The 122,357-nt window shown below is 38.7% G+C and overlaps 7 protein-coding genes across 9 annotated transcripts in view; 2 read left to right on the top strand and 5 right to left on the bottom strand.

The window, feature by feature from the left end:
- Nucleotides 1-1,566, bottom strand: part of LOC306759871 (deoxyribonuclease-2-alpha-like) — a gene marked incomplete at both ends in the record, with an annotated part of 2,894 nt that extends 1,328 nt beyond the window's left edge. The window contains 3 exons of the mRNA XM_079245617.1: nucleotides 1-52; nucleotides 149-246; nucleotides 1,549-1,566. The exon at nucleotides 1-52 is cut by the window's left edge and continues 108 nt beyond it. Coding sequence (XP_079101743.1) covers nucleotides 1-52; nucleotides 149-246; nucleotides 1,549-1,566 — 168 coding nt within the window. The remainder of the gene's footprint in view (nucleotides 53-148; nucleotides 247-1,548) is intronic.
- A 2,242-nt stretch (nucleotides 1,567-3,808) lies between these two features.
- LOC306759870 (deoxyribonuclease-2-alpha-like) lies at nucleotides 3,809-6,470 on the bottom strand (the record flags this gene model as incomplete). Its single annotated transcript, XM_079245616.1, has 7 exons — nucleotides 3,809-4,179; nucleotides 4,338-4,529; nucleotides 4,624-4,782; nucleotides 4,856-4,937; nucleotides 5,020-5,179; nucleotides 5,276-5,373; nucleotides 6,459-6,470. 7 exons carry the CDS (start codon nucleotides 6,468-6,470, stop codon nucleotides 3,809-3,811), a joined length of 1,074 nt encoding a protein of 357 aa, XP_079101742.1.
- Nucleotides 6,471-9,788: 3,318 nt separating this feature from the next.
- dnase2b (deoxyribonuclease II beta) lies at nucleotides 9,789-16,703 on the bottom strand (the record flags this gene model as incomplete). The annotated part of the gene is made up of 6 exons (XM_079245615.1): nucleotides 9,789-11,408; nucleotides 12,508-12,705; nucleotides 14,904-15,065; nucleotides 15,621-15,699; nucleotides 16,257-16,431; nucleotides 16,600-16,703. 6 exons carry the CDS (start codon nucleotides 16,701-16,703, stop codon nucleotides 11,074-11,076), a joined length of 1,053 nt encoding a protein of 350 aa, XP_079101741.1. The 3' UTR covers nucleotides 9,789-11,073.
- Nucleotides 16,704-18,384: 1,681 nt separating this feature from the next.
- On the top strand, nucleotides 18,385-20,983 carry uox (urate oxidase; the record flags this gene model as incomplete). Its single annotated transcript, XM_079244694.1, has 8 exons — nucleotides 18,385-18,405; nucleotides 18,894-19,106; nucleotides 19,315-19,431; nucleotides 19,563-19,641; nucleotides 20,087-20,273; nucleotides 20,374-20,497; nucleotides 20,748-20,831; nucleotides 20,909-20,983. The coding sequence occupies 8 exons, from the start codon at nucleotides 18,385-18,387 to the stop codon at nucleotides 20,981-20,983; spliced, it is 900 nt and encodes a 299-aa protein (XP_079100820.1).
- Nucleotides 20,984-21,353: 370 nt separating this feature from the next.
- Nucleotides 21,354-24,729, bottom strand: samd13 (sterile alpha motif domain containing 13). The gene is made up of 5 exons (XM_079245131.1): nucleotides 24,551-24,729; nucleotides 24,112-24,229; nucleotides 22,524-22,566; nucleotides 22,180-22,291; nucleotides 21,354-22,092 (listed from the first exon to the last, which is right to left on the bottom strand). Exons 2-5 carry the CDS (start codon nucleotides 24,137-24,139, stop codon nucleotides 21,949-21,951), a joined length of 327 nt encoding a protein of 108 aa, XP_079101257.1. The 5' UTR covers nucleotides 24,140-24,229; nucleotides 24,551-24,729; the 3' UTR covers nucleotides 21,354-21,948.
- A 3,102-nt stretch (nucleotides 24,730-27,831) lies between these two features.
- prkacba (protein kinase, cAMP-dependent, catalytic, beta a) lies at nucleotides 27,832-38,554 on the bottom strand (the record flags this gene model as incomplete). 3 transcript variants are annotated; one of them, XM_079245374.1, is made up of 10 exons in its annotated part: nucleotides 27,832-28,137; nucleotides 28,245-28,409; nucleotides 28,606-28,728; nucleotides 30,169-30,264; nucleotides 30,513-30,639; nucleotides 30,765-30,847; nucleotides 33,304-33,402; nucleotides 33,966-34,094; nucleotides 34,462-34,523; nucleotides 38,499-38,554. In XM_079245374.1, 10 exons carry the CDS (start codon nucleotides 38,542-38,544, stop codon nucleotides 28,012-28,014), a joined length of 1,056 nt encoding a protein of 351 aa, XP_079101500.1. In that variant the 3' UTR covers nucleotides 27,832-28,011. The 3 variants fall into 3 exon arrangements, with proteins under 3 accessions (XP_079101500.1, XP_079101498.1, XP_079101499.1); XM_079245372.1 differs by lacking the exon at nucleotides 38,499-38,554 and adding an exon at nucleotides 36,780-36,918; XM_079245373.1 differs by lacking the exon at nucleotides 38,499-38,554 and adding an exon at nucleotides 36,786-36,918.
- A 7,887-nt stretch (nucleotides 38,555-46,441) lies between these two features.
- ttll7 (tubulin tyrosine ligase-like family, member 7) lies at nucleotides 46,442-115,213 on the top strand (the record flags this gene model as incomplete). The annotated part of the gene is made up of 21 exons (XM_079245021.1): nucleotides 46,442-46,466; nucleotides 46,736-46,867; nucleotides 48,755-48,876; nucleotides 53,804-53,871; nucleotides 54,142-54,300; nucleotides 58,094-58,310; nucleotides 60,103-60,267; nucleotides 63,308-63,466; nucleotides 73,626-73,720; nucleotides 75,503-75,650; nucleotides 78,030-78,103; nucleotides 80,784-80,919; nucleotides 87,007-87,093; nucleotides 89,158-89,386; nucleotides 92,868-93,163; nucleotides 94,974-95,108; nucleotides 98,315-98,395; nucleotides 101,702-101,862; nucleotides 109,792-109,965; nucleotides 111,252-111,358; nucleotides 115,131-115,213. The coding sequence occupies 21 exons, from the start codon at nucleotides 46,442-46,444 to the stop codon at nucleotides 115,211-115,213; spliced, it is 2,853 nt and encodes a 950-aa protein (XP_079101147.1).
- Nucleotides 115,214-122,357: the final 7,144 nt, after the last annotated feature.

The raw sequence follows: 122,357 nt of genomic DNA, 5'->3' as shown, positions 1-122,357 counted from the left end.
GTAAAAATAAGATAAACCACCTTCATCTTTGGGCAGCTTGTATAAAATATACCTAAAGATGTGAAGAAAAGTCATTTTCATCATTCATTTAGATTAAACAGACAAAATATGCAAATAGAAATTGCCTCATGCCAAATTATCCACCAACCAGTCAACTTCATCTCCTTGGTCATTCCTGCATTTCACATCCGAACGACAGCCGTGGACATAGATGACAATGCTTACTAAAAATCGTATTAATTTGACCTGAGATCAATCAAAGAGAATCACGTTAGAATTTAAACAATAGAACAGTCCTCATGTTTTTTTTTCTAAGATAGTATCTACATTATAGCCAGTGAAGTTTCTGCACAGCTGGAAATAAATTATGAAGTTTCACTTCTGAACTAGATACAGGGGTGACATAAAGTGTCTGAAGTTTCAGTTTCACAAATAAAATGATGAAGTATCTGTTCCTTAATTTATAGTTTGTTTGTTTTTTTAACAATAATTGTGGATGACCTGAGGAGTCACACAGTCACTCAGGAGGTTGAGCAGAGAGAAAATATAGAGGGAGCCGAACTAAGTTGATGTGACTTAAAAAATAAATGAATGACATAATGAAACAAGCATCTTTTGGTTCTGAATAAAATTTAAATCAAACCAGGATTGATTGTTCCTAAGTTTTTTATTTGCTAAGACAAATGTCCTGTGAAAACAGTTTAGAATCAAATCAAAGTTTAATAATAAAAAAAAAACATAGCAAACAGAGACCGTTTATTACAAACATAAGACTATGAAGTGACTGAAAAGGTGCAGGCTGAAGCATAATGCTTAAACCATTTCAATTTAACACATTTAGCTACTCATTAGCATATATATTTTTTACAGAAAAGAGAAAGAAAGAAAAAAAACACAAAAGCAACTAATACATTGACAGTCAAAGTGGAAGAATAACGAAGCAGAATCATGAAATAAATACCACAAAATGCTTCACAAAGTATAAACTCTTGTATCCTTTAAAAATTGTCTGAAAAATGATCCTCCTGAAACCCAAATATGTACAAGTTCCAGTTTTCAGTTTACTTCAACACATCTGTCATTTTACTGAACACTCACTTGTGTCACCTGTTATCATGTGAACTTTTGATTGCAAATAAAACATTTAAATAAAACGACATTATAAGTGCATTACTTTAATTTACAATGCAGATGTCTTTAAATATCTTAAATCGGTTTTAGCAAAGCAAATAAATTTATTCTTGCATCCTCTCAAAGGTCTGTATGACTTCAGCCATTCTGTAAAGCCACTTTATAGCCTGGGGGAAAGTCATTTCCATTTTTGATCACACATGTATAACTCAAATAAACAGCTGCAAAACAGGCTGCCTTTTAATGTAAAGATAATGGTGTAAGTTTTTAATAAATAACTATACACAACAGTCACTCATCAATTCTTAGTACTTTTACATATTTTAACATATTAACATTTTACTTACATGTCCATCCATCTTCAGCTAAATATTTGTTCTCTACTTTTGTCACGACTCACTGTTAAATGAAACTCACACTGTCTCTCACTTCCATATTTCAACTGCTTCCCTTTAGCTCAAAATAAAACACTTAAAAGGAATCAAACTTTTTTTTTTTTTTTTTTTTAACAGCAGCTAGTTGAAATTCCTGCTAGTGTCACTGTGAAGGTTCAACTTATTTTATGAACACATTAATACCAAGCTTGGCTTGAGTACTTTTGAAGGTTAATTCAGGATTTAATTCGCATTAAAGATACTTCTCATTTCTCCATGTAACATAAACCAATTTATAAGTGCTGTGGTGTACTTTATTGGAGTCTAAGATGTATATAACATTGGTGAATCATTATTCCCTGATTTGTTCCTCATTAGTTATTAATTAACTTATGCTCCTTCAACTGTTTTTGTTAACTTTTCCCGGTTTTTGTCGCTCAATTTCAACTTTTTGAGTTATGTTCCTGCCATCAAATTCAAAATAGGAGAATATTTTCCATGCTGTAATACAAACTTTCACTTTCAAAATCTGATATTTTGATTCCCATCAAGGAGGGGGCAAAAGTTATGGGATTGCTGGTGTTTATCTGTTTGTTAGCAATTTTATGCAAAAACTACTGGATAGATAAATACATACATACATACATATATATATATATATATATATATATATATATATATATATATATATATATATATATATATATATATTTTTTTTTTTTTTTTTTTTTCTTCAGAGAATAGGTTTAAGTCTAATATTGATCCGTTAAATTCTGGGAGAGATTCGGAATCACTATCTGGATCCAAACTTTTTTCGGAAGGATTCTTTATAATTGAGAGATAGGTGTCAGGACGGGCGGTGGGGATGTTGACCCAAATGCAGAGATGAGGTACAGGGATGCAGAGTCAAGACAGATTTATTTTCACCAAAGGAACTCAGGGGACTAAAACAACAAAACGATCCAGCAACTGGGAACAGAAAACCAGGAGAATATATACAGCCAACATAATAAGACACAGGTGTAATGACTTAACTGAGGACCAGGTGATCTAATGAACAGAAACTAAGGTCAAACAAGAAACAAGACAAGTATAATAAATAGGAAAACTACAAAATAAAAGAGGAAACCGGAAATGAAGACACACCAAGAGTCCAAACCCTGACAATAGGGACATTTTCAGTATATATGCATATAAGTCCACAATAAATGGTCAGGGTGCTTGGACAAAAGACACAGGATAAATTCCCAATAGGTTTTTTGTCAAAGTTTGGAAATTTTTGCAATTTTCATCACTGAAAGAACAAATGAACACATAAACATGCAACAAATACAACACACGACAATATAGCCAAGACACTGTAAATTCATTCTCAAGGAATCTGGGAATCTAAAAATGTAAACCTATAAAAATAAATGTAGGACTATAACACAGTGTGGAAAACACAAAATGGGTGGAAATGAGCTGCTTGGTGGCAGTCTGCACTCTCTCAGTGCTTTGTGGATTATGTTTTAGTGAGAATAAAATAAGGATTTATGAGATTATGCATCGTATTACTATCCAGCATCACAACCAAAAGAAAACTTTAACAACACATACTTTTTTCAAATTAGCTTCCAGCAAATGTTTGACAAGTACGTCTTATTTCCAACGCCTTTTAACATCTTATCACGTATTCTTCTGGTTGAATATCTACATTTTGATTCATTTCTATGTCGTGTGAGAAGCTCTTTATGACACTGATGTGATGTATAAAAGAACAATAATAATTTTACATGATCATTGCTCTCATGAAGACTGTATCCTGACCTGGAAAACATACATAAATCATACTATTCCTGTGATACCAGTCATGCTGCTTCTTCTTCTTGTTTGCTGCATAGCAGTGACAAAACTAATGACACAATAGTTTTTATCAACAGCTCTTTCACAAACCAGGAGGACTGTTTATGAATGGATTTAATTCTTGTCCTTATTAATGGATATAGCAAAATTTTAGTCCTCACACACAAAGTTTGGGAAGTTTCAAAGTGTCCATTCATATTTAGCCTAGTAAAAATGTAATTCAGCCATAGCTGAATGTAAATTCATGACTGGATGAAAGAAAAGCATATTAGACAGCATGAAGTTTGCAATCATCATAAAAGATTATCATCATTTTATGAAGTAAAAATGAGCTTGACTGCCCACAGAATAATGCTCAAAGCAAAAAAAAAAAAAAAGAAGAGGAAACTTAATAAAAACACAATAACAAACAAGGAAACCTGAGTAAAACTCTCAAATCAGACATGCAAAATGTGCCTTTACAGCTCTCTGGTTTGATCATAGGAATATGGCTGCTTACAATCGTCATGCTGTGAGATCAAGCCACTGAAAGCCTTCGCCACCACACTGTCATCGGTACATAATGCTCCTCCTCCTCTGCTCATCTGACTCTTCTCTCTGTTCATATCAGCAATACAGGTCAAGGCACCATCTGATGTCACACACCATTTGGAGTGATCCAAAGTGTTAGTGAAGGGGTCCCTCTCTGGGAGTTTCACTTCCATTACATTGTAGACATGGTGACGGATGCAAGAGCTGCAGTTAGATGGCAGAGGTTGACGCATCTTTCCCCAACTCTTGACAAACAGATTTCCTGTTGCTCTTTTTGCAATAAGTCCGGAGTAAAGATCTGCAGTTCATTGATCAAAAATAAAAGAGAAAGAGAGGAGGAAAAAACAGGCAGTTAAGGTAATTCCCATCACCTCTTCTGTTTTTGACAACTAGCATGCGAAAATTGACAGACCGGATGATGTGGGTCCCAATAGGCTTACTAATGCAAAGACTCACCATCACCAAAACGTGCGTACTTTGCAAAGCTGAGGAAGCGCCGTTGCCTCCAAGAGGTCAACTCCATCACACTAAACCATGGGGCTTTTTTTGGGTAGCAGCTCCGCTGTGCAACACAACGCAACTCCTCATGAAAAGTTTTTGGAAGATCATAGTCATATGAATAAGCATGGATGTACTGGAGCTGCTGTCCTGAGAATTAAAAAGTTAAATATGTTATAATCCCTTTTGGTAAACAAATAAACTCCCCAGCACACAACGTCTTATCTCACAACTGTCAACTTACCGATTATTTTGAACTGATCGTAGCCAAAATGAACACAGATAAAAGTTTGAGCATTAGCGTTTCCAGAATCTGGCCAGAAGTTTTTGCTGCGATATGTTGGAAATTTTGGAGTGCTGTGTAAAAGCCAAACTCCAGTTTGTCTGTCCAACATCACAACACCTACAGGAAAAGAAGGAAACTTGTTACACATGGACCTTTCTTCTAGTAAACACATTCAGGATTGTTGCACCACCTTTGCTGTGGCCAAATGATGAAGAAACAGAGTTTTGATTTGGAGGTTGATCATTGTAGAGCAAGTATCCAAATCCTTCAGTCTGAAAGAAAATAAAAACACTCTGAATTTGTATCAGCACTAAAGGTGTTGTCCTAGTGAGTGACATATTTGTCATTCGTTACCTTTTTGACGTAGAAGTCAAGAAGTGGTTTCAGTGTTTTTGCCAGAGAGCCAGACTCACTGGTAATCTTCTCTTTGCTGAGTTTCCACCCGTTTGTTTGCTCATCCATGTAAAAATAAGATAAACCACCTTCATCTTTGGGCAGCTTGTATAAAATATACCTAAAGATGTGAAGAAAAGTTATTTTCATCATTCATTTAGATTAAACAGACAAAATATGCAAATAGAAATTGCCTCATGCCAAATTATCCACCAACCAGTCAACTTCATCTCCTTGGTCATTCCTGCATTTCACATCCGAACGACAGCCGTGGACATAGATGACAATGCTTACTAAAAATCGTATTAATTTGACCTGAGATCAATCAAAGAGAATCACGTTAGAATTTAAACAATAGAACAGTCCTCATGTTTTTTTTTCTAAGATAGTATCTACATTATAGCCAGTGAAGTTTCTGCACAGCTGGAAATAAATGAAGTTTCACTTCTGAACTAGATACAGGGGTGACATAAAGTGTCTGAAGTTTCAGTTTCACAAATAAAATGATGAAGTATCTGTTCCTTAATTTATAGTTTTGTTTTAAACAATAATTGTGGATGACCTGAGGAGTCACACAGTCACTCAGGAGGTTGAGCAGAGAGAAAATATAGAGGGAGCCGAACTGAGTTGATGTGGCATAAATGAAACAAACATCTGTCAATTCTGAATTGAAGTTAAATCAAACCTGGATTCCTTTTGTTTCTAAATTTCTTATTGTTAAGACAAAAATCTTTATTTAAACTTTATATACTTATGTTTCTCCAGAGCTTATACCCTCCCATCCCTGGAAAGATGTGTCTCTACCACCTGTGACTTCATAACTGTCTGTATACAGAATATATTGTGGTTAAATGGTAATGCAAAAGAATTAACACATTATTTAATAGCTGAAACCCTCAGCAACCCCGTCTTTATCCATTAACTCAAGTGTTTTATAAGGGCTTTACTTTAAACTGCCATTGGCCTACATTACTGGTGTCTTTAAATGACCTAAATAAACATTTAAAACTCATCCTCTTTAGTAGGGTGCTATCAGAGATCTGCATGACTTCTGCCTTGCTATAAAACCACTTCCTGGACAAAAGCACAACCACTTCCATTTTCAGCAGCATTTGTAGCATACTACTCTTTACTTAGTTGCTCAACAAAGTACACACACCATAGTTCCTGAATAAAATACTAAACAAAAATTTATAGATTTTTATATTACTTTCGTGCTCCGAGCCTTCGTTAATCTACTGCAGATCAGTATCAGCACATTTTGAAAGACTAAGCCTTCTGTCATGCAAGTATCTATCTTCCCCTCGACACTAATGCTTAAAGACATACACAAACTTTAACTGGTTAATTTTCTTACTTTATTTGGACAATGTTTTCAATACATAAAAAAATTTACTCACACGATCATCCATTCTCACTGCTCTTCAAGTTAAAGTGTGTTCTTCAAACTAGCTTTTGTCACATCTCACAGCCAAATGACACTCACACCCACAGTTCATCTGTTTCCTTATTGCTCAAAACAAACACCGTTAATGAATCATATATTGTTCTTTTACTAAACACCTGTTTGTTTACATTCCTGTTGTCCTGATGAGAGTCTGACTTGCCATGTGAGTCCAGTAAAACCAAGATTTACTTAAGTTTTCACAAACAGACAGGCTTTAAGAAAGAGTTGCAAAAGTCATGAGAGAGTGACACTTTTGTGTTATTGCAACAAATGACAGAAAATATTTTGCATTATATCACTGTTAGCATCGACCAAACTAAAAGTGAAACTGAATCAGGTTTGTTTACTTTGTTTCAGCTGGTTTAACCAGTTTGGTCAGATTGTTTGTTTTCTTGAGAACCTATACATACATACATATATACATACATACATGTGGATATGTATATATGTATATATGTATATATATATATATATGTATGTATATATATATATATATATATATATATATATATATATATATATATATATATATATATATATATATATATATATATATATATATATGGTTATATTTCATGGTTTACAATTGAAATAGAAGCATTTAGTTCATCTGTTGCAACTTCAATCTGTCTCAAAATATGAACTGTTTCATCACCAGAAATTCAAAACTACACTTATTGTCAACACCATCAGCTGTTTTTTCAGGAGTCAGATGTATGTTTTATTTCTTTTTTCATTAAAAAAAAGTTTGCTCCCCCTTTACTTTGTGTTGTTTATGTAATGAAGGAACTTCTAATTTATAACTTTTTCGTGTTTGTCATTCCATGAAAGTATTTTTAAAATCTCAAAATTAAAAACAGAATTTAGAAATGAAAATATTTTAAATCTGAGTTTTCAGAACAGTGTTAGATCACGAAATAATCTTGCTTATTGTGTTTGAATATATATCAGAATGCCCATCCATTTTCTTAATCACTTATTCACAAATTGAATCAATTTTTTCACCTCTACCATGTGTTAGTTTGACTTAGAGTCCCTCTTTAAGCTTTACTCCTGCTCAGATTGATCAACATGCTGATACTATAATAGCTTCAATGCGTACAACCTTGGATAATGTTGCTTCCCTAAAGAAGAAGAAATTAGGTAAGATTATGAAGGCTCCCTGGTTTAATTCCCAGCTTTGAGCTCTAAAACAGGCGTCAAGGCGTTTGGAAAACAAATGGTGATCATCAGGATTAGAGGAGTCTCACTTAACCTGGAAAGAAAGTTTAATTGTATACAAAAAAGCCTTACGTACGGCAAGAACAGCTTATTATTCATCATTGATAGAGGAAAACAAAAACAACCCTCGGTTTCTTTTCAGCACTGTAGCTAGGCTTACTAGGAGCCGGAGCGCTGTGGAGCCATGTATTCCTTTCTCACTTAGCTGTGATGATTTCATGTATTTTTTCAGGAATAAAATTGATACTATTAGAGATCAACTCCACAATATTCTTCCTTCTACTTATAATGTTGAGCCTGTTGTGGTCTCCGAAGCATCCTTAGAACCAGGATCTGACTTGTGTCTAAATAGTTTCTGTCCTGTCCAACCCTCTGAATTAACTAAAATAATAACTTCATCTAAACCATCCACCTGTATCTTGCTTGATCTTAGTACTGCATTTGATACAGTCAATCATAACATTCTGTTACAAAGACTAGAACAGGTGATTGGAATTACAGGTACAGCGTTAAGCTGGTTTAAATCACATTTATCTGATAGACTTCAGTTTGTTCCTGTAAATGACAAGTCCTCCTCACAAACTACAGTAAGTCATGGAGTTCCTCAAGGTTCTGTACTTGGACCAATACTGTTCACGCTATATATGCTCCCTTTAGGCAAAATTATTAGACAACATGGAATAAACTTTCATTGTTATGCTGATGATACTCAAATATACTTATCCTTTAAACCAGATGAAACAAATCAGGCCCCTCTCTTATGGAATAAGCTCCCAGTTAGTGTTAGGGAAGCAGACACCCTTCCCACCTTTAAGACTAGGCTGAAGACTTATCTTTTTGATAAGTCCTATAGCTAGGGATGGTTAGCATCCCTTAGTTATGCTGCTATAGGTTTAGACTGCTGAGGGACATTTCCTGATACACTGAGCTTCTTTCTCTTTATCTCTCTCTTTTATCCCTCCCCCAATAACAGTGTTGCATCATTAACATGTATGTCTCCTGTCTCAGCAGGTCTCCCTGGCCAGGAGTAGCAGTTCCTGTTGTCTGTTGTCTTTCTGTCCTCTTCCACCCCACACACAGCAGAGGCAGATGGCTGCCTGTCCTTGAGCCGGGTTCTGCCGGAGGTTTCCTTCCTGTTAAAAGGGAGTTTTTTCCTTCCCACTGTCGCCAGTGTGCTTGCTCAGGATGGGAGATTGAGTTGGACTCAACTCAATCTATTGGTTTCCTTATATAGGCTATTATGAATTGACTTTCATTATGTTTTCCCCTCTGTCTGTAAAGCGTCTTGAGATGGCATTGCCGTGATTTGACACTATATAAATAAAGTTGAATTGAATTGAATTGAACTTAGGCCAATGCAGAGTCGCAGGAAGCTGGAGGTATCCCAGCAATCATCGGGCGAGCAAGTTATGAGACTAAAAAACCATCCACGCTCAGTCCTAGGGACAATTTAAAGTCATTAATTAACCTAACAACATACATGTCTTGGATGGTAGGAGGAAGCTGGAGTACCCAAAGAGAACCCACACAGAAAAGCCATTTTCTGAACTCCCCCCCACCAGCCACAGTCCAAACCTTGTAGCTTTAAGGCCACAGTGCTCATCACTACACCATCATGCAGCCCTCTATATCAGAATGAATAAACCATATCACAACACGCTTTGGAAGTTTAGGTTGTTGTTGGACAAGAATAATGAAAAATACATACGTATGTCAGATGGAGCAGAAATCAGGCTGATGTGGGAAAAAGTTAATGTTGTTGAAACGATGGGAAGAGTGGGTGAAGTAAAATGACCTGTTAGGACATTTGAAGATGAACAAATGAGAAATCAGTAAATAACAAAATGTTTGCAAATAATACATGTGAGGGTGAAGGGGCTATGCACCGTCATCTTAAATATGAATATGACACAGGCTCTTGTTTCTCATGACCTAATTTATTTGTAGGATTTTATAAACTGTCCCACCTGCAAGCCAGCTGTCTAAAAACGCTCCAGCTTGCAACTTGGAAAAGCAAAAACAAAACAGTTTTCACAAAATAAAATAATCATGTTCTGACTTGTGATATTTTGCAACAACGTTGGTAATTATGCCTTTTGGCACTAAAGCACATCAAAAATGCATGTGATTGCGATTTCTGTTCACTCAGCCTCTGCAGGGGGCACAAGCTGCACATAGATGTAATCATTTGCTCCTATTACCCTTGGAAATCCTGCTACTGTAAAAGGGCATGTTTGATCTCAGTTAATGACTGCTGAATGTGTGGAAACCTATTAAATGTGATAATCAAGTGACACATAGCATTTAGGACATGGACAACACATCAGAAAAACAGGATTGGGGGATCCCAGTTGTGTTAACTACCATATCCTGGAATGACCCGAAAGCAAAAAATGCAAAAGTGTAAGTAGTTTTGTCATTGCATGCACTGCGTGATTCCTCCTCTATTGTTAGTTTCTCCAATATCTCCAAAATGGCAGTGCTGGAGAAGTGATATGTTTTAATGATTGTTTCCTCGTTCACCCTAATAATATTCACACAAGGGTGAAAAATGTGTAGTGTGTGCAGACTGTTTACACCTCCTTTTGAAACATGTCAAACATAGACCAGTTTCTATGAGCCACATGGCTTTCTGGTTTGATAGATCATTTTGTGGGCACTGATTTATATAGTTACATTTACTCCTCTCAACACACATAAGATTGCGTGTGAATGCCCAACATTGCATACTCATTGCGACTAACTGGATGCAGACATAGTATTATGCACCTTTGAAAGATGCAACTGTCAGTGCACACTGTTAGTAAATTTGTTCGTGCACTTTTTTGTGTGTGTAGTTTCTTTGCACATGTTTTTGCACATGCAAACCTTTAGTAGATCTGACCCAAACATTCTCAAGTCTCATATTGGAAGAGGTTGTAACCAGCAACCAAATGAACCTACTACTCTGGAATGTCATGACATGAAAAAGGTTGACAAAGACCGAGGTAAAGAGAAATACACATTACTTGTGGCTCAACATTGTGAAAAAAAAGAAAAACTGAGTGATATTTTCCTGACACAGCAAATGCAGTATATTTGAGCAACCACTGTTTAGACATAAAAAGAAATACTATGGATTCCTCAGTATAACATATAATGACAGTACAAGTTTTCCACAGTAATGGGCTTAATTAGGGTATGAAAAAATATATGTTGAAGCCATTAAACTTAGCTGCTTGTTTGACTGTAATGTGCTGACGGCTGCATATCAGCTGTTTTAACTGTAACATAACAAACATTCTCATTTACTCCAATCAATTTAGATCCAAGCCCACCATCCTAGTCTTCATAATATTCTGTTTTATTCAGCAGCCAATGTACCAATCCACCACTTGTCTGAAAGCTTGGTAAATCACAGGGTTATAGGAGCAGATAAGCCCCCCTGCACGCCAGAGCTGGGCCTTCTCCCTGTTCAGATCCCCCAGGCAGGTTATCTGGTCCTCATAATCTTGTGACACACACCACTTTGAGTGGTCGTAATGGGACTGGAAGAGGATAGATGTGGGAAGTTGAATCCTCTTGATGTTCATAGTATGTTTGGGTAGCGAGCAGTTGGAGGGCAGCTCGTGGCCTTGGGTCTGCCAAGACTCCACCAGAAGGTCAACCTCCAGGACCTGAGCCACCCAACCAGTGTAGATATCTGTATGAATGAAAGAGAGTGTTAAAATCAGTCATGTTATGATGTAAAGAATGAATTCAACCCATATATTTAACTTGATAGATCATCAGTGCATCCTAAATTGTTTTTGAATGTGTCAAATATTTAGCCAGCATCTTTTTTACTGTCAGTGCTACGTATCAAAAGTTATTAGACTTAATTTAACAGAAATAAACCTTGTAGGACTTTTTGTCTTTTGCATTTTACAGGTCAAGCTTTGAGCTGATTATGATATATTCTAAATATTCTATCCATTGTTTTCCTGGACAGATATGGCTTTCTTGAAGTAAAAGTCTGAAAATCATACAAACAAGGAAAAGGAACACTAACTGAGCAGAACTGTACCTTTCTGACAGAAAATATTAAGACAAAAATACCTTGTACAATTAGCTTTAAAGGTAGAGTATGTAAGATATTCAATATTTTCAAAATAAATTAACTAAAAAAATAACTACAATTATAATTAGATAGTTTTTTTAAACATGTAAGTTCCAGTCTGTCCATATTTGATGTGTTATTAAATTACAAGTTTAACTAATGACAAAGACCCTTCTTGAATGTTTTCTGACCAGTAAAAAGAAAAGTACTTTTTTTTTTTTTTTACACCACTAGGGTGAGTATAAGCCCATTTATTGCAGAGCAGCTCTGAGCTACAGCTCACAAGCGATTCCTGCCCTCATTGCAGCTGGCAAGGAGGAGGGCCGAGGGGTGAGTTTTGCTCATTACTGCCAACCTGTGGTTGTTTGTGAAGGTAGCAGTTTTGTGGTTTTGCTCACGACCTGGTGTTTGCCACCTAGTGGTGGAAAGAATCGCCTTGAAATCTTACATACTCTGCCTTTAAGCCATGACTCACATCAACATTAAAACTTATAGCAGATAATGGCTCTGAAGTGTGTTCATACACTTCAGTGTTTTGAGATGATACTATATCCACGTCTGATAATCAGCCACTCTGATAAGAAAGTAAAATGCACAAACTCAACAGCTGGAGAGAGAAACTTTTTTCAGGCTTTGTGCTGGTACCAAACAAGTGGCTAAAAAGCAAAGCACAATGACCACAAGTACATTAGAAACACCTTACCATCCACAAACTGCTCAGATTTGACAAAACTGACAAACTTGTCCCCATGGATTGAAAAAAGCTGTTCTTCTCTCCGGTTGGAAGACAGTGGTGGCTTGGAGCCCTTACACAGCTGAGCCAGCTGTGGTAGGTCGGCCAAAAACGCAGGGGGGACAGAGCAGTTATAGAAACGTGGGTAAAGGTAGACTAACTGCTGTGCTGCAGGAGAACAGAGGAAAAAAGTAAAAATAAGCCATTATTTTGTTTTATTTAAGAAAAAAAAACATTAAAAGTTTCTAAGTACATTTTAATAGTTAGATTTGAATTACTTTATTGAATATAGGATCACCTCTGTGTATGCTAGCACTATAGAACTTTTTTTTTTAAAAATCAGCTTATGGTTCTAAATAGATTTGTCAGTAAAACCTTCAGTAGATATCTAATGAAAAGGCTTTGTATTTGTCAGATATTCAATTAGCAACAGGGTAGACAAGAGTGTGGAGTGGACAAACTTAAAGGTATTTACCTTCATTTTCTCAGCCACATGCATCTTTTTTTAAACTACTAACGCCCAAATATTTATTCATATTTCTTTAAGATGAGTATTTAAGGTAAAGCTTAAGGACGCTGATTCAGAAAGAAAAAAAAGAGTAAAAGTATGGAAATGTATAGCTGTCACCCAAAGTTAAAAAAGGGGGCTTTATCACATTATGACATCATATGTTTTGTGGTGAAAACACTGTAAATCATATTTGTCTTAGAATGAGGGAACTGTGCATGGAGTAGATCAGAAAAACATCTAAATTACTAAATGGGTTGAATATGTATTTCATACTGTGCTAAGACAAAGAAGAATGCACAGTGGTGAAGCTTGGATGGCACTGTGGTACCTCACCCTACAAATTGCACCGTGAAACCACAAAACACTGCATCTTCATGTTAACAGCTTTACCTTCCCAATCCTAGTGGTGCACATGGCCAATAATATTTTAATTTTAGTTTTCAGAAGACAACAAAGATCGTGGCATAACCACTGGTACATGTTAACCAAAACCTCAGACATACACATGGAATAGCTCATTGAACACAGGTAGGAATTGTACCGTGTTGCTTATACCTCTCCCGCATTCATGTGTGTACAAGAATAAATCAGAGTGGAACAATGAATCATTGACAAAAAGAACTGAAATGTTTCTCTTAACAAGATTAATTTCCATAAAATATATTTTGCAACAATATTTTGAAGGTTGCAACATCTGCACACAGTGCCGACTTAGTGTTTCATGTTTTACAATAAAATGTTATAAAATCACATTAACCATGAGTTTTGTGTTTGTACAATAAACTGTCACATTGCAGCGTGATAAGTGTCTCACTTTTTTTTTTTTTAAATCTCAGTAACAGCTCTGTGCATCTATACAAAACAATAACTATTGCTCTAATGTTGAACAATTGTAAATAAGCAGCTTAGATTATAAGAAGCTATAAAGTTTGGTTAACTTAACTATAATAAAATTTGTAGCACAGCCAGATTTAGTCAGAAATGTGATATAACAAATACTTAAAAAATAGTTAAGTAGAACAACTGTTGTTTGATGCAATGATTTTGTTTCATAGTTTGTCCATGAAATAATTAAGTTAATGAAATAATAAATTAACAAATAACTTGCATTCACTAAAATTTCCTTCTAAAAAATAAGGCAGAAATGACTTTTTATGCATAAGCATACAGTCACTCAAATAATTGAAAAAAGGAACAATAACTAAAAATTTGCTAGATTGTAATTCAGTTATTTTAGACTGTTAATTTAACTGAGTTGAAGAAAAAACAAAATAAAATCAACAAACAAACAAATTGGCCCTGGACAAATTAGTACTACGTTTTCGGACAAAAGCAGAAGTCTGATTGAGAGGGACAGAAAAAACACCTGGAGTGGAAACATAAGAGGATTGTTTAACAAAATATTAGTTTATGAGCTATGTAACATACATTATTTGATCATATTTGTTTGCTTTTTAAAGATGATATTTTTGTTGAACCATAATCTGAAAATGTAATAATTTTTATAAAAAATTCTATGTATAGTTTTTGTCAATTTCAGCTAATTTCACAGGCTGCTGTGTTTTTTTTCCCTTCCTTAATGGGAGCGTATGAGTAAATTTAAGGACGACTGTGCGCAACATTTGGATTTCACCGGACTTATGAGCTGAAAACAAAATGTCTGGATCTCTGTGTACACAAGGTCCTAACTGTTAAGACTACTGATGACCTTTAGAAGACAAGGTCACAGGTTAATACTTTTTGTCACTATCATCATATTTGCTGCTTACGTGCGCACATACACACACACCCACACCCACACAAACACTTAGTAACCAGCAAATCAGGCTCACTTGCTGTAAGAACATTCACTCACTTATACGAAGGAACTGTGCATACTTGTAGGTCACACACAGGGCAGTTTGCCCATTGAGTTTACCAGAGGAAGGGTACTGGTAGCCCCTCTCAGGGAATGAGGGGAAATGGGGGATGCTGTGTGACAGCCAGAAACCTTGAGAATGATTGAAGAATAGAACCCCTGCATTAAAAAAAAAAAGAAAGTATAATGCATGAAGGCGCATTAGAAGAGACACACACATATAAACCAGCACACCTAATCTCATACATTTTTAATCAAAGTTGTGTCAGACTGGTTGGTAACCTTAAGTCAACAGCAGTTATCAGGCTTCTGCTCTTTGGCCATATCCTCCCCCTGTGACATCAAAGCCACACTGATTTGCTCTTTGTTGCATAATCTTACTCTAACCTTGCATCGCTGAACTATCAGCCTGGAAAACAGTTATGTCGATGTGCACTAATGAACGAGGGATTCAAGAACATCCTTAACACAAATACCAAAGCTTAACAAGTTGTAGCTATGGTTCTCTCAAGTTATTTGTTTGTTTATTAATCCACAACATTATTTTACTGTGATGCCATCAGGTGTCCAGTCCACAAAAATAAACATAATTTGTTTTTTCCTTTTATGAGGAGTCCTGTGCTTTAGGTATAGGCTGCCATTGCCTTCTCTCACACAGTCAATATGGAAGAATTATTGTTCTCATTTTACAATAATATTTGCAATGTAAAGTACCTTTAGTGTGTCCATATCCTCTGATGTATTTTACCATCGGTGGTCCATCATTGTACAGTGCATAGACTGAGCTGTTAGACTGGAAAAAAAGAAAATGAATGAAAGAAAAATACCTTATATATCTTAAAAACAAAACTGCGATGTTGTAGATTTGTTTATGTGGAATATGACTGATTAAAATCTTGTATTTTTCTAGACAAATGCTGAGAACAGCTGGTCAGTGATTGAAGTACAAAGAGAGGATGCAGGGTTATTAATAGAGGTTAATCAAAACACAAGGTCAGTTTTTTTTGTTACAGTCGTCAGTTTTTTCCTCTTTTTACTATTTCATGCTGTAGCAAACAGCTGATGTTACTATTTACTATTTACTAAAGTACAAATGGCATAAGGAAGGGCTTAAGCTAAACAGCTTCAGCTAAACTTTGTTCCGTATGGGAAACAAAACCATGCAAACTCAGCAAATTGACACCACCATTGCCTTTGCTAACTTCCATCTCATTACAGAAACAGAGGTTCGACATTGGTTTGTGTCTGTCTATGTTACTGCAGAGCAGAAACCTGCTGAAAGTGCTGCAGTTTTTGTTTTTAATCCTGCTTTTAAATAAATAAGATATAAGACATGAGACGATATTATACCATGTAGGCCTTTCCCATGTAGAGCTGATTCAGAGTGTGTCCTATGGCTCCTTCGCTGCTGTTAACCATGAATTTACTCATCTGCCAGCTCCCAACTGCTGAGTCCAGGTACATGTATTCCACCCCACTGCCAACCTCACCAATCCTATACTTGGGCAGTTTGTAGATAATAAACCTGAAAAAACATTGGAACACAGGGACTTGTTGGGAACAACAGATTACACACCTCACCTTTATAAAATATAACAAATAAAACATACAATTAATAATACATAATATAAATGCTTTTCCTGAAACTTGAGTGTTACAATGCTAGTGATTCAAAATATTTGTATGTACTCACCAATCAACTGGATTGCCGGCTTCATTTCTGCAAGAGATGTCTGTTTTACACACTGTGCAACACAGAAATACAACAATAATGTAGAAGCACACCTTAAAGTCCATCGCAACTGACTTGTGTAGCGAAAAAGAAGACAGCCGAGAATGAAAAAAAGCCATGCATCATGGCTGAGTGACTTAGAGAGTGGAAACAACACAGCTGCTTGGACATGCAAAACAGGAACTCATAAGGTTTGCTCACATGATGGGAAGAGTGAAAGTAGCTACTAAGTGAGGTTAATTAAATCAGGAACTTTAACAATATCTAGGTTTGTTTATTGGTGTGATTGGTCTTTTTTCTGTATTTCACACTGTTCTTGCACTTTGAACTGCAGTAAATGTCAGTACATGAAATGTGCTTTACAAATAAACTTGCTTTGTCTTTACATTTTGGCAGATTCTCAGCACAACCACAGTCTTATATAATTAGCAACAGATCTCTGCTGATCAGTGAAGTAGAAACATTTGGTTAAAGGAAATGGTGTAAGATGTAAGAAAGCTTAGGCATGGAAATATTCGTTTCCCTTATTTGTGCTGACACATCAAATAAGTACTGTAAATGTAGAAGTGAAATTTTACTGGATAAAGTGAGTAATAAAATGTTGAGAAGGTACTTTTTAATTTTTAAAAATAGTACAAGTCCATTTCAATGTACAACACATATGATACACATTTGTTAAATTTTAAAAGGGAAATATCTATTCAGATTTGTTCAAATAGACCACATTGGTGAATATCTTATTTAATGCATATCCAGTTTTTCACTATTATAACATTACTGTTATAACATTATCAGCCTTTCACATGTGTAGCATCCCATAGAGATACTTGAAGCTATCTATTTTGACATTGTTTATTTCATTCCAAGAGACCTTGCAGAGAAACTTTCATTTTATTTAATAATGGAAAAAAAGCATAATGCCAGATTCAGCCAATAGGTAATTTCTATTTGCAGCTCTCAGCAAGTTAACACAAAACTACATAAAAAAAATGACAAAAACTCACATACTGACATTTTTAACAGCTCATGATTAACCAAATCTGCAGATAATCATGAGCTGTTTTTGTCCAGTAGTTCAAAAAATAGGTTTGGCGAAAAGTGAGGGTGTCGTAGTGGGTAACACTGGGGCCTCACAGCATGAAAGTTGCTGGCTCGAGCCTCAGCTAGGGCGAAGTTCAAACACTGGCCTTTCTGTATGGAGTTTGTATGTTCTCCTGTGTATGCATGGGTCCTCTCCAGGTACTCTGGCTTCCTACCAACATCCAAAGACATGCATGTTAGGTTGATCGGCTATTCTAAATTGTTCATAGGAGTGAGTGTGAGTGTAAATGGTTTTCTGTCTCTACGTTGTCCCTGTGAAGGACTGCTGATCTGTCTAGGGTGTACCCCGCCTCTTGTCCAATCCAGCTCCAGCTTCTCTGCAACTATTAATTGTAACAAGTGGTTTAAAAAAATGGATGGATGGAAAAATGAGGGCTGAAATATATAGGGCTGAATTGATCTTTAATTTAATTTATTTCTGGGATATTCAGTTTGCGCGTAACCACATAAACTGGATTTCTGTGGTGGTAACTGTGAACTTGAAATGGGACGAGCTTTACCTATAGCTTCCAATAGTTTTAGTACAAGGTGGTAACACCCTCACTATAAAAATGTTCCTGGGTTGACAAGAGACGCGTGTTGCTGGAAGCAGGGTGAGAGATTGAACTGGTCAGCCACACAGCAGGTGAAGGAAAGGAGAGCACCATGGCAACAGCTGCAGATCAGGTAAACTTTTATTAAGATGTGCAAAGAAGGATTTCTTTTTTCCTCCGAACAACGAAGCATGTTTAACTTTATTTTTGTTAGTGCAAATCTGCAAATGATTCTGCAGTGATGTTTATTTTTGGGGTCAGTGACCACCCAGCCAAACCGTAACCTGCTGATTTTAGACTTCTGAAAGTCAAACCTTAACATAATAGGATAAAAAAGATTTCTATCAATAAAGATTCAATTTAATGTTTGTTTCCCTAAAACACTGCTAAAGAGTTTGTTTTCCTCAAATGTTTATTGAATCATTAACAGGTTAAGAAAAGTTTGAAAAATGCAAAAACTTAACTGAAATTTGATCAAACATCAATGTTTTAAAATGGACAAGAAGCAGGCAAAACACAGCATTGCATAAATAGCTTCAAATGTCACTAAAGACTGTATTTGGGCATTGCAAGCTTGCATATTTCATTGGAAAATTCTTATAACGTGCTCCTTTTCCACAGAATGTGGAGTTTGTGCGAACAGGCTATGGCAAGAACATAGTGAAGGTGTTGTGCATCAGGCAGCGGGGGAACCACCACTCCATCATTGAACTGAAAGCTAACGTGGAGATCACGCTCAAGTCACGGAAGGATTATCTAACTGGAGACAACTCTGACATCATCCCCACTGACACCATCAAGAACACTGTCCATGCCCTGGCCAAACTCAAAGGGGTCAGACAAAGGAGAAATTTACAGTCACTAACTAGCACTCTTTTTACTTGGTTACTTATGAAAAAAAGACAAATGGCACTTAATTGTTAGGTTAACTGTTGCTGCATGACTTGATGTCAAAAGACGCAGCTATTACTTAATGGTAGTAAAAAAGAAAAAATTCAACCTCTTATTTATTGTTTTCTTTCTTTTTAAAACATTTGTTCAGGTGAAGAATATCGAGCAGTTTTCTCTTGACATATGCAATCATTTCCTGACCTCTTTCAACCATGTGACGAGGGCCAAAGTGTACATGGAGGAGGCTCCATGGAAAAGGCTGGAGAAGGTAAAACACAAGGTCCAGGACTTAGTCCTGGTCTGAATATACATTTTTTATCACTACAAATCGAATGTACATTGACTTAATGGAATAATATATATGCTAAGCCTCTCTTTCCTCTGCATTTTCCCCCTCAGAACGGGAGAGAGCATGCTCATGCATTTATCTACAGCCCAGAAGCTTATCGCTTCTGCGATGTCGAACAAAACCTCAATGGTAATCATATCCACACAGACACGCATTCAATAAATGTAGCTGGAAACTTTATTTCTACATGGTTTTTGTTTTTGGATAAAACTCTTTACCTCAGTTCAAAGTTCTTTGAGGTTGGGTTGATATCTGTCTGGTTATCCAGAGCATAACCGTGTGGTAGCCCCAAGCTTTCTCCACCTCGGCAGTGAGGACACATGTACAAATGATGTGTAGAAACTGGAAACCAGTTTTATTTGTGCTCAGTTCTGACTTCTGTGGCTTAATAATCAAATCCCCTGCAGTCCAGCAGTGATGCAAACACTGCCTACAAAGAGAGCTATGGATGTACAGCTAAGCCCTTGACTTTGCTCTTTGTCACTGAGGCACATGATTGGCTCCATTTCAACACAAACATGTAAAATGTTTTCTGCTCATTCCATAATTAAACCAGCTTTCTGCCCTAACACAGGAGCCCCAGTGGTACACAGCGGGTTGAAGGACATGAAGGTGCTGAAAACTACTCAGTCTGGTTTTGAAGGTTTTTTTAGAGACCGCTTCACCACATTGCAAGAGACAAAAGACAGGTGTTTCTGCACATCTGTCTATGCCAGGTGGCGCTACAACAAGATTCAGGATGTTGACTTTGATGCAGCATGGTAATTATCTGTTAAAGATGTGTGGGTAAGATCACAGCATTCGCTGCAGTGGACTGCGTGACTGAACAACATCCTAAAAGCAAATTCCCTGCTCTTATAGGAAGTCTGTGAAGGAGACAATCATTGAGAAGTTCGCTGGCCCCTATGATCAGGGAGTCTACTCACCATCTGTGCAGAAGACCCTTTATGAAACTCAAGTTCTGGTCCTGGAGAGAATACCTGAGGTAATCCATGAAATAAAAACTTTTCTTTTTTCCACAAACTATTATGGATACCTAACCTGTTTTAGATCTAACAGAGAATTAGTGATCAGCACTGCTTCTGATGCATCTAAAAAAATTGAGAACATGTCATTATTATGTGTCTATTATATGTTTTGTCATTCATTTTCCACTATTTGGCTTTACTAGTATTCTTAATGCGAAGTTGAAACTACGTAAATGAGGGTCTGGCTGTAAATTTTCTGTCCTTCAGGTTGATGAAATAGAGATCATCATGCCCAACCAGCATTACTTCATCATAGACATGACAAAAATGGGAATAGTAAACAAAAAGGAAGTATGTTCTATGATATTTATTTCTACAGTTGTTTTGTGAGATTATTTGGTGACTGATGTGCAATCTTTCCTCATTAGGTGCTTCTTCCTCTCGATAACCCATCTGGTAACATCACAGGAACAGTGCGCAGGAAACAGCGAGCTCGACTTTGAACGTGTTCTTTCATCCCGAGAAGAATGCTGCTGTGATCCAGCTTAACAAGTTGTTTTACTAAATAGTTAATCTAGCTCCTAAAATCTGATTCTCAGCTGGAGATTTGTCTTGACCGATGCACGCCCGATGCTTTTTGTGTCATGACAACATGCAACATATGACATGAAATGAAAAAAACAACAAAAAAACCGCTCTGTCGCCAATAAAGTTTGATACAGTTGTTGTTCTTTGGTGAGAAAAAAGCACCATTTATTGCAAATCTCACATTCACATATTCAATTTCCAGTGTTATCTTGCACATATACATTGGTCATACACACTTCAGTACAATTGTCTGTGTGACAAAGCTGAGAGCACCACAGGTAGGGAAATAATAAGGATATATACATAAATATTTTCATATCAAGACCCAGAGCCTAAATATTGAAGTTGTGCAGAAACTAAGAGGCTTTCAGAGGGTCTTTTTGTCAAAGAAACGAAAATGACATGCTCAGGATAAAGTCATGGACTCAGATTTGCAGTTCAGATCACAAAAAGTAAATTTAGGGCAAAATAATATGTATCAAACAAAATAATCAGGTATGACAGAACATACACAGCTTTCAATTATATATTGTCTTCAGTACAAATACTTTTTAAAACCACGATAGGTTAATTCACTTTTCACACACACACGCACACACCAACATACTGCAATGATACTCGCAGAGTAGTTACTCCACATTTCTTTCTTTTTAAATAAAACAAACACAAAAAATACATATATCAAGCAGCAGAAATAAGAATGGCTGAGTGGATGCCATGTGCAGACCATATTTGGGATCCACGCTTATAAAAACATACAACATTCAAATCCTGTTAAGGTGCCACTGTGGGCAGAGGAGTCTTTGTGAAGCGGTAGCTAACCTGGGGTCTCCTGTCACAATGATTGTCACTGAGGTGAGAGGTGGGATGGCATACGGAGCTACGAGGCGTTGCTCTTCAGGTGCTGAGTTTGTAGTGGTTTCACATGGTACTCGTAGATTTTGAGTGCAGGGCCAAGCTTTATCGACAGTCCTGTCAGGACGTCATTTCGCGTCATTAGGAGCAGTGACTTACCATCAATTTCCTGTAGAATCAGGACAAGACATATTTAATAAGAGACCCCAAATTTTTAGAAGGAGTTTTGAACTGGGAAAAATATAAACGCTCCAACCTGATCCTGAAAAGCTGTGGCTTGCTCCTCAAACCCTGTTGCTTTAAAATAATTGACAACATCAGTAACTCCCCAGTTGGAAGGGTCCGGCAGCTGGCCGTTCTCCACTGGGCTGTAAGGGAAGAGTTAAAAAACTTATTGCAATGTCTTAAGGTTAATAATAAATTAGTTCAAATTATTCCTTGAAACAAGATAATAAGTAACTGTGAAACATAAATATTTCTAAAAAAAAAAAAAAAAAAAAAAAAAAAAAAAAAAAATTAAGAGCCCCATAAATAAATGAAAATCTACAAGCCTTTTTTTTTTTTTTTTTTTTTTAATTAACTTTATGCTATGAATAATACCTTTTGGTGTCCAATGAGCCATTTGCCTTGTCTTCCATGCTGGCTGAAGAGGTAAACAAAAAATTGATTAAAAAAAGGACACTATAAACAACCATGACAACAGCTTCTCGTAGAATTCTAAAAAGTTAATCCAAACATCCAAGATGATAATGAAAATTTATTATAAATACTTGCAACAACTGGCGAATCAATTAAGAATTTTCAGTAAAAATGTTAATCAAGTTTTCTTTTTTATTATTCTTAGATACATACATTTTTTTTTTAATCAGGATGGCTTATCTCGCTTTATATTATTTGCATCTGATTAAAATAAAATGTGACAATATATGTACAAATAAGGCAAATGATGAACATTAAGTTCCAAAAACTCAGATGTTTTAAATAATAAATCTTGCACCACACTTAATATATATGCTATCTTGCCCAACTGTCAAAACTAAATGATACTGTAATAATTCTCAATCTTACTCTAGAAATGTTGATTTTTAAAAAAATGATTATAGTGACAAAAGTGATCATGAACTGAATCGCTTGTTATGTCTTTGCAATAAACATAATAATAATAAAAAACATAATAATAATAAACTTTATAGGTATAAAAAAAAAACATGTTAAACAGGAAGCCTGCAAATATTAATACATTGACTGCCAATGACAGACTACTGTTATTTGTTAAGAATTGAATTTCCCCTTGGGGACGAATGAATTATCTTTGATTTGACGGATAATTATGAAAAAAAATATTATAGATGAATATACACCAAAGACTAGTGTATATATGTATATATATTTTTTACATTAAATGTCAAGTAAGTTGTCTCGTTAAAAGTAGGAACGCACCGATCCACTTTTTGGGAGTTTCGATCCGATTTCATTAGCTTGTAAAAAAATTACCCATCTTTCTTAAGTTACCTCACCAATACAGATATAATAACATTACAGATCTAACAATTTTAACAAGCTTTATTTTGATTTGGCTTATTTTACCCAAATACAACTATACATGTGCGATTTTGAAACAAAGATCTAATTTTTATTAAACACATCTATGCTGACTTGACTGGTGTAGTATCGGGTATTGGATGTGGTATTGTAACTTTTTTTTTTTTTATAAATACCAAGTGAGATTACACACACGTGGTATTGGGCCGATACCTTTAAACTAGCGATGCACCGATACTGATATCAGTGGATCGCTCGTTTAAAGTGAATGTGTCCGTCTGTAAAACACTACATCTAATATCATCTACTACAGGGCTATTGCTCTATGAAAGGATTTGATATTGATTCCACCTTACAAGAATATCCAGGTATTCTCTAATTAGGTGTAAAAATTTGTATACAGATAATGGGCCAAAAGTAGAAAAAACAAACAAACAAATAAAGAAACAAAAACAAACAAACAACAATAATAACAAAAAAAAAAAAACCAAAACAACAAAAACTATAGTTAGATCGATAGATTAGTTAAACTATTCAACCAAAGGGTTACAACGTTTTACAAAAAAGTAAAAACAAACAAAAAAGAACAACAGTGTCTACATTTAAGCACTGGGAAACTGATTAAAAACCACAATGGTGCTCTTACATTCTGTAACGTTGCAGTAATTTTTCATCAGATGTCTTCTCCAGTAGAAGTTAGTATGTTGGCAGTTCAAACACCATCGCTGTTCATCTTTCAGTCTGTCAAACTATGGATGTCTCCACTGGAATAACAGCATAGCGCAACTGATAATACGGCAAACGTAGTTGCTGAATAAAACAATACTCTGTTAAAACACTAAGGTGTGTGAATGACTGCCTCAAACTCACGTTGTTAGCTGTATTTAAAACAGAACACCAATATAATCGTAACATAACCTCGCCGTAGTAATACATTAAAACAGTGCATAGAAAAATAAAAATAAATAAATTACGCTACGTGTAAAGACGACAGACATTTAATCACTCACTCTTTTTTCTATTAACATCAACGTTAAGCTAGCAGATAGTTAGCTTCGCTTGCTAATACCAAAATTAACACTTACCTCATTTCATGAGATTCTAGCTTGACAATGAAGGTTTTTCAAAGCTATCCACTTGGGTCAACAGAAGAAAGTTTCAGAAACAAATATAATATTTTACAAATTAATAAACAACGGTATTTATTTGATAAAATCAAATTATAATCAAGTAAAGCCAACTAGCTCCTTTGCTTTCGCTTCCTTCGCCCACGACCCCAAAGATTCATGGGAAATGTAGTGCATCGTTGTTTTTCGTCCTGGTGTTTGTAGTTCATAGTCTACGTTGTAGAAGATTATAGATCATTTTCCAGAACACATTACCATCATTTTTAAAACCCTAATAAATACAAAGAAATATCATTTTAATAAAAAAAAAAGAATTTATTATAGTGACATATCCTTTGTTACATAAAATCTGCTACAGCAAAGTATTTTCCCCTTGCAAACACAAGTAAATATGGGTGGGAAAGACGTGTCAGCCTTCTAAATGATGTGCATAATTCCACAAACTAAATACAGACACATTTCAGATTATTGATCCCATACTGGCACATGTGACTAGCTACAAGAACTCATAAACTGATTTCCTTCAGTCAGAAGTGCGAAGTGGCTCAGGGGAAGGTGCCATCATTTACATCAAATCTGACAAACATTACACACATGGAAGAGGGCAAACAGATTAAGAAAGCTGTGGATCTCCAACACATTTTCTGGGAAGATTTACACACAGGCAGTTTTTACAGAGACATGCTTATTTCCCAGGTGTACTTTCAAAATTGGTCCGAATTTAAAAACAAGATTGTGACTTTGAGAATAACCCTCTTTTCATCCTTAAAGCTGGGAAAATAATTCTAAATCTCCTTAAAAAAGACTTTTAAAGAAATTTTTTTTATTTTTTTTAGAAAAACACATAAAACAAGAAACCATTTTAAATGGGCATAAGAGGTCTCAGTGTGCATGAACTATAAATGTTTTATTCCTATAAGGGCAAAAGAAAACCATACAAAAAATAAATAGTCCAATATATTCAGTGTTGCTAACACTTTTGGAAAATATTTTAATTCTCATATATACTGAGCTACACAAGGTAAAACATACAAATGTTATCCTTTAGACATTTCTAGGTATAAATAAAAACAGCATAAGAAAGTGTGCCTTTGAAATAAAACTTGAGCTAACTAAAATGTAACATTATGTGCTCAGACTGAGAAGATGTACTGATTCAGGCAAATCATAGATTCCCCAAACCTTTTTCACATTTAGCTGTCTAAGATTGTTGAACTTGATTAACTGCTTTTCCCTTCATAAGCAAATACTCAAGCATCATGTCAATTAATGATTAAAACTTCGGACAACAGTGCATTTTATTTCAGATTCAATGTGTAATGAAAAACTGTGATTTTTCTCCACAACCCTGAGAGACCAACCAGCAGAAATGACCTCAAACTCTGACAGCAGGCAGGAAACACAACTCCATCAATAGGAGTAAAAGCATAGTTTACAAAAGCAGATGAGTTCTGCCATCTGGAAGAAAGAAAAGCCACCAAGAGGCCTCTGTTGCCATGTATATACTCAACCTCTGATAAGATTTTTAGATACAACATTTTGACCTGTGAAGCCGCAGAGGATTTTGAGGCAGACATGACATTTAGCAGCAACAACAGGCAAAATGAGAGAACTTGTGGAGGGATTCCTTATGAACCTGCATGTCTCCAATGGGAGATAATGTCCACCGAATATCCAAAGACAACATCTTAAGAAGAGGGCTTATGTTAAAAAGTCAGATTTTGACCTTAACCTTTTTGAAAATTCATAATTACTGTCTACTAGCAATTTCCAGCCAATATACTCGGCTTTGCAAAGCAGAATGAGGAAATATTATTCTGTCACAGTGTGCAACTGGGTTAGAAGATGATGCAGAGTACGTACATGTTACAGCTACAGCGAGCAGATGGGCTAATCAACTAGGAACAAAGTTGAATGAATACTTTGAGGTTTTATATATATATATATATATATATATATATATATATATATATATATATATATATATATATATATATATATATATATATATATATATGAGTTTTCTGGTGTTAGGACAAAGAAATGGTTTGACCCTCCTACAGGATAACGCCACCAGATCGAAATCACTTATCTACTGCTTCAATCTCCCAGGCTGTGAGACAAACTCAGCAGAACAAAGAAACAAAGAAAGATGTGGGAATCCATTAGCATGTAGTCACACTGCCATGCAAACATACAAAAGTAAAAAAAAAAAAAACAAGAGAAAAAATATGGCAGATGCTCAACATATGCCGTGTGCTCTGCTCAAACAGTTAAAAAAAACAAAACAAAAAAACAACCCTAGACAAAGCTTGTCTATGCGACCAACACTGCTTCACATCTGTGCTATGCCTTCAAGATAAACAAACTGACCTCTCAGCTTTTGAAAAATGCCGTGTCAACGCATGTGTATAAATGTACCGAAAACATCTGATTTGTTGTGTGTAGACCTACACACACGTCCTCAGTTTCCTTTAATGTGAAACAGAATTGTACCTGAAAAATAGATCATTTTATCCCACTAATTAGATACCACACTAACACTGAGGTAAAAAGGAAATGCCCTGTAACCAGATATGAATAATGAATGCTACAACTGATTCATTTGCACAGCGCTCACAGATTTCTGCTTTTGTCAATGTTAATCCATCTGTTTGATAAACTAATGCTGGAGTGCTAGAACTGAAAATATGCTGAGAAGTCATCAGTATATTTGTTCCTTTACTTAATAATTTCTTTATTTTATTTTTGGTCATGCTTAATTTAAAAAAAAAAAAAAAAAAAAGTCTTAAAAATAGTATAGCCTATGTATGCATGTATGTTTCTAAAAGGAACAAATACATGATTTCTGGTATCAAACACACCAGAATGCTGAGTAATGGTTGCAGACTTGATTAATGAATACTGAACCAAACCCTAAAAAGACACGCAGGCATGTAACACATAACAGAAAAGAAAACCCAAAACAAACAAAAAACAAAACAAACATAAATCTAAAAGAAAATTCCTTTAATTTCCCCTAAGCTTGATTCACTATATGTGCAATGCCAGCTAATACGATGACTCTTTGTGCGGCTTGAAAATGGGAGTAATATTAACTTTCCACTGCTTTTAAACAAAGGACTTCAATAAAGGTGGGGGAATACTCAAAAGTGGTAAACAGAGAAAAAAAGATAAACTATGAAGACGTGGTCTAGTACTTCGTGTTGCAGCACGAGGAGTGTCTGCATAATGTGCCTGTGAGTACATCAGTGCTAACTGCACGCAGGATCATGGCAAAAAGGACCTCATTCAGCTGTGTGGAATGAAGGAACTAGGCATTTGTTTTGAGCACGTGATGGCCTCAGTTCCACCTTAACCTTCAACAGAGTGCAAATATCCCAAAACACCAGAGCCCTGATGGGACTCTTGTCTGTTCACTAGAAGTCAGCGAACTCTTTTGCACACTTTTCTGTTTGTGAGACACGAATGTCTTCCTCTTCATAGTCGTCAAAGTTGCTCGTGTCTCCTGGTCCTCTGCACTTTGGCAAGAAGGGGGCTTCAACCTGAGAATGTAGAGAGTAGAGATGTAGTCGAAGGTCTGTGGCTTAACAAGCAAGTTATGACCCAAGTAAACACTGTGCCCATCTGTTGTCCAGCAATCAACACCCACCTTTCGCTCATAGATGGCGATCCAGTCTGTTGTGGAGAACCACTTGTGGTTTTTTATGTCATTGACACCATTCTTCAGGTTGCCAAATCTCTTTGTCAGGTCTACCTGGAGTAGGTTCCTCAGCAGGTCCTTCAGGTCCGAGCTAAAGTGAGAGGGAAATCGTACCTAAAATGGAAAAAATAAATTTCTGCATCAATAAAAAAAAGCTGCAGAAAAATATTTTGTCCCTTTTCTGTCCAAAAGTACGGTGAGCTACGTAAGAGAAGAAAGCACATTTCAACACATTTCAAGCAGGTCATTATGCCTTCACAGCTTTCACATGTTTACATATTTAAACTTTTGACTTTCTATCCTTGTGTACCTTGCCAGATACAATCTTTTCATAGATCTGGATAGGCTGATCAGCAAAAAAGGGAGGATAACCAGCAGCCATCTCATAGATAAGAACTCCAAGTGCCCACCAATCCACAGCTTTGTTGTAGCCCTGAAAAAGAAACAAAACAACAATAACAACAAAAACCAAAATACATCAAATGCAAGCTTTTACTTTATGGGGGTAAAAGTACCTGAGATGAAAACAATAACAATCATGAAACTTGGGGAAATAAACAGGAGATAAATAAAAGCAGCAACACACAGCTGTGTTCATCAGAGTTTCAGATTCTGAGACAATGAATTATATTACCGTAATGTAAATTTGTTTATCCACAATTTTTTTTTGCCGCTGATGAACTCAAGGGTATTCGTCTTGAACTAGTCTCTACTCACACCCAAAAATACTGGAGGAACCTTTAATAATCCTGATAATGTAAATTTGTCAGCGTTATTCAGATGAATCATAAAATGAGCCCAGGACCTTTTATTACGAAGTAAAATTAGTGAAGTTTAAGTTCAGCTCTAGAGTTTTGATTTAATAAAGGTGGGCCACTTCCTTTGTAGGTGTGCTAACTCATAGTGGAAATCCGACATGCTCTGGAAAAACCGTCAGGGTTTACCCATCTGTAAATTTTCCACTTGAGCTTTTATGACATAGAAAATAAAAATGTTAAGCTTTCATCTACATTAGTAGCCAGTCTTGCAGTACCGTTTAGGTAGATTATCACTGTCATTCACTCATATCACCTAAAGAAACGCGACATAGAATTAACCTGCTATGTAAATAAATGCCTCAGATGTTATGTTGCTTTACATATTAGTCATAATCATACATTACATTTGTGCTTATTAAATGATCTTTTCATGCAAAATGTAACATCAGAAAAGTAATCTAGAAACTATATACACTCCAATTCATACAATCTTCTAATACTAAATAAATAGAATTTTTCTTTTTCATGTACTGGTAAATCATACTCCATACAGGTTAAATGTGTTTATTTTAGAGCATGAATCACTGATGATCTGTTCCTTTCCGTTCCTTTTAAAACCAGTTTTTCAATGTTAGTACTGTGAACCCCTCACAGTGCATATTTCACATTATTTCCTGCTCAATTTATTAGATGAGGTTAGATGATTAGGTCAGACGTTCACAGAAGCTGATGGACTGATCCATTCATTTGAATAAGGTGTATTAAAGCAAGGAAACATCTAAAACATGCAGGGAAGAACGTCAGAATCTATACACCGGCCATAGAGTGACAAGAAACAGATGTCATGTAGAAGGTTTCTGAAGAAACAAGAGACTGTATTTTGATTATTTTACAGCATCTAAGAATGTCTCAGCTTTTACAGCAAATCAGGAAAACTTTCAAGATTTCATCATAAAGATATAAAAAGTAGACCTCGTGGACTACGATGACCTGCAAATCATGACTGCAGACAGTTTACATTTTAGAGTACTGAGCTTAATCAGTGAAGAACCTCTCAATGTTCTCATACTTTTCAATATTACTGTATTAACATGGGTGGATATGAAAGGGCTCACCTTGCTGAGGATGATCTCTGGAGCCAGATATTCAGGAGTTCCACACAATGTCCAGGTCCTCCCTTTTACTCGTTTGGCAAAGCCAAAGTCTGTGACCTGAGAAAAGGAAACCAACAGCAATGGCAAGAAAATGAAAGGTCAAAGTAATCTGCGAAAGAGCTCTGCAGAAAAAGCTGCATGGGTATGTTTATAAAATGTGACTTTAACTCAGTCTGCTTTCTCTAGCTGCTTCTTCAGCACCCTCTGTACACACATTCACACTGAGCCCAGCGTTCTTGGTTACCGTCTCAATTACTTTCCAGTCAGTTTATGTTTCTCTGATAAATTTCACATCAGATGTGTACCTGAATATATCCATGTTGGTCTATGAGCAGGTTTTCAGGCTTCAGGTCTCTGTAGATGAGGTCTAAGGAGTGAAGGTACTCGAAGGTGAGCACTATCTGAGCTGCATAAAATCTTGCATGGTGTTCACTGAAACAGGGAGACCAGGAAACTCACACACTGGTGTGATAAATGAACACTATTCTTCCCTAAGAGGAAGCGACAAATACTGCAAATAAATAATAAAATAAAATAAAAAACCACAAGCACTGTACCTGAACCTTCCAGTGCGTCGGAGATGTGAGAACATTTCTCCACCAGGCACATATTCCATCACCATGTAGAGGTTTGAGTTGTCCTGCAAGAAACACATTTAACTCCAGTCAAACTAAACTATTACTTCGAACTGATAAGCGTCATTCAGAAATACAAAAGCAACTATATCTGTGTATAATTACTTTGTTGATGCCGTTTTACTGTGAAGCAGTATGTAGTGGGACTGTAAGGGAGATGTGTCCACAAACCTCAATGAACTGAAACAATGATATCGAGAAGAGCGGGCTGACGGAAGAGACTGATCGATCACACAGGAAACGCATTGCTAAAATTTATAAATGATTAATAAATAATGAATAAATTGCTAATTGCAAGACAACCCCTATAAAGGAATGTTCATGCAGGTGGCATCTACACACATTCCCTTGTCTTCATCCTTACTGGCATGAGGCGGTGTCTGCAACCCACAGAAGTTGCTCAGGCACTGCAGCTCACCCAGGATGGCACGTTAATGCATGATGTGGTAAGACAGCTTGCTGTGTCTCCCAGCACAGTGTCAAGAGCATGGAGGTGATACCCGAAGAGACTAGGTAGTATGCCGGGAGATATAGAGGAGCAGTGTCAGAGCCCTACAAAATAACCTTCAGCAGGTCATTATGTGCATGTTTCTGCTCAAACTATCAGAAACAGACTTCATAAAAATGGTATAAGAGCCTGTTGTGCACAATGGGGCCTGTGCTCACAAGCCAACACTGTCTAGCCTAAATGATCTTTGGACTGGTCAGAGACTACAACATCCTCCAGTTAGGCAGTGGGCCAGTGATGGTCTTGGGAGGTATATTCTTGGAGGGCCGCACAGACCTCCATGTGCTAGCCAGTGGTACCCTAACTACTGCTAAGTACTGGGAAGAGATCCTCAGTTGACCGGCCTGCACATTCACCAGACCTGAACCAACTGAGCACCCCCAGGACATAGTACCTCGTTCCATCTACCGCCGCCATATCGCGCCACAGACTGTACAGGGTTGTCTCATCAGAAGAATGTCCAGATATTGACGGGAGGGCATGCAAGCCATAAAGACCACTGAACATCATTCTGAGCCATATGAAGAATTTGGTTCATTCTGTGATCTGAACTTTTATTTTGAGTACGATTCTGAATCCAGACTTCTACAGGTTAATGATTTTGATTTCCATTGATTGTTTTAATGATTTTTGTTCTCAACACATCCCACTATGTAATGAATTAAGTATTTATTCATTAAAATCAAAGATGTGTTGGAAGTGTTCCTTTTATTGTTTTCAGCAGTGTACTTCCAAATAATTGTTGTTGAAGACAGTAATACAAAAAGCTAAATCATGAGGTGTTCTTAAGTTATTCACACACAGCTTCTGCATTTTTGCCTAAATATTACCATATAAATAACTAGAAAAGCACATTAGAAAGCGTAGTTCATTTCCACCCATATTGTGAGGAATCATTTCAAAACTGTGTCCACAATTCCTTCCAAAATGTAATGGAATCTAAGTTAGACAAAGAGCCCTTGTCAGAAAAAAAATATCACAAAAATCTGCCGGGTAATTGCTGAATAAAGTTGGTAAAAAACAAACAAACAAACAAACAGAGACAGACAAACGCCGGCAAAAACATAACAGCGCTGGCAGATGTAATAACACAATGTGATATATTGTGTTCTTCATCAGAGGCTGAACTTACTTGGCAAGGACCAAATCATTTTTACTATGCAATATTTAGAAAAATTTAAAAGGGGAAGAAAAAGCACTTCCTCTTTCACACATCTGTCAATTAAACCTTTTTTTTTTTTTACATGAATTGTCCAGTATGGAGCAGACCACTATGCTTTGTGAAGTTTGTATAAGGTCTACTGGAGATAAAAATTGCAACACGAGACACTTGTTGGTGCACTAGAAACAAAAGCATGCAGTAGAAAAGGAAGTGTGTATCTCTTTAGTTGCCTCATTTTCATGTATGACACCACCTGGCACATGAAAATTACAGAAGTGCTGGCTCTTCAAGACAAGGTAAGCTGTGGTTCCTTACAATGTTGGAAACAATTCACCCACTCCCAAAAAAAGAAATATATTTGAAAAGGCAGGATTGTTCCTGTTGAATAATGAAACAAATAAGATAAGATTGCAGTGCAACAGGAAAAGTTATCATGGTACTGTTTCCCTTTAACTGTTCATTCATTATCCTAGCCGCTTAGTCCAATTAAGGGTGGCGGGGAAGCTGGAGCCTGTCCCAGCAGTCTTAGGGCGAAAGGCGGGGTACACCTTGGACAGCTCGCCAGCCCATCGCAGTCCCCTTTAATTGCTCATAGTAAATATTTTTCAATAAAAAAAACCCCTGTTTTTATAAATGTTGTCTTGAGTCCATCTGACAATTTCTGGTTTTAAACGATCAATAACACCAGAAACAAACAAACAAAAAAAAGTCTAAATTAATTCATACTTGTCACCCAGCTCCATTGTTTAAGACGTGAAGTACTGCAAAAAGCCTGTTAGCTCTGTAAGTACCTTGAAAGCGTATACCAATCGGACAAGGAAGGGGAAGGACACAGCCTGTAGTATTCTCTTTTCATTTAGTGTGTGTTCTATCTGCTTCAACTTCACCACCTGAAAACATACACAGTACAAAAAAGAAGCAAGTTAGAATATCACAAAGAGAAATGGAAAAACAATCACAAGCCTAAAAATCATAAAACACAACTTTAAGAGCGTACACCAACATAAATAAACAGCGTGGATTATTTGTGACATACAAGGTAAAACCTATTAAAAAAACAATACCTGGAGTTTTACTTAGGATAATAAGACTCATAAGACAGAAGAAAAATTCACACAATGCAATGAAATGTTTGTAGCTGTTCTATTCTGAAAGTCATAACTCTTAAAACAACAGCTGAATGTAAGGAAACAGAGCAGCCCTTCACCAAGGACGTGCAAGCCCGCATGAACAACTTTCACATCAGTATTTAAAGACTGAAACTCTCGTGTTAAGTGCCTTTGAAGTTTTCAGCGATAACTTACTAGCAGTGCCTGAGAGGAAACACATAATTTCCTTTAGAAAGAGATACAGTGCATCTACTTTTACACAAATCACTTTAAAGCTTCTATCTTTACAAATTGAGCCCTAATTACAACTCTTTTGGATTTTGTTTGAAACCTTTAAAACTTACTTTCTGTTTGTCCAAGATCTTCATGGCGTAGAATTGGTTTGTTGCTTTATGTTTCACAAGCATTACACGTCCGAACGATCCGGTGCCGAGAGTTTTGAACCTGTCAAAGTCGTCCAGGCCTGTTGTGCACTGAGGAAACACATCATCAGTGGAAATGAGACAGAAAGCTGATGTCGCTTCTGAATTATCCACACTTTCAGCTTTTATAGATACATTTCTCCCCCCACCATTTTCATTTTCCGCTCATATAACTTGAAGTGATGGATATAAGCTGGATACAGATATTTTTAGTGCAAATGCCTCTCATTTACAAGGTGCAATTACGCAATCAGTACACATTCAGATCAACAGGATCTGAGCGTTTCTCAAATGGAGGAAATGGCTATCAGACAAAAATCTTATCAGTTTCTTTCTTGAGAAAAAAAAAGAAACAGGGGAAAAATTACTTATAAAAGCTTGAAAAAAAAAAGCAGAGTGCTTGCAGAAAACAAGTTACCTGTGGCGGACACTCCCATTTTCTTAAAAAATCTTCTTTGGCTTTAGCTAGGAACTCTTTCACTATAAAAAGACAGATTTGTGACAAACCATCAGTACATTAGTTTACATGTTCTGGGAAATTTACCAGGGACGTTAAACGCATTCAGAAAAACAAAACAAACAAAAGTCAGTTCACATGTTTAGGGAAACAAATACTTTTTAAGGTCAGGCAAATACCAAATACTAGGGTGGCAGCACTCTACTTAAAACAACAGCAAAGATATTATTTTCATTTTTAAAAAAGTCCAAATATGCACCTAAGCAGGAAAAAAAAATGAATAAAGTGATGCAAAGAGCTCTGTGGACTTTACCAAATTAGGCCAATTACAATACCAGCTATTCTGAATCCCTTTCAGAAGTAGGTGGGAATTAACGGGAAAGACAGCAACAGCAGACGGAGGAAAACAAAATGCACGACACAACTACACAGCAGGCAACAGAAAGACATTGCATTGTGAGAATCACAGCAGACATGAGATGTCCAAACTCAAAGAGTTATGGAAAGATATGTAAAGTACTAATAAACTAATAAAGTGAATGGCCACTTAATCAGATCATAACTGAATATACAACAGTTTAGTCCAAGAATGAGGATTGAAAGTAGTATAAAGGAAAAATGTTGAGAATACATTTTAAAAACACGATTTAACCCTTTGAAGTTCAACTTAATAAAAACTGGGGCGAAAAGTTCACTTTTTTAAATCTAAAGTTTTTGGCCCTTTCACAAAATTTGAATAAAAATAAATAAATAAATAAAAAATTTTTCTTTAGGTATTTTTTGCATTTATTACTGTGTCATAAATCAGAATTATCATGTAATGTCCTGTTTCTTAGTATCTATTCGGGGGTAAGACACAAGTATCAGATTATTTACAACAGGGCTTTGTGTAATTGTGTAATTTCTTCCATAAAATGATGCCAAATGTCTCAGGAACTGTATGTATCAAGTATGATATGTTTGGTTTTAAGGCTACAGACTTTGGAACAGAGACAACAAATGAATGGGGGGTGGGCGGGTTTGTGATGCTGAAGACCACCTGAGGAACAACAGCTTGATAACACTGGTCAATATGAAAAAGTCTTTCAGAAGTAAATATGAATATGAAGAGGAGTTTATCACTCAATGAAGGACTAAGAGGGCAAATTAGATTAAGATTAAGAGAATGCAAATCAATCTCTGTATGTGAAGAACGAGGCTGAAAGCTACAAGAGAATGACACTTTTTATTGTTACAATGTTTTTTGAGCACTTTTTTCCTAATTTTGTGGAAATAGGGTTTAGAAAACCTTGTCCGTTAAAAATGTGAAACAGATATTTGCTCTTTGACTTGGGACATCGCATGGAAAAATGAGCATACCAAAAGTCTCTACAGTTCACCCAGGATTTGCAGGAACATTCACCCACATGGATGGAAATGATGAAGAAGAGAAAGAGAGGAAGACATATTTATGAAGAGCTAAAAACAACAACATTTTAGTGTCACACAGCAATACAACACTAGAGACAATTACATCAAACTCAACTATTCAACGCTGAAATAGAATTAATTCTGTTAGATGACTTTGTTCTTCTTTTGTTCCTATTAATTGTCACTTAGAACAATACTTAATGTTTATATCCTGTTATGTAGCATTTAAAAAATAATTTTACTGGTTCATAATTAATGAACATATTGATATTTCTGCACTTTGGCCTTTTGACTTGAACAACAGGCTGTCTGCATTATAGATTTTTTTTCTCACACTTTTCTACCATAACAGAAGCTTTCATTTTTCCAAAAAGACAAAAGGACAATGTTGACTGCCAAGACACTGTAAAAAACCCACATGAAAATTCATTCCATACTTACAGAACGGTACATAACAATGACAGAGCACAGATATTAAGATGATGTAAGTGACTGAAGCAGCACAAATGGCCAATACAGCTAGTGCTATGTCTAAGCTGATTGTACAGAAGTCTCTGGTGGATCTGTCCAAACAAAAGAATGCGAGGAGTCAATAACATCAATAGAGAAGCTGCAGAGGAATGCACTTAAAAAGCAAAGGTTATAAAATATAGTGGCTTCTGATGGTAAAAACAAAAACAAACAAACAAAAAAAGAAATCAAGAAATTAAGTTAGAAAAGGTTATTAAAACCACATCAGGAGCGGTATAGTTTATGCAGACAAGTTGCTTGATGTAAAAAGTAATAAATAAATCAGACTTCTAAAGCAAACTGTCTGCTTAGAACTAAAGATGTCAATGGATTTACTAAAGAGTAAAAAAAATTGCTACACTTACTCAACTTATCCCATATGACGGTAAAATCAGATATGTGAGGGACCTCACTCTCTTGTCCTTTCTGCTCTTGTCCACTTTTAAGATATTTGTGGATTAAACGACTCGCGAAGGACTGATCCTTTCCTTGGGCCATTTTGAAATGAACAACTTGGTGCGTGACTGAGACAGCACACAGTCAAAGTAACTGTTCTTAGCCCAGGCACCCGAGATACTAACTTCCTGCAAGTGCTCTGCAATGGCTGGTTAACCACATAAAGTTAAACTTCCTGTTCAAGCACACTGCTAAAATGACAGCAGCCAGATGCATGTCCAGCTATTTGGTGTGGTGTCATTTGAAGGAGCTAAACACTGCCTATTATGCAAGTACTGACATTGCTATGCCAAAGGTATACAAAATAAGCAAAACACCCCATGTCGAGGGAAAAACACGGTACAGCTATGTTGAATTCAGAGTACTGATAAGAGCACTGTAACGCCCACAGATTAACGGACAGAGAAGTTGTCTCTATGCTATTGTGCTCTCTGGTGGTTATGTTATACCATGCAGGTTTTATTTGATCTTTTATATCCTGACATTTAACAACTACATGTTTTAAAAACATTACAGCAGAAATAGGAGCTTAACTTATTAGTGCGTTAGTACAACTCAAAATAATTGAGATAAATTTTTTAAATCTTCATAAAACAATACATAATAACAATGTTTCATCGCATTTCTTAAACTTGTGATTCTAGTTTCAGTATTACTGAACAAAAGCATTAACGTCTAACTACAGAAACTACAGGTGGCTTAAGTCACAAGTCTGGGAGATTGTACAAACTACTACCAATCAGAAAGCAGGTCAAGATCAGTGTTGTCCAGACAGGCAACTACGAATGGCACAGTTTAGTGGATTAGTTTGGTCACTAGAGAGTGTCTCTGTCTACTTCTTAAATGTAATTAATAGAGCTGTTTTCTTTTATATATATATATATATATATATATATATATATATATATATATATATATATATATATATATAAATATAAATATAAATGTATGCATATATGCATGCATATATGCATATATATATGTATGAACAGTGTGTTGGATGTGTGTGTGTGTGTGTGTGTGTATATTTATTTTGCGTGTGTAAACATTCAGTTTGATTTAAGCACTTCAATTAGCCATGTAGACAGCTACTTGCTACCTGTTGTAAGCAATGACCAGGCCATGTACAGCTGCTTCAGTAGAAACCAGTACTAGTGATGTTATCTGGCTCTAGGCACGTGATATTAGCTCTTTGAAAATTAAACAGGGTGTCCTGATGACTACAGTTACACATATGGCAAATAACAATTTTACTGTTTTATAATAATTATGCCAGAGATATTTGACGACGTAAACTTCTGTGAGACGACCTTTCTAAATATGGTGAGGACCACTCTGTTATATCCTCAAATGTACCAGTAACTTAGAATAATGAGCTGGCTGCATCATTTTGTGACAATTTCCTACTGAAATCAAACAAGCATCGTCAAAAAGAAAGAAAACACACGTCGCATACAGCCCTACTAAAGATGGTTCGCTGAGGCAGCCCATGTTACTGTACTGGCTGCTAATATTGTACAACAGCTAAGTGATGCTCTGCGCTGGATGTGAGAAGCAGGCAGACTGTCTGACAGTTCATAATACATTGCTAAATGCTAATGGAATAGCTTCCAGATGCTCACCGCTTTCTTGTTCATTGCCTTTCTTGGCAGTAGCTGCGTTTCCCATCGTAGGAAGACAGGGCGATCCACAGCTGGCTAGGGGCGATGATGGTGGCTGTTAGCTAACAGGGTCCTCCGTTAGCTAGTTAAAAAAAAATCAGCTTCTTCTGGCTGGTTGGCTAAAAACAACATCAAAGTCTTCTCTTTGTGTACAGAACCACAACGTGCTCTGCCAACCACCTTGCTAATTTTTATTTCTAGGACCTTTTGTCGTTCATGTACACCTCCGCTGGAATGACAACATGATCCAGACTTTTCACCTCTGCCTGCTGTCGTTCTGTGATGCATTCACGTAAAATGGGAATAGACAGGAGAGATTTGGTGGATGAAACGCTACCTTCATGGACCGGTCGGAAATGTACAGTACACATCATACATTATGTTTTGGTATATAGCCATTGCTTTTAGAATTCTTTTTCTTTTTTAAACAAACAAACAACAACAACAACAACAACAAAAACTTGCATTTTTTCCTCTGTCTTTTTTTCTTTTCTTTTTAAAAAACATGTTCAGCACTAAAGCAGGGATGCTTCATGGTGATGTTCTGTACCCATATGAACTAATTACAACAAAAATGTATTAACCTCATTTTTTAAAAATATTCTTTTCACAGATCAAACCGACCATTTTTGTTTAAAATTCTGAAGGTCTTTGAGGAATTGATTCAATTGATGAAAGGTAAAGAATTATAGTATTTTTAGTGAGTGGACGTGAAAGAATATCCAAAACTTTATAATTATATAACTTCCATAGCTTCATCCAATGTTCAAGTTTACTGTTGTGAAAATTTGTTTATGAAATGTCTTGTGAAATATAACCTAAAAAACATTGTTTACAATTTCATAGTGACTGATAGTGAGTTTACCATGTATGAGCTCAGTGTCAGTTGCTGTCTTAGCGCTTTTATATTATAAGATAATTGTTATTATAAGCTTATTCTTGTGATAAATAAACTAACTGAAATTATATTTAAAAGATATCACAGCTAATATTGACATTATTGCTACAGTATTACCCTTACTAATATTTATGTGCAAAAACTCTGTGGTAAAGATATTATCATATGCATAATCAATCAATTTTTTTAACCAGCTATTACAACATACATGTTATATTTGGTCTTTTTTGTTGGATTTCAAATAATAATTTTGCACTTTTAGCCACTGCCAACCTTTCAGTACTGGTGCGTGCATTAATAAAATAAAAAACAACAATAAAAAAAGCCTTTTTCTCTTTTTGAATGTCTTTGTAATCACAGTTGCCTGTGTTTGAAGTAACATATTGTTGCTGACATGAAGCTCTGACCTCTTAGGGAGAAATTTACATACATGGCTTATACTGAAACTTATACCAACCTGAATAATTGTGAATAAATGTGACAATGAATGGGTAACTAATGGATGAATGAATAAATTAATAGATAGATAGATAGATAGATAGATAGATAGATAGATAGATAGATAGATAGATAGATAGATAGATAGATAGATAGATAGATATTTCTATTTATCTACAGATAGATAGAAAGATGGTTGGATCGAAAGAATAAAAAGACATGCACAAACAACCTAAATAAACTAAGCTAATTTTAAGACAAATATGCAATATGACCAAAGACAGAAGTAATATATATGTACACACACACACACACACACACACACACACACACACACACACACACACACACACACACACACACACACACAAAACTTTCTACGTGTGTGTGTGTGTGTGTGTGTTTATGCAGGCTATCGTTAATGACCTCCAAGCGGGACGCACCCATCTGAGGGTTGTTTTTAGCACCATGGTCAGCGCACAGTTGCTAGGTAGCTGCCTTGTGTTTGTATCAGCAAGTTGTGGAGGAAGAGCTGCACAGAAACCTGTGGTAAAGGCTGACTTAGAGATGCATGACACGTGACTTACTGTACCAGTAAAACGTTTGTTTTCACTTGCAACTAGTGAATGGATAATTACTATATCTGCTGACATATAAATGCGCTAACGTCAGATTGCAAACGCAAACTTCTGCACTTCATTCAGGTTCCCCCTCTCACACCGCAAATGGTTTTGTCCATGGACTCGCTCCAGCACTCAGCACACAAGAGGACTACAATATACAGATTTTTTTTCTTCTTTCCCCCACCGTCAGTTTTAAGTAGTTACTGCATTACATATCACACTAACTTATTAGTCTAAATAATAACAGGAGGACTAGACAGTTCCCCTCCCCCCCAAAGCCTGGAAAGTCCATACGGCAGCTGTGTCCGAATGAAATCCCATGCACTGCCAGCGTCTTGGATAAAAAAGGTAACATTAACAGTTTACTTCTGAACAGTCTTTTGTAGTTAAATTGGTTAAGCTAACTCTGCATCAGTCCATGGTAATTAATTTCTCTTTTAATAACCATGCAACGTTTGACTGGGGGATTTATTACTTCGCAGTTGCAGCGAGATGAAATGATAATGCTCTCGTTTGGCATCAGTCGCTAACGTTAGCTGTATTGTACACGGGAACCTAACAGGATGCCCACATTGCCAGATTGCTTCCTTGTTTGGCTCTTCCACCTGACCCATACAGAGTGGCTAGCATCCTAACATTAGCAAGTGCTTGTTAGCAACTCATGGCAATTTCACACCTGCTTCAGCTCTTTAAGGTCCGATTTCTGAACGCAAGTAATTTCCGTGAACAACCCCGTCATTAAGATATTATATGCAAGCTCAAAGCTGTCCATTTTGTGCTCATCTTGAAATACAGATAGGATATCCTCAGAGGATGGCCTACAATCTTCCCAGTGATCTGGAAGATACCATATTGACTGCTATGCTGTGACAGGCATACAGGAGGTTTCCTCGCTGGTCTTTACAGCCCAGTGTGTGTTAGCTCAGGCTAGCTTAGCAAAACCGGCTTAAAAAGCCTTCCGTTTTTGACATATATTTGCTCACGTCAAGAAGAGCATTGAGCACTCAGACATTGGATAATTGAATGAAATATATGGCATTTGGAGATGTATTCTGGCCTGCTGGTAGCCCGGTGTGCCACTTACAGACCACATGCTGACAGAGCACCCAGGATATGGCCTTTGCAGACAGAGCAGATGCATTACATAATATCTGATTAACACATGTACTCAGGGTGGCATCCTGACCCCTGGCCTATCCAAATATTCATCTTAAGATGAATATGATAAGTCTAATCCAAATTATTTGAATCGCAACTCTTTAAATGTGAATTGCTTTCTTGAAGTTATTCCAAATCAATGCAATTCATTTAATTAATAAACTTATTGGCTCTGACTTGTCCACAACAGAAGGTAGTTTGCGATATCAGGCCTTGTTGTCCTAGTTTATCATTTAAGTGTAAGTTCACACATAGCCACCCTGAAATTGTTTGACAAATGAGACCCCATGTACATTGTTACCACAGTATTTGAGATTATGTTTTTTTCTTTTCTTTTTTTACAACTTTACAAACTGCTCTGGAAAAACAAAACAAAACAGGACATAAAAATGATTTCTTTGTAACTGTAAAAAGTTTGTATTTATTTGCTTACTCATTCATTTATGCATTCTCAATATATCACCACTTTTTATGATGTTGTGCCATGTTTGATTTACATTTGATTGTTTACTGATAGTATCAAAACACTGACTGTCCTTTTGTAGCCCCTTTTACACTTTTTACAAATAAGGACTTTATCTAATATAAGAGCACATGTGCATTTTTCAGACAGTAGCTAAAATGTAGACATGACCATTTTACAAAATCACTCACTATCTCAAACACTCAGCTTTGTGTTGGTGTATATTTAGTTCTTTGTGGGCTGATCGCTCCCACACTTGTTCCTTAGATCTGGAAGAAATCACAAAGTCAGAGCTGTGTTACTAGTTAGACCTACTTTTAGATCCAAAAGCAATTCTAAACCAATATTTTCATGTAAAGTTGTCCACAAATCAAATTGTGCTGTAGTCAGATAGATCATTACAGAGAAGAGGCTGTTTCTGTTTTGTATTTTACAAAAGTAAGATCACATTACACTTTTGTGTCTTTTAATATAGCAAATGTCCAGTGAAAAGGGAATGTACTATTTATGTTAAACAAGTGATTATTCTGCTGCAACCCTTTTTTGTTTGTATCTGCTTATGAGTGATGGAGACATGTATTAGTACCACATGTGTCCATTCTTTGCAAGTGTATCTTTATGAATGCACACTGAAGCCTTGAGTTCCCCATAATGATGTAATGTTAAGAGTGGGGCATACCACCCATGCAGAACAAGTCTTGTATCCACTAAACCTGCCCCTTCTACTTAACACAAGGCAATATGGTGTTTCCCAAAGCCTTTCTGTTGATTGTGTATTTGATGTTTGCTTTCAAGAGAACCAAAACGAGCACAAGAACATAAAACAAACTCCTCAGGATGTACTGCTGTTATTGAAGGGACTTGCATAATAGGTATGACACAGTCTGTCATCTGAAAACAGAGTCTGCTTTTTTAAGTCAGCTTGTCCTTTGACACGCATCTTGCAGAGCTGTTTGTGTTTTCTTTGTGGGTTTGTTTCTTTAGGGTGCTTGAAGTGGCATTAGCTATTTTCTTGAATAGTGGTATAGCCTAATGCATATATGTAGTAAATGTTGTAGACTCAAGCCTGCAGAAAAGACAACTATGCGTATTCTTGGGAGAACGATGTTTGGTAACAACCTGTGCTTGATAATTAAGGGGCATTGCAATGTCCCCCACAAACAGACATGCATTTGTTATGCATTTAGGACCAGTGAAACAGAGAATGATGCAGATGAGTGCCATGAAGAGCTGACTATTCACAATGAAAGACCTTTCTGTGCTGTATGGTGGAGGGAAGTGTTCATAGAATGACTGCAGTTCTGCAGACAGTTTTGCTGTGATGGTGCTATGGCTCCCCCTACTGGTGGAAATGTGTAACATCACTCGCTTTATGAAGGATTTAGTTAGAATTATGTTTTCGTTTTATTTCAAGGTTTTCAAATGTTTTTATGTGGTTTGTATAATGTCAAGTAGTGATTAGTCCATGATATCACGTTGCTATTTTCAAGTCTAATATGAAATGAATTAGTAGTAATTGCAAACAGAGAAAAGAATGAGTGGCAAAGAGCTCAAACAGTATTTAACAATCTGAATTAAAATAGAAGCATGAAGTTTGACATGGTTGGAGTATTTTTACCTGATTGGTGGATAATTTGGATATGGGTATGAATGAACTAACTTGAAACTCATGACACAACTTTGTCTGCTTCTTGAGATTAAATGACAGAAATTTTACCTCTTTCCAGTGAGTACATGTAAAAAAAACCACGCCACCTTGTGGTTCATCACTGTAATTACAACTAGAGAGAAATGAGCCAAACAACAGAAGGCCTTTTTCAGCTGGATCATCCATCAGCGTGCTACCAAAGTGGGTCTTTACATGGTGTCCAGGCAAACTGGGAAGGCATCTTTGTTAATGACAATATCGTTGAAGACACATGAAAAGTCAATTTATGTTGTCTTATTGGATTTAATTGAAAGGTAAAGGTATGTTGAAACACAATTTTCAGCTTTAGCTATAGTTAATATTTAACTTAACAGCATTTTAAAAGCACAACATTTGATTAAAGTGTATACTTTTGATGAAAACAATTATGAACAAAATAGTATTAATCTTCATTATTCCTTCAATCCACTATTAGTGCCGTCACACATTAGTTTTGTATAACTGCAGTTAGAACAGTATCACAGCTGTTGTGACTGGGGATTGTTTGAAATGGTCACTTTTAATGATCTGTAACAGAGCATTCATCTGCACTTCTGTCAAAAGATTGCTGTTTTTTTTATTATTATTTTAGTTTTTATTCACAACATAAGGGCCTCTCAGATCTGCCCCTGTTGCTGAAGGTTTACATGACACTCAGGGCCAATACTCCCTGTCTCCTGCACAGAGAGCCATTACAAGACACCACTGAGAGAAGCGTGTAGATTGTCAATAGCACAGCTTGTCTCACTTCATCACTACAGCTTTTTGTTGTTGCTCTCCCTCTCTCTGCTGAAGTCATTCTAGTGAGGATTAATAGGCTGTGCTTACCACAGGCAGACCAAGAGGCTGACAGCAAAGACCACTGAGTGATCAAGCAAAGCAAGCAGATTGTTTCCTTATTCTAATTTATCCATAGGTTGTTGATTGAGTTGATGAGGTTACTCTGCAGGGTGGTTTGTGTATGTATTACACAATACACACACAACTAGCAGGAGGAAAATGGACTTTCCAGTGTAATCCCACCACTAGAGGCTACTGTTGATCTCTTTATGAAATTCAAAAAGGCACCAGATGACAGTGTACTGTGAATGATTTCACACACTTTTGTTACTTGTGATTTCTTTACTGTTCACTTTGTGGATATTAATTTCTCAACTTCACAGTGTTTATACTATTTCGTTTTAATGTATGTAGGTAGTATCATAGTGAAGCAATTCTAGCTTCAAACGTAATACTAAGTAATTGTCCTAAGAGTACTATAATCATGAATTGAAAGTTTTTAAATCTGTGTGTGTGTGTGTTTTAAAACCTTTGTGCTAATGACCCCTGAAAATGAGTCAGTGCTCTTTTGTGAGTACAGGAATTGTCATTACTTGCATGACTTGCTAATGGGTAATAATCAGATAAACAATTGCAAACCACACTTAAGAGGAATTTTTTATGATAATATATTTGTTGATATTTCTTACACACACAAGTATGTATAAATACATTTTTTAAGGCTGTTATGACAGCTTTAAAATGATGCCTGATCATTACTCTAGTTCATTTTGGGCCTTCTCTCTCCCTGAAATAGTGTTTTGATACTGGAATGACATTAGTGAAAAAGGACAGGTGACATGCACACCTGGAGAACAGCTGCATTTGTACCTATAAAAAACTCTCAGACTCTGATGGAACCGTACCAGTCACCTAGCTACTTTGCTGCCTAAGCCAGTAATGAATTAAATGCAGACAGGACATGTATAAAGTAGCTGATCAACTCCAAAAAACACTATTTGAGGGCACAATCAGCCACAGTCAAATAATGGCTGGTAACTGATGTTAAGTTCCCTGCTACTTACAGCCCAGGGCATCTTTTTAACAAACCACTATAAAGATGCTTTCTGTTTGAATAAAGTGACCTTGTAGGTGTACACATTTACACCCAGCTGGCACAAGACACATTGTGATGCTGGAAACACTTTACTTGATGCACACATAAATATTTCACAATGGTTCCGTTAAATGTCGATAATTCCAGCAGACATCCCAGCTATAGATTTGATCCGTTCAAAGAATTGTCTGTGTAGTTTCCGAGCTCCATGGAGCTCTCCCTCAACTGCTCCATCCAGTGTCACATGTGTAAGGTCTGTGTTCTGCTGTTGATGCCCCAGTTCACTCTGTGCAATGAAGAATTACACACTGATCCACACTGTGCACCGCAGTGACTCTTTGATCAGTCTACCCACTACTGCTGTTCTGCAGCTTTAAAGTGTTTTTTTCTCTTCTCCTCCACAGGCTTTCCTACCCCCTCTGTCCACCCCCTCCCTCCTGTACTCCTCTTGGGGTTGTAAATAAGCTCGGATTGTGTATATCCCTGAGGAGTCCTCCCTCATCTGCACTTCCTCACTGCTGCAACCCTTTCTGACACCCCTGCCCACCCAAACTCCACTGCTTATGCTGCTTAGGAGGGCCAAGGAGATGCTCAGATGATCCATTGGTTTATTCTGAGCCCACATTGCCTGTACTGCCCTGGACAGGGAAGAGTAACTAGTGCGAGAAAACCCTTGGAGGGTGCTGTGAGCACCCTGTGAGGCCTGCGTGCCACGCCTGGCAGAAAGCTTGGCTTGTCCCTTTTATCCTGTAGCCCCTGAGATGCCCTCCCCACCAAATGATGGAGGTGAGTAAAAGAATTTCCCGTCTGTCAGGACTGATGGTTTGTCCTTGTACACACAGTGTGGCACAAGTACGGATTCACACATAACACGGACGTCGTAATTTAAAGATCACAATGCATGGAGATACACCACACTCACATTGTAGCTGCATAAACAAAATCCCACTAAATCCCCTACAGACATAAGGAAAGCACATTAGAAGAATCCAGTTCCTTAGCATTCTGGAGCACAAGCTGTGACTGTATCTAGTCTTGTGTGCTTTCTCCTCCAGAGGATCAAGGAACATCCCCCGTGAACGTGCCATCTGTGGGCTCTTATCAGAGCAGCGGGAAGAGGAAGGTGCACACCAAAAAGAGGAAAAGCACTATCACTGCCAACGTTGCAGGCACCAAATACGAGATTGGTATGTTACTTTCATTCTAATAACATGAACAACTATATGTAAAATAACTAAACAAAACCATGTACAAACAATAGTCAGCAGTGGATAAAGTACTTGGTATTATGATAAGAGTCTTGTATTGCTGAGTTTTTTTCTGTGACACATTAGTTCTGTGAAAGTTGGTTTTCATTAATGATGGCTGATGGTAGACTGAAAGACTCCTGAAACGGCTCAGTAGCACTAATTTAAGTTGGATCATTGCTAAAACCTTCATTAAAACGTTTTCAATATACTGCTTAGACAGATAGACTACTTAGACAGGATAACCATTGTTGGACACACACAGAGATTTGTGTTATTTGCTAGGCTAATTTCTGTTAATGTGATACATTATGTTTAATTCTTTGAATTTTACGTTTGCTAATTTCTTCTGATTTTTACCAACATTTTGGGCGGTCCGACTCCTGCAGGAAAGATTTGAGTGCTTACACAATATACTGATTATTAATTGTAGAAACAGCTCTGTGTTGCTTGGTAAGTCTCTAAAAACACCACAAATCCATTGTCAGTGTTGTCTGCGAATCTAATTTGATGGGGTAGATTGTTTGAAGGAGTTTGTTCTTATTCATTGCATTAAATTAAACCTGAAAAAGCTGCCTCCCAGCTTAATGGCTCACAAAATCGGCTCTGCCTTATATACATACATAAATCTTTGTTGAGGTAACTTAACTTGGCAGTAAGGTTTTTTTTTTGAGATTGGCTGAAACAGCACTGTAAGCACTCCTCACGTGTTCAGTATATTGTGTGGTAGCAGCGCTCTCAGGGGTGAGCTGCAACGAATGAAACTAAGGAGTCAGCAGCAGCAAGTGAAGTTGGAAACTGCTGGGATCCTGTAGGTAGATGGAAGTCCAGCTGTGAGTCAGTCAGCTAGCTGTGATGAGACCCTCACAGAGGCCATTTTAAGAGTACTTCAGGTCTATTCTGAGAGAAAATGAACACCATAGTCCAGATGGATGCCTGGTTTGTGCTTTTTTTTTCTGCAGTTGTCTTCTTTTGTTTCAGAGCTGAAAGGATTACAGGTACAAGTTAAAGGTGTGGCAAAATTGTGTTGAAAACCTGCTCAACACCCACAGAGGAGAAAATGTAAAGCAGACTTCTGTTTTGTAAGATGTGTCAGAAGAGGATCGATAATGACTTTGTTGTACTCAGAGACTTTTCTGCTAACTCTGAGCATACGCCCGCTGTGGTGTAAACCCTCCCTGTTTCAGTTAGCAAAACACAGTTAGTCTCCACTGACGCTAACAGATGGATGAAGTCATATCGGAAACATCTTTTTCCCATTCAGTGCCATCACGCAACATTAGGCAAGCCTTCTCCAGGTTTGTGGGAGCTTTCAAGAAATTAATTAATACCTTGTTTCGTTAGGGCACATGAATTTTTCATTACTCTTTGAATAATGAATACTTGTTGGATTAATGTCCAAATGGGCTGCCACCTATCTCTCATACTACGGGGTTTCCAGTGGGATTTGAATGCATTACAGTCTATTAATTTATCTTTTTCAAGAGAGGCATTACGATTAGCTGCTCTGCAGCCGCTCTATGAATGGTAAATATTGCTGTGAGCTTTTTGATTTATAAGCCCCCAGATACATATATCTTAATGAATGCAAAGACAACTATTAAACCTTGCAAAATGTTTGAGGTAATGATCTTTAAAGCAAAAATCTTTGTTTTATGGATCCTCATGATATGATATTTTTCATGTATAACTCAGCCTGCACGTTGCTTTGCTGTTACAGATAAAACTGGTTGATCCTACAGGGGGTATTTTTGGGGAAATTATCTTTGTGTGAGACTGCTTACGTTCCCTATGAATGCAATACGAGCTCATATTTTTTTTTCCCAGTTCGTATTGCCATCAGTGAGATGGGTTTCATCAAGACACGTGATGATGATGAGACTGCCAACCTCATCTGGAATGACTCAGCTGTGCAACATGAGAAAATCGCTGAGCTCAGGAACTATCAGGTATCCAACACTGGCAACTGTTTAAAGCCAGGATATCGCAGATATAGGCTCACAGTGACCTCAAGGTTAGATAAGAGAGCTTATATGCTCTTGGTAGAGATTTCAGGACCTCTGGCTGTTCTGATCAATAAAATGTGGGTTTTAATCTTTAGTTAGATTATGTAAAACTTCCAAAGGCTAAGAAACTATAAATATCTATGACTCAGAGATGAGCTACTATATATGTGTTATGTATAACAAAAAAGCACATTTTTTATTTCTTTATTACTACAGAAGCTGAACAGACCACTAAAATCTTATTTTCTGTTACATTATGCCAAAGAAAAAAAATCTTACAGAAGCTGAACAGACCACTAAAATCTTATTTTCTGTTACATTATGCCAAAGAAAAAAAATCTTTAACTAATTAATAAACAAAACAACCATAATAATCCTCACTTGAATGTGAGATGATTTAATATCTTTACTTAGTGGTGTGTAAGTCATAAAACATTAACGAAATACATAAACATGAAATATCAGCTCAAATGAAATTTTTTATGGTATCACCATAATTATAGCACAAAAAAAAGAACACAAAATGTGACTTCCAAGATGTATGATGACGTGGATATATAATCATGACTGGATCACATTTTTAATATTCCTAACCACTTTTTATTGTAAAACTAACTGGCTAATACCATCCATCCATCTTCTGCCGCTTATCCGGGGTCGGGTCGCGGGGGCAGCAGCCTAAGCAGGGAAGCCCAGACTTCCCTCTCCCCAGCCACATTTGCCAACTCTGCGGGGGGGATCCCGAGGCGTTCCCAGGCCAGCCGAGAGATATAATCCCTCCAGCGTGTCCTGGGTCTTCCCCGGGGTCTCCTCCCAGAGGGACGTGCCTGGAACACCTCACCAGGGAGGCGTCCAGGAGGCATCCTGACCAGATGCCCGAGCCACCTCAACTGGTTCCTCTCGATGCGAAGGAGCAGCGGCTCTACTCTGAGCCCCTCCCGGATGACCGAGTTCCTCACCCTATCTCTAAGGGTGAGCCCGGCCACCCTGCGGAGGAAACTCATTTCAGCCGCCTGTATACGAGATCTCGTTCTTTCGGTCACGACCCACAGCTCATGACCATAGGTGAGGGTAGGAACGCAGATCGACTGGTAAATCGAGAGCTTCGCCTTCTGGCTCAGCTCCTTCTTCACCACGACAGACCGGCGCAGAGTCCGCATTACTGCAGACGCCGCACCGATCCGTCTGTCGATCTCGCGCTCCATCCTTCCCTCACTCGTGAACAAGACCCCGAGATATTTAAACTCCTCCACTTGAGGCAGGACCTGACCCCCGACCCGGAGAGGGCAATCCACCCTATTCCGGCTGAGGACCATGGTCTCAGATTTTGAGGTGCTGATTCTCATCCCAGCCGCTTCACACTCGGCCGCGAATCGCTCAAGCGAGAGCTGGAGATCACGACCAGATGAAGCCAACAGGACCACGTCATCCGCAAAAAGCAGGGACCCAATCCTGAGGCCACCAAGTCGGATCCCCTCAACACCTTGGCTGCGCCTAGAAATTCTGTCCATATAAGTTATGAACAGAATCGGTGATAAAGGGCAGCCTTGGCGGAGTCCAACCCTCACCGGAAACTGATCCGACTTACTACCGGCAATGCGGACCAAGCTCTGACACCTGTCGTACAGGGACCGGACAGCTCGTACAAGGGGGTCCGGTACCCCATACTCCCGGAGTACCCCCCACAGGAGCCCCTCGAATGCCTTCTCCAGGTCCACAAAGCACATGTAGACTGGTTGGGCAAACTCCCATGCCCCCCCCCAGGACCCCAGAGAGGGTATAGAGCTGGTCCACTGTTCCGCGACCAGGACGAAAACCACACTGCTCCTCCTCAATCCGGGATTCGACTGTCCGGCGGACCCTCCTCTCCAGGACCCCTGAATAGACCTTACCAGGGAGGCTGAGGAGTGTGATTCCCCTGTAACTGGAACACACCCTCCGGTCCCCCTTCTTAAAAAGGGGGACCACCACCCCAGTCTGCCAATCCAGCGGTACTGCCCCCGATGTCCACGCGATGCTGCAGAGGCGTGTCAGCCAGGACAGCCCCATAGCATCCAGAGCCTTAAGGAACTCCGGGCGGATCTCATCCACCCCCGGGGCCTTGCCGCCAAGGAGCTTTTTGACCACCTCAGCGACTTCAGCCCCAGAGATAGGAGAGTCCACCCCTGAGTCCACCAGCTCTGCTCCCTCATGGGAAGACGTGTTGGTAGGATTGAGGAGGTCTTCGAAGTATTCCCTCCACCGACCCACAACGTCCCGAGTTGAGGTCAGCAGCTCCCCACCTCCACTGTACACAATATTGATGGAGCACTGCTTCCCCCTCCTGAGCCGCCGGATGGTGGACCAGAATCTCCTCGAAGCCGTCCGGAAGTCTTTCTCCATGGCCTCGCCGAATTCCTCCCATGCCCGAATTTTTGCCTCGGCAACAGCCGAAGCCGCATGCCGCTTAGCCCGCCGGTACCCATAAGCTGCCTCCAGAGTCCCACAGGCCAAGAAGGCTCGATAGGACTCCTCCTTCAGCTTGACGGCATCCCTCACTGCTGGTGTCCACCAACGAGTCCTGGGATTACCGCCACGACAGGCACCAACTACCTTACAGCCACAGCTCCGGCTGGCCGCCTCAGCAATAGAGGCACGGAACACAGCCCATTCGGACTCAATGTCCCCCACCTCACTCGGGACATGTTCGAAGCTCTGCTGAAGGTGGGAGTTGAAGCTCGCTCTGACAGGGGACTCAGCCAGATGTTCCCAGCAGACCCTCACAACACGTTTGGGCCTGCCAGCTCTGACCGGCTTCCTCCCCCACCATCTGAGCCAACTCACCACCAGGTGGTGATCAGTTGACAGCTCCGCCCCCCTCTTCACCCGAGTGTCCAAGGCATGTGGCCGCAGGTCCGACGATACGACTACAAAGTCGATCATTGAACTGCGGCCCAGGGAATCCTGATGCCAGGTGTACATATGGACACTTTTATGCTGGAACATGGTGTTCGTTATAGACAATCCATGACGAGCACAGAAGTCCAATAACAAAACACCATTTGGGTTCAGAGGGGGGGGACCATGCCTCCCAATCACTCCCCTCCAGGTCTCACTGTCATTGCCCACGTGAGCATTGAAGTCCCCCAGCAGAACAATGGAGTCCCCAGAAGGAGCACCCTCCAGCACTCCCTACAAGGACCCCAGAAAGGGTGGGTACTCTGAACTGCTGTTCGGTGCATAAGCACAGAAAACAGTCAGGACCCGTCCCCCCACCCGGAGGCGGAGGGAAACTACCCTTTCATCCACCGGGGTAAACCCTAACGTGCAGGCACCAAGCTGGGGGCTGATGAGAATGCCCACACCTGCTCGGCGCTAATACGTAAAGTTTAAACCATGTGGCAAGTTGTGGTTTATTAGTAATGTGTTACTGTTTGACAAGGAACACTAGTGAATATATGTTCACCAGTGCATAAACACATGTAAATGGTGTACCGATTTCCAGGCTTTGCAGAGGTATAGCAGCAACGGAGGAAGGTAGTGAGAACAGATAGCAGGAGGTGAATAATGAAGCTGGAGAAAGAAGTTCTAATTGAAGATTCAGTAAAATGGTATAGAAGAAGTTGTAAATGAAAAAGAATATCTATATTTCCAAAGAGAGAGACAGTAGATAGGAAATAGTGATGCACTGTACACAGTAAGAGGCAGCACAGAGATGGAAGAGATTGACAGCTAGACTGACAAGCTGTGAGCAGCAGGAGCCAGTAGGGAATGTATCAAATGTCACAAGTGATGCTGATAAGAAGAACCTAAGCAACAAGGGTTGCTCTGAGTTCTTTGTACTGGTCTGAGAGTGATTTTACCTCTATTTGACCCCTCTGTCCCACTGAATGAACTTATCTGCTCTCTCTCAGCTGCAAGCATTACTGATCCATCTTCCAGAGGACTTATTTGATTAGACCGGGCACTAATGATCGATTAAATCACAAGCCAGTCAAAAAGAGTATGGCTTTTTCAGAAAGGGGGCAGCAGGAGTTCAGCTAAGTAGAGTGAATATTACAAATAGTGTAACAGCTTAACTTGATGTAATATTGCTAATGTATCACAGAGAACTGATGCGTTGCTGTTATCTTCATTTAGTTATGTTGTTTCCTTGGTTCTTGCCACTGTGTTGCTTCATGAGATAATTCTCACATGAAAAGTAGATGTCCCTCAACAATTGGTTTTGATTTCCACTAACATGCCACATAGTCTTGTGGCATTGGCATAATTGTACAATCTCCTCCAAATCCCTAATTATGTCTGTCTCGTTTGTATAATAATCATCCATTCCTGTACACGCTTTCTTGTTTTTTTCTCCCCTTTCTTTCCAATTTCCTTCTTTAATTCTTTTTCTTCTTTGCTTTAGTGATGTACTGCAAGTTTGCTGTCAAACTTCAGTTGGTACGAGCCTAATTAACGCCCCTGTTCAGGCTCATTTGGTCAAAGAATACAGAAAACTCAGAGTTTTTCCCTTTACATCCACCCCCTTTTGGCATATTCAAAGCAATTCATTCAACTGTCACCGCAGGAGCCTGTGATGCAGAACCAATTACCTTGGCCCCTCTGAGTTGAGATTGATCGTTTTTTTTCCCCCCTTCTCCCCTCCCCAACCTTTAAAGTATATTTAAAAAGAAAAAAGAAAAAAAATATTGTAAGCTAAATAAGGGTTGAGAAAGGTCTCAGCATCACCTTTTTGTTTTGAGTCTGTAATTGGGCATAAATGTCAGAACATTGGAAGCTCACTTCAGGTTGCTGCCTTTAATGTGCTCATTTTTATGAAGGGGTGGGGGTGGAATTGAGTGGCGTAATGGCCCTAACAACATTATTATGTCTGCCTGTCCCTCTGCAGAGGATTAACCATTTCCCTGGCATGGGCGAAATTTGCCGGAAAGACTGCCTTGCAAGAAACATGTCCAAGTAAGTTTTCTGTCTTTCTTAACACATAAATACGACTCCTTTGGATCAGTAACAGATGCAGAAGCAACATGAGCACTCTTAAGACACAACTGGGAACTTATAGCGCACCACAATTAAAGAGAAATAAGCCGGGAACGCTCTGAAGCAAAACATTCATATTTAATCTAATAAGAAAGAAAAAGAAGTGCAAGACTCAAGGCATGAAATTTTGCCTCTTGGAAAATATTACCCTGATACACTCTCACTCTTGCTCTTTCCTTTATTTTACAGGATGATCAAGTGCCAGCCTCAAGAGTACAGCTTCATACCCAAAACCTGGATCTTCCCTGCTGAGTACACTCAGTTCCAGAACTATGTGAAAGAGCTACGCAGGAAACGCAAGCAGAAGACCTTCATTGTTAAGCCAGCCAATGGCGCGATGGGTCATGGGTATGTCAGAAGCTTGCAAGAGTCCCAGAATAATCTACCTACATTGACTATATGACTAAGAGTGAGGGCAAGAGTTAAAGGGCTGGAGAGGAAGGAAAGTAGGAGGGAAGAATTTAGACGGACAAATGGAGTCCAAACACAACAAAAATAAAGCTCCAAGAGGTTTGTTTCTCTGGAACGACTGTCTCTGGAAATGGCTGGTACCAAATTGAGCATAAGAGCTGGGAGGGTGTGGTGAATCTCATTGCGGGCTTCATTGTCCTCCATGGTCACTCTTTCCATAAATCAGTGATTATCGCTGCCAGTGGGGACACACACACACACACACACATATCCACTCTGTCCCTGGCAGTTCCTCTACTTCCTTCCCTGAAGGTCTCTGCATGTGATTATTGGATTCTTTTATGAGGCACCATCAGCAGAGACCAGTCAGATTAGAAAATGGACAAAGATGGCGGCTGCAGGGGACTCTGTCTCTCAATCGCATCTCTTTAGGAAAAGATGAGCTGGCTGCGGTACCTGAATGCATATTTCATACCTGCAGTCCCATGGGCTGAGAGCAACCTCAGGTTGTGATGTTGCAGTTTCTTTAAATTGTATTGTGTATGTTCCCTTCCTGAGAATTAAAATCACGAGCTGGCTATTCAGCTTTTCCCATACTGCTAGAGTTGTATAAACTTTATACCATTCAGACAGAAATGTCCATGTTTTAGATGCATTCATGCAATCAGAGGCAAATTCTAACAATTAGCCCTCTAATGAAGCTTTTCAGTTTGGTTGACAGTTCAACCTGCATGACTGAGTGCATCTGAGGGACTTTTAAGGCAGTAGTTAGTCTTGTTTATATATTTAGAGGTAATATTAATATTTTATCTTTGCGATGTGTGTAAATAGTTGTGCAAAATGAATGAAAGAGAGTATCCATCACACACAGCATTAAAGCTAACTGTGGTCTGAGTTAATTTCCTCACTAGCTTTGTCAAGAAAGCTGAGCATTAAATGGTTGGCTGAGCGTGGGAGCTTTGCTTTAAGTGATGGAGACTTTGATATTGATCACAAGGTCCCCTACTTTAAAAAGAGCCAGATGAGCAGGATAAGGTTTGGCCATCTAATCTAGTAAGAAAGCCCCCAGGCTTTTGCAGTTGACTGAGAGTAAAGGAGCAGAACCTTGGAGAAATTAGGAAGAGCCCGACGAAAGGAACTTCTGTGTTTTGCCCTCGCAAATCTGACCATTTTAAATAACTCACACTGGATGAATTACTGTACAATTTTCCAGTTTAAAAAAGTGGTCAGCAACGCAAACTTCCTGAAGGGTTTATGAAAATAAAAACAACTTAACAGATTCTGCTGTTCTGTGTACGAGCCACATAAGGTTTTGTAAATAATCCTGTTTCATACAATAAAAGGCAAATTAAAAAGTTGAAATATAATTTTTTGCTTAAAATATAAACCATTCTGAAAGACTATTCAGTGCCTTTTTTCAACATTTTCTTCTTTTAAAATCTCTGAAGTCAATGTGTGTAAAAAAAAAAAAAATTTTCAATTTCCTTCATCACCAGCACCAATAGGTGGGGATATTGAAGTACAAATAGCTCCATATGCCTCACCTCTCCCTCTAATTCTCTTTGAATTTGTCCTTTCTGGTATAATGTGAGCATTCCTTATAACTCCATGCTGCACTAAGCCCTTATTTATTAAAGAATAAAGGCTGAATTATTGCAATACATTAAGAATATGAAAGATGATGAGTTTAGCTCGACCACTCAGTGGCAGGCAGCTCACAAGATTAGATTTTTCTCTCTTTTTTTTTTTTTATGGTGTGACGCGGCAGGAAATTAAGTTATATCTACCCTCCTGTAATTCATTTTTCCGACGGCCAGCTAAATGAAGTTATTGTTTATGTCTGAGGCCTAGCTCGTTATAAGGGAAACAAAATAAAACCGCGTGCAGAGCTTAAAAAGGCGAGCTCCCCTCCAGTGCCAAATTAAATAGGCAGGGGAGAGTGGGCTGTGATTATCTGACACTCTGGCTCATCAATCATGTCGTCTTCTCCTCAGCTACTTCTACTTGGCTAACTAACACTGTTAACCCCATTCTCATAATTCAGCTTGCTGTCTTCCTCACATTGTCGGTCAGGTCCCAAACATCTTTTCACCACTCTTTTTTTTTTTTATTTTGAGTACTGCAATAAGCAGACCAATGAAGTCCTCACATGTAGTAGAGAAGCTACTCACCTGGCAAGAGCAAAAGTGGGTTGTATGCTAAAGTACTTCTACAGTTTCCCCAGAACTATAAGAGGAGGAATGCTGATTTCTAATCTTAATATCTGTTCTTAGATTTTTCACAAATAAAACCTCCTTTGAGGCTTGTCAGCAATATATTTTTGCTTCATAACAGTTAACTCATCAGGTTAATTATCTGGTTGGATTACAACAACGTTGATGGTCCGTGGACTACAGGATTACAGAAACTTGAATTATGCAGTCCTTTCTGATGTCTCAATACATCAGAAAGGACTGCATAATTCTCAATACCTTAAACCCCAAACTTTTTTTAAAAAAAAAACAAACACATATGGACATTACGGCCAAATTGTATGTTTGTGCGTGTATTGTGCCTCCTTGGTTTGTTGTGCACAATTAAGCCCTCCAGGCTGTGCATGTAACCAATTTAGCCTGCGTCTCCCCTAACTATGAGTGATCGTGGTATAGGTCAGTTACGTTTTCTTTTTTTTTCATAGTGGAAGACTGTTTCGAAATGACCCCTCACCCTTCTCGCACACATACTAACTCCACTCATACCAGACAGACACACACTCGCAGACACACAAGTTTAAAGATTTTAACCCCCCCCACGCTTTTGCACAGCCACATGGATGGCCACAGACTAACACAACTCAGTATTTAGGCCAGTTAGCAATGGTCTGCATACTATAAGACCTGAGTGCCAGTGACATGAGACCAAAGCAATGGAATTAGAGTGGAAGTTGAAACGGAGCAGTGTCTGTTCTTGTTAACCTGTGCAAACTTTAAAGGCTTTAACAAAGCTTTTGATGCACTATGCCATTCAGACTGGGCAGGGTTTAGCTAAATAAAAAAAAAAAAGAGAGATAAATCACAACATTCTCCATATGCTTGCAGAGTATATTTCACATTGCACCCGTTTGTCTCAATATATCTGTTTTGCAAGTGTTTCTTATAAATGTAAAATGAATAAAGTGACATTTTTGGAATGTTTGTTGACTGACAGGGCCAAGCGGTTTGTACTTTGTTCTTCATTTCCATATATTTTCACTAAAGGTTTCAGTTGTGTAGTGGATCACATGGCTCTGACCCTTTTACTCCTTATGACAACATATTTTTAATGTGAGTGAGAAAATTATTACTGTACATGCTAAGGACATAATTGAATATTCCCTCCAATGAAGGTGACTATAGCGTGTATAATTTATGGTTATTATTCCCCCCAAAAAAGCAGTAGGCCAAAGGTAATGTTGGGATATGAAGAGTGAAAGAATTGGCAGATGTAGCATACCTGAAATATGTCCCCAGCTTTTCCAGATGACTTTGAAATAGAATATTATAATGAAACACATAAAATCACGATCTTGTTTGCCTCAAATTTTAGCTTCATCATGAATATAAGACAGTGCCAATGTCATTATTCTTATTCATGGTCTGCTATGCTCCCATTTATCATTTTTTTAATTATCTTTTTTGTCTTTAGCATGCCATATTTTATTATGCCACTAAAATCTCCCCCCGAGGACTAATAAAGTTTTTTGTCGATGTAGGATCTCGCTTATTCGTAACTGTGAGAAGCTGCCAGCCCAGGAGCACTTAATCGTTCAGGAGTACTTGGAGAAGCCCTTCCTCATGGAGGGATACAAGTTTGACCTGCGCATCTACATCCTGGTCACATCCTGTGACCCTCTTCGTATTTTCCTTTACAATGACGGCCTGGTACGCATGGGCACGGAGAAGTACCATGCACCTAGTGAGGCAAACCTGGTGAGTGACAGATAATAACATCATTATTAGTAGTCAATGCTCTAGCCTATATTTGTGCAACAATTTTAGGGTAATAAAGACCATTGCTTTGATTTTGAAACATAAACAGCCATTTAAATACCTTTTAATAGTAAAATGTTCTTTTTGTGTGTGTGTTTGTGCCAAAACTCTGGCTTATGTTCGAGATAAAACATAAATGCTGTTATAATCATATCTCATAGCATGTATTGGTACTTGGGAAATTACTGTGGACATGCAACAACAAGGCAAAACAAAGATAGGAAAAAGTAATTGACAAACAATTACAATAATTGCACATATTTTTTATACACATTTAGATGTGCATAAGTGCAGACAACCTGTCCTTGTGTGCATGCATGTGTGTATGGTAACACTAGTGGAGAATGTGTAGATGCACTGTATGCACAAAGCTGAACAGAAATGTCCATGTACCAGATGTCTCTTGTAATATCAGACTGTTCACATCTGCCTTGAGGTTCTGCACCTGCAGAAATCCAGATTGTTGCAAATGAGGGGCTGTACAATGCCAACACACATACACACAAACTAGTAGAACTTCCTACCAACCATGATGCTTATCTGAAAGATGAACGCGCACACACACACACACACACACACACACACACACACACACACACACACACACACACACACACACACACACACACAAAAGCATTTTGAACCCCTCCGGAGACACAAGTTTTTACAGTCTCAATCTGTGGCACGTAATGGTGACTGAGACAGGATGCAGGGATGGATCTTCAATCCCACAGAGTGACTTCCAGTAAGCCATGAGGAGTACAGTGTTATAGCCTTAGAGGCTAAGGAAAGGGATGTCTTCAAGTGAAAGGAATTATGTTCAAAGATATGTAGACCACCAGGGTCGCACAGTGCAGCTGTGCAGTGTGGAAAATATGGGGAACTGCAGCTTTGTCAGATTTTGGTAATCTTTAACGTTAATATCACTTACTCTGATGATTATTATCATTGTTAGATGTATATTTAAAATTGACAGCACAACACAAATGGGAAAAAAAATGGTGTTAGAGTTGCATTTTGGATTGACTCCAGGAAGAAGAGCTGTACTACAGCAGCTAATGCAGATCTAAATAAATACAAATACAAATACTGTCACAGGCGCTGTATTTATGAAAGTACAGTATACATTTTTATTCATTTATTCAGTTTGATACCACATAGTCCATTTCAGGAAACGTAAATATGAATGTGAAGCTGTTCATGTTTTCATCCTTTAGATGCATTTAAAAGATAACTAGTAAGTAGTCTGTAAGGAAAATATTCATTTCTGGCAGGTCTAATTTTATTGTTCTTGCTGTTAAGCTGCAAATATTTGCAACATCTAATTGTTTAGATATTAATTTGTGGTTGTTAAGGCAGTTACTGTACTGAGTGTGACTGCACTGTAGATGAGTTTAGGAATCATGACATGGAGAGGATAATTTCTACGTCTGCAGGGTAAATAAAGGCAATAAAGGAGAAGGATGTTTTGTGTCTACAGCTTACAAAAAGATGGTAATTGTTTTTACACATAAAGATCTTTGATCCTAGTGTCCCATTTAATTAAATTGTAACAAGTATTCTTTATTTTTCCATCATAAGTAAAAATGAAAGTGCTTGTCTTGAAGTGTTTGTGACCTGTTCAGTACATTCAACACATACAATTATACCCGTTTCTCACAGAATTTTGTCCCTATTTACGAGTTCTGGCTAAGTGCATGAAGCCCATCTGGTATGATTTTTGTCTCCACAGAGCCAGCTCTACATGCATCTGACAAACTACTCAGTCAACAAACACAACGAGAACTTTGAGCGAGATGAGACAGTGGACAAAGGCAGTAAGAGGTCCATCAGCTGGTTCACCGAGTTCCTCCGCATCAATGACTACGACGTGGCCAAGTTCTGGGGAGACGTCTCAGTATGTTTGCAGTCTACTCAAACAGATGCAAACACGGCTACAATTACTTGCAGGCATAGAGTCTTGGACATGCGGTTCTACAAAAGCAAAGGATGTGCAGTATGGTCAACAAAAACAGTCCACAAATTCAAACATCTGCAAATGTAACTTTGTAGTGTACTCAGATATACACACTGGGTGTTTCCACTAACCAACACACAATTCTGCCAGTACACAAGTGGAAAAGTAAAGGGTTGATATGATTTGTTATGACAGTGTTTCAGGGAGTTTGCTTAATTCCAGGACGAGCTTGGTAGAAACATAGTTCCTTGAGGGGGAGCTTTTCCTGTTACTCTCAGCTCATCCCAAAACCTTCACCTTGTTCATTTTCTTTCATCATTGTCTGTTTGAAATCTTGTTTTAATTATTTTTCCCCCAACTTATGTCCATTCATTCTTGTCACATGATCTTTTTGTCTCTCCTTTTTTCTCTTAGTTACTCACTTCTTGTTGACCCATCTTTTCAAGGCTCTGTTCGTATTAGTTTTGCTTTTTGTGCACATTCATTTGGGTTGTTTGGTCCCTCAGTCTTTGTTTCTGCTTTACAGCTGGCTTTCATGCTGCACTTGTATACAAATCACATCTAATTGGTTGTTTCCTTCTTCTGGAAGTGAATTGTATTTCTTTTCTTCATCGGCTTTATACTTCATGTACACATGTCTTAAATATTTTACCACTTGGGCCAAGTTATTGTAGTGGTAAAAGTTTTACTATCTTAAACCTTAAAGTAAGGAGTAAGGAGAAATTGTATATTACAATGGAAACACACAAAACAGCATGCCTGACTGTACTGGCCCAAACCAAACCATTTAATGGAAACAGGGCTTTAGTGGCACACCAGGGTGTCACCTTTTGGCTCAGCCATGATGTTCAGTGTCTTTCTAGTTCAGTCACTTCCCTTGCTGCACTTTCCTAAGTTGCACCACTTAGGTATTACAGCATTTCGTTCATGTACTGATCTTGAAGACTGACCATACTCTTGCTGCCAACGGTCATGGCCAAAGAGTCAGAGTTTGTTTGCAAAAAGATTGTCCATGGGGGTTAAGAGCATTGTGCATTTTTTTTTGTTCACGTGGAACACTGACCTCTCTTTCATGTTGAGTTGTTGTTGATGTGCTGAATGGGGTCGAGGTTTGAGCAGAAATGATGCAGCTTTATAATGTTGGTGTGAATTTGAGAGCAGGGTCTGACTACTGCTGTGCAAGTTATGGATTTTTCTTTTATTTGGTAATACACACGAGCATGCACATAAACACACACGCACACACACACGCACACACCAATACGCCAACGAACAAAAGTCATATAATTTTACATCTTTGACGTTTGACAAAAAAAAATGAAGGAATTTTTAAAAACATTTGTCTAACATGTATTTACTAATTTGGATGAAGCTTTAATTAGTTTTCGGACCGTGTTTTTAGAGTGACAAAGTTTTTTTGTGTATTCAGAAAAAGAAAAGGTTTTATGATATCTTTGAAATAAGACTTTCCCAGATTCTCATCATTTATTAAAAATATATTGCTATTGACCGGAGAATAAATCACAAAATCTCTGGAGTTTTTAGCATATTCCATGATCTTTTTTTTTTATTTTTTTTTTAAATTATTTTTAATAATTGCATTTGACATATTTGGTGCTGCTACTTTAGATATTTTTAAACAACAATTCTGTGTTGTTGTTTGAACAAATTATTCCATGTTTTGAGGAGGAAGTGAAGCTTTTAAGACAATCAAAACAGAAGATTAAACATTCAAAATGTTTTTTTTTTTAAATCACCGAGCTGCACAAGATGTATGAACAAAATGAGAAAACATCACACAAATTATTCTTACATAAATCATTTTCAGAAAAAACAACACAATGGTCAGTTTGTGGGAAAAGGAGGGAAACACAGCCTGAACAAATAATGACCTGAAAGTGCAAAAATAACATCATCAAAACGGGGGGAAAAGAATCTTAAAGAGTTAAATAATTGGGATATTACAAAAACACAAGCAAACTTGCACAAACATGAGGTTCTCGGAAGTGGCCACTGCTTGGGGCCTAGGATAAGGAGTTGTTGTGGGCAAGGACAAAGAACACACACACACACACACACACACACACACACACACACACACACACACACACACACACACACACACACACACACACACGAGGCAGCCAGTGCTAGGGACTCTGGGCAAAGATGTGGGAGGGGGACCAAGTGTTTGTGCTAAGCAGCCTGTGGGTCAGACTAGTAGATGGATTGACATATAGATGGGGGTGTTTGAGAACACAGACTGGAAAGGAGAGAGAGCGAGAGAGAGAAGGTGGGGGTTTGGTCTTATCAGGCGAAGGCCAGACCACAAAACCCCCTCTTCTGCACTCAGCAGACAGACTGGACTGGGCAAAACTGCAGGCCAGCAGCACAGCGTGGGGCTTGCCTGGTGAGGGAAAGCTTTGTGTAGAGTGTGCTTGTGTGTCAGAGTGAACATGTTTACCACAGCTGCACAGTGGGGTAACCAGTAGGTAGCAGCCAGCAAACATATGTGCAGACAAAAATGCACACAGGTTGGAGACTACCAGCAACGCAGATGAGCCATTACCAGCACTTGTAAAAGTCTGTGAGATCAATTTGAAACACACTGTGTCTGTAATAGTTGGTGATTCACTTCTATTATTAACATGACAGAGAAAAACACAAAAAGTCCAAATTAACCAAGGTTTATGTATTGATTTTGGCCCTGACTCTGTGGAGAATGTATGGTCCGGGAATGAGTATGTGGTGTGATTGCTTCATTGTCAATTTAAGTCTGAAACTACTATCATTTGTCTGTAGTTGCAACCTGCAGTGAAGAAGATGGATTTTTAACCATAATCGATGGGAAAAAAAAGGAAAACTAAAACCTTTGCAAGCCAAACTCAATAAATGAAAAAAGCATGATCATGTTTACTTTGCCAGGTCGGTTGGGTGATTCTCTCTTTCTTTGAATTTGTTTGTGCGTGCATCTTCTCAGGAGCTGGTGGTGAAAACGCTGATCGTGGCAGAGCCCCACGTGCTGCATGCCTACCGCATGTGCCGCCCTGGCCAGCCACCAGGGAGCGACAGTGTCTGCTTTGAGGTGCTGGGCTTTGACATCATCCTGGACCGCAAACTGAAACCCTGGCTACTGGAGGTACAAGTCTCAATCTTTATGTCTGTGTCTGTCTTCCTGGCTGCTTGGTATGTCTTCTTGCTATTGCTGGGGAAAAAAAATGTAACTTAGATCACTACTTAAAAGACTTTTAGTGATAATTTAGAATTTTTTGAGTTCTAAATTATTCCTTTAATGAGGGTTTTTTTTTTCTTCCGTGTAGTGCCACATTATAATATTTCTGCTTTTTTGTTCAACTTGCCTGTGACTTGCCTCTTGAGGTGAGAGTGACCCCAAAACTGAAATCATGTGATAGAAACATGTCTATCATAAGCAGTTGTTACTTACATACCTTTGTCCATACACAAATAACATCCACACAATGTCAAGTCTCTATCTTCACACCTCCTATTACAGATACTACAATGTAAGATGAGCGTGAAGCATGCACATGCAATTTCATGCACATAAATACAGATAGAAATATATGCACATAGCAATGCTGCTATTTGCATACATATAAGCAAAAGACAAAGGACCATGCACATCAAAGACTGAAAATATACAGCAGGTCGCAATGACAGGATGACTAACAAGAAAGCAATAACTCATTGCCAGTTTCTCAAGTTATTCCCAAAAAAATCCACTCCAGGATTTCTGTCCCACCGTGCTGATGTCAGCCAGTCAGTTAAAGTGTGACCTAAATCCTTTAACCCAAAGTGGCTGCACCCCCACCCTCTTCCCCACAAACTGACTCAAAGATGGGAAATGCCGCAGGAATAATAGTTTGTTTTCCTCATCATGCCAACCCAAAATAACAATTTCAAGTTTCATTTGTAAAGAAAAAGCGACATTTAAAAGTTTTTTTTTCCTTTTAAGCCACTTTTATTATTTATTTATCATTGTAGATAAGAGTTTTCTAATTACTACATTTGTCTATCTTTTGTAGCAGAACTATACAGGGAGAGTCAGGGGTTGGTGTTCGTTTTGACTGTTGGTGCACTGTGACCGTATGTATGTGTGTGTGTGTGTGTGTGTTTGTGTGTGTTTGTGTGTATAAATGTGTATGACACATAGCAAACAGCCGTGAATGCAGTTGTTCCACTCCAGCAGTAATGATCCCCCCTGTGCTACTTGTAGCTCTCTATAACTCTCATCAATTATTCCATTGTGCACATACACACACACAGACATTCATATACACGTGCACACACACACACACACACACACACACACACACACACACACACACACACACACCCTCCTTCTCTTTCACGCAACACTTACAGTGACAATCATTTATTTCCAAAATTCAGCTGATTAGTCAGAGCAGAGTTGCAAGCATAGAGACCTGCTCTAAAATTCTCGCTGCTCACTCTGTCAAGCCTGAAAATAACTTTATTACCTCTGTTTAGCCCGTTAGCGTTGATTTTTTTTTATCCTGCAGGAATACAACACACAAGCAGGCCCAGAGGGTGCGTGCCACAAATGAAACCCTATGGCAAGCCCTTAGGTCTAAATTTAATTTCTTTAAACACATCATTTTGCAGCATTTTGTAGCAACCGTAATCTATTTCACACCATTTCACCATTTTTTTTTTTTTTTTTTTTTTTTGCTTCCTCTGAGCACCTAACAGTGAAAACTGTGTCAGGAGTTGTAACACAATCTAGGCCTCACAGGTTTGTTTTGAATTTTGGGACTCCGCCGCTCCGGTTTCCTTATTGATGTCAGAGTGAATTACGCGTGCCACGCCTCGTTGGCGGCTTTACCCAGACTGCTGTTGCGACAATATCCTCTCTTACTCTTTGAGACGTCAAAGTTGGTTGTTGGACAAGCAAACTCGCAGCAAGGAAATGAAAGTTCAACCTGTGTAGACTCAAAGCCAGTCAGATACCTGAAAGCTAGATGGTATCGTATATAAGAAACTGTCAAATGACATTAGTCTTGTCCTTTGCTTTTGTGTTTTTGTCAGCTGTCTTCTGAGTGTATTTAAGAGGATGGGCAGGAGTCAGAAACATCATTGCTTTTTTTTTTTTTTTTTTTTTTTTTTTACATCTGCTCTTTTTTTGGGGGATATTTAAAATGATATAACTCTAAACTCCTGTTATTAGAGGACACATTCCCTTTCAGTCTGTCACTGTACGAAAACCATCTGTGAAAGATATGATACAGCAGCTCTTTGTTGGAAGCAGACAAGCACAAAGAGAAATCATTGCAAATATACTGATAACAAACACACATACTCGAGAGAAAGCAACCCACAGACCACTACACACCTGCTAAATAGCTTTTCACAGGGGTGAAAACAGAGAAGACAAGAGGGATGGCTCTCAAACCAAGGCCGGGCATCAAACAGGAGCATTGTGCTCAAAGCCAGTATCGAAAGGGAAGACGAGAAGGGAAAAAGAGAGAGACAGGCTTTTGTGTGATCCTTATCTTAATTCCGCAGAGTTTTCAACACAAGTTTTACCTCCGATTGACATTCAAAACATCAGCACTACATGGGCTGACACACATACACACACACTTGCTCAAACGGCGTAACCTGAGACGTTCACTTTCATTAAACAGGCCCAGACAGCATCTGTGTCTCGTATAGGAAAGGCGTTTCATTGAGCCGTGATCTGTGCTTCACACACACACACACACACACACACACACACGTTTAAACGCACACCTTAGTGTACACACATGCGTACAATCTGCTTAGACAGTAGTTTCTTTTGTCAGAGCCAAGGTTTTTGCTTTGAGCAGATTCATTGAGCATTTTCTTTGTTTTTTGAAAATTAAAAAAGCAGAGAAAGCATAATCAATGCACATTTATGCAGCTCAGCTGGGAAAGCGCCTCATGACAGGCTCCACTTATGAATTCTCCATGCATGTAGTGGTGCCTTAAAATTGGGATGCATGGGTCAAAGAGAACGGCACACATTTCCAAATCCAGTGTGAACCACAGAGAGTGCATCTACTCAATAGCAAAATATAGCAATGGGACAGCATTATCACTCCTGCATCCCCCAACTCTCCCCCCTTATCCAGGGCCCATGTGCTGTAAGCCGGCATGACAAATGGTGTCAACTTTGGTGAGGAAAATGAAAAAAATATTAGAAGTTCAGAGGGGGATGGTAGAGGAGAACTGAACACACATACACACGTACACACACACACACACACACACACGAACACACTTATAGCTGAAAAGATTCCGACAAAGAGCCCAGTTTGTTGTTCACATGAGGTCCTTACAGGTATCCATGTACCGCAACACAAGGACCGGTGGATTGAGAGCTAGTCTCATTACAAGCTCTGCATCATGCCATTTTTTTTCTATTTTTTCCCTACATGAGGCGTAAAAAAGCTCCAGCTGGTCAAGTCTAAATAACAGGCAAGTGTTTGTAGCAAGCACGAATAATTAGAGACCTGGCTGGTCCTTGCAAAGCCGTCTCTGTAGCGGCGAGACTCCCAGCAGTGTAAAGGCTGGCTAGGCTGCTTGTTAGGGTTAAATTCAATGTGTGAGGGCGAAGCATGCATGTGTGTCTAAATGAATATGAGTTAGCATTCATGATTCTATAACTGATTTGTGTTGTGTCTGGCATCTGATAGTGCACATGTGTTTGCCCGCACGGTAAGCGTGCATCATGAGAGACCCGTCGTAGGCTGTTTCTGTGTTTCTGTGTAAACGTGTCAACTCCATGTCTCTGTGTGTGTGTGTGTGTGTGTGTGTGTGTGTGTGTGTGTGTGTGTATCTGGTTGTCTGGTCTTAGTCCCTCTGGGAAAAGCCCTCTGCAACGTGTGTGTGGTTGGCCGTCCTCCAGCCCACAGCCCGTCTCTTTATCCTCTCACAGAGGCAGAGAGAAATTCCACTTTAAACCAACAAACAGACAAATTCAGGAAGCAACAGAATAGAGAGAAAAAAACCCCCAAAACAATACATGTTTGACAACTTTCGTGGTGTTTTAGGTGTACTTTGTTCAGGATTGAGACATGGTCAAACATTGGTGCTAAGGCAGCTTGATTATTGATGACTAGGACTAAACTACCATAGCCTCCTCCATCTCTTGCACTCTCTCTCCCCCTCTCCGTGCAGAGTGATTGGCAGCTAATGAAGCAGGCATGGTTAGGTCAACTGTGGCATGGGTTTGTTTGTGTCTCGGAGTGTGTGTGTGTGTGTGTGTGTGTGTGTGTGTGTGTGTGTGTGTGAGAACAAGTATCACAACAACAGAGTGCATTTGGACTGTTTCCCCAAAGGGAGTGATTCTTCACTCCTTCGTGCAACTTTTCCCTCTCTTTGTGCTCTACATCCAATTGCTTCAAGATGAGTTTGGTTCTGCTGTCCATCCTTCAGAGCCAACATAATCCAGACTTCCTTTCCTTTTGAGTGGGAGTGTGTGTGTGTTTGTGGTGGGGGAGGTATTTGTGGGGAGTAATCTGAATTGGCAACTGTAAACAGATGCCATTACACACCAACTTAGAAACAAAACAGGGATAGTTTCACTCTCCCCTGTCTTCCAACACACACAAGCAGTGCAAAGGAGCTGTTTGTCTTTTGTGGGGGAAAAAAAAAAATCCTACATAGCTTTTTTTTTAAAAATAAAGAGCCTTTAAATAAAATTCACTTACATTTCTAGAGGCTGACATGAAAATCTTGGTTTCCATTATATTTTTCACAGAAGTGTAAAAAGTTGACATTTGAAGTATAGATGTTTGCTAGCAAGTTGTTTTTTTTTTTTTTTTATATATAGAAATTTAGAGCCTACCCTGCTTTTCACACAAGTCTTCAGAGCTTTTGAGAGAAATTTAACCCTTCAAACAGCCATGGCAAAAATGTCTGTGTATTCAGAAATTTTAAGGAGGAACTGACATAATACTTATCCTTTACAAATAATTTTCATCTCCATCATGATTGAATTTTCCAAAGTGAAAAATGAGAGAAGAGAAATAATACAGTTTAACATACTAAGTAATCTTTTAGCATCTCTCCGGGCCCCTCTCCACCTTGCAATCTTCTCTTGCCTTTGATTAATCTTAAGCACTTTGTGGGAATTATTCTTGTTTGAATGGACATTGAAATCTTTCTAAACTCTGAGGGGGTGTCATTCTGCTTGTGGACCCTAGGTGGCAGTAGTGACCTACGAGCTACTCCGGCTTATATGAGGTTTATTAAAGAATAATTAGAATGATGTATGGGACTGTCTGTCTCTATCCACATCCATTTTCCCCCAACATGACTATTTCATGGAATAAGTATCAAATTAGGAGAGCACAGGCTTTGTATGTGGGGCAGTTGAAAACACACCCCAACATTTAGTCATTTATCATCAGACATGTATGGCAGTCAGTGGCCGTGTGTGTCTTTTTGTGTGTGCGTGTGTATTTTGCTAAGAATGAAGGTATAGATTGTACATTTATTAGGTAACACACAGACATGAATTATATGCATTTAGGGGCGCAAGAGTCTCAAAACTCTTGTGTATTTTGCCCGTTTGCGAATGACAGTTTTGGCCTGCAAATGTTTTATTATTTCATTCTCATTTGAAGCCACCGGTGTCTGTTTGTGTGTTACTGCTTTATCATTTCTGCTCCTACCCTTTTTGAGCACCTTCGAAGCAGCTTTTGTGTCTGTCCGATTTAATCTCTGTGCGTCTTCAAAAAGCCAACTCTCTCTGTTCCCTACCTTCCAGTCAGGCTGGTCAAGCAAAGCATCAGCCCGCTCACTCCCAGGACCTTTACCAGCAGCTCAACATGCTCATCTAGAGTTTCCCCGAGTCTGAGTGGACCACATAAAACGCCACAAAAAGAACAGAATGGTGATTGATAAGACGGCTGAAACAAGAGAGCGACTTAACAGGGCGTCCAGCTGTCTGTCTTTCTGTCGCTCTGCTACTCATGCTTGCTGTCTCTCTCCCTCTCTGCCTCCCTTTCTCATTCCACCATTGTGCGGCAACAAATACTCCATTCTGACAGCAGCTGAACTGTGCCGATACCCTCGAGTGTGCGGGGCAAAATGGGAGGCTTGTCAAAGCAGTGGTTGTTTACTCTCTGACTGGAATAATAACAGAGGGTCGTTTTTTTTCTGTACCGATTAATCATGAGAAGCCATGTGCTTGTTTTAAAGAGTATTCCAGACACAGAATAAATGTCAATGTGGGGAAGCAGTTTGTTGTGGAAACAAGGCAGCTGATTGTTTGTGCCCAAGTGTTGTGCTGTATTATTAAGGTTTGTGTGGCGCAGGGGAAGCCACAGGTACAAACTTCTTAATGTCCATTATACAATGATGGTTGTAATTCATTTATTTATATATTTTTTTCAGATAGATTTGACCTTTTTTTTGTTTAGATGTCAACAACAAATCTCAGAGGGAAATAAAATCTGAGTTATTTACATACAATAGTTAATGCTTGATATTATTCTGTGTGGATGAGAAGAATAGCTTGTGTTAGTCCGGCCGTAGTGGTTTGAGTTTGTTGTTTTGCCATTATTTACTCCCTACATGTCCTCAGGCAATACGCTTATTTCTCAGATGTGCCAGTGGGCCAAACCTTATTATACCGACCCGGCATCGAAACCAGAGGCCTTTTCTTTTGGAAATTAATAGACTATATCAAATTGAATAAGCCATTTAAATTTGTTGTTTGCGTCTCCCCTCATCTGTTCGTACTTTGCCTCTAGTAAAGATCAGTTAAAGCACTTTTGTTTCACAGCTGCCTTCATAAACAATTGGTGGTTACTTTTGCTTCTCTATCCCTCATCAGCAGGAGCAGGATGTAAAACCTTTCCATGTCCTGTTTAAATGTTTTAAGGTTATTGAGCTCACACTTTGATTTTAGTGTATTTAGTGGGTTGATTGAGTGAAGATAAATGTATCCATTGAAAAATGAAAGACTCATATTCACATTCTGTATTTTGAGCAAGTGGTAGTTTTTGGCTGCATTGATGAGATGCTGAAAGAAATCAAAGAATGAGTCAGAAAAAAAGGTTTTAATCTTGTCATCTGACATTTTTATTGAATGTGTCTTGGGCAACCGAGGGCTCTTTTAAAACCCTGCCAGAGTCACTTAAGGAAATCGGAGTGGGTTTTTTGGAGCCTGCAGGGGTTCATTAGGAACAGACTGGTCCAACTTCCTCTGCCAGTGAGGAAAAGGAGAACACAGAAACACGAAGGGAGAAGTGAAGAGAGGTAACGACTGGTGAATCAGGGATGGCAAATGGAAAGGGCGGGGTGGGTGGGGGCGCGTGGTGGGGTGCGGTGCCAAATAGTGACCAGTTACAAAACATTGTGAAAGACAGTTAGAGATAGTATGGGAAGAAAACTGTAGTAAGCAGAGAACAGAAAGAAATAAAAAAAAAAAGAAAACCGAGGGAGCGCGAAGAGGGATAGCGAGTGGTGCGGTGCCAGTCTTCCCTGTGACAGCTTGACACCGCAAATCAAACTCAGAAATGAAGACAAGTAACGAGACAGCCGCCACCAGGATCACTGCCAGTCTGCCTGTTACCTATGGGCTGCGGCACTCTAAAGCCCTACTCTTTTCATTGTGGCTGTCACACTGGGGAGTGCTCTAAATGTAAACAGACCTCTTCCCTTTTTTTTCCCTTTTGTAGTATTTTGAGGTAAGATACTGTAGGACGAAGCCGAGCTCTGTCCTCCCTTAACGCACAGAGGGATGTATTGTATACTTCTTTCCACTGAGTGAAAGACTTGGATAGGGTCTCTGTTTCTATTTTCCTTTTTGTACTGGAATACATTCATCACCCACCTTCTGATAAATGGTTGCTGTATACAAAAACACACACTTGAGTGCACAAAGGCACGTCCATACAAACCCACTTCGTGCTGGTGAAGATTTAGTAGCTCACCTGTGGCTGTGACAGCCCAACAAGCCCTGGAAAGGTTATTTAGATACTTCACAGACAACTCCAGTTCAGAATAAGGTTTCTTAAGCTTGTGTGCTCTCATTCACTCATGCCCTGTACACACAGCTACACGCATTTAAACATGAAAGCCTCCTTGTAGGACCGTATTCACATGCTTTGTAGGTGGTTGAGGTTCAGATTTGTAGCTGAGGGTTAATTTGTGTGACGGCGTTGATGGCGAAGGCAGCTGGACTGGTTTTCTTTAGTCTGCCTAAAATTTTTCCTTTTCTTCTGCTTCGTCTTTTTCCTTTTTTTTTTTCTTTTACAGTTGACTTATGATCCTAATGGACACTCTTTTCAGGAGTTACCTCTCTTTTTGGGCTTGATGCCCCCTGGCTGGCAATGCAGTCAACATTCTGGCTCGCTCAGTTCCTGGGAGTCTGGCTGTGATGTAAATATTATCTTACATCGCCGTTCCCAAATGTGCCACACTGCAGTAAGCACATTTGTGTCTGGATTAACGTTGACTAGTTCAGAGGAAAGAGAGAGAGAGATAGGAGGGGATGGGGTTACTAAGAGCTACCCCTGCAGGTTTACACATATCTGTAAAATAAAGAGAAAAAACTAAGAATTTTTGTACTCTTTTTCTTTGGAGGAAAAACTTTTTTTGGGATTTAAATGGTTTGATGTCACACAAGAGCTTTAGCTGCCTCTTTCAACATTTTATACTTACACTCTTGTTTGGTTCGATGAATGAATCAGTTAAACACACGGACACTGTAGCTCATCTGTGATTTAACAGTATTTAATAGTTTTCATCAAATAAAAAAGAAAAAAAAGCATACTGTAAGGGCAAGTGAAGTTTTTCTGACCCAAATGCTCAGTCTGACTACGGGTTAGGGCTGCTGGGAAGATTGAATTTCTCACTAGACCTCCTCCAGTATTAGCCTTCATTTCAATCTGTAAAACAGATGTGTTTAGTTCATGGCTTCTGTTGGTTTATTTTTCTAGAATTATGTGTAAAATTGAAGAAAAAATGTATTAATCTGGAGATCTGCACAAGCAGGAGGTCAAGTTAGGGTGAGTTACATATTAGTCTTACACACATTAAAAGGTTTATCTGGAAGCAGTAAGGTCGATTTTGGCAATAATTTGACCTCAAACATTGTCATGAGTAATGACAACAGGGTGAAAAAAATCCTCTTTCCAAACACAGGTACCTCAGTGGATCATGTTTATTTATTTATGTTTTGGCATAATGTGTTCAGGCTTTCGCTTTCTTTTCTTTTGCTAAGGGGTGTGCTTCTGTCTTATGATTCCGTATTCACCTTTAAGCAAGTTATCCCTATGTGACTGCAAGCATTTGTAATTCTGACACATGCTCACTAAAACTCATTCAACAAATACACCATTATTAAGCTATTGAAGTTCAAATAATATAAAACCACCCACCCATGCTATTGTTCTTGCATACAAAAAAAGAAAATGGGTGGTTTAAGCATTTTTGGATGATGCCAGGAGGAGACCTGGCTTATCAGAGCAATCAAGGTTTATCAACCAAAGCCAGCCTTTTGGTGGGCATCTGTTGCTTTCTCTTTTGAAGTCACCTCATAGGAAGACACCATTCCAATCACTGTTGCATGTTCTTTCTTTGCTGGTCCTTTTGTTGTCTGACATAAGCTATTTCTCACAATAGGATTGAGACATAAAGGAACCTAACAAAGAGACAGAGAATTGACTTGTTGTGTCAGGTATAACAACTGACATTTGAATACTTTGCACTGGTGCTTGGATTTCTCTTATAAAGGTAAGCTTCTCTTGAATTATTCCCTAGATGATACCAGCTTTTGTACCTCAAATCACAGGTGGTTTATTTCTTTTTTTGCTCTGCTGAATCTCCCTGGGCGTGTTTGATTGTATATGATGGAACTGAGCTGAGCGATAGTAATTCTGTGATGCTATCAAACATGTCACTCGCAGCGGTGTTGTTATCTTTAGACTCTAGTGAGCATACTTAGGTGACCAAGTCTTGGTCCAGGGTCACTTACACAAACTGTTCTTTTTCATGCACAATCATTATTCCAGATATGGTTTATGTCCAGTAAGAAGCCCAAAGAGCTCCAAAATGTTACTCAAAGAGAGAGAGTGAGAGAGGGGAAAAAAAACATAAAACAAATATCTTCCACCACCATCATCTGTGTTCTCTCAACTTTTCTGTTTTTTTGTAACATTTCATTTTCTCAAACACAACCTAAAACCTCTTGTGTAATTGCATGGTATCTCCTACTGCTGAATTTAGAAGGAAAAAAAACCCCAGTGTATCCTGTCTCTCTTCTCTTTCTTCGACAGATCAATCGAGCTCCGAGCTTTGGGACCGATCAGAAGATTGATTACGATGTGAAGAAAGGGGTGCTTCTCAATGCTCTCAAACTTCTAAACATTCGGTACTGTTGTCCTCCACACACGTAAATGCATGCAGACAGATGCACAGAAATTGTACCAAGGGGCCCATTACATTTGGTGTGCTGAAGCCTATGAAGCTTAAGTCATACCTTTCATTTCTGCAGTGCTCTAAATGTTTAAAGATTTCAATCAATTCTTTCAGTTTTCCCAGTAAACTTCAATTTTACTTTGATGCACGGTGCGGTTCAGCACTGATCTTGTTTATGTTTCACACTGATGAGACAGTCGTAATAATGTGAACATAACAGAGGGTTTGAGCTTTGAACAAATAAATTACTGTCCTTGTAAATTTGTGTGTTGCTGTTTCTGTGGTGGATACAAAGACAGATAATGGCCAAGGTACAAAGCTCTGTCTCTGCTGCGTGCTTTGTGTTCCCTTCTCTCACGCATGCTGTGAATGCGTGTGAGTTTGTGAGTATGTCGTTTTTACCTGCAAGTTCGGCTCTACATGTTTTACTTTCCTCTGTTTTTCACTCCTTTCCTGCTTTGTGGGTAAATTTGTTTGCCTGTTTTGCTTACGCTCACTGTTCTTATTGTGTAATATATTTCTCTATATAGAATTTTATGTGTGTGTGTGTGTACGTGTGTGGACTTGCTGGCATGCTTTTCTGTCCCCAGGCTACAGTGGCTCTGTTCACTGATTGATCATTGTACACCAGACCTCTGGATCTCTGCTCTTTTTTTTTTTTTGCTTTCTTTCAGCTTGTCCTCCTCTTACTGGCCTAAATATAATCTTAAATCTGCTTGGTGCACACAAACACACTGCATACACACTACTAAACACATACGAACATTCAAAATGGATCAATTACATGCAGCACTATAGATCTGCTTTGACCAAATGTGGCGCAGTGTGCAGACAGCCCACATAAAAACTGACTCCGTCCACCCGCCTGGCTTCCGCTGGCACAAACAAATCTCTTATCAAAATGATTTGTTGCATGGCTTATGTTCACATTGTTCCCACAGATTAAAAGGGGAGATTTTGGCTATTTAATTCATGACAAATAAATCGTAGGAGGTCTTGAAAGGCAGCAGAAAGCCCTTTCCAGGGGAAACACTGCTTATGTTCATAGAGTAAATGAGTGTTGTACTTTACTTACTTTTTCCTCATATAGTAATGACTTTACTTCCTCAAAGGAAGGGCTTAGTGGTGCGTAGAGGTAGGGTTGGCTCTGGAGTCTGCTCACAACCAACTGTATCAAATGGGATCAATTCAGGCCCACCCGGGCATGGACATTGATAAACCTCAGCCCCCCTACAGCACTCAATATCCAATTTAAAGGGCCAGCGATTGACTAAAATGAATTGCCCTTTCTCCAGACTATAGAAGCCAGGTTGTTCAGATAAGCTGTCTGGTTGTGTTCATCCCAGTGTTGTTTGTGTTTGGGCTTCATTTTGTCCTTGTATTGTTGAATGTTTTGTAAAGGATTTTCTTTTTTAATACCTCAGGTATACGATGATCAAATTCACATGAGTGCATCAGCTAAGGATAAGCTCTAAAGCTGCCTAATGCCCTAAAGTTCACAACCTTTAGAAAAAAAACAAAAAAAACACCTTTTTTTTGTGTATTTTCTGAGTAGTACTTGAATGTAATATTTAAATGTTATCAAACAATTTTTGATTAATTAAAAAAGCTGAAAAAAACTGCAAGAGAAACATCTGCAGTAAAAAGGAAACCGCTTTAATGACGTTGTTCACCATTTGTACCCTTTTTATGTGCTGTAATCAAACATTTTTTTTCATATTTTATGCTAATCCAGGGCCAGTGATAAGAAACGCAACCTGGCCCAACAAAAGGCCGAGGCTCAGAGGCGGTTGTATGGACATGGCTCCGTGAAGAAACTTTCAGCAGCTTCCTCAGACTGGGAGAAACAACGTCACACACTGGAACGAAGGAAAGAAGAGCTGGTAAGGGGACTAGAAAATAAAACTAAGCTCCTGTACAGTGTGGTGCTCCTTTACTGTGGTCAAGGGAGTTGAGACTGATACTGATTCATATCCCCACCCAGACATTCAAAACCTGCCTGGGGATTAAAACAACCGCTGTGCAGTCATGATCCATGATAATAAGCCAACAGATACCTTTAAAGCTTTGTAGGCCACATGAAGATGAGGGAAAAATTCAGTTTGGCTGCAGCTCTTCAGCTTTGGATTCTGAGCAAAATGTGTTTCCTATATAAAATATATGACAATAAAAACAACTGGTTTTACATTATCAAAAACAATGTAAATGCAGGCTGTCAAGAGTTTAAAATAGTCATACATTTAAAAATAAAGCCCCCTATGCAGACTTCTAACCATATATCACATTGCACCCCTGGTATAATATGTGACATAAGACCATAAACAAGCCAGCCACAGGATTTTAGTCTCTTAAAACGAGAAGTTCAGCAGTTGGGACACACAGGGTTTTATATAACGCGAGAGATATTTATGACTTACAATGTTTATAAAATACCAGAGATGACACAATCTGGCATTTATTGGCAGGAGTTTAAGGAACCGTCATTTGACAGAGTTTTGGGATCAGCAGGAATACATGATGTTTCACAACTTAACATCAGCTGTGCATTTTGGGAAGGCGATAGACTCCGTGTCTGAAATGCTTCTGGTGTGAAACGAAGCAGTGTGCAGTTGTGCTACATTCTGGTATTTCAGTAAGAACGTAGCACAACCACATCAGACGGAAACAAAGGGTCAGATTTAAAGTTAGAAAAAGGCTGCATGAGGAAATTGTTCAAGTATTTTAGAAAGGGACTTTTTCTAAGTAATATTGCAAAGGATTTGGAGATTTCATCATCCATGGTGCATAACATTATCAAAAGATTCAAAGAATCTGGACAAAGCACATGGGGCAAGATCTGACCAGTACGGATCTTTAGGCTCTAGGGCAAGCACTGCATTAAAAACAGATGTGATTCTTAAGTGGAAATCCCTTCTTTGGCTCAGAAACACGTCTGTAAACCGTTGTCAGTGTAAAGAGTCTGTTGCTGCATGTTAAAAGTGAGCCATGCAAGGAAAGCCATCCTGGGCCTGAACTACATAACTCGGATGGATTAAAGTGAAGTGAAAGAGTGACAAATCAAAAATGGGAGATTATTATTTTAATCTTTTCCTGTTTTATTATATTCATCCTCCAAGCAAAACAGGAGGGGTAGCATCTGGCTCGTTTTTAAACAGAGTTTAACCGGCACGGGGGCCTCGAAATGTTGAGCAGCTGAAATCCTACATCAAAGCTGTGCCGGAAAAATATTGTTTTTTTTGTAAAACTACATTTAAATGCTTACATTGTTCTGATTTGATGTTCTGTCTTCAGTTCCTACATGTTTACAGTGTGTTTACAGACAAAAAGAAAAAAAAAGCCATGCAACATAGTGTGGAAAAGGCTTCTGTCCTGTTCTCTAAAACTAATCTAGCATCAAACTGAAAACGCACCTCTCCAAGTTTTACATTTTGAAATTTCATCCTTACTTACATTGTTTTTTGTCAAACACTGCAGTGGATTTAGGGTTGAAAAGATTGTAATGCGCAACAACTTTTATGAAAACAAAGTTTTACCAAAATGAAATAGCAAATGTACGGCTGTAAACAATCACCAGTGTGATGTCAATTTTAAAGATAAGCTGAAGTCTGAAACAGAAAGAAATTGAGAAAGAGTAGAAAGCTTGTTTAATTTACTTCTCACTTTATTTCAAAAGAGTCTTAAGCTTTCTGAGACATGTGTACCATTTAATTATTCTCTCTTTGAAATGAAGGTGTAGTAGGAGCTTTTCTTACTTATATGGTGAGAAGTGGCAGCCACAAGTGCTTTAATGCCTCCCACCCTCTTTGATTAGCCTTTTGATAGCCATGGCAGCAATCAGTGGGAATAAGGAACGAAGGTGCAGAGGCTCTTTTTTTTTTAAGAAGGCCACCACCTTATCACTGAGTGCTGTTTTGACTGAAGAGTGAAATCAGGTTCATGCCTATTGAGGGCGCGTATTGCTTAGTGCTCCGTGATATTGCAGTGTTACAAGCAAAGTGGTCCCCTCCTGATTGCTTTATGGCAAATTGGCCAATTGAGCCTCACAATTACACCTTTGTAATAAACTAATGAGAGAGTAAAACAGAGAAATTATGAGTCATTGATGAGTGAGACTCCTGCTTTTTCTTCCCTTTGTCTTTTTCTTCTGCAAAATTTTATTCTTTTATCTGGCAAAAATGTGGTTTAGGTATAGTGGGCTTGGAAAAAAAAAATACAAAGGACTTTTCTTCTGCTTTTTTTTCTTTGTGTACTTCTGTTTCTAGAAAGAGCGACTTGCACAGGTGCGCAAACAGATTTCCAGGGAGGAGCATGAAAAGCAACATCTGGGAAACTACAGGTAAGAAAGAGGCAAACAGCTGGTGAGAAGGGGCTCTCCCTCCAGAAGCTGCACTCACTAGACTTGTGCCAGCTTGCATACAGTACATTTATTGGGTCATCTGAAGAAGGCCACGCTCACATGAGAAGAAATATTACCACTTGTGACAGAGGCAGCAAAGGAGAACACATTTTTGGGGGGGAATGTGTGTAAGTGGAATTGCACTGATACAAGAAATAGTTTGAAATGCCAAAGCTCCAGCTCATAGTCTTATGTGCACATTTCAGACTTTGCTGCACTATAGAAAGTTAAACGAGCATGTAAACTCCGCTCTCCAGCTGCAAGCCATTTCCTTTTTCCATCACACTTCTTTTCTTCTCTCCGCCGACTCCGGCTGGGGCTCTGGAAGACATCAAGTGCGTCAGTTTTTAAACTTACAGATGGAGCAGATTTACTTCAGAACATGACTTACCAGGTTCAGCTTTGCCCCCTTCTAACGCGTTCCTTTTCGCTTTTAGTCTCTCTTTTTGCCTCTCCATCCTGCATGTGCCCACCTGCACATTTTAATGTCTCAATATTCTTTCTCTCAAGCTCTTTTTTACACACATACACAAAAAACACACACACGCATGTACACGACCAGTTGACAAACACTTGTCCTTCTTTGCTGTCTCCTTAAGTGTAAGTGACTTCTTGAGTCACGACTCGGCTGTGTGGCTAGTGACAATGCTGCTCCAGGCCTGTTTAAAGTGCTGTCACCTCCTTCCTCTTTCTCAACAGGCTGCCAGACAGTCAATCAGACAGGCTGAGGTCTGTCTGAAACACCCTTAATAAAGACCTCTTAGCATTCAAATGGTGCCCCGGCACTGCACTGGCGTCTGATTAACACACTGCTTCTCATTACATGAGTGCGGGTAATGAACTCACTTTCATTCAGCTATTAGATGAAATCTGGATCAGGTATAGACAAGCCTGGACCCCGTGACATCCAAAAGACCCCTTACTTATTGCTCATTTTATGTGAACGGGGGCAGGGAATGTTAAGGTTACTGTTTACCTTTGTCTTTTAAAGTGTGTGGTTGTGTGTTTTCCCTAGTTTCAGTGTATCTCAAGAGAGAGAAAAAAAAAATCTGGTTCATGTATCTTAATGATAATGTGAAAAGTAAAAGCTTGCAGTTGGAAATTTTCATATTGGATAGTGCCAAGGGGATGAGCTTAAGTGATTGGTTGATCTCAGGTCTTAAAATTAGTAGCTGCTTGATTTGAGTTAGTAACACAGAACTGGGTCAGCTTCTCAACAATATGGAAATCATGCACCCCGAATAGCTACGCTGCATAAAATTATTTATGGCAGATGGGGTGCAGTTAAAGTTTTAACAGTGAAATGGTTAACCTTTGGTTGGCATTTTCCTTGCACTAAAATCCTCCAACTTTCACACGGTGATAGGTGTGAGGATCTCAGGAGTGTTTTCTTACGAAGCATTAGTTATTTCGCTTAGAAATTAGTCAGTCCACGCATGCTGAAAACATGACATGATTTGATGCAATCCATTTATGAACTGACCTTAAATGAACAGAATCACAATAAACTGGATTAATGTAGATTATAATGGATTTCATTTAATTGGATTACAGTATAGACACTACATCATCCTACATTCACTTCATCCTTTTGTATATTTATGTGTTTTATGTTGGTGGCCTTGTTTTAACATCCCAATGAATCAAAGGATCGACACGAGGAGTCTGGCTCTCAGTATGCGTGTGTGGACGCCAGACTATTTCCCCACTTTGCAGTCACATTGGTTGATGCTTATTTGGATTTAAATGCTTACATTGTTCTGATTTGATGGCCAAAGCGACGAAGCAGAAGAGTTTGGAGATGCATTACAAGGATAACCAGGCAGAGATTTATACATTACTATAATCCCCCCCCCAGCCCCAAGATCAACACTGAGCTGTGTAAGTTTAGTCTTGTGGGCACCAGTGCAGAATGTGTGAATAGGCACATTATCAAGGACTGGACAGTAAAGAATACAACTTAGTGAAGGTTAATTTGAGCAGAATGCGGCTACATTTGTGCATTGCAGCGTGTGAAAAGACTAAGAAAAATTAAGTTCGTACAGTTTCTTGATTCAAGATCTCCAGTAATGCTTGTTGTATATTCTCTTTGCTTCCTCTGTCTTCATTCCTCTCCCTTGATCCTGTCACTCACCTTTCTTTGGTCCATCATCTCATAACTTGTCTGAAATGTTTTTCTGCTTGCTGTCCTGATTTGCTCTTTTTTTTTCTGTTCATCCACCTCTCTCACCTGCTGTGTCTTATTGTCTCTCCTTTAACCCTCACCTCCTCTTCTGAATTTTCTTACTTTCCCTCCCTTTACTTCTCCACCCCTGTCTTTTCTTTATCATTTCACCTCTTTGCCACTTTCTCCTCATTGTTCTGTTTTATTCTGTGTTCTTTATGTCTAACTCACCCCACCCTCTACATTCTGCTACTGCACCTCTTTTCACCTTTCATGCCAAATTTCTCTCCTTCTCTTTTGTGAGCCTGAACTTTTTTTTTCTGTTCCTCCACCTTTATTTATTTTTCTCACTCTTTCTCCCTGCATTTATAACTCCTCTTCTTTGCCTTTGCCCCCCATTTTACCACTCCTCTTTCACTCTCCTCACCTCTCCCTCTCTGTCTCTATGGCCTACAGACGTATTTACCCCCCAGACGACAAGCTGCTGTTGGAAAAGTATGAAAGCCTGCTCTCGGCCGCCTTTCAGACCTTCCTCGCTGGGCGAGCTGCCTCACTTCAAAAGGAAATGAATAATCCTCTAAAACGAATGAAGGCACGTACGTCAGTGACAGACTGTCACGGACACACACACACACACACACACACGCGCGCACCATAGTAACTTGGAAAGACCCACACCTGAACATATACACACACAATAAGCAGACACTTGTGGACAAGGAAAAAAAAATGACACACACACATTTCTTTTAAGATTCTGCCCACAGAGATGAATAAGGATGCGCAAATAATGCGGAAAGTGTGTTGCAGTCCTTGGTTTTTTTATTAAAGCATTTGACAGCATGTCCTTCTCCTCTCTATGTGCTTTGCCTTACTTCTGTCATTCACACTGTCTTTTCACAAATATTTATTGTTCTGTAAATGGGAAAGAAAATCAACTCCCACACAACAATGTCAGATAAAATGCCATTTATTCATTGTTTGACACTCAGTCTCGATCCATTCTCAGTATCTAATTTTCTCTTGCTGTTCTTTCCGTTTCATCAGTTTTAACATACAATTTACATTTAACTTCAGGACAAAGACTAAGACCTTTGAATATACACACACTTCTGCAGAAATCTCATGCATCGCCCAAGAAGTTTCTACAAGGTTAGAAATCAGCGTATGCATGTATTGTAAATGCCAAGGCTTTCCCGCTTTTCACTGGGAAGAAGAATGAAACATCTGCATGCTTCTGAAAGTGGATTTATGAGAAAAAAATAATATAAATAGGAGAATATGATGAAGCTATATGAGGAGTGTTTAAGAGATAAGCAAAAGAGGAGAAAAGCGGTCATATATGATGATATACTGTTAGCCGCTTTTGTGTAACACTTTTTAAAGGCTTGTAAAGCTGTGAAAAATATCGGCAATTTTCTGTCTTTATGCTAATATTATGGGATATGTAAACATAGTAAGGGATGAAATAGCAGTGAAGAGGAAAGCTGCAAATGAGACAAAAGAAAACATCTTAAACAACAGCAGCTTTTGTTAAAGCGACCACAGCTTCAAGCCCCTTCGAAGTTCGCGTCTCTAAAAGTTATTGTGTGTTCTTTAAAAAAATGGTATCTTTGCAGAAAATTTCATGGCGATATCAATCAAACATCAAGCTGAGCTGAAACAGACAGATTTTTAATTTAGCCAGCAGTGAGTTGTGGATTTTGTTCAAAGCAGGGAGAGACAAAGAGGAGCTCTGCTGCCTGGTATCAGAGAACAGGATCATGAGTGACAACCGGACTGTCCTGACGAGCGAGAGATACCAATCTTCACCATTTATGAGATAGAGGGGAGGTTCCTGGAGTTCAGAATGATAATCATCATGAGTGACAACTGGACTATAATACAGTTCATACAAACTTTTCATTGCTATTTTTCAGCAATACATGACATGAAACCTGCTTTCATATACTGGTTTCATTTACTGCTGTTATTTGGTACTGGCTTTGTGTTGGTAGGGTTGTAAGTTGGAAATTGTTAAAGGTTTAAATGTAGCTTGTTCTGCTGTTTTCTTGCCAAAATCTTTGGCTTAGGGCAGGATTAGCCACACGCATTATGTTTTTGGGATTTTTAGTCTCATTTTTGAAATTCAATATCTCAAAAAATACTTAGAGGAAATTGTTCAAATTGAATACACATGTTTCCACAGATGTGAGGATGAATTTAGAGTTTGGTGGTCACTATGACATCTCAAAGCAGGGCTTTGGCTACAATACAAATGTAATAAAATTTCACACTATTGTCTACAGTAATTGAATGACAAGGAAAATAACATTTTGTATCCAAATGATGAGTGTTTCCGCAGCAAAGAGTATTCTTGTGGCCGTGACTCAAACCGTAACCCTGGAAAAAAAATGAGACCTTGATGTAAACAGAGGAACACAATAGCAAGACATGAAGGACGAGCTGTTTTATTTCACTTGGACTTAGTTATACTTCATTTATATTTGCTACTCAGCTTTACATTAAATTCGAAAGTTGCTGCATCTTTTTTTTTTTTTTTTAAAAGAAAAAAAAAAGGGTTAATTTTCACTCTTACAGATTTCAGCGTAAAGTTAATTGAAAGTCAAATTAGTCACAGTCACATCTACGCCACTGCCCTGGCAATCTGTAATTTAACTGTCACATAAATATTTGAACTCATCCAAGTCTAGTATAGCCCTATGATGGACTGGAAACCTGTCCAGGATGTACCCTGCCCCTCACCCGATGAGTACTGGGATAGGCTGCAGCTTCCTTCAACCTTGCCTTGGGTTAAGTGGCATAGAAATGAAAGAATGAATAAAAGTCTAGCATCTTAAAATTAACCTTAAACTTAACAGTTACTAACATAAACAAACAAACTCCATGATTTGTGGCAGCCGGATCAGACCTGCGTTCCATATATGGGTAGTTCTTTCTGTTGTTAAAGGCCAAATTATAATGCCTCGTAGACACTACCTGAAACGCTTACATTTGCAGGCTTTGTATGCTCTTCTAAGCCATGAACTGAAAACTGTCATCGACTGTCACAATATCAAAAAATGTAGAGCCCGTGTTGTAATCCTGATGATGCCACATTGATTGACTGGAGAGCACCTTCCTGATTTCAACTGCTGTGCTGCAGACAACCCATTCGTGGGTTACACTTGTTTCCACAGAGTTTGCATCACCCTTCTCCCCAGTTCTCTTACAGTAAAGTTGACAGGTATGCATCAAATTGTTAGTTCTATTGTTAGCTATCTATGTTTTCCACCTGTTCAACTGTTGCTCTGTTGCTCCTTTTTTTTTTTTTTTTTCTTTTATTGTAGTGATACTTAAGATAAACAAGAAAAATGTCAAGTGTGTGCAAGCACAATCAGCCTGTTCTGTCAGTAATATCTAACACTGTGCGAATACATAGAGTGCTAGTTTTATTTTGGCACTCTTAAGTCATTTCTTTCAAAGTGGCAAGAGCAGCTAATACATGAATTAAACATGAATCTTAAGAACCTGTATAGCTTGTTATTCTCATTTTGTAATCCAGCTTTTAAAAAAACATACAAAAAAAGAAAGAAAAGAAAAGAAAAACAGAACATTTGAAACAGAAATCTGCTTTAAAAAGAGCAGACACTTATTTTGGCTGGGATTTTATGGCCTCACAAATTACAAAATTCTGCTTTATACAACAAGGTATAAAAGACTTTTTCCTGGTTATTAAAGACAGTAAATTGAAAGAAAACTCCAGTAAACTTGTGATTATTCTACACATAAGGCCAGTTTACAAACAAAAACACAAGAAAAATCAATAATGCAGTATTATAGCCTTCAAATTTATAATCTATATTTACAAAAACAAAAACAAAACCCAGGAAAAATAGCATGAAAAGGGGAGTTGTGGTCACTGAACATTTAAATAGTCTTTGAGTCTGCATCCCCTGTCCAACCGCTATTACCTGCAGCAATGTAACACTGTAGAATTACATATGTGCTGTTCCCTAAAAGGAATTTAAAGTGGTGTCTACATATACAGGTACATCTCAGAAAATTAGAATATTATGAAAAAGATCATTTCAGAATATGAAACCTATATACTTAATAGATTCATTACACATAGAGTGAAACATTTCAAATATTCAGTCCTTGAAATTTTGATCATTGTGGCTTATAGATAATGAAAGAAACAAAACGCAATCTATCAGAAAATTAGAATATTGTGAAAAACTTCAATCTTAGAAAGTCATGGTGTCAGACCCTAATCAACTAATTAACTCAAAACACCTGCAAAGACCTTTAAATGGTCTCAGTCTGGGTCAGATGGCTACACAATCATGGAGAAGACTGCTGACTTGACAGACGTCCAGAAGACGATCATTGACCGTCCACAAAGAGGGAAAGTCATAAAAGGTCATTTCTAAAGAAGCTGGTTGTTCACAGAGTGCTGGATCCAAGCATATTAATGGAAAGTTGAGTGGAAGGAAAAAGTGTGGGAGGAAAAGGTGCACTAGTGAAAGGGATAACTGCAGCCTTGTGAGTATTGTCAAGCAACATCCATTCAAGAATCTGGGGGAACTTCCCAATGAGTGGACTGAAACTGGACTCAGCGCATCAAGAGCCACTACGCACAGACGAATCCTAGACATGGGCTACAAATGTCGTATTGCTCGTGTCAAGCCAATCCTGAACCAGAGACAACAACAGAAACATCTCATCGGGGCTAAGGGGAAAAAGGACTGGACTGTTTCTCAGACAAAAGCAAATTCTGCATTTCATTTGGAAACCAAGGTCCCAGAGTCTGGAGGAAGAGTGGCGAGGCACAGAATCCATGTTGCTTGAAGTCCAGTGTGAAGTTTCCACAGTCAGTGATGATTTGGGGAGGCATGTCATCTGCTGGTGTTGCTCCACTGTGTTTTCTGAAGTGCCCAGTTACTAACATAGTAGTAAATCTACTGGAAATTTTAGAGCACTTCATGCTTCCTGCTGACAAGCTGTACGGAGATGCAGATTTCATTTTCCAGCAGGACTTGGCATCTGCCCACACTGCCAAAGGTACCAAAAGCTGCTTCAATGACCACAGTGTTACTGTGCAACAAACCACCTGATCTGAACCCCATAGAGAATCTGTGGGGTATTGGCAAGAGGAAGATGAGAGACACCAGACCCAACTATGTAGATGACCTGAAGGCTGCCATCAAAGCAACCTGGGCTTCCATTACACCTGAGCAGTGCCACACACTGATCGCTTCCATTGCCACGCCGCATTGATGCAGTAATTCATGCAAGAGGAGGCCCAACCAAGTATTGAGTGCATGGAAATGGACATACTTTTCAGAAACCTGACATTTCTGTTTAAAATATCCTTTTTTCATTGATCTTATGTGATATTCTAATTTTCTGAGACACTGCATTTAAGGTTTTCATTATCTATAAGCCACAATTATCAAAATTTCATGAAATAAATGTTTTAAATGTTTCACTGTATGTGTAATGAATCTGTACAATGTATGGGTTTCACATTCTGAAATGTGTGACAAAATTATGTTGGACTTTTTCATAATATTCTAATTTTTTTTGGAGATGTAGATGTTCAAATGAAATCTCCTTTTTTCAACCAGTGGTTGATATGTGCAAATATACGTTGTTTTCAATACGGGTTGTATTTTCTGAAATTGCTGTTGCTCATGGAGCGAGAGTTGTGGTTTTTATTATTATGCTGCATACTATAGTCTATTATTTACATGTTTGGATTAGAGTTTATAGAAAATCAAGTAACATCTTGCTGCAATTTGTACAAGCTGACAAAAAACTCACACAAGGTTAATTTGTAAAATTAGCAGAGACATAATGTAGAATGAATGAGAAGTGTATGCAGATGACACGTTTTGAGTTGAAAAGTTTTTTAGGCCTTATATACATGTGAAATGATGACAAAGTAATTAGCAATTGACTCCAAATTGATGTCTTGCTAACTTGCTCAATAATGACTTGTTTTCCCTGCACTTTAATCCCCTTAAATGGAGAACTACTTTAAATCTTCGTATCTGATACTGGCCTCACTAATAAATTGATGCAACCAACCACCACAAATCCTTTCAGGTTCACTCAATCCTAGACAGAAATGCAAATACAACCACTTACCAAAAAGCTATGATATACAGAAAACAGTAAACGTTAAATAGACTGAAATGAGAGCTGTTACTTGGAAATGGTCACATCTTTCTCAAACACAGCATTTCACACTATCCCTGCTCAGAACACACAAATGCATTCTTTTGCACTGACTATTAAGTCTTCCAGATAAGATATGCCTAGATTAACATATATGTGCAAAATATGCTGCTGTACATGCATTTGTACATATAAATGTCAATGCAATGAGCTAGGAACCAGAGAACAATCACTTTACATCTGGTAAGTAAACCATGTTCAGCCATTGCTGCTGCTCTCACCACTATTTTCTTAATGTTTTACTTTTTTTTTGGTGTTTTTTTTTTCCTTGTCATTGTTCTGACCCCTAATTTGACTTTATAAAAAGGAAAAAAAGAAGAAAAATATGAACACTTTAAAAATACTAACTTGTCCACAACTGCCTTATACTATGTTTTCCAGATTCAACCAGCATCACCACCTTTGCCATCTGCTCATCAATACTGTGTTTATTTCTGAATGTATTATCGCTTAGGAGGAAGACATACTAGACCTATTGGAGCAATGTGAATTGGATGATGAGAAGCTGATGGGCAAATCCTCCCGGCAACGAGGACCAAAGGTGGGTGAGAGGCACAGAGGTAGCGGTCCGCAGTCCTCATGGGACCTATGAAAAAGATGGGTGTCAAAGAGAAAAAGGGAGGGAGGGATGCAGGTAGTCAGAGGCCTGGAGCTATTGCCCACAGAAGGCACATCGGACGTGATTCAGAAAAATAAAAAGGGGGGGTTGCGGATTCGGTAGGAAAGAAAGGAATCTGAAAAAGGCCCAAAGAAAAAGACCCAACTCCCCAAGGGGACAGCTGTCAGGCTGTCTCTCTCGCTCTCTCCATGCTATCTTTCTTTCTGTCTATCACCCTCTTTTCTCCATATCTCTGTCACATCCACCTACAAGCCCCCTCAATTTTCTTCGACAGCACATTACTCCCTCCATCACCTTGCTTCACTCTCCTCCTTTCACCTCTCCATCCTTTTCTTCTCTGCACATCTACATCCATCCCTCACTAGAGGGCTAAATTGGCTGGAACACTTGAGGAGTGTGTTAGGGAACTCGAAGGGGGAAGTTCAGTGCTGCACTTGCAAAGCCTTAGTCAGAATAACTACTTGCTCAGACGCAATCACTGCTGTCCAAATTAATTTGGAGCCCATCAGCTTCAGTGTTGGAAAGTGTGCAGAGAGAGACATCGATAACAGGGGGAAAGAAAGTCCCGTGACAGACAGATTCACTCCTCAGGGTGTGGAGCTCACAAGCCATCTGGTGAAGCTGAACCAACAAGTGTGTGAAAGCTCTTAGAGAGGAGCAGGGCAGAGACTGGAAAGAGGATTTTGAGGAAAGAGAATAATTTTCAGATTTATTAGTGGTAAGTAAATGTTCTGGACGACTGGTGAAAAGATGTAGAAGTAGGAAGGCAGGGAGTTTCTTGGCTTGTTCAGTGTTCATTGCTCTTAATTTCAGAATCTCACGTGTGTTTTGTGATGCTGGCCTCTTCCCCAACACTTCTCCTTACCTCACTATGTAGCTTAATTGTCACATTCACACACTTCTTCCCCTCAAACTAATCAAAAATTTCCCCTTTCCTCTCAACATAACAGTCTGGTGTTTTGTCTTTTGTCGTTTTCTCCATTGTTTATTAGCTGTCTGTTCTTGCTTTCTTTTTATGTCCCTCTCATTCCTCCAAAGTCCCTTTCCTCTCAGTGTTCATTTACGCCTCTCAGTCTATTCGGTTGCTTGTCTCTGTTCTTTTCTGCTGCCATACTGAGATTCACCTTGTCCTTCTTTTCATGTCTCACCTCATCAATCTGATGTTCCCATCTTCCCTTTTATTCTCCTTTCATGTATATAATCTCTCTGTTTCTATTCTCCTTTATCACTCACATACACAGCTACCCGGTGGTAACTGTGTAAGCCCTGTGATCACTTCCTGCCAATTAATTTGGGTGGTCTGACAGCACCTCCTGAGCTGACTGTTAAATAACAGATGTATAAATGGGTCATTATTGCTACCAGTCCCCTTTCAGGATGTGGAAAAAGACTGAAGTTTTTAAACTTTTTACTGAACAGAAAGCTTCTGTTTGTGATTTTATACATCGCACTTAAGCATCCGCAGCATAAGTACTTTCACCTTGTTGTTTCTAATAGAATCACAACAACATTTTTGACAAAAAGGCACTTAGTGCTGCACTTAATGCTGCCCAAGCTTACAGAATTCTTGAAGGTATGAAGTTGGTTCTGTTAGTTGTTATGGTGACAGGAGTTGCTTATGTGACTGAGAATTACTGGGCCTGCAATCACACAGGCATGTTTGTGAAGACCAGCTCTGTCTGTGACAGAAGGTATTGGGATTTAGGTGGGAGAAGACTGATGACAACACACAACAACACTCAGTACTGGTGACGCCATCCTATTGATGCAGCCCTTTAACAGAAGAGCATTTTTCACATGAGATCATTTTGGACAGTTTAGTTCTAGGAAGCAAATGCAATCAGCTCAAGTTCACATAAGGATGAAGGTAAGGCATTTGTCACCATACATGCTGTGAGATTGGTTTTCTTAGTGTGCATAGTTACTTTGTGTCTGACTTCTCTCGCTGTTCATGTAACATCTGAGTCTTGCGTGTCCACTTGCCAGCCCTTGACCACCATGCCAGAATGCAGCCAGACGCCAAGACGTCAACGACCAGACTACCTAGCTGACTTCACCAGCGGCAGCAGTGCTGATAATTCCTGTTCCTCATCAGACGAAGACGAGGATGAGCGGAGAAAGGCAGGAGAAGGAAGAAGTGGAGAGAAACGGGGGGAGAAGAAAGTTTCCTATGACCTTAGTGAAAGCAAAGAAAAGAACTTGGCTGAGCGCTCAGGTAGGATGTGTGAAAGTGTTTTCTGAAGTCTTCATTAAAGGCAGAGTATGTAAGCTTTCAAGGCGATTCTTTCCACCACCAGGTTGCAAACACCAGGTTGTGAGCAAAACCACAAAACTGCTACCTCCACAAACGACCACAGGTTGGCAGTAATGAGCAAAACTCACCCCTCCTCCTTGCCAGCTGCAATGAGGGCAGGAATCGCTTGTGAGCTGTAGCTCAGAGCTGCTCTGCAATAAATGGGCTTATACTCACCCTACTGGTGGAAAAGAAGTACTTTTCTTTTTACTGGTCAGAAAAAATCACAAAAAGGGTCTTTGTCATTAATCAAACTTGTAATTTAATAACGCATCAAATATGGACAGACTGGAACCTACATGTTTAAAAAACTATCTAATTATGATTGTAGTTTTTTTTTCATTAATTCATTTTGAAAATATTGAAAATCTTACATACTCTACCTTTAAGGAAGCCAGAGTGGTGGAGATTTGTAAACTCCTCCTTAACAAACTTGTTTTTCAGAAGCGAAAAGATAAGATGTCTCAAATGTTTACATTTTTAAATATTTAAACTCTCATTTGTGTCTGTGGTATGACTGAAAATGACAAAGACAGAAAATTAAGCAAACATGAGTTAAAAAGTGAGCCTATAAAGGTGCAAAGTGCAAACTTTGCTCCTTTGCTCCACAGATTCATGGCCATTGTATCCAACTGGTCATTATTTAGTCTATTTGCATAAAAACTTGATGCAGCTTGAAAAGAGATCTGTACGGTGGCCCTGAAGTGACGAAGCAAAACAAAAGCCACAATACAATTAGCCACAACACAATTAAGATACAACACAACGCAATTAGCCACAAAACAACACATGAAGCCACAGTGGAAGTGATATGACATACCAACACATTAAGCCACATATTGTTTTATATACTTCTTTTTCAAACAATCTTCCGCATTTAATCTGTAAGGACTGAAAACTGCTGACTTCTCGTGATGTTACGTTATGTTGCTGCTCACTTTAGATAATGTGAATTCCATTGCGGTGGTCCCGAGAAAAAATTTTATAAAAAGCAGTATCACGTCCATTGTGGGTCATTGTGTTGTGTTGTGGATTTTGTGTTGTGTTGTGGCTCATTGTGTTGAGTTGCAGCTAATTGTTTTGTTGTGACACTTCAGGGCCACCGTAGATCTGGGAAATACTTAAAAATAGGTTTTTCCAGGCAGGTTATTATCATATTTGAACGTAGTCAGTCACAAAAACAACTTTTTTTAAGGAGGTCTCTTAAAATCAGCTTTGTTTAGAAAGCTGCAAGAAGTTGATGCAAATGACCTGGAAAATTGCTGCTCGTGTCGTCCTTCTAAAAGCTAAATTAGGTAAACTTTCATTGTAATGACAATCATTTTAAATCAGCCTTGCTGAAAAAAATACGTAAGCATTTTTACAGAAACAAACAAAAACATTTTAGAAGAGAAACCTTTGATTCTAACCATGTTAGCTGTGCTATGCTATGCTATGTATGCTGTGTGATGTCCTATATTATATAACTCGACTGGCCAATAAACGATATCAATACCCAAACTCTGATTAATCAGCGAGTGTTAAATCTTTCCACTGTCACCTGAAATGACAGATAAAACAGCCTGCAAGATTATATTTCACAACAAATAGATTGGAGTTAAAAGTTAGAACTGAGGGGGATGTCCTATTAGCATGACAACATATAACTGAGGCGTAATTGGACTGACGTCAGCCTTAATGTGTTAAATTTTTTTTTAGAGTTTTACCTCTTGCCTGCTGCAGGTCAGACATAGTTGCAGGTGATATGCCTTCTGCATGACTTTATGACATTCCAGTGGGTTCTTAACAAAATACAAACAAAAAATTAAAAAAAAAAAAAAAAAAGTTTTTAATTCACTGATTTTACGTAAATTGTCCTGAGCTTTAACTATTTTATGTGGCTATGTGTGTGTGTGTGTGTGTGTGTGTGTGTGTGTGTGTGTGTGTGTTGCAGCACTTTGGCCAATCTTGATTACTTTTAAAGTGCTCTATAAATAAAGATGAGATGAGTTGAGTTAAGTTGAATAGTATGAAAAAAGAAGGCATGTCTCATTACCAAATGTTTACTTTATTTCCTGTATTGTGCAAACATACAGTACAGTAACTAACCCTCCATAGACTGACTGTCTATGAAGCTTTACTGCCAATGTTCAGGAGTACTATGAGGTATTTATCTGCCCTAGTGATATAATAAATGGTACAATTTCATTGAATTTTATTTTTAAGTGACAGAATAATTGCTATTCTGCCTGATGTGTGAAATGTGGATCTTTGTGTAAAATGTGGACCATTGACGCCGAGTTTGTAAGTAAACATATATTAGAGAGGACCAGTTGTGGGCTTTTGCAACTGCTTTATATTGAAGCAATATAAAGCAGTTGAGGAAAAGAGTTCTTGAACAGTGCAGTTCTGTTGAATAGGAGGTGAAGGTAGTTGCATAGATGAAGTGAAGCAGAAATTTGATTGTAAGCGAGGCAAAAAGAGACCCTTTTGTGGTGTACTTTGAAAGTACCTTGAATTTAATGTGGAAATTCACTGTTTTATATTGAGAGTGATAAGCTTTAAGCATTCTCTCAAATTCGCCTAAGTCACATAGATCAACTCACTTTAAGCTGTCAGAAGTGAGAAAGGAAACACTTTTTGAAGTACTCTATGTACTAACCCTGGAAAAGATATTTTCTGGTTGCATTGTTGGTTGACAGTTTTATTGCTCAGTAGAGAGAACTTTTTCATTTTATTTGTTATTAAAAAAAAAAAAAAAAAAAAGTAGAAATCTGACTTCAGTACAAAGTATCCATGTAGGCATGTGAGTGCACAGGGAAGGCAACCTTGCCAAACCCTTCTCCATACCAAGCCACCGAAGGGCTGCTACAACTAAGCTTCATAATGCTCTCATTTGGCAATGGCCAAACCTTGGAAGGTTCAGTAGCTACACGTCAACCCTCTCACACACACACACACACACACATACACGCACGCACGCACGCACGCACGCATGCACACACACACAGTAATACACTGTCTGGTTGATAAGCTGGAGCAGTTTCTGTGGCGATAGAGTGTCAGTATGAGTTTTCTGCTTCGTTTTCCATGTGCTTGTGTGTGTTTGTCTAATGTGTGAGTGTATCTGAGCCGGCGAGCTGCTCTTAAATCTGTTCCTAAACCAGACAGGGCAACTATTTAGTTCCTGGTTTTGACTTTACATGATGCAGTCACTAAAAACACACATTGGATTGCTGGGCTATAGTGCAGCTGGGTGCTAATGGTCGAAAGCAGAGATGAGTGTTTGTTAGGATCAGGGGCTGTGGGAATGCTTCTGGACATGAAACATTCTGAAGCGTAGCTGTAGCAGTGATTCTGTGTAACCCCCCTCCCCCACCCCAATAGCCATCATCTCTACCTTCTGTCTTCTGTTTCTACACAGGTCGGATCCATTGGAAACCTCCAATCAAGTCACTCAAAACCAGCACTGCCCCTTCTGCGTCACCAACGCTTTCTGGTCCAATCAGACGCTCCATCTCCTGCCCTCGCTCAATCGCATCCCTTTCCTCACCCAGCGAGATGCGAGTTCTATCCACAAGACCCTCTCCTACAGTTCCCATGGCCACACCCCTTGTCAGGCCGAGCTCGGCTACGCTTCGATCTCATTCACTGAGTCGCAGCAGCTCCGCCCACCGTGTGCCTCACAGCAACAGCCTGGGAACTATCCACTCTAACGTAGTAGGATATCAAACACACAAACACATACACACATGGACTAGGGTTTACTACTTCAGCTTTGAGAATGTGGCGAACAGTGCGTTATATGTCTCCAGGCTTGCACATTGCTTCATCTGTCAACTCTGTTTATGTAATTCTCCAAACTTGATTAAAGAAACAAGCAATAACTTCCACTCCTATTTGAAGAGGTGTGCATTTTCATGGTCCATCATCATAGCTTTTATCTGTACCCCATGATTTTCTTTCTCTGGCATATACGATATCCTGTCCCACTGAGATTCTTTTGAACTGTTGAATCAATACTCTATAGACCTACTGTAGCCCACAACAATAACCTTCTATTATGTGGCCATCTGTTGCTTTTCGCTTGCCTCCTCCATTCCTCTTCCTTCTTTACAAGTATTCTGGGAACTGTTGGACGCAGTAGAATGAAATAAAATGAAGCAGAATAATTCTGCCACTTTAATCCGTACAAAGTGGAAGACTTTTATACTGAATAAGACCACAGAGTGTGCCAGCCCTGATACATGCATGGAAAATAACATTCAGCCTACATTCTCTGAGCTACTTGCTGTGTAACGATGTGAGGTTCATGGGTGCAATACATATTTATACACTTTATCTAACTTGATATGTGGTAATTAAACCTGGCTTTGTCATTTAGACCTTGTAAACAAAAAGATACAGTAAATAAAAACATGAATGGAGAAGATGTGTGCTCTAGAAAAAAGGAAAAATGCATACATTATTTGAAAAAGATGTTTATGAGATGACATATAAAAGCAGTGTACTGTATAGTTCTGATGCACTTTGTCCATAAAGAGGAGTCTGATGTTTCAGAAACAAGACCCGTTTTGCCGGATTCATAAAGCCACGTGATTTGCAACACATCTAAATAGCTAAACAATGAAGCAAGTCAAAACGAAAAAAAAAGCTAATTTAGACCAAATGTGAAACTGAGATGCTCAGAAGGGAGGCTGGATTATGTTTTCTTTGTTGGTCTTGGTTCTGGCAGTGCAAACAGAGCAAACACTGCTGAATGAAAAAAAAAGTGTCTCCTGTTTTTAGACGTTTGTAGATAATGTGTTGGCTTCAGATGTGCACATTTTTGCCACATATTCTTTATAAATACCAGTTTGTTTGTTTGTAGGGAAAGCTACATGCATGGTTTGTAAGTGGGCACACTGTTTATGAATTTGGCCCTGTTGCAGATGTCATGAGACTGGGGTGTTTTGTCGGGTTTCGCGGAATTACTTAACACCAACAACTTGTTACATAAGTTACAAAGCTAGATAACAAGAAGGTTGGTTCACAGAATTTTTCTAATCCAAGTGGATGGTGGATTGAAAAACCAGAATATGACAGCAGTCAAACAATATAGTTGAGATAATTTTTTAAAGATATTTATTAAATTATGAAAAAAAAGCAATCAAATTACAGACAGACCCATGTCCTCTCCCTTTTTGTGCTAAAGATTTGACATTCTATTCTATTTTTTTTTTAATACATACAAACTAAATTACATATTTAATCAATATCATGTTTCTCCATTTCTAACTACCTCTTTTAGTCTGTAAATCGACGGTGGGGACACTTCATCTACAATCAAGTAGATTTGCAGTAAACTTTCCTTCAGTAAACAAACAAAAATGACACAAAAGGGCGAATAACATGAATTTGTATTTGATAAACAACAGAAGTCGGCTGGTTTTATTTGTTAAAGAAATGCCACATGCCACAAAGACACCCAAGTATAACATGACATGCAGGTATATGAGTTTTCTCATTTGTCACCTTTACGTGTCTTTAGGGTGATCCACTGATAAACCTGAGGAGTAAAGAGCAGGAGGCCGAGCTGGTGCGTCAGACTCTGGCGGTGCTCACCGCCATGCGGATCAGGTTTCCAGGCAAAACGGAAGAAGAAGCCGAGGCTGTTCTGGATGAGGTAGGTGCAGACTGGTGTTTGGGCATTTATATATTTATAAGTTTATTTATTTATTGTATTTTTTTTTTTTTTTTTTTTTTTTTACAGACTTTCATTTGATCTAAAGTGCTGCCATAATAACACAAAAATACACAGAAAATAATGCAGGCTTGAACAATGACTTCAAGCTTTGAAGAGAAATCCAGACACGCTGTGTTCATAGAGCCCCTCGTGGCCAGGTCTGGTCACTTTGTACCGTCGGTAAAAGTGACCTCCTCACCTCCTTTCACAATAGTCTGCCTGCTTGGGCTTGGTTCCCATTGTATTTCAAATGACCCCAGCGACAATCTGTCTGTTGGTTGGCAGCACTACACTATTCCCCACCACTCCTTTGTATTAATCAGTGTCTCCTCTATTTCTGGATAGAAACCAAAGTCCTGCTTTCCATGTTTACACTCAGTTTTTAAAACTGTAATGTTTTCCTCAATATAAAGAAAAAAAGAAAACTTGGTACTTGCAGTTTACCAAGCTTTATCTTTCTCACAAATGTCTGTCAAATCAATCGATGTCAAAATTGGCAATAGCTGTTTGCAGCATTAACTGTGTATCATGGCAAAGCAGCTTATCTACAGTAAAAAAACGTTTCATTTAACGTTTTAGTCATGCATCTTCTGTTCTTTTTATCAGTTTATGGAGTTTTTAAAAACTATTAAAGAAAAGGTTTGAGAGCATAATTTCATTTTTGTCAAAGTAAAATAATATAGAAATGGCTCACCTTGAATTATTGCCTGAAATGATGCATTTTCAACATAAAAAACACTAAAGCATCTATTCTGCACTGATTCTGACCTCTGTTACAGCGACTGCTGTCCTCAGAAGCAGCTGTCTGTTCGGTGCAGAAAGGATAACATCCAAACAGTCATTTATAATAAGGTTAAATGACAAAAATATCTTCATAATAGACAATATTTGTCCTCAGAACCTGTAAATCTTACCCAAAGTATACTTCAGTTGGCTAGATTATCTTTCTATGTCACATTAGGACTGAAGTGTAAGATCTTTTTCACTCAGCTTTGTGACTTCAGAAAGCCCCAAGAGCAGATGATGTAGATGTTCTCTGATAAAACAACATAGACATAAAATAAAGGAAAGAGATTGTCAGAGATTATGTGGCATTTACTTTTTACTGGCAACATCAGACGTGTTGCCTGTTTATTTAGACAAGTTTCTTCCATGTAAAGTATGTTTACCTTACAAAAGAGGAATGTCAAACTGATGTGATAATTGATATGTTTCTGGTGATAGAAACATAATTCAGCACTGGCATTTTTAAACAGGACCTAAAACCAAATTTGATTTCAAATAAATATGTAGTTGTAATGATTAATTTTAAGATTATTGCAAGCTGCTGGCAAATTACAGAGTCCTCACAAGAACACCAACAACACTGTTAATGTGTGTGAATAACATCTGGGTGTGTCGGAGTTATGAGACACAATTACTACAACACCTGTACTGTTAACAAACACTAATGAGAGCACCGTGGAAACACAGATGAGTAACTGCACCTGTACTGTTGACTCCTTGCCTCAGGAGAAGAGTGCTCACTTGGCATGAAAAAACAATTTTTGGCATTTTTTGCTGTCTGTGATTTAAAGTTGAGGTCTAATTGGGCTAATGATGTGTTCGTATCTGGGTAATTTATTCCCTTATCTTTCAATCAAAATTTCTCTGCTTTTGTTTCAGTTGGATCCAGTGAAATGAAATTTCTGAAGTGGATTTTTGTTCTGCCCTAATTGACAGTAATTTGTGTACGTAATAAACACAATGTGACAAATTACCGGATAGTTTCACCAGAATAATAACAAGACCTGTTAACAACGTGCTGCAGTCAGTGTTTTCTCTTTTTTCCTCATAAAATTCTTACTAAGAGCACTGTAAAATAGAAACAGTGTACCGCACTGCTGTAGTTTTGGTTTACTGTAGACGGTTGTGTTGTATACTCATGGGACAAAAGTAAATGTAAAAGTTTAAATTGTAACAGGGTTAAGTGGGCAGTTATGGAAAAGGGTAGACATGCAGAAAAAAAGTGCAGGTAGTATCATCTGAAATAACTGATACCCAACTCTGTATGTATGTGTGTGTGCTTTTGTGTGTGTAAATATATACATGAGTTTATAAAGAAGCTTCCCAACGGGAGTCCTGTTTTCAGGGGATCTAGCACAGGAAGTGTTGTGTATATGCTCCAGTGGGGAAGTGCAAGGCTAAGTCAACATGACAACAATAACAGTGCCAGTGTAGGTAAATGGTAATGCTGGCATTAGCAGCAAGTGCAGTGGAATATTCAGCACAGATTTTGAGAATAACAATATATATCCAAAGGCTTTTTAGCACATGCCTCACACATAGGGATGGATTTCTGTTCTCCCATTATCACCCTGTTGTGCTGCAGTTAAATTCACCAATAAATAAGTAGAGAGATGATGGTTTTGGTTTTGAAAATGATATTAAGCGTTACAAAACTCCCAAGCCAGACAGGAGAAATTATGGAGCAAAGTTTAAATGCTCTGCTTTGATTAGAGGCATGGAGAGGCAGCGGTGATGCACTGACGACAAGGTAACAAGACAGTTTGTGATGTGCTGCAGTAAACAATCTCTTACCTTGTACCTTTCTGCATCAGCTAGATCAATGTGACAAATATTGTGCAAGCATTGCTGCTGTAGGTGTGGTGCTCCTTGTCATGTTTGAACATGGGACTTTTCCATAGCAACGCCCGACATGAGGAAGATGTGAAACGATTAGATTAAAAGGCACACTCGCCCTGCAATGCTTTAGATTCCAAATCTGAATATGATTACAGATCTGTCTGAATGAGGAGGAACTTGGGAATGAGCTACAGAAGTGACTTTTCCTACTTTTCTAATACTTTAAAGGTTTTAAAATGCTTCATGTTCAGCTGAGATTAACAAGACGCTGTCAAGTAGCATAAAACATACATCTGACCTCCGCAAAAGAACTTAAATCCACAGATCGACCCTGCATGTATCTTTTTAGTGCCTTTACTATGATTATTAACAGAGAAAAAACAGTGTAATAATTGCTTTTATTGACTGTGACTCTGTCTTAAGGAGCAGTGAGACAACATCTCTATATGTTTTTAATTATTCTGTTTTCTTTAAATAGGTGTTTATTTTTACCTTTTTTTTTTTTTTTTTATTTAAATCAGATCCTGGACAACTGGAAATACCATAAACCAAAGGTGGCTTCCTACTGGCTGGTGAAACTGGACTCAACCAAACAGCGGAAGGTGAGATTCTTTAGTATTTGTCACATTTAAAGCCACAGTATAAAAATGTCCGATGGCAATATTTCAGTAGAATATCTGATTAAATTGTTCAGATTCTCAGCCGGCCCTTATTCACCACCAATTCATGTTCTGTTTGTGTGAAGAAGTTATTCCAAATCCATTTTGTAGTTTATTCTTTCTTTGTTGTGTATTTGTGAAAAAGAAGAAAAAATTAATGGTCTATAGTTTTTTTTTAAGCTGCTTTGATGTTCACGTCACTTGTTCCATTGTGACCCTCTGCCCACAATGCATTGTGGTCTATATTGACCCATGTAGCGACCATTGATGCTCACTAATTTTCAAGATGCATTTTGGGTAATTTTGAGTGCACTACTTTTTTCTCTGTGGACATTCGGACACTCCTCAAAAATGTCATGACCACTATATAGGGAAGAGTGTGGATGTTTGGACACAGCCGAGAGCTACATTTTGTGATTTGTTCGACTCCTGTTGCGACTCTATTTAAAGAAAAAGCAACTATCAACAACAAGTATAGACTTTTTCTGGTGGTATTTGAGATTTTTGTTGTCTAACGGTAAAACACGTATAGTTTGCTCTGCTTCGTCAGTCCCCTTTCTGTCCAAAACAACACACAAGAGGGTTGTTTATCACACCACACCAGCATCAAGCTGCACTTAGAACAGGACATAATCATCTGCTCCATAACCAGATAGGAGTTTCCACTGGTTGATGCTGTCCTGGCTCTGGCAGAATTGAAAGCCTTTTAATAAAGAGTGTGGATGAAAACATGTAAAAGTACTGTACCATGTTGTAGACTGGAGCTGTTCATTAAAGTACTTCAGACATCAGTTTAATTTTAGGATTGTTCAGTTTGCCCAGGGATAAATATTTTTTTTTTTTTTTTACTGTTTTGAAATTAATTGTAATTAAATACAGTTTCCCAGATATTAATAGAGCTTAAGTTTAGATTTATTAATGTCTTGTGTTTAATTAGGATAAGTCATACACAAAATTCATTATTTAAAAAAAAAATGTAGATTTTTTTGGTTTAATATTCTTAGGTAATTAACTGAGATTATTTAATTACAAAGCTTGTGATTAATTAGATTTTTTAAAATTCAAGTCTCACCCTCTTTTTGAACTAATTCAGCATTTCAGTTGTTTTCTGCAGTTTATAAAAATACAACAATAAAATAGGAATGTTTTGTCAGCTTTGTAAAGTAAGTTTAGGTAATTTACAGTGCATTTAATTGCAACATATTACAGATCATATCCCAACATTGTTAATCTCCTCTTGGAAAAATTAAACAACTTTTCATTTCTTTCTTTCGTTCAAGAGCAAGTCAGTCAAGATGGACTTAATTCAGTTGCTGCTCTTCCTAACACCATTGGTATAACAGATTTGACACTGATATAGTCTCGCCAGATCCTTTCCTTCAACCACTTCAATCCTTCCTTCAATATCCAAGTCACCTGCAACTCCCAGATCTTCTTACAGACTTTGTTTTCAACATTGTACATAATATTTAGCTCCGCCCAGGAGGTTGTGTTTTTACCGGTGTTTGTCTGTAGGTCTGTTTGTGTTCAAGATAACTCAAATGAAATTTTCAGGAGTTGTTGGAAATGTGGAAAGGAAGAAATGATTAAATTTTGGTGGAGATCCGAATCTCCGTTTAGATCCAAGAATTTTTTTAAAAGGATTATTTAAACTTGTGCTTGGCGGAGGTTTGCACTCTCCGAGCTCTTTTCTAGTTGTAAATGTTTTCAGGTTGTGAATTGTAGCTATATAGTGTTGTTCAACTTTAATTTTTATTATAATAGCTCAGAATAAAGTTGTAATGTGTCCTATTGTCATATTTATCTTCTCAAAATGTCTCTTAAGGCAAGTTTGGATAGCAGGATAATTACTTTAAGTCTAATAATTTATGATGCACCTTGTGGTTTACAATGAGCATCTGTAACAAAATAATGAATTTTGGATCCAGTCTCAGTGACTCTTTTTTTTAAGTGTAAATGCTTCATTTTTTTATGTTAGCTCTGAAAATGTTAAAAAAATGGGACACATTTGTCTTTTGACACCTGTATAAATTGCCTATGTCTGCCTTTGCTGTCAGCCTGCACTGAATGGACGTCGTTAAAACTGGTGAATGTGACAAAATGTCACCACTCCTACCTGTTTCTTTGAAAGCTTTTGAACAACTTTTAAAGCACAAAAATAATCTTGAAATCAAACTTCAGGAGAAAAAAAGCAAAAAAGAAGAAAAAAAAAAAGCATGAAGATCATTACTGTGTCAGACTGTAAGAGGCAGAGACACCAAATAAGATGTAAACAAAACAGAAGAGGGGGACAAGACATGAAATGGCATCCAGTAGGCGTGTCAGTAATGATGTGATCTCTCAGCTGCTGCTTCCTGCACCTCTGTGCTCAGCTGTGTTGTGGGCTGTGGTGGTCTGGGCTGATGTTTATTTGGAGTGAAGCAGCCTAATGAGCAGCAGGCAGAGGTCAGGAACGTAGCGCCAAGCGCTCCACTATTTGATTACCATACCAAAACATATCTATGTGTGTGTGTGTGTGTGTGTGTTTACTCATCTATCAGTTTGTCAGAGAGTGTATGCATGCTTCGCTCGCTTCGTATTGCTGTGGGGAGATCTTAGTCTACACATGGTAAACACACACAGACGCACAGACGGATGGGCACTTCAGTAATGAGGAGCGAAGAATCAGAGTCAAAAGAACCTTGGTGCTGCTATTCGCGAGGTGAAAAGAGGAAGAAAAGGGAGGAAGACATGGCAGAGAAGTGGGGAGGGATGGGAAAAAGAAAAGGGGAAGATGGAAGGTTGGCTCAGGTGTCCATATACCGCATAGCAACTTCTGACACCTTATTTCCAAGACTGACGTTGGTGCAGCAATTAGTCCTTTTCCAGGCTCACCACTGTCTGCTCCAACCCTTTTCGTCCTGCTTGTACTACAGCTTCCTACACACAGACACACACACACACACACAAATGAGACATAGACTTCATGCCTGTGTATGCACACTTGTTATTAATGTATGGGGTAAAAAAAAATGACTTCAAGCTTTGTCAGTGAATGAAAGCAACAGCCTGTGTGATTATTAATTATATGGTTAGATTAAAAAAAAAAAAAAAAAAGGCGAACAACAGTTGTTACAAAACCAAGTTGTGAAGTTGTGCATATGAATAAAAAATATGGAAAATAATGGCACCTTCTAATTCCCTCATTAATCCATGCATGGTTTAAATCTGTTTCTCCTCTCACTCTTTTTTTTTTTTTTTATCTGTCAGGTGTTGGATATTGTTCGTACTAATGTGCGCTCGGTGCTGCAGAGGATCTGGAGGGAGCCGGATGTTGAGAGCCTCCATCTCTATCGACTTTTCAACCGGGTTTTCAACCGACTGCTTTGGAGCCATGGCCAAGGCTTGTGGAACTGCTTTTCCAACACTGGGTAGGCCAGTGTGAGCTTATAGCCGAATTTCTTCAATTATTAAGTGAATCTGAATTAATCTTTGATATGATGTTTGCATTAGAAGTTTTGGAGCAAACTGGACTGTATGCTTTTGACAGACAGTGGCAGTAAAAGGCAATGTTCTATGTGTTGCTAAAAAACAACAACAACAAAACAAACAAACAAACAAACAAAAAACAAACAAAAAAACAGAATAGACTTTTAACTTCTCTTTCTATTTATGACAGAGATATTAAAGAGAAGATTTTTTTACTCAATTAGCTGTGTTGTGATTTCTCTCGGATATGAATTTTGGCCCTATCTCTTCCAAATGTAACTGTAGCTGCTGAACGTCGTGCGCTCATTCTCAGTCATATCCGCAAAGCCTGATGTCATTTCCATTATATTTCAAGTACAATTTTAATATTTCCAATAAAGACTTTGATAAAAAAAATACAACATATTCTTTAGATTAAAGATAAAACATCTACCACCTGCTATATTTTTATACAAACTTCTGATATTTTTCAATCCAAAATCTGCCAAAAGCTTTATTAAGAGAGACGCTGGGAGAGGGATGGATTTTAAAATTGTGAATATGTTGTTGAACTTTGTCGTATACAGAGGAAGTAGTCCTGCATAGAAGGATAAAGATGTTGAGCCCTGCCTATATGTTTATTTTTGCAAATATGGCCAAAACAAAGCTTTTTTTTTTTAATCAAATGTGAGGAAGATGACATTGTATAAGAACAAATGAGCATCTATACAACCTCAATGTAATTTTGATGGGTCATATAAACCACAACCAAATACAAAAAAACCCAAAAACACTCACTTGCTCTTAAGTATCACAAAAACTCCTGTATGAATGGGATCTAATTCCTCGGCAGCAACACAAACAAGTGATTACACTGCATCACTCTTCCATTCCTTTAACTGCACGCACATGCAACATGCAGTTTCCTCACACCCTTTCTTCATGAATATACAAGTTTCAACACAAGCAGGGACAATTTGGTATTTTCATTCAGTCTTATTGCAAAATGAATGCTGGATGAATGATTAAAATGAACGACAGACAGAGAAGAGCTCATCGCAATTTCATGAAAGCTCTTGTACATTAAGAAAACATGTTTGCCTGTGGAGATGTAACAAGTTTAAGTAACATACCATAGCAGCTGTTAATTAGGACTTTTTCACAAATGAAAGAACATTTTTGGGAGGGATGGGAGCGCAGAGGAGGTGAATGAATGTTTTTTCAGTTCACATTTGTCTATTGTATTCTGGGATTCTGTTTCAAACCTCGTTCGGTATCTCACTATGGGAAGCACACTCTGGTGTGACCAATCACAGAAGCTCTTATTACCACCAAGTCTGTCAAAGACAGACGGATCATGTGCCTGGCATGAGGGCACTTATCACCCTTTAGCCTGAAGACCCATGCCCAATATTCTGGTTTTTTTCTTCATGAAGCAGCTATTTTGACTCTGGATCATTCGCTTAAAGGTGGAGTATGTAATATTTTCAATATTTTATAAATAAATTAACTAATAAAATAACTACAAACATAATTAGAAAGTTTTTTGAACATGTAGGTTCCAGTCTGTCCATATTTGATGCGTTATTAAATTACAAGTTTAATTAATGACAAATGACAAAAAGCACTTTTTTTTTTTTTACTGGTAGGCAAACATTTAAGAAGGGTCTTTGTCATTAATTAAACTTGTAATTTCAAAACACATCAAATATGGACAGACTGGAACCTACATGTTTAAAAAAAACGATCTAATTATGATTGTAGTTATTTTTTTAGTTAATTTGTTTTGAAAATATTGAAAATCTTACATACTCCACCGTTAACTGTTTGTCGATGTAGCTGCCAAGGTAGTCCCTGAACTTGGGTTTTCTGGTTCGGGATATGGGCTACACTTTTCATCAACAACAGAGTAATACACATGTGGTTATTTTTGTTTTGTTGCGGACTATCTAGGCATCACGCCAAGGGCAGAGGCCACCTCCACAGTGGAACACAAATTAGGTGTAATTCACCAATATCCTCTAACAAATTTTTCCTAAATTTGTTTTTAAATTGCACTTAATAACCCAATACAAAGTGCAGGTACATTGTCCTCCAGCTATTTTCTGTACAGGCATTGGTAGTGTACTGGAGGACATAGCGCCTAGCCAGACGGCTGACCTGGGTTTGGCTCCCAGCCAAAGCAACAACTGTTTGCTTTTGGGGTTCTTGGCAATGTCCTTTCTCTGTATGTGAAATGGCGGTTACATTGTCATTACACTTAAAGGCCCACCTGAAATTAGGCCTCTTTGTCCAGTGACCAACTTTTATATTCTCAAACATTTCACATTTTTGGGACACTGTTTAATTACCATCCTATCACAAAATTCACTTTGCTGCATTGGCCGGTGTACACATTTGACATGTAGTTACTTCAAAGATAGAATGTGAGACAATATTTGGTGTTCTAACCTAAAGTATGTGATTCAACCAGGAATACCATTTCTAAGAATGTCAAAGGCACAACACAGCTCAAACTCGAGTACAAAGTTAAGTAAGTTGTTGTCTGATAAAACAGTTTAACCTTTTGGCCCAAGTGTGCTACGCAATGTTGTGTTGATCCCTCAGAAGAGCTAATTAATATTTCCATATTTGTTATGGAGCTGAAAAGCAGCAAAAGACTTCTTTGGTGTGTTGCAGCACCTACCGGGCTCACCAAATTCACAGACTAGAAATGGAACCTGAGCCGTTATGGTAGGAGTGCTGAAATCCAACCATTAGATCATGAGGAGGAGTTTTCTCTTGCTAGCAAGAGGGTTTAAGTCTCAAGGTTAATTCTGTATCGTCCAAAAACCAAATGAAACAAGAATTCCCTAATTGGGAATTGAACCCTAGCCACAGCAGAGAAAACACGTAATCTTAGCCATTGGACCATCAAGGGAATCTGCCCAAAATCAACTGCAAGCAGAAAGACATCTAGACATGTATTCTGGTCCTGAAAACCTCCAAACTCTCATTCCAAAGGCTCCTTCGATGGGAATCTACGATGGCCGACAGGTGCATAGGTGCCTTATATATAAAAACACGCTTCATATAGGAAAACAATTTCAAGGAGAATATGCTGCAAAAAGAAAAACAACTGCAAGAAGAAAACACCACATAAACAAAAACATCTTCAAGAAGGATCGCTGCAAATTAACTCTCACCATGGAGGTGCTCTATGTACTCTGACATCACACTTTGATTGTCTTGAATATGGCCGGGCAATTAATCAGATTTTTATCTCAATTACGATCTGGGTTTTCAACGATCATAAAAATAAAAGGGTGCGATATTTTTCTCTTTGCAGTTTCTCCTGCTGTCTTCAGTTGCTAATTGAGCGTCACTGGCATTGCAGCGCTGTGCTGTAAACTCCTCCCACAGCTGCTTTGGTTTCATTCAGACACTGTTCTCGCTAAATCTGGTGATTTTGTTTTTTGTGAAACCCGAGTAGCGACAAATCTAGTGACTTTTACTGGAGTTACTAGAGACTTTTCTGGTGTTTTGGCGACTGACTTGAAGGCACATATTGTTCTGCAGTTACTGTAACGGATGAGCAACGGGAGCTTCTTCCCATCCTAAAGCACTCCCAGGCGGCCAGTCTCAGTCGGCTCCGGCTGCAGGTCAATGTAGAATAACTGCAGTAGGTTGTGGAAGTTCACTACAACATAGTTTATACCATTGTCAGTGAGAACTGGCTGCTTTTGCAGGTGCCATCCTAATCAGTGGCATGAGCCACACCTGGGCCTGGTGTGCTCTGCCACAGTTTAAAAGCTCCATAACACAGGTGAATGAGAAAAACGTGCTGTAGCCTGACAGTGGTTGTTTGGCATAAAGCGTACACCCAGGCCAACATAAAATAGTTCCTATACTTCAGCAAATGTTGTAGAAAAGAAATATAAATTTGTTATAAAATATTTACTGTGTGGGACCATGGCATTAAACAACTCGTAACCGTGTGTTAGATGGTTATAATACCCAACGCGGAGTCGAGAACACCACGACGTGCAGCGTTGTTTAATCCTTACTTATACTTATCTATTCAGTTTACATCAGTATTTGCACTTTGTCAAGACAAAGCTTCACGTTATTTGTTTGTTTTCTAAAATATGTGGAATGCTAAAGAGATTTTTTTTAAAGTCACGGTTTAATGTAAAAAAAAAAAAAAAAAAAAAAATCATGTTAAAGTGGAACTATTATGTGCATTTCAGGCTAATTTATTTTTATTTCTGAGCCCAGAAGGGCTGGGATTGATCGAGTTATTGTCACAAATCGCTTTATTTACTTCAGACCAACCCTCCCTGCATGGCTGTCAGATCAGCCTGCGGGCAAAACGAGTGGATTGAGACTCTTCGCATTAAGCCCCGCCACTGCACTACATCGGGAGCGCGCGCCGCACCTGCTTTCGCCGTCATTGTAACATCTCATAAACAGAAGGATTAGGCTAATATGAACTCAATAAAAAAAAACAAAATACAATGTCAACACATAGCATACAGCCCTACATGTTGGAACCTGAATCCGACCCTGAAAACGAGGTGGAAAACAGCAACCCACAGCAACGAATGCAGCAGGATGTCTCTCTTTGGTAAACTCACCAGCCATCGTTGGAAATAATTTTATCCGACGTTTTCCACCCACCTGATGTATTTGTACATGCCTTTGTTAACCAATAGAAGGTAACCAATCACCAAACCTTATCCCCCGGGACGTCACAAGGATTTCGAAGTAGAAAAAACTCTCTAAAATGACGCGTTTTTTGTTGCCATGGTGACCGAACGGAGAGCGTGCTGGAACTCAAACTCAAACTCAAACATGCGTTTAGATGATAAAAAACAGTGCCGTTCACATGTATGATGAGGATTCAACACTATAACACTATAGAAAGCTCAGAAAACTTGAAATACCATAATAGCACCCCTTTAAAGAAAAAAGGATAATCGTGTTAAATAATCAAGATCTCAATTTCAGTCAAAGTAATTGTGATTAGAATTTTTGCCATAATTGAACAGCCCTAGTCCTGAAGGTAACGCTGACTCTCCCAACATTAGGAGGCTCCTTCAAGCCCTTGTCCACATTGAGCTGATTCCCTGTCCCACCAAATATGTTTTACTCACTAGATTCAACACGTCATTGATCGTGAAACCGGCTGGGAAGGCTGCTTTGTAAGGCTGAGTATGTGATTCTCTATGAATCCCTACATCTTTCATTGTCCTGTTTCTAAATTGGATGAATGACAAGATGGAAGGGGTTCAGAGATCGTAAACCAAAATATGACTTTTTAGTGCCCGACCCAAGCAATAAATCCCAAAAGCAGCATTTCTCATAGTTTTTTCTGCCAGCCATTGTTGCTTGCCAAGACGTTGGCATGGGTCCCATTTTCAGATCTCATATCATTGTCTGCAATGGGCTTAGTTTTTAGGTCTCCAGATTCCATGTGAATACACACTTTGGTGCTGGGTAGTAAACTCAATCCAAATACCATCATCGGATGGTTCCACCGTATTTTTTAAAATACGCCCATTTCAATGTGGATTGGATTTGTACCAAACTTAAGAGGTTTTTTCTTTTACTAAAACCCTCCATCAGATTAAAGAATGTGTTTGTAGACTGCAAAACTGTTTATAACTTTCTATTAGTTTGATTAGTGGTTATTAACCAGGTGACCAGGACAAAATGATAATGATATTAACAACAGCAAGCACAACAACAATAGAAATTGTTGACGGCATTCAAAAAGCACTTAGTTTGGGTTTGTTATTTATTCATTCCTCATTTATACTTAGTGATGTTAAGCTACATGTGTTGCTACTGGTGCCCTGAGGCAGACTGATAGAAACTTGCCGGTCAATGCATGCCAGTGACCTCTCTTATCACCATCAAATCATTCATGCTCACAACCTGAAACTTAACCTCAATTTTCTAATAAAACTAATCATTATACAAAAACAAAACATAACAACAACAACAAAAAAAACAACATACAAATGTAATAAATTTAGAATTTTAAATACCACTTTCAGCAGGAGGATCTGGGAGTCAAACGTCACTTGGACTTTTATGACGTAAGATTTTTGTGGTTCAAGGAACAGCGCTGGTGAGAGTGCTTTAATTTACATTTGTCTGTACTATATTGGGCTTATATTGTTTGGAAGATCCTGTCTTTACAATGACTTGTTCTTTAATGAATCACTGTAAATACTTTTGGATTTTCCTCTGAGGAAAATGATAACACTTGGACATGTTCTGCAAAACATCACTATTTATTTTAAAATCAAAAAATGTTATATAAATTCCTCGCTCAATGACTGTTAGGATATGCTCCAGCTTCCCCACGACCCTTAGTTGGACTATGTGGAGTAAATGGATGGATGGATATATAAATTGCCAAAGGTACTTTTAAAAATCGGTCTAACTCATTACTGTAACTTTGTTAATGCATTTCAATGAACAAAACAGCAAAAAACAATACAAAAACAGATTTTGTTCAAACATATCAACTATCAAATGTTTGTGATCACCTAAGTGCTCATAGAATCTGTTCTTGGCTGAGAATATATCTAAGATACAAAGATTTTTATGAAAGCAACAATCTCTGTTAAATGTTAAGTAGGACTTAAGAAAAATTTGTTTGTGAAAGTAGTTGTTGAATGAAGCCCACTGACTTTTTTTCTTTTCACTGAGATATTGCATTTTTTTTTTTTTTCTTTCTCAAACAAACACATAAGCACTCTTAAACAGGAACACACACATTTACATCCAGCACATGCAGACAGCAGCTGCACTGGTTGCTTTTTATCTTCCCTGTGATAAAGGTGTGACCTTCTCACATCTCCTCCTCTTCATATTCTTTATAGTTCAGTTGTTCGGTGACGTGCTCCCCCTGACACAGAGGGCTCAGAGGGGGTAACTTGAGTAGCCGTCCACAGGGCTACATTTTGCTCCTCCCTTACATCCTTGGGAGTCCTAATTGAGGGTATGTGTGAAAGAGAGTAAGCAGGTGACAGAGATGAAGTGGTTGATAAGCAGAGGGAGACAAAAAGACAGATCTGGTGACTAAGAGAAAGTGGAGAGTGATTGAAAATGAGATATTGCAAGGAATAGCATGGATTGTTTGGGGGGGGGGTTGGCCCTACAAGGATTAGTTTAGGCAAGATACCACCAGCATGCTGCACCTCATGCAGCTTTTGTCTGATCACAGCATGCCTTGGATAGTGCAGCTAGCTTGCTAGCCTATCGCCTGGCCCCTCTCTGCAACACGCTGTGGCCCCGACATGGATGAACCCAACAGGGGGCCAGATATCACGCAGAGACAGTCAGGTGGTATAGCTCAAAAAACACACTCCAAATCTGGGGTGAAGCCCCCCCCCCCCACCCTTTACCCAGTCTCTTGTTTGATATTTTATCTGAAGGGACTTAACAACAATCAAACAGCCCAGCAGCTATTGTGGGCAATGAATTCTACAGGCTTTGAAAACGACTTAGGAGGAGGAGAATAGAAACACACAGTTTTGAACCCTTTCACAGAAAGCACATCCCACCTCCCAAGGAGTGAAAAAGGGGAAGACATCAAAAGTACCCCCTAAGGTTGTGTGTCTCAGTTGTTGAGCCCTCTCACAGTCAGGGGTATGTCCGGGATTGTTAAGGGGGTTAACTGTACTTGGATTAGTTTCATCCTTCATCTGTGTCTGTGTTTCTTCCTCTATGTCTGCGCATGCAAGGATACATGAAAATAAACACCGCACATGCACAGTAAAGAGGCTCATATGTGTACATATGTGGTCATGGTCCATTAACAACATTCATCACCTTTAAGTTGTGAGCTTCTGGTGATTTTTTTGTTGCCTGTATTTTATTCTTTTTCTCATATCCAGTTCCTCGTGGGAGACCATCTTCAGCAAGAGCAGTGAGGTGGTGTCACCCCCGGAGCTGCAGTGCTGCCGTCGGCTGGTTGCGCTGTGCAGAGACTGCCTGTTGGTCGTCTACAAATTTGTATCTGAGTCCCGGGGCTCTCTGAGTGGACTCAGCCCAGAATGGGATGACACCAGGTGAGACAGATGGATATTTTAATATCTAGCTACTTTATTTCTTTTTTGATTTTAAAAACCAACATTTCTATAGGAGCTTTTCTGCTCCAATAGAAAGGAGGAGAGTATTCAAGGTAGCAACTCAGGAGTGTGGAAGCTCCTCAGTGCAAGCTCCATTCAGTCAATGTCCTTGTGCATTTTGCTGAGTTTTTCCTTTGCAAGAATGTTAGATAAAAGCAATTGTAAACCGCTGTTAAAGAAAAATTAACTGCTTGTTACCAAGAGTTAATCTTGGTTAAGCTTGCAGAATAGGTTATTACAATGTGCAATGTTAAGCTAGTACACCCTGCAATCCACGCGTAGTAGCAGACCGGTGTCCATTTATTATTATTAATTATTATTATTATTATTATTATTATTATTATTATTGTTATTATTATTATTATTATTAATGATAATAATGATAATAATAATAATAATAATAATAATATCACATGATACAAACGACACTGGCAATAAATTAAGCCTGCTGGGATGCCGAGTGTGTAATATAACAAGATACATCTGCAATAAATATTTCATTTAAATATTTAGGCTTAGGTGAAAAGTTATTTACAGCAGTCTGAACCCCAAAAGTGCATTGTAATAAACTCCCTTTAGAGCACACTGTCAAATACATTGCTATCATCAGTTATCATCATTACAACTCTCCCAGGAAACATTTCCTCTCTCCCCTCCGTGGAGCCTCGGAGCGATCATCTTCTTCATGAAACCCTGATAAAACAAACAAGTGAAAATCAGCCTCATTCTATTTTTAACGCTGATCGCTGTGGGGGACAGCATCTCAGGTTGGGAATGAGTGAACTTTTAAATCACACATGCTTTGGGCTGGCAGACAGGGTGGGAGCTGAGTTGGGAAAGGGAGAGGGGGAGAGTGCTGTTAACAGGAAATAATGGCCCACAGATTAGCGCTCAGGTTAGCCCGGGGCCCCTCGAGGCCTTCTTAATTCAATTAGAGCCCAGATGAGCCTGAGCAGCAAATGACCTTACGAGCGAGAGAGAGAGAGCTCTTTTTTTTCCTGGGGCTTTGCTTTACATGATTCATAACTCTTGCACATATTTTAACAGCCTATCACTTTGTGCCTACTGTATAAAAACCTCAGCTGTTAAAAAGAATGGGGGTTTGTGTGAAACTGAAAAACAAGCTTGGTTTAGTCTATTCTAACAGTTTTGGTATTGATAGACCATAAATTGTCCATCTACCATTAATTTTGTTTCTATATATGTCTGTGTAAAAAAAAAAAAAGCTTGCCATTTGCTGCTGGACCAACTTCAACCCATGGCTCCTCTCCTGCTGCTGTCGCTGCCGCATCCTCTTCCTCTACTTCTTCCGTCTCTTCGCCCCTCGATGCAGGTCTATGCTTGGTTTAGTTCTGCTAAACCCCCCCCTCCTCCTCCCCACATCTTCAAGCACTGCCCCAACTCACTGCTTTCTGCTGCTGCCACCACTTCACAACTGTAACAAAAGCTTGATCCAACCTGCCCAATGATGGTTGCTTTGGCTGTACAACAAACAGTCTGGCATGGTCTCCTTCTCTTTCCTAACATTAAAATAAACAGTATTGGGATTGAGTCATTTACCATGTCAATGGGTTTTAAATGACTGGATTACTTTTTGCCCAAAACTACACACTGTGCTTACCAAAAATAACATTTGAAGAGAAGAAAGTACCTTCAGACTGTTTGGAGTTCTTTGGTCAACACTGCAACCCATCAGCCAGCTTGCAGTACATCACCAGCAAACCACGCAGCTGCTACAGTGTGTTAGATTTAATGCTTTAATCAAGGACATCATGCAGCACTTTGAGTGCATTTTCAGTACAAGTGGCCCGAGTTGGAACTGAGCACCTCACCTACACTGCATCAGTGCCATGATCAAGCTAAGTACAGCTCTCTTCTTGTCACAAGAAGACAGAAAAAAGGTTTGGCTCACATCGTTGGTTTGCAGTTCAACAACACAACTGGCTCACATCTCTCCATCGGGCATGCGGGGGGGGGGGCTCACAACCCACCACCACTCCAGAAACAGTAGCTGAGAAGCAATTAGGATTATTTTCTCATTGATGCATATGCTTAACATGAGGAGATAAACTGTGTGTCTATGTGTGTAGAAAGTAGGTAGGTGTGCATGCTCATGCTTTGTGCTGTAACGCAACTACCTCCACTCTCTCTACAGTGACCCTTCAGTTGACTTCAGCTATTATTTTTGTGTTGTGTTCATATCTAAATGACAAGAAACTGCCTAACTCTGATTTTTAAGGTCACGTTTACTTCCAGCTGGACTGTTTCCTGCAGTTCTTAATTAGAAGTGAATTATGGATGCTTGAAATATTGCATTAAATATAATGTAAATAAAATCCTATTGAGAAACATGTTTTACAAAGTGTGTTAAAGATACAAATTATGACAAAGGACACATTTATTCGATTTGCATCTGAATTTCTTATTAGCGTCAACAGTCCTTTAAATAATCTTCTTCAGAAGAAGCACTGGATTGCCTTAAGAGAGTTCTATTAATAAAAAAGAAAGGAAACCTCTGAAAAGCAATGAAAAAACCTCCAGGAGCACCCATGATAAAATTACAACTTTATAGCACAAACACAAAACCTGGAAATGTTCCCTGAAAAAAGAATTATTTTTTCAGTTTGTTCCGTTTTATCCATATGTTGATATATTGTTGAAGCTAAAAGATCTATATAATTAAAACATGGCAGCTATGAGGGATGGGTGCATGCTGTTAGCACATGCCAACAAGTGTGAATCATCTTCACATTATTTCAGCTCCATCCATTTCACACCACATCTTTATTTAAAAAAAACAAAAAAAACAAAAGATGCCAAAAACCAAATAACAAAGTTAAGGGTGCAAATTATAAGACCACAAACCACTGGGTAGCATCCAAATTTTTGCTATGGACTGACTGGCTGAGTATTCTCATGCATTAAATAGTATATGCCATACAGGATATCTTCTAATTATTGGCTGATTTGCAACATCTCCACATTGTGCTTGTTCGCACACACACACACACACACACACACACACACACACACACACACACACACACACACACACACACACACACACACACACACACACACACACACACACACACGCAGTACATAACAAAGACTCTCACAGCTCTGAGCTGCTTTTTGGCACAGGTCGAAGTTGTTCTGTTAACTGGGGTCCACAGTGTCTCCATTGTTGACCACACCTGCCTGCTCCTGTTCAAGCACACTTCCTGTGAGGAGAGCTTGGATCAAGTGTGTCAACAGCCTCATGGGTTGAAGGAAAGTCATCCGGCCTGTGTGGGCTGAACAGAAGAAATAGCCAAATGCTGCAGCCTCACTAATGACTTTTCTTGTTAAGCCCGGAATTAATGTCAATACCTAAAGATAATTTTCGCATAATGACAAAAGTTTGAGATACTATTAACTTTCATTTATCTGAGAAGTATGGCAGTAATTAGGGTTAATTGGGGGTGTTGAGCTGAATGTGGGCTCCAGATACCCTTCAAGCCTCTTGGTTTATGATTGCGTCAGCTATCATGCTTGTCTCCCTCTCCATCCTTAGTCATTCTATTTTGTTTTGTCAGGCCTCCTCTTAATGCACCATGGCAGTCACATCTCAGTGGAGGACTTGAGATTGGCCTGTCAAGAGGAACAGGAGTTGATAGCAGCTTTGCATGTAAAGATTGGACACAGTATCTCTGTCTCCAGTGATGGAATGAAGTAAAGCACGAGTATATGAACAAGCTTCCCTCTGGCTTTCAAGCATGCAAGTAGTTGCTAAGGCCTTCTTCTTGATCAAAAGGAGGATGAACCTGGAAGATGCCAAATAAGGGTCCAATTAAATATAGCCTGCAGAGACAGCAGCCGCTTGGACGTGAACCCCCACACCCCCTATTCCGCCGCTTGCCACTACTACCAGTGATTCCTTATATGAGCTGAATATTCTCAAAGTGAATAGCAGAGGAGCTCTGAACAACACACACTCTGCCCCACATGAATGTTCAATATTGGATTTGATTTCGATTTTTTTTTTCCTTCTTCTTTTTTTGGACTGCCATTTTCACGGGCTCAGGGTTCCAACCTTGGAAATAGAAGAGCGAAATAGCACAACAAACTCATAAACATAATCCATCCCTAGAGATGTGAATCTTCGACAAGGGAGTGATCAACTGTAAGGTGCTGAACATGAAAAGAAGTATCAGAAAATAAGCAGAAATAAGTCCATGAATGAAATTAAAATAAAAGTCCAAAATCAATTCACTTTAAGCTACAAAACTGAAAAAGATGTGAAAGGCTGAAAGCAAAGCTTGGAGTGTGAGTGAAGAACTTTGACGAGCGTCAGACTGATCCATTGTTCACCCAGTCTGGTCATAGATGAAGACTATGAGCTGGAGGGATACATACAGCCCACTTGAAGCTGTTTCAAGGACACTCTTATTGGACTAAATCAATTTAATTTGAATCCCTCCTAACTCTCTTGGGTCTAAGACTGTGTTGAAACGGATGCCCTCAGTGACACGTCGTTTTTTTTCCTTTTCAGTCGACTTCAGGAGAAGCTGCTCAGCTAATTTGTCCAAGAGCTATTTCACAGGAGAACAAGAGCTGAGAAAAATGTGCAATCTCTACACAAGCTTTAAAAGAGATATTATTCTTTCACTCTGTAATCCTCAGTCTCAGTAGGTCTTTTTTGAATAGACTGTCACATCTTAAACACTACCACAGGAACTACATCCTATGACTATTGTACTCGTTTAACTAAACGAGTGTTAGATGTACTTTTTTTTTCATATATTAGCAAAAGATCTTTGGTGAAGACAAAGAATTAGGGTCACTGAATGTGTATTATTACATGTGTAGTGCAATAACCCCTGAATGTAAGTCGCTGTTCAAACAGATTAGCATTGAAGATTACAAACTCCCCAGTTTGATTTCTTCTAAATAGAACCCCAACATTTGTTTAAGCTGAGTTTGCCCTGACTGGGAACTAATCATCTCATCTGACATCGCTCTGACAACTCATACCTGACTCATTTCCAGTAACCAAGGAAGATAGTAGCCGGGTTCAGCCACTCCTTGAGTCTATCTCAACCTGACACTGGTCTCATTCTCAGGTACTGGAACGCTGTTAGCAGAAGCTGCCTCACTGCTCTGTCTCGGTGGAAGGTGTCATAGAAAAGTCTTAGAAAGGTACTGACGTCTATGCCTCGGAATGATAGGTGAGGATTTTCTCTTCACGATACCAGAAATGCAAAGGTCAAAGTTGAAAAAGAAAATTACCCTGAAAGACAGTATGAGGGTCACTTTTCTTTTTGTTTTTTTAGCTGTTTCAGCAAATGATATCTGCAGTTAGCCTAATTAAACAGAACTGAAAGCGCTCTTTATGCTTTTACAGGTGTCATGATACTTCAGTGGTTTTATCAGTAGAAGAGAAAATCCCTGTCAGATTTAAAAGGCACTGTTACTCATAGTTGCTGTTTCCAGCCTTTTCAAATACTAGAAAATTTTGTGTTTTCTTTTTTTGTTGTGGTTCTCCATGGCAGGAAACCATAATATCGTTGGGTTTTGGACCATTGGTCACACACAAAGAGACATTTGAACATGTCACATTGTAAATGTAACAAAATACGCTGAATTATGCTCCGCAAAATGGATTTATCAGTTTAACGTTCCTTTATATTTTGGTGTTTAAGGCTAATGGGTGTTATAATATGTGGACATCTCCAGGCCTTTATTAAATGGAGTTGTGCAAATTGAAATGGGTATAAATGGATTATATGAAAAGTGGGCTATATGCAGTCTCAATGCCTACCAAAGCACCCTGACCTCTAAATTGTGACCTTTGCAGGACTAATCCTCTCATTATGTTCATCCTTTCCCCTAATCCCTCCATCCCTCGCTCGTGTCCGTCTGTCCAGGTACCTGCTGCCAGTGACTTCCCAGATCATCATGAAGTGGCCTTCGTCCAGCTTTGGCCGCATCTCCTCAGCTGTGCCACGCTCCCGCAGCCTTTTTGCCACCAGGATGGACCACTTCTGAGGTCACCGTGGCAACCCTGGCTCCTAACACCTCGCCTTTTGACCTCAATGCCCTGTCTCACATGACTCTTACCCAGCCAAATCCAGATTTTAGTAATCCCGGCATCGATCTGAATTGTGGATGCCAAATCAGGCCTCAATCTTGCACAGTTGCCTTGTGGAAGATCAACAAAGCAACACTGGAGGATTTGGGATTACTAGAAGGTGTTGCTCAGTTTAGTTTAGCTTGGCTCCGACCAGCAGACCTCCGGTATCCTCCATCCATTCCTTCAACCTCAGCAATATCAGCCAATGGGTTCTCCTCTCTGTTCTCATTGTAATTGCTGTATCATATTTCATTGTATAGTTACAAGTCATGGTACTGTAAAAGGAAAATAACTACAGATACTAAACAATGCAAGGAATATTTATTTCTTTACTTATTTATTTTGTAAGGTAAACCATTGAATGCAGTGAATGCTGGTGCAGAATGCAGTTTTGGAATATCGACTAAGCTTTTTACTCATCTGAAAAAGTGGAAATAACAAGATAAAATTTTCCTGGCTGTAATAAATTATTTTATTGCTGTATTTAGATTTTAATTTATTTCATAAGTTATATCAAAAGCTTTACGTTATTAACAGTCACTTTATGTTGTTTTTGCAGGTCAAGTTAATTATAAAGACGTTAAACAACTCAAAGCATCTTAACTTCTGAATGCTAATGCTTCTCATTTTATTTGCGTGATATTAAGTGCAGCACTATTAAGTGACGCAATGTTCAGAATGTCATTGTAGTGAAGCCAAGCCTTTTGGTGCTTTAGAGCACGAGCTGACTTGAATGCCGCAGTACGAGGAGCCATGCCCTATCAGAGAGCGACCACTTGTTCCTAATATGCACTTTGCAGTTTGCCACAGAAAGAAAACGCGGCTGCACATCAGTAGAGTATGCATGTCTAGACTTTAGTCTCTTTAGACCCAGATGTAGTGGTTAGACAGAAAAGCTGCATTTGGAATATACTTGAAGTTTCGTGTTGTCATTTATCACTGTGAAGAGGACACTTCACTTCAGCATTTTGTTGTCTTGAGTATAGATGTTTTAGAAACACCAGGGATGTGTTTCATGATTCAGATTGTTAAGCTCACAGAATGATTTGGTTCATCATCTCTTACGTACTGTAACAGCAGTGATTTGCCAGGGATGAGCAGCTGCAGCCTTTTCTGCCTGCTGCAGTACAGGTACAAGTGCCAGCGGCGTCATGGATGTGCCAACAATAAGCACATCTACTACACAAGTTCAGCTGCGTTTTATTTTAGGCTAATATGTCATGGCCTTCTGCAGAACCTCAATTTAGAACTAAAATGTTGATACGGAGAAATGCAGTGCTAAATGTTAGTAGTTTACTTGCTGTGTACAATACAAAAGATGGTAGTCAGTACAAAACAGGACACAGTATGCGTTTTATAACAGTTTTAACTAAGAAGTGTAGCAGCAATGCTGTGCTAAAACTGCTGAAATCCAAGTCTCCCTGCATCTCATTGTTCCATGCCAAATATTGTTTATTTTGCATTTGATTTTATTTGTGTCATTGAAAAGTAGTTCTTTTTCATTGGAGGTATGGGGTTTTTAATTTTACATAGCAATAAAATGTTTAAACAATTTAAACTTTTTGTCATTTGCTTTCTTGAATTAAAAATCTGGTGTCCCCTAAAGCCTTTTTTAAATTCAGTGATTAACACACACAATAATAGAATTGATTCTATTACACAATAAAAATGTGTTTTCTTGATTAACCCTCTAGTTTTGCAATAATTTAGTGGAATCTCATTGTAGTATTTGTCTAAAAGCATAAACCACTGCAAGACCTTCAGTCTCATGAACATTTGCTGAACAGGGATCACAGATGGCAATCCGCACCACAGACTCTTAACATCTTCATCTTATCTAACACAAGTGCACATTATCCTGCACCTTAACTAGAGTGAACGATGGAACATACACAGGAGAAAACTACATGGCTAACTTGTCTGCAGGCTGCAGAGATAATTAGCTGCTCAGCAGTGGCTCATTAAACAGTATATAAATGCACCTGCAAACGTTACCTGGTTGAATGCTTGCACGGTTCATGCTCTCCCTGTGACATGAAGTCTGCAGCATAGGTTCCTTTTAGCTTGACCCTCATCCAATACAGTGACACACAGAGACTCCAGCACCCTGCCAGCTGCTGCCAATCAAGCACAGACACTGACACAGCCCTTCTGTCTGCTGAAAGGATAGAAACATCTGACACATTTATTTTCTCCTTTTAAAACCAAAACTGTCAACAATACATTGAAACTGCGCTAACAGACTGTCGTGTTCACGGCAATTACTCTAAAATAAGCCTGACACATTCTGTAGATTGAGTGAATTAAAAGTCAAGATAAACATATTATTGAATACGATTCATTATTTCCACTGTTTGAAATTTCCTTACCAGTGATTATGTGAGTGGATGTGGGAGTAGTGAGATGAATAAACATGCTAAATTACGCGGAACTAATTACAACGCTTATACAGTGCTGAACTATAACAGTTTTAAGACTACTTTTCCACCCAATATCCATTACCTGAGCAGTTCTCAGGCTATCTGGATTAACCTCAGCGGTATCACATTTCACAGCAGAAGCCCCTGTGGACGGGTGACACTCCTGACCTGTCACTCGCCTCAGTAATGAGAGTGTGTACCCAGCCGGTCTTTCTTGTTCCATCTTGACCTGAAAGCTGCCCTACTCTGATGTGTATGTCTGCACAAAGAAAGCAATGTCAGTTTTATTTAGACCTGTAACAGTAGCATCCCATACAGTTTCTCATGCCCTCTCCACCCCCCTCCTTCCCCTCGTCTGTCAGCAGAAGAGGTGCAGTATCTGACCTAAAGGGCCTCTGGCCTTTGCCTTGGCCCCTGCAACCATAAGAGAGCAGGGGCAGTGACTGTTTTGGCGCTGCGACCCTGCCGTACTGTCCAAAAATATCCCCCTCAGCCAAAGGACTGTGCTGTTCCATGCTGACCTATCTATTCGTCACTCCTTTCCATCCAACCAATTGCTCCATTCCTTTCTCCCCTACCTGTCTGCGGTCCAGGAAGCTTTGCAGCCAATGTCCATTGCTGTTTTTTTCTCTTTCATTTTTTTTGCTTTTTCAACACCCAGATGACCCAGTTTCAGGGCCCTAAGCCGACCGACCTCTGGATTGGAGAGCAAAAAAAGCAACTGGGAGCTGTGTGAGAGGTGGATGGTTCAGATGAGATAAGGAAGCACACTCTCGTGCTAAACACAGATGGTGGGGCTTCAAATCTGCTCTTAATCCACTATTTCAAATGACATGGAGGAAAAAGAGCAGAGAGGTTTATTCTGTAATTACGACTGTCTGAGTGAGGTGTCCAGAGGAACGGCTGCCCTCCTTTTCACTCGCAGTGAAGCTTTAAAGTGGAGCCGCTGGTGGTCAGTGTGCTTTCAAATGACAAAAGTGACCTTTCTTATCAGACAAATGTAGCCTGTGTACAGCTTGTGTTGGACAAGGTATGTGTGTAGGTGTGTGTGTGTGTGGATTATGTGTCTGTTCTACCCACCATGCGGGCAACATGTACTGGGCGATGAGTTGATGTGCCAAAACATTATGGCCACACCTGCCTTCTTTGCTGCTGGTCCTTCGCATGCTGCCAAAACAGCTCCAACCCACAAAGGCACAGGCTCAACAAGACCTCTGAAGGTGCCCTGTGGTATCTGGCACCAAGGTGTTAGCAGCAAATCCTTTAAGTCCTGTCAGGTGTGATGTGGAGCTGCCATAAACGAGATTTTATTTAATTTTTTCTCCCCGGCACATCCTCCCATCGTAGGTTGATGATTTGTCACCCCTCGGACCTATTTCAGTAGGGATTCACTGCTGCTGACTGCGTGAACCTGACAAACCTTCAGGTGATGCTCTGACCCGGTCAGCTGGCCTTTACACCTGCCCACCTCCCCTGCATCCATCATGCTAGGAGAACAGATTGTTCACTTACGGTCTAATATTTCCCAGACCTTGACATGCAGCGTGGTTAAGAGATAATCAAAGCTTTATTTGCTTCGTCCACGAGCGGTCATACTGGGTTGGCTCATTATTGCCGTATGTGTGCAAAGCATGCTCACATATGTTCACTGCTGCTTTATTAGTTTTTCCGGCCTCGCACCTGCCTCATTGTCTGGACATTTACATATGTTTGTGTATTTTTTCTCTATTCTCAAAGGGACAAGTTAACTGACGCCCGCTGCAGTACATCATGTGTGGTGTCTTGTTTACAACATCTTTGCTCACAGCAGGGGTTCTCCATGTAACTGACACATAAACCAACAGATGAACACATGCACAGAGGAGCCTGGATGGTCTTTGCTCAGCTCGTCCCTCTGGCTTGAATTATTTTCTCCATACGCATTTCTTTTTCTCTCCAACATGCAGGTTATTTTCCAAGGTTTTATCTGCATTTCTTTCATAGATGAGAACATTTTCCAGCCTAAGCGCAACAACACTGACATGTAAGAAAAAAAAAAATCTCCAGGTAGCCGATTGGCTATTTGACTTCATGTTTTTCTATGTTCAGCCGTTGTTCTGAAGGATTATCAAATTCTAATGTAATCAATTAGTGAATGCGACCTGCTGGACCCATAGACAGATACTGATGCCCACCACCACCACCACACACACACACAAAAAAACTGTCACTAGATTGTCACTCGATCACTGTAGATTATCGTCTGAAAATTGAGCTAACTTCTTTAATATATAAGGTATTTAAAAATACATGACTCTGTGTATTAAAGATGATTTTCAAGACATGTTTAATTTATGATAAAATGATTTTTCAAAGCAGAGTTTTAGATGGAGTAGAAGTATATACTCTATTTCTCTAATGTATTCATATATAAATATATGACAATATTGCCATCTCTAACTTATTTCTCCTTTTTTCCGCAGGTCTTCCTGAATAAGTGCAGGTGTACATGTTGATCTGTCTTTTCTGTCCTCTCTACCCCAACCAGTCGAGGCAGATGGCTGCCCTCCCTGAGCCGGGTTCTGCCGGAGGTTTTCTTCCTGTTAAAGGGGAGTTTTTTCCTTCCCACTGCCGCCTCGTGCATGCTCAGGATGGGGCATTGGATCAAAGTCATGATTCGATGCAATCTGTTGGTTTTTATTATGGGCTATGAATTGGCTTGAAATTATCTGTATGTCGATTTATGTATGTAAAGTGCCCTGTAACAACAACATTGTTGTGAAGTAGTGCTTTACAAATAAAGCTGAATTGAACAAAGCTGAATATTGGTGTGGATGTTACATGGACAAACAAACAACATAAAGATAATTACCTCCTCACCACACAGTCAAATTCAGCCCAGTAATCCCAGTTACAGGAAATGCCTTTTAATTCATCAGATCAATCCAATAGATGAGATGAAAACTGGTTGAGAGAAACCCACAAAATGATCATGTGGGTAGTTTGAATGTTTAGGGTGAAGGTTTTATTAAGCCTTACAATGATTGTTTTTCTGTACATAAATATGTACGATTACTGTAATGATTTCTGTCTTAGCAGAATGTTTTAATATTACCCAAATAATAACAAATAATAATAATAATAATAATGATATTATTATTATTATTATTATTATTATTAATAATAATAATAATAATAAAAAAGCTGTTTTTTCTAATTAAAAAGTAGCTACAAAAACCTAAATTTGTGGAAACTGATTAGTAGATAACCATTAAAATATCTTAATAAATGTTTTATTGTTTATTTTGTCACACAAAAAAATCTTAATAATTCTGCGTGACAGTTTCTGATGTGAAAGCTAAAGCCACATCTTTCTTCTATTATAAATTTGTATAAAAAAGAAAAAAGAATTTAGTCGTTATATGGAATTCATCGTCAAGAATAATTAAAGCGCTTCTTTGGGCAATTTGTCCAGAAATGACTGAATTAAAACAGACAAATAAACAAGTGTCTTCAATAACTGATGGTTTCGGCATTAATTTATGTCATAAAATGATTGTAAAGGGCACTTTACAAGAAGATTATCAGCATGTTAGATTACAATAAAATGTTGCTTGCAGTCCATTCTGACATGTGTAAAATCATCTCTGCATCATATCATGTGAGAGGCTTGCAGAGTATTTAACAATAAATATGATCAAAACCTTCACATTAAACATAAAACACATGAAAGAATCACTTCACGGTGGAAATTTATGCTCTATCTTTTGCACTGTTCAAATACACACACACAGTTTCAGCAACATAACTTGTGTGCT

This window comes from Telmatherina bonti (assembly GCF_933228915.1).
Source record: "Telmatherina bonti genome assembly, chromosome: 8".
NCBI lineage: Eukaryota > Metazoa > Chordata > Actinopteri > Atheriniformes > Telmatherinidae > Telmatherina > Telmatherina bonti.
This window is presented reverse-complemented; position numbering and strand designations above follow the sequence as displayed.

Coding starts and splice junctions, on each gene's coding strand:
- samd13 (XM_079245131.1), bottom strand. CDS start 24,139: ATGAAAAATTACTGCAACGTTACAGAAT. Junction 22,292..22,523: donor GGCTCATTGGACACCAAAAG/GTATTATTCATA, acceptor CTTCCCTTACAG/CCCAGTGGAGAACGGCCAGC. Junction 22,093..22,179: donor CCACAGCTTTTCAGGATCAG/GTTGGAGCGTTT, acceptor CTGATTCTACAG/GAAATTGATGGTAAGTCACT.